General features: G+C 45.6%; 2 protein-coding genes across 9 annotated transcripts; both read right to left on the bottom strand.

The window, feature by feature from the left end:
* Positions 1-24,262: 24,262 nt before the first annotated feature.
* LOC127016438 (serine/arginine-rich splicing factor 5-like) lies at positions 24,263-41,242 on the bottom strand. Of its 3 annotated transcripts, none has more exons than XM_050896949.1 (8): positions 41,192-41,242; positions 38,680-38,818; positions 35,044-35,114; positions 34,169-34,255; positions 31,775-31,847; positions 27,826-27,899; positions 26,759-26,869; positions 24,263-25,788 (listed from the first exon to the last, which is right to left on the bottom strand). In XM_050896949.1, exons 2-8 carry the CDS (start codon positions 38,803-38,805, stop codon positions 25,497-25,499), a joined length of 834 nt encoding a protein of 277 aa, XP_050752906.1. In that variant the 5' UTR covers positions 38,806-38,818; positions 41,192-41,242; the 3' UTR covers positions 24,263-25,496. The 3 variants fall into 3 exon arrangements, 2 of the variants coding, with proteins under 2 accessions (XP_050752906.1, XP_050752907.1); XM_050896950.1 differs by having other exon boundaries at positions 24,263-25,785; XR_007766497.1 differs by lacking the exons at positions 24,263-25,788; positions 26,759-26,869 and adding an exon at positions 28,633-28,883 and having other exon boundaries at positions 27,837-27,899.
* An 8,536-nt stretch (positions 41,243-49,778) lies between these two features.
* Positions 49,779-142,918, bottom strand: ACTN1 (actinin alpha 1). Of its 6 annotated transcripts, XM_050898379.1 has the most exons (22): positions 142,726-142,917; positions 98,442-98,556; positions 93,019-93,138; positions 84,675-84,761; positions 84,001-84,088; positions 82,968-83,046; positions 76,606-76,687; positions 74,885-74,970; positions 67,995-68,087; positions 66,616-66,846; positions 65,939-66,086; positions 65,197-65,347; positions 62,619-62,727; positions 61,990-62,130; positions 59,828-60,010; positions 58,937-59,071; positions 57,949-58,128; positions 56,878-57,024; positions 54,810-54,890; positions 54,194-54,259; positions 52,534-52,692; positions 49,779-50,672 (listed from the first exon to the last, which is right to left on the bottom strand). In XM_050898379.1, the coding sequence occupies exons 1-22, from the start codon at positions 142,828-142,830 to the stop codon at positions 50,514-50,516; spliced, it is 2,745 nt and encodes a 914-aa protein (XP_050754336.1). In that variant the 5' UTR covers positions 142,831-142,917; the 3' UTR covers positions 49,779-50,513. The 6 variants fall into 6 exon arrangements, with proteins under 6 accessions (XP_050754336.1, XP_050754340.1, XP_050754342.1 ...); XM_050898383.1 differs by lacking the exon at positions 54,810-54,890 and having other exon boundaries at positions 65,197-65,365; positions 142,726-142,918; XM_050898385.1 differs by lacking the exons at positions 54,810-54,890; positions 74,885-74,970 and adding an exon at positions 73,453-73,538 and having other exon boundaries at positions 142,726-142,918.
* Between the last annotated feature and the right edge of the window lie 941 nt (positions 142,919-143,859).

Raw genomic sequence — 143,859 nt, 5'->3', positions numbered from 1 at the left:
GATCCCGGCGGCACCCCGGCCCCTCCACTTCTGAGCCTCCTAGTCCGTGCCCGGCTTCAGGATGTGTCTCTTTACACGCATTCCACTGTTATTTCAGGGGAAAGCAGCCCAAGCCAGAGGACAGGATGGCCTGGCGGTGCCCACCAGCTCCCTGGCCTGATGCTCGCGCTTGGCCACGGGGGAGTTAAACTGCGGTGTCCTCATCCTGGCAAGATGTCTGTGGGGTTGGGCAGTAATGGGGCCGTGCTGCCACCCACCATGGCGAGGGGGTGCCACCACCACTTGGGACATCAAAGGAGAAGAGCCAGGCTCAGCTGGTGGTGAGGGAGGAGCGGGGGGGCTGCTCCAGGGGCTTTTGGACAGCTTTCCCATGTGGCCTTCCGTGGGGCGTGGGGAACTGGCATTTTGGCTGCAGCGCTCTGCTTTCCCCAGGAAGACCTGAGCAGCCCCACACCGGTCTGAGGTGTTTCCCGCTGGCCTCTGCCCTGTGCAGACCCCACACACGGGGATGGATGATGGTGCCCACTGCGGCGTCCTCAACACCCAGCACAGCTGCCGGTACCCGTGACGGGGCTTTGCTCTGCGTGGCACCTGGACCCAAGGGTTTTACCCAGGAAAAACAAAACGCATTGTGGCACAGCCATGGAGTCGGCACCCCTCATCTCCATCACCGGCCCTGCTGCTGCTCCCCGCAGTGCAAAGGGCAGAGCCCCAGTGTCCTCCTTCCCGCCCCGCTCTGGGGAGCAGCTGCAATTTTACAAAAGGCCGGACTGTGCACAGCACGAGGCTTCTAGGGAAATGGGGGCCATGCCAGCCGCGCCAGCAGACCAGCACCCAGCGGAGGGAGCACTGATGGAGCACTTTTTTGCAAAGCTAAATCATGCCCCGCTAGTCAGTTGACTTCTGTGAGCTTCTGAAAAAGCTGATCAGGAACAAGTAGGGACTACAGTAAATATGTGCTTTCAAAAGTTTTTTTGATAAAGGCCTTTCCAAGAATGAAACAAACTTGGCAGCCATGGGATGAAAAGTCCTGTCATGGATTGAAAATTGAGTCAGAGCTGATAGGAGGGGGAAAAAATCCATTAAAAGTAAATGGCCAGTGTTCCAGCGGGGGAAGAAATCTTACTGGGGTGGGAGGGCGGTGGGGCCACGCCTGGAGGAGACGGAAGCAGCCCTCCAAAAGACAGAAATGGGGGAAGAGGGATAACAAGGCAACAGCATTTGCTGCCAACAGAGAACCATGTATTATAACTGCAAGCAAGGCTCAGCAGGGCTGGGAGGAACTCCAGAAGCTTCTAACTAAACTCAGAAACCAAACCACAATGATGGAGAAAGTTCAGCACACACAAATGCCAAAGCCAGCCGCTTCAGAAGAAATTGGGCAAGCCTCTTGCTCTGAATTAGAAGTTGGCTTGCAGGGGTCAGCAGTGGGCATGGGCAATGACTGTTCAAGCATTGCACGTAAAAGACCTGCACCATGGGTCAGCATGAAAAATATGGCATCGTATAACCTGGTCACACATCACAGTGCATGTCTGCTTGCCTACTTTGAAGCAGGACCTAAAGAAACATTGTAAGACAGACCATGCTGAATCAAGATCAAAAGTCCACCAAAGGCAGCATGGAAGAACCGAAGCAGGATCAAAGGCAGAGCTGGGTGGGGGACCTTTTTTCGTGAAGGGAGATTGAGGAGTATAATATTATTTCATTTGCACCAGGGAAGCAGAGAGCTACGAAACAATGGTTCCCTTTAGTAACAACTGGCTGACGCTTACGGTTTATTTGTGCCATGCAAGTTGAAAAAAAAGATGTAAAGGTGCTTTTAAAAATAGTTGCAAGGGAAGTTTGTGCTTTGCCACCGGTCTGCCTCTCCGTACTGTTCCCCACTGGATGTAATCTGCTGATAAGCTCGTACCTGGCCTGAACTTGGCTCTGCGTGCCAAGCCACCCGTAGCAGTGTACCCGCTCTGGCTGGATTGCCGAGACCTACTTTTGCAGAGGCTGAATGCAGCTGCCTTGTGGGCAACGTCCAGCCCTGGGCAGCAGCTGGTGAAGCCCAGCCTGTGCACTGAAAGCCTGCTCAGCGTCAGCGTCCGGCTGTCACAGAGTGGGGACCACACGGCGGGGACGAACGCGGTCCCTGGCAGGGTGTGGTGACACCAAGACCCATGCAATAAGAAATGGAAGGGGGGTTTGTGTGTAAATAATTTACTAGTATGACCTAAATGCTACCAGGCCTTTATTTATTTTTATGAAGTCAGTAAAGAACCACGTGGATTCTAAGGCTGGAGTTTGGGGACCAGAGGCTGAGAGGTGACACAGAGCAAAGGCATCCGACCCCTCCGTGTGGGAAGGCAGCCAGGCTGGGAGCGGAAGGCTGCCTTCTGAGTTTCCAAATTTTCCTGCATACAGAAAGCTTTGCGGAGAAACGAGAGAGGGAGAAATGCCACGTATCTACAGGTGGCTGCCCCAGAGAGGTGGGAGCTTCACCACACACTCCATGGAGGGACCAGGGAGGGGAGATCATTTGCTGGATGATGCCTGTCACGTATTTCAAGCAGGGTTTCTCGCTGCCCCCAGCCACCAGTGCTGCGCTGGGGCCCTGGGTCCATGGAGAGGTAGGATTTTGGCTGAGAAACAAAAGCGAAGCCTAGACTAGTTGGCATTAAAGAAGAGCTAATCATGCTCCTCACCAGAGTGGAGACATTGGGCCTGGTGTCTGGGCTGCCTTACAGTACAGGTCATGAGCGCTGATGGGATGCCGTGATGCCCTGCTCCATGGCACAGTTTCCTCAACCTTGCCAAGCCCAGGCAGTCTTGGAGATCAACAGCAGGGCGCTTCTTCCTTACAAATCCTTTGCTTTCTGTAAGGGGATAAGAGGTGTTGCACACACGTGAGACATTGTTTGCTGGCTACTGGAGTTGTGAGAAGAGGAAGGCTACTGCTCCTACTTGTTCCTGCTTTTTTTTCTTTAAGACTCTGCTCCATAGATCATATGGTTATAAGAGAATCTCATTTTTCAGTTAAGAAAAGCATGCTTTTCATGCTAGCTAGTGCAGAGAAAAACATGAAAACTCTGGAATGTGAGCCAAAGACTAAAGAGTCAAAAGGCAAACACACAGAATTCAACATTATTGTTTTTAATTTTTTAAATTATGTTCTTTAGGTGACTGACAATATTTTGGAACCCGACTCTCAAACGTTTGGGATTAGCTCTCCCGGAAAGGAGAGGACGTTGGCCCTCTAGTGCCACTTGGGAAATGCCAAGATCCCAGCCCACAGCTCTGCAGGGGAGGTGTTACTTGGCAAGTACCTAGAGCTTAATCAGAAGTTTGGGACCACTTTCAGGGGGGTCAGGGAGAAAAGCAGATCAGTTCTTCTCTTTCAGCTCTCCTGCCTGTGGCCAGTCCAGCTGGATAATAGGTCCAGCAGTAACTCCTAGCAGCAGGAAACTCTCCCCTTCCATGGCTACCTGACGTCCTGTGTGAAATGAGAGTTCAGCCAATGGTACAGGCACTTCTTAGTGGACAAGTATCCACACAATGTAATTTCTGCAGTGACTGGTGTCTTTGTGTCTGCCATGACCGTTCTCCCTGCCAGCCCAGCAGAGAGGACTGAAATTACCTGGAAATAAATTTCTCCATCAAAGTGTCCTTCCAACTAAGGCTCTGCACTGCCCTGCAATAATAGCACATGCACAGCCTGTACTGCTTTGCTTCTTGCTGGAGTTTATCTGTGGATGGACAATTGCTATCTCCAGGCCTACAGAGTGAGCATTGTTAGACATATTAAAAATAATAATAAAAAAAAAGTCTTCTGACTCCAAAATTCACTGCCTTTCAGTTTGTGTACATCTAGCTGAGAAATTGTACCCACTAATTGTTACTGAAGTTTGCAGTTGGTTGACCCACCAGTACGGTGCCAGGATGCTGGGTGGAGTTGTGCAGCTCCTCCCAAGTTCAGATGTGTTCAAAATGCATGACTCAAAGATGACCAGTCTGTCACCTCTAATATCGTTGATGGATCAAAACCCCACAGATTCAAGCTGTGGTGGATATGACAGTGTCTGCTGCAAATGCAGCTGTTTCAAAATGCAAACCAGAATTTCTAAGTGCCACTGAAATGGTGAAGACCCATTGAGGAGCAGGTGTGGGGGTGGTGGATGGCAAAGGCTCTTTTGGTGAAATTGTTCAAAAGAGCAAGTCTGCTGATGAAGGGAAGGTCCCATGGTCACCTCCAACAGTATAAGCAGAATGAAAAGCAGCAGCAGCAAAAGCCAGTAATGCACCAAAAGCTGAGTGTCCAGGCTAAATCAGGCCAATAAAAATAGCTGTGCTGGTGAAAGAATATGCCAATCTAAGCCACGTTTCCTGAAGCAGTTGAACCCTCAGCCACAAAGCTCATCCCAGGAAGAAGGGCTGTTGCAATGTCGATACTATGGAGGGGGATAGCTCTACCTCATAGCTCAGCTGTATACAGTTATGGCCAGTTTGGATTTCCAGTGCATGCTTTTCTATCTCTCTTCAGTACCAGAAAAAGCAAAAAATAGGTGTTTCTGTGCATGTGTGCACTGGTGAGTGCATGTACTAGACTAGGAAGAGCGTGCACATTTGTGTGTGTGTTTGTGCTGGCTTAAGGAATTGTGTATGATGTGCATGAGAACAAGTGCTAGTGAACATGTGAACAAGACGCTGAGTGGCCATCACGCGCTGCGTGTGAGCATCCTAGACTGTAGAAGAAACGGCGTGCGCTGGGACGGGGTGCAGATTATGCAAGGGCGGGTAGGGCTGAGCGAGCGCTTGCTTATGCAAGCCGTGGGGAGTGTGGGTCTGTGCCGGCGGGAGGGCAGAGGAGCAACAGTGTGCACACAAGCGCGCGGGAAGGGAGGCAAGCGCCAGTGCAGGACAGCGTGCAGGGCACCACGGTGCTGGAGGGGAGATGCAGGAAGGCTTTTTCCCGACTGTTTATACAACACGGTTTGGCTCAGCAAAGAGTTAATGTGGTAAAGAAGAGTCTAGAAGGGCTCCTGCCAGCTATAAACAGAGCAATCAGCATACACAGGATGTGGCAAACAGCTAAAGGCGTCCCGTTATTAACTTCACTTTTATTTCAAGGGGGTTCACTTCTCTGTTCTGTTTCCCATTTGGGAAGTGAAACCTAAGATCATGGTACCATTAAAAAAAAAATTGGTCACAGCTCATTTGTTTTTCTACTTTATTCTTTCTTTTCTTTTAAAAAGTTACTTTGCTTTTCCTTGAATGGAATTTATTGAAATTGCTGGTAACGCATTAAGTCTTCACTCTCTGTTTCTCTCCTGAGGAATTATCTCATTTGCTCTCATTTGAAACTGTTGACTCTGAGGGGAGTGTTTATACCTCACGGTGTGCTCACAGTATGGTGCAACCCGAAGCGGAGGGAACAATGCTCCTCAGCACAGCCAGAGCCGGCCTGTGCGCTGCTCACAACATGCTTTGTAAACATTTATTCATTCTTGCACACACGCTCCCTTCCCTCCCCCCATCAGGTGAGGAAATATTATTGTCACCGTTTCACAGATGGAAGAAGTGAATGCAGAGAGGTTTGGTGACTCACCCGCAGCCGCTGAGGCAGATCTAGAGCTGAGGTGTTAAGCTCTCAGCCACCCAATTTAAACCAGCAGGTCACGTTCCCACCCAGGGCTGACAATATAGGTAGTGCCAGCCCCATCTACCTGCCACCCACTTGTCCTGTGAAGCAGTAACACGCATCTCCACGTTTGCAGAATGAGATCAGATTGCTGCGGCTTACTCCATGCGATGGTGTCATCAGAGCGCGATATATTATTATGATATCATGATGTTATTATGCCTGAAACTAACGCAAGGCCACGCACAGAACAGAGGTAGGCAGTTGAAAATGAGCGACCGTGTGCTCCTCAACCACATCACACACACACACACCCTGTACCAGGGTGTTGGTTGATCCGACCACACTGCAAGGATCTGCAAACGACCTGCATGCTGGGCAGGGTCCCCCCACCTTCTCTGTTGGGGCCTGGGTTCATTTCTGCCCCATACAGTCCCGGTGCAAATGACTGAGGTAGGAAAGATGGCTCCGTGAGGCAGTGGAAGGAAAATATTTGCCTCTCCAGTGGAAATGGCTCTCAAAGCACATGGTCAGTAGATAAAGATCATGGCCGCAGTTCTCCGGTGAGGCTGGTTGTTTTTGAGTGCTGAGCACTTACTGGAAACCAAGCCTCCTAAAGGTGGTTCAATACACTGAGCCTTCAGTGTCTCATCACAGCTGAACATCCAGGGCCCCATGTTTCCACTACTTGCTTCTACTTAGCTATTTAAAATCCTCACCGATATTGTTATCGTCTCCCACACAGAATCAAGAACAACAACAACAATAAAAAAACCCTGCCTCTTATCATCTTCGTTTGCTTTTCACACTGTTTACACGGGGCATGATTTCACTCATGTCCAACTCATAGCAGACGACTCAGATTAGTCAGTTCCACTTTCTCAGACGGGCTCGTCTGGCTGGCTGCTGCTCAGGCCCTGCAGGATGCTGCTGTAACCAGCTTCATGCTACTGGAGGGGAGGTTAGCTTGCCCTGTACGAACCTTAACTTTCATTTTTAAATAAAACGCTTGGTATTTTCTTCTTTTGAATATAACCTTTGTAATGGGTCATTCCGGTGAAGCTGGTGTTGCTTTTTGCTTTGCCACGTGCAAAACTTCTTTCCATTGCCACAAAGAAGTTTGCAGAAAGATCCTCCTTTATTTCTGTGGGTCTTGGACCCGTCTCTCAGGGGCTGTTACGGCACCTGTTGAGAGCGACAGCAAAACGCCCACTAATTTCAAGGTGTGAGAGATTAGGGTCTCAGAAGTACTTGGGAGTGGGAAGGGAATGCATTTGAGTGCCTGGACCGTTCAAAGGCCTCCTACATCTCTTCCTACCATGGTCTGTGGTTTTGGGGTGGGCTGGGACTTTACAGTTGTAGGGAAATGGAGAGGCAGAAGAGTCTTGAGCATCTAGAAGGAAGATGGCTCGCTCTTCTTCCCCTGGCCCTCCTTTAGGGACCAAGTGCCACCCAAACTGTGCCAGAGACCCGGGTTGTAGAGAGTCACAACAACGCCCTTCCGAGCAGTTGTCTCTGGAGTTGAGGTTTCCTTTCCTTACTGTGGATTAAATGGAGTTTTCAGGACGTGGAGGAAGGCAGGGTGGCCAGCACTGTGACCGGTGGCCCGAGAGCATGGGCTGGTGTGTGGAAGAGCCTCGAGTCAGCACCTTTCATCCACAGAAACAGAAGACCCTCTGTTGTTGAACTGGCAGAGAGTTAATCTCGTAGTTAAAATATTACTGGGCTCTACCTGCTCTTATCCTTCCACAGTGCAAGGGGCAAGGGGCTTAGCAGGTCAACTGGCTAGTACCTGACAGCAACTAAAGGGACCTGGTCAAGGCCCAGAATTTGACCTGTGCCTCCTTGGTTAGATCCTTTTCCACAGTTCATGTCATTCTTTTATAGCCCTTGTTCATGCTTCAGTGTGTTTTGTGCTAAACAGAACAAAGTAAAAACCCTGCAGAGAAGAAAGCCCAGGCCAAAGCTAGGTATGTTCAGTGCAGGCTTCATCAGCTGTCCTGCAGTAACACAAGGGTGCACAGGGTGCTCGTGAGGGCAGCCTCGGCATCACTGGCTGGCAAATGAAAGTCGAGTCCTTAGAACAGTGCAAAACACAGTGCCTAAATTTCAGGTGTCGCCACTGGGGAAGACAGCTGTGCCAGCTGTGAGAGACAAAACAACTAGTTGGGAAGGAGTCACAAATTCAGGGCAAATGCCCAGGCAATACCCCACCTTCTTCTTATGAGGCATATAACCAAGACCCCGTGGCATGAGTAATCAGAGCCCTGGGTAGCACAGGGGTTGTTTGCTGCTGGCATTGCCACTGTGCCTACCCTAGCCACAGATCTGCTCCCAGACCTAAGCCACCAAGACTGCAAGTTACAGTTTTGCTGGCCGAAAGCTTTCTGAATGGGAACAGGGAGCAATCCTCGCTATCTCTACAGGTTCCAGCTCAGCGATGTGTGCTACACCCATTCATCTAAATGCAGAATTAGCTCTGAAACTAATGATAAGGCTTTAAATGCCGTCACACAGCTAATTTATTTCCCCACTGTCCCAAGTGCTTCCCAGGTGCTGAAAAGCTTAGCTGCCAAAATCTCCATAGCTTCTGCTGACAACCTCAGCGACACAGCTCTGCATTGCATCATCTTTCCTATTCGTGCAGGCCCTGAGTGTTTTCAACCATTAACGTGCTCAGCCTCAGAGCCCCCAGCAGTGTGGGGGGGTGTTCTCCCCCTGACACAGCCGAGGAGACCTGAGGCCCAGCGAGGAGAAGTGACTTCTCCCCGCTCACAGGGGAAGTGGGCGCTGAAGCACCGCCATCAGCTGATGCCTCCCGTCTTCCATGCGTGTCTTCCCTCCTCAGAGCAACGTGCTTTGCCTTGATGTCAGTGGAGTTACACAAAGTGCAAACTAGGCGTGAGCTCACACTACAACACGTCGCTTGTACTGAAGGCACGAGGTCATCCCACCCTTGGGAAGGAGAGGGAGGACACGGGTGTATACATGCACACATGAGCACACCTCGGTGGCTGTGTATAAACACACGTGTACACACGGAGCTTCCATTTGGAGATGTGCCCCGTGTGGCACGTGTCTGTTCAGGCAGAAAAACATCACTGCCCCAGTTCCTGCAGCAGAATCATTTTTGTTTTTTTCTGTCGGGTTCTGGAGCTACTTCTGGTTTGCAAAAATAGCACCGCTGGAGGCAGCCTTCCTGATAGGTGGAATAGTTTCCCCTTGAGAAGAAACTGGTGGAAATCCCCTCTCTTGAGACATTTTTAATTTTGCCAGAAAACGTACAACGGGAGTGACTGCTTTAACTAGTGAGCCGACTGGGATGAGCTAATGGGTTTTTCCATCTCTGGTGTCTAGTTCCAGGGATTTCCATGAATTGCTGTCAGGACAGAAGAAGGCAACAGATTGCAACTGTGGGATCTGCTGTTTCAGCTCCACTGACACATCATTCCCTCAGGACACCCAGTGACCTGGTTAATCTAGTTCTTTGCTTCTGACTTCTCCTCGTAAATGATTTATCAACTGGCGTGGATCCCTGTTTGCTTAAGGAGGCGTGTGACGACCTCTAGCAGACCGGCTGCACAAAGCGACAGCCTGCGTTTGGCACCCGGCTGCTGGTCCCGGCTCGTGACCCTTGGCACAGGGAGCAGAAGGCCGGGGCTCTGGCAGAGCCCAGTGGCAAGGGCTGATGCAGGGAACTGTGGGTAGTGTTTACATGGCTCTGTGGAGAGCCCTGGTGACTAAGCCATCAGCTCGTCAGCAAGGGCGCTTGCAGGCCTGCCTCGGCCTGTCCTGACCCCCCCAATATGGAGGTCCTGACTGGGCAGCCGGCCGCCATGTTCGCTGTATACAGGCTGTAGGGTACGAGTCACGGAAAGCATCAGCTGTGCCAGAGCCAGCCTTTGGGTCCGTGTGCTCCAGAGAAAAAATAACGTGAACGTCCACCACCTTGTCCATCCTCACAAAGTAGCATTGGTGGCCAGTGACACTGGTGTCTGAACCAGACGCAGCTCTGGAGGTCTTTGTCATGACCTGACGATATAGGTCAATACACGTGTTACCACACATGAAACACTGCAGCTGAAAAGAAGATGGTACAGATCTAAACTCAAGCACTCAAGCCAGGGAGGTGAGGGATGATCCTGCAAGCTTTACATCCTGCCTCTGTACGTGAGGCTAAAGGAGCGTGGAGAGAGATCAGACATCACAAATGGGGCACCCCCCTAAAAAATTGTCTATGGGCAACTCCCTGCCTTCCCTCCAGGCCAGTTATTGCTGCTTCTTGCTCTGATTGTTTCAAATCCGGTTATCTTGAGTTATGCCTGTTCTGGCAAATATGGTGCAGCAGAGGGGAGGTCCTGTTCCCATCGATGCTGTATGCATGCCACAGATCACAGAGATTAGCATGGGAGGAACAGCTCAGATGAGCTGCTTGAGGCAGGTATTGGGAAGCTTACAACAGAGCTGTGTAATGATTAGAAATATAAAACTGTTTAACAAAATCTTCATTTTGGAAGATACAGGGCCATGCTGAATTTCCAGGTGGCAGGAGGCTGTTTCATAGGGGCAGCACCCAGCAGAAAGGGAAGCTGAGGAAGCCCACTCCAGCACCGGCCTGGACAGCCCCGCTCCCAAGAAGCACAGTGTCACACCACCCAAGGGCCACACATCGTCAGGGAGGGCTGGCTCAGGCTGCGGCAAGGAACCTGCAGCCACATGTAGGCAGAAGCATGGGGTGTGTTTTGTTCTCGCATAAGGGTGGATCTGGAGCAGCTTTCAGCTTCCTGGGACCTGAGAGGTGGTTTTGTTCATAGCCCAAGAGGACGGAAGGTGCAGCTCCTGTTCCTTTTTTTGGGGGCACACCACAAGCTTCCTTTCCTTGTGCCTCAACAGGAACCTCTGTGTTCACGCACCACATGCTCCCACTCTGCACCTTGTACAGCACACCAAGATCACAGAAGGACAGACAGCTGGTGGGATGTGTGAGGGCTAATCCCACCTCATCAGGAGCAGCCATAGCTACCCTGTGTCTCAAAACCCAAAAGCACATCCCCAAGAATGTATTCAGTCTAGGCTGAGCCCACACGCCCTATGATATCCTAGTCGTAGTTGCGGAGCACAGAGGCAGGACAAGGAAAGAAAGGAAGGCTAACAAGTTATCCCAAAATCGTGTTTCCAACCTTTTAATATGGGCGGACATATTTTAGGTGTAACCTTCAATGTGAATTCCCAAGTGCTGGTAGATTTATATATGGGTAACTCAGGGTTCAGGCTTAGTTTCAAGCCCAAACTGACTGAGTGTTCATACCACCTCTTCGGTACACAGTCTTGCTCTCCAAACAGCAGAGAAGAGCCTGGTCCATGTAGAAACTATGTCCTTACCTCAAACCTCTTGGCTTTGCGAACTTAAACATGTTTACTGAGGACAGCACAGACGTAGAGTGATGCAAGCGCAAAACTCCCCAAAAGCATTCCCCTATCCCTAGGGCGCTGAAACAAAAGACGAGTTTTCTCATTGACCTCTTTTGTGGCAGGTGCACAGATTTAGCAATGGCACATTAAAAAGAGCACCCAGAGACTCTTTGGCAGAGCCAGGACTGGAACCTGCTTCCTCTCATCTCCAGTCTCCCAGGTTGGGGGAGAGGTTGATTCCGGGTGCCTGGCTTTGTTCTGGTCCTGGCAACACAAGGCCATTTTCTGGTCCATTCTCTGTGTATCCCAAAGGGGTTTTAATTTGCATTTTTGACCACAACCAAACAGATATTTTCATTGAGCTGTTCACGCAGAAACCATTTTATTGAGCTGTTCTGGTTTTGGTGTGCTAAAATCAGCCAGCTGGCAGAGCAGTTCAGCACAAGACAGAAGTCACATACCTCTCAGCTGGGTCTTACCATAGGAGATCCTACCGGGATGCTCCGGTCAAGGCTACAGCTACCTGCCATGTAGTCAAGACATCCTCCTTTACCACCACTGTTCTGGGAAGACTGGCTCAGAGTTAAGAGGCAGCTGATCCCAGTGTCTTATCCAGGTCCACTGCTGATGGGGTTCACATTAAATCTATTGGCAAGATCTAACAAGATTGCATGCAGAAGGGCACAGTTATGGATGAATAGAAATTAAGGGAATAATAACCTGCTTTTGTTGGACCTGGTCCAGTATTCACTAAAGAGATTTCCATGAGCATTAGGAGGATTCAAATCAGACCATAAATTTCTTGCAAATTTTCTTCTGCTCTATTAAAGCAGAAAAAAACCCCCAAACCTAAAAAACTACTTTAAAAGTTGTTTCCCCTTTTTCTTATACATTTATTCTCCTTTCTGCTCCTTCCTGGCACTGGGAAGAGTATATGCCACCTCTGACAAGACCGTGATCTGACAACTGCCCATAACGTAAGAAGTGCATTCCTGAGCCCCCCAGCTTTGCTGGCCGTGGGGAACAACTGACTTGGCCCTGCTCTGCTTCAAGGCTCGCCGCTCATACCGGGCACCAGCATAACAGAATTACACATTCAGAGGACATTCTTCCTATCTTATTATCACCTGCCCAAACTATCAATTAAAAAATGTCACGTTTCTGTACCCTGTGGATGTCATCTGCCTCATTTGCACACTTTTTTCGTGCAGGGTTGTGACACACGCTTCCTGCAAATCATCTAGAGAGGAGTATTACAGGTATCGAGGCACTTAAAGATGCCGGCAGAGCGCCTGACTGGATTTCAAAAGTGCATTCCTCCTACCACCTTTTTATTTCAATGCAGGTTGGACATGTAAACCCCAGTTCCCGCCTCTAGATACCAAACACCTTTAAAGTCTGGTTGACAGCCTCAGTCCCCTCTTAGGCTACGGCACTTAGCTGTCAGGGTGTTGCAAGGATGGAAGAAGTAATGAGTTCCCAGGAAATTTAGAAATGGGGTCAACTAAGTAACTTTTAAGTCAATTAGGAAGACAGTCTATTAACACTTTCTGCTAATAGCCAGCTTTGATAAGATTCCCATGATTCCCACTGCCAGCATCTCCATTCACACAAGGAAATATTTATGACCCTTCTCCCTTGAAAGGCTGGTTTATCTCATTTAAAATAGAGAGAGCATGAAGGTACATCTATCAACATTAGGGACATTAACTCTCCCTTTTTGTCCCCATGCTTAAAAAAGAAAAGAAGCATGCAAACTTTAAAGTGGAAAGTGAATCACACAGAATGGCTGTGGATGGGAGCTATTAAATGCCTGGCTGCATTTTTTTATTGAAACAATAAAGCAATTTACCGTACAAATAGTTGTGGCAAAGCAGGGTTTAGGTTCTGTTGAAGTTCATAGCCCTATATCCCTAAAGGTCAAGTACAGCAGCAAATCCTTTAACCCTTCTGAGCACTGAGGAGGCACTGGCTCTCACCCCAGGAGAGCTGCTGGTGCATCAGGCAAAGCACACACCAAATGCGTGCAAGCGTGAGGCCTAAAGGAGCTACCGCATCTCTGCTTTGGTTTCCATGCAACTTCAGAAATGTCAGGGTCAATTCCCAGGTAACAATTCCTGGTCCATTACAGGCAAGTGCAGAGTTCAGAGGGGGGCAAATCCATAGTCCTCATTTTGAACAAGAAGAGAGAAAAAAACAAATCCAGTTTGTTTTCAATGCAGTCTTGACTGCCTGTAGGTTTTGGTCTGAACTACTAAAGTGTGAGGCCTGTCCTTATGCCCCATTTTTGAAAGGAAGGCGTTTCTGTATTTTTCAGCATTTTGGTGTGTGAGCAATAGGGCTGCCATCTAGAGGCGAAAGTGACTTTCCAGCACATTCCCCTGCACAGCAATGGCACTGGCAATAACCTGCTCCCCTCACTACCTCCTTATAAAGGATTTCTCATTTCTAAATAGAATTGCTATAGTACAAAGCACTGCTCCATCCACATCTCTCATTCAATAATTGCATATCCTGCCTTAATCAATTCAGCTTATGAATGGGCTATATAGATAATGAATGTATCCGCCATAGGGATGAAGGACAGTATGAAACATGAGATATAAAGCAGAGCCTTGCAGAGATATTTCAGGGGCTGTGGGGAGCTCTAGGCTTCTGGGAGTGGTATTAAAGATGTGGTTTTGAAAGAGTTACAGCAGGGAGACTCGAGTATGGGACAGGGCTTTGTGTTGCCTTCTTAGTCACATCAAGCTCTATAGCCACAGTGAGCATGATTTTCATCTGCTCATCCCATTGCTATTCCTCACTACTGCTAGGCTTGGGAAGAGTTTGCTCTGGAAATGCCCCAGAACTGCATCTATTTTGGCTCCAGATGTGCTTTTCTCCCATCCCTACAGCAATCTCGTTCCTCTGACAATAAGCAGGGGGACCAGGTCTGCTGAGACCAGCAGCAAGCTCTGGCTACCTAGGCCTGGACACCATCCTTCCCAACCTGTCCCTGAACTGAATACTGCAAGTCAAACTGATCCAAACTCCTGGCAACTGGAACCAGTCTGGAACTTGCCTTGGTGGTTATAGCCTGTACAGAAAAGTCACATTTCAGCTCACGCTCCTTCCCCTTGGCTGCTCCTCTGCCTTGCTGCCTAATCTTCTCTCTAGTCTGGCTTAGGAATGGCCTCTCCCCGTGCATTTCCCTACAGCAGGCGTAGGAGTCATTTAATACTGACAAATGTTAAAAGGAACCAGGCAGAGGACATTCATGGCAACCTCTTGCTCTCCACAATGCCCCACGCTAATTTGAGGTGTGTTAAACCCTTCCACCTCCCACACACCTCGAGCGGCCGAGCAGGTTGAAGTGGAGCCGGAAAGTGAGGGTTGCACGGTGATACTCCAGCCTTGCAGCTGGAGAACCCTAATCAAATGCCCTTGCAAAGCACTTCAGTTTTGCTTGCACACCGCCTGCCCTGTGCCCTGCACCCGCTGTATTGCAAAATCCCCCGTTGATGTGACTAAGAGTCACGCTCTGTAGCCTCAGCTTCGGTTTCTACCTCTCACAGCCCTGAAATGGAGACAGGGAAGTGTCAGATGCTTTCTGTTCTCCTTACCTAGGACTCTCTGACCATGGGTGGTTTTGAGTCCAAGGGGCTGGAGGGACCTTTCAGTCAATACTACTGCGCGTGAGTGGCTAAATAAAAACAGATCTGAACCCAGTCAGTGCTGCTTACATCAAGGAAAGGCGAAGCGGCCGTTGACTCCAGCAAGCGCTAGCAAAGTTCTGCAAGAGGTGGCTAAAAATAGGGCTGCCCCCTACAACACTTCCGTCCTGCCTCTGACACGCTCACAGCTTTCACATCCCATCGGCCTCGCTGTTTCCTTGTCGCGGGCTTGCCTCACGCCCCAGCGTCACAGAGCAACCCTTCCTGCCTGCGGACAGCCTCAGGAGCTTTGAAGTGCGGGCAGCTCCCTCCCACCCTGGTGTAAGCAAGCGGCCCCTGCCCTCTTTACGTGTACTTCAGTTGCAAATGAGAAGTGGGGCAAGCCCCCAGTGACGGTCTTGCCCTAAGAAGACACTGAAAGTCCCAGAGATACTGAAGACCAGAAAAGCTTTCCACGGTGGAGTGTTTTCTCAGTAAATGAAATGGTGGAAAGTGTTTGTTTGAATACCCTGGGATAACATTCCCAAACACTGCCTTTCGATTTTGGTGCTTATTCTTGGAGAACTCGGAGCTGAAAATGGCCTGAACTTGCTTCTTGGAGTAAAAAGGAAAACAAGTGAACCCAGGATGTAGAAGAGGGGATGTGAAGAGGAACTCTTCTGCGTGGTCTGAGGCTAGATGCCCTTGCCCCTGGAGCCAGGGAGATGGGTGTTAGCAGGCCGATGATACTGCGTGGATGTTGGATGATGGCACATGGAAGATGAAGGTGTGTTAGCAACGTACTGTAGGAAGAGCAAGAGCGTTGCCAGTTCTGCCAGTGCTGTTCGTGAGAACAGAGGTCAGAGTGGATGGCCATCACTGTTAAGCTGAGGAGAAAGCAACGAAGTCTGTTAACCCGGATGAAATGGAGACAGTTGAAAATGGCCTGTGCTGTTTGCCCAAGGTTTTCCAAATCCTGGGAAAGTAATGCCCATGGGAAGTTGGGCATTAGCTCATTAGCATTTTTGTCTTTCCTGCTTTTCAGTCCAGCAGGTACCAGGAAGGGCAAGGCAGCACAGGCTGCACTCCTGGTAAAGACAAATAGGATCAGGGAAATCCAAGACCAGGGCTTTGCCTTCTTCTCTGGACCGCAAGATTAAGTAACTTACCACCTTCTTGCCACACTGCAGGAGCAGGGGTCCAGGCAGTCTGGGAGCTGATCCACTCCTCCAGGAGTTTGGAGTCTGGCTGTTCTGGCCTCAAGCTCTCAAGCAGAGGGATCTGGTCTTGAAAGAGAAACACTTCACAGACCCTGATTCTGCTCCTAGGTACCAGGGGTGAATCAAGAAAGCCAGCTGAGTCCCCTTGCTGTAAAAGGACTGATGATGAGGAAGAACTGGGCCCCTTCACTGAGGGTGGGGGATGCTCTCTTGGGGTAGCCTCTATGGAGCCCTGATGTTGGCAGAGGACTGGAGTGTGGAGAGGCTGCCTGGGGGAGTTGGCTTGGTAAGGGCCAGAGGTCTCTGGAGTGGACCAGGGAAAGGCACACCTGGGGAAAGAGCCCCCAGCCAGCCCGCAGGACAGCCTCCAGGGAATAACAGCCCTGTTACGAGAGGGCTGCTGCAGGGCACTGGGTGGTAAAACATAGCAGAAAAGCATTCCGCTCCGAAGTCAGGCCCAGACAGCAAGAAGTTTTCTCCAGACCAAGCCAAAAGCTATTTCCTGAAGCCTCTTTGTCACCAGACTCCTTTGGAGGAGTGGCAACATTCAGTGTATACCTAACGCTGGCTAGAAACAGGGCCATGGCAGGAGAAAGGTGCAGCCCCAGTTCTGGGCAGCTGCTGTGGGTACACGTGTGTGTGTGGGGAGGAGGATGCTGGGGGTGGGGATGGCTGGTTCCTCAGCAGACAGTTTTAAATTTCTCAGTCTAGTGCAGAAGAGAAGCATTTGTAAGCTCTCGCTACTTCTAAGCCTTGCTAACCACTCTCCTCTCAAGACTAGCCTGCGTAGGTTTCCTGGGTGGTTGGTTTGTGGTTTTTACCGTTGCAGTTTAGTATCTGGATCTTAATTTAACCTCTCCGTCTCCCTCCCTTGCCCTGCCAGAGGTCACAAAGGCGGGCAACTTGGGCCCTTGGTGCCTCTGTGTCCTTCAGAAGCTGCTGTGGGAATCTGGGGAGCTACCCCGGGGCCGCAGCTGGGCTGGAGAAAAAGGTCCACAGCCCTCAGGTCAGTCCTCACGGTGGCCCTCATGACAGAGGGACTTCCAGGGGCTTGAGGCAGTGCCAGGGAGTCAGCGGGATGGGACACAGAATATCTGCACACACAGACGTGGCTTCCAGCAGGTCCTTTGAGAGAGCTGCACACGGCTCAGCTCCTTGGTTGATTTTTGAGCCCCCCCCGCCGCTCCCCTACCTCATCCTTCCGCTCCCCTGGCAGGTGAGCGTGCCGGAAACCACGAGGGGAGGAAGACAGAGTTTCCAGTGCTCTAGTCAGGGGTGTTGTTATGCTTTTTTTGGGGGGGTGTGTGTGGTTTTTTTCCGCAAAGGCAATGGTTTGGGTCACCAGGGCTATTTTAAGATGGATTTTGCAGGTTTCTTCTAGAAAGGCGATTTCCTTGAGGCAGTGTTACAGCACCATCTGGTGGGGTCCCAGCCAACCTCCAGCAGGAAAGGGGCTGCTCTTCTGCTAATGGCGTTAACGAAGGGGCTGCTCTCAGCGCACAGCTACACTGCCCCGAGTGCGGCCGCTGCAGGAGAGGGGGCCGGGGCCCTGCCTGCCTCCTGCCAGCGGACACGTCGGTGGGAGCAGAGGTGAGATCTTTGTCCGCCTTCACGGTGCGCTGGCCCTTGGCAAGAGCCCTCGGAGAGCTGAACACTCTTTGAAAGCATAGCCTGCTGCCATGCTGCGAACCATCCCGGGCCTTGTTTGCTTCACATGATCTATCTGCTAATAAGGTGCGCTAAAACTTCCCTCTGGGACTGCATTGCAGCCGACACTCTGGTGCCCTGAGATCTAATTGCTTACGTACTGGACAAACCCCACTGTTACATAAACCGCACCGTCATGGTGAAGAAGCGTGTGGGGCAGCTTTAGACCCAAGTCCAAGGCAGCACTGGCTCCTACGTAACACAACTTCTTCACCGTAAGTACAAGCATAAACCACTCTCACCACACTCTTTTTCCGTGTACAGCTATTACTGTTGTTCAGCTAGTATACACAAATGTAGGGTAGGAAAGTGTGCAGTGCAGGTTTGCAAGGTCTTAGCTGAGCTAAGTAAATTCACCCATAGTTTGTGAAGTGTTCGCTGAGAGATTTGGGGTCTCAGAAGTTATATACCGAGTATCATCCATTCTCACTGGGAAATACAGCATAGTGCAATCATTTTGGTGTTCAAGGATAAGAGATACGAGCTACTGGACTAAAATAAGTTCAGGAGAGTATGTACGATGAGCAGGTGTGGATTTTAGACCATCCAAGTGCCAGAACTGGGAAAAGGTAAAGCAAATTGAAACAAATGGAGGGCAGGTGTGGGAAGAAAGCTTGCAGCAAGCATTTCAGCAAACCTGGAAGACCAGTCTACATGATCAGCAGTGGTCCTTGCACAGTGCTAGAAACAGGCTGTGACAATTTGAAGGAAAAGAACAAGGAAGCTTTTTAAACATGTAAGAAAACTTGTTTTTTTGAGCACATCATTTCTCAGTTAGGCATTCACAGGAACTGGCAGTGATGCAGAGAACATGGCAATGGCCATGTGTGTAAGAAACAGCAGAGCTGCTTGCTTATACTTTTTGTTAAACAGCCAGTGTGATCTGAAGCTTTACTGGGAAAAAGACATAGAAGGAACAAAGCCCAGTGCAATCAAAAACAACACTTCAGGCTGAAGCACTAGATGTTGTGTTTAACTCCAGCTCTAGTAAATTCCATCTTTGGCCAGAGGCATGGAAGGGCTAGGCTGTCTAGAGAGGCCAGATACTGATTCTCTGGTGGTCAGTACCAGCAGAAGGACAGATCGCTCATGGCCTAGGCAGGCACAGTCTGCTTCGGAGAGCTCTGCCTGGGCTGCTGCTGGCCTGGCCTCCTGATATCCCGAGGCACTTAGGAAAATCCCAACCAGAAGTCACAGTGGTGAGTGGGGCCTAGATCCACAGTCCCATTCACTGAGTTTGAGGAATAATTCTTTCAGCTTGTAGATGTGAAATGCAGAGATTTCATCCAGTTTCCTTTCTTTCCCTGTGTATCTTTTCCTTCAGTCTCTTTCCTGTCATTGCAGTGCTAGTATACACTGCAGCACTGCCACCCTACCCCTTCAATGAAAATCTGGCCCAAATTTTAACAACAGTTTGGGGTACCTCTGCTTTCAAGGCTCTACAGTGGGAGCATTTTCAGATTTTAATAACTTCAGCTATACCAGTGGGTGCTCACTTCCCTTTAAAGAGTGTCCTGCTACATCTTACCTCTATGAACCACAAAGTAATATCCACGGGCCTCTGATAGGCAAGGAGAAATCGGTTGCCTTAGAATGCCAGAGAGCTGGCTGTCGGGTAAAACAAATCCCGCGTGCATGTAGGATCCTGCTGAACCTGATCTCAGGGTCTCCAGTGATGTATCACACCTACATACACACATACAGAGCAATTCTTGGTCTGAACTGAAACATCTACTCTAAGCGTGTTGATCTGGATCTTTCCAGCTCAACCTGCCACTGCTAAATGCCCACACAGTGCAAGGATTTTCTAGAGTAGAAAAGGAGAGAACAGGGAAAGATGACATTCAACCCTGGTTACAGGAAAAAGCCATCACACAACACAAAAGTATCATTCATTACCAGTGAAACTCTGTCTTTTAAGCCCTTCGTTAATCTTGAAGAGCAGGTTTTACAGTACACTCTTCTCCTCTCCCTCATCACTCCCTTGTGGTCCTAGGCCCAGCAAATCAATAGTAGTGATTGTCCTTTGAACATCTTGAGACTATCCAGACATACAGAGTTGCCATTAGTTAGTATTTCACTACAGCATATAATTTGGCCTTGTTTCTAACGCAGGCCCCCAGCCTGTTAACCCTTGCTCTTTCCTCTTGGTGCTGACTCTATGCAAGGCCTGAATGGCTCCCTTATGTGGAGTGTGTTCCTGCTGTATCCTCTCCTTTAAGCTGACACGCATAGAGCACTCTGCTGGTGCTGCTCCCCCAGCTATAGCCCTCTGCCAGGCATAACTGTTAGCTAATCAGCGTTATTGTCCTAGTAAATCAGCCCCAGGGTGAAAGGCTAACAACTCTCTTGTAGGTTTGCAAGGAGAGGGCGTGGAGGGGTAGCTGATTGCAGGGCTGGTAAAATGGGAAACATGCCCTCAGGTACTGTTCACACAGAGCATTTAGTCTTCCAGCAAACGATGGCTAAGGAGGGGGAACGAAGGAAACAGAGTGGAAAGTACATGCTTCCAAAACCCTTGTAAGAAACTGTACAGCACTCAGCTCTAAGACCAGGGTGCAGCAGGAGGAGCAGGCAGAGCGGAGAACTGCCCACCTCAGAACTCATCGTCCTTGACCCTCTGCTAGAGCAGTGGCAGAGCACTGCGGGTGCAGATCCTGGGGCATTTCTTCCTACTCGGAAGCACGCCGCTACTTCACCTCATTTTTGAAAGAGAAACTTTTTCTCTCCTGAGAGGAACCAAACCCCTTCTCAGCCCGTTTCATGGCTCCACAAGCAGCGGCAGCAAGTGCAGCCACTAGAGGCATGAGTCAGAGCTGAACCTGTTCGGTGAGGAATCCTGGCCTTCGCTACCAGCGCATTCCTCCTCCTGACCTCCGCGTTTTGCAACCGCAGGTGAACATCCCCACCACTTGCTTTCCTTTTCTCATCTGTAAAGCAGAGATGCGATGCGGCCAAGTATAATAAAGTTTATCTCCACAAACTGCTGGGATACCCTTGGATGAAGAGCCCTGTGTTAAATTGACAAAAATGGAATTAATAATAAAGAAGTGCCATAAACATCACAGAAAATACACTCTTATTTTTGGGGTGGGATGTAGCCAGTTGCCGAACTGCAACTAATTGCAGTGCTCAACTTCCAGCTGTGCCCTGTGCTGCAAGCAGTTGCATGCTGTAGCATAAGGCTTCCCCTAGAAGGAGAATGTCCTGTGATAAGAGAAGCACAAGAAATCCTGGACAGAAGGAGAGTGATGGTGTTCTGTTTGGAGACTGACTGCTTGGAGAGCAGAACGGGAGGATAAAGTTAGGAAAATAGGATACTTGTGTTTGTGAGGGAGGCAAACAGAAGGATCACAGGGGAGTTATACCCCGGGTCATAACTCCACTTCCTCCCCCCCAGAGAGGACTGGAAAAAGCTGTATTGCAGGAGACCCAAAGTACCCACTTTTTGTGATGTAATTGAATTGGCTTCTGGAGGATGAGATGAGCATGAAAGCTGGCACAAGACAAGGGCCGGCACAGGGATGGTAGCTTGTCTTGCCAGGAGCAAGCTGCTAGATCATCCTAGCCATATTGCCCAACTGCACCCCCAAGGTACAAGTGGAACCTCTGAATCCAATATAAATTTAACATTTGTATTGTCTTATGTCACCTCCATTTGCTGAGGAGAGATTTGTGAAAACTGCTCTCCAAGGATCAGGTTAGCAGAATAAGGGTAGGAGTAATGACAGATTTACTTGTAGCTGCATCATGACTTCAGAGCTTTGTTCCTTTCAGCTTTGCAGGGCTGGGAGCAGCAGCTTTCTGCCAGTTGGAAGGGATGATTCCCATCTTTCTCATGGAAAGTGGCAGATGTTGGAACATGCTGCCTGTAAAAGATATGACTTCAATACATTAAAGAAGTCTATTTACGGTTATTTTAAAGTGGAGCTTACATTCCTGCGCTCTGTAAAGTTGGAACTAAGGGACCTGATATGGATAAATAAGTTGTTCCAACACAGTCTAAAAATGTTCTATTTTTAAAATAATCTGGTTTCTGAAATACATTAATAGTTCAGCCAAGTTTCAGACTATAATGTGTTCCCTAAAGAGTCTACCAAGCAAGTCTATGTCTACTAATCAAGATGCCTACCTGACTCATAGATACTATCTTCTCACAGGAACACAGGTACGACTTTAGTTTTCTTTAGACCTTTTGCTCTTCAGCAGAACACCAAATATTTTTAAGCAAAACAAACAAGCACACATGTTCCCCAGTTTGTTTATCTCAAGACCATGTGCTGGAGGAAACCTCTATATTTGAACTGTTGTCATGAGCATAAAGGTTGTATTCCCTTCTGTGGTCTGTCTATACCACTCTTTGACACTGAAACTGCCACCTGTCAAAACTCAAACTCCCTCTTGTCCTTTTTTCCTCTTCACGGCTTCTGTCTACCCCAGTCCCTCTTCTTCCCTCTCAAGGCTTTTCTACACTTGCTGACCACCAAGCAAGTATTTTATGCAGGCTGCTGAACTGTCCTTTTAATCCCTCTGCACCAACTCATATGCCCCAAAACTACAAATTCCAGACTGGGTTTGCACCAAGGTGAGGTCAGACATGACCAACTTAGAGTGGCACAATGAGTTATCCTTCATCAAAGCAATTAATTAAGTGTACACAGCTGGAGCTCATTTTACATGTCAGGTAAGGTCAAAACTTTAAACCCCAATGAAAAATGTAGTTTTCGTTTCCAACTCTACCGTGCGCCAAACAGGGCTGTGCTGCTCTGAAACTTGCTCAAAATTGTTAGGACTTCCTGATACGATAGTCTTGAGGTTTGGTTTGCTTCTTCCCCCCTCCCCCCAAAGGCAAAAAAAATCCGATCTGCTATTCATAGTCTGTCCTCTTTAAGAAAAAAGGAAAAAAAAAAAAAAAGTGGTGACACAGCAGGAAATGGGGGGGAGGGGAAATCAGACCACCCTTCTGCCTTCTCCCCCATGTACCTTTTAAGGGCTTAAGCTTTTTTGACACGGAAAAAGCCATGGAAAAAAAGTCACGTGCACAATAAATAAAAATTTGGGCTTCAAAATCCATTATTTGTCCAGGCACCAAAATTAATATACCAAAACCAACAACTAAGAGCTGAGTAACCAGGGACTCAACCTCTCCTTTAAGAAAACTGTTTTTAGCGGCTGAAGATTCCTATCCTTGCCCTTCAAATAAATACTGAGAAAGCTGCCAAGTTCACATCTACCATAAACAATTCTTTCCCCAGAGAAAGATCAGATTTAATATTCTTAGCATTTCAAAAGCTCACCTTTTCCTCACCTAAACACTTTTGTATATCTTAGGGGAACAAAGAGCCACTGCTTGTCACCTTGAAAAACATGTAAAAAAATTAGTGAGAGGTCTTATTTCCAGCGTGTCACATTGCATTGGTAACACCACCCTACAATCTGCAGTCCTTAGTTACCTGTTGCTACATTTAGAAACCAGTACTACAGTTAACTTGGATGCAACTGTGCTGGCAAAGATGTTTAAACCACTACTACGCCAGCACAGAAAAGAAATACTGTCATAGGTGTTTCTACACTAAACCACTATCAGTTCAATCATACAATTTAAAATAAGTTAAAAAAATGTGCTTCTAAGCAGTATTAATAGCAACACAAATCTATGGGTAGACTGTGCTTTAGGTTCAGAAATAAGCTGTATTTATGGTTGCAGTCACGACAACGATTATAAACTGGCTTATAACCTCAAGGTGTTCGGGGGGGAAGGGCAGGCTGGTTCTTTGGTCTATACTCATCTTACTGTTGCCACTGCTGACTGAATCAACACAGAATTATGGAAGGGAAATGATGACGTACAATAAAGAATCAAGAATCAATAAAATTCACACATTAGCTCTATGTTTAAACAATTTGCAAGGCAAGCATGCTGTAGTCAGAAGCGTTCAAGGTCTCTGATACCGCACTTGCCAATCTCAAAGGTACTAGGCTATGCAGTGGACATTTTTGGGAGGTTTTTTTGGTAGCATAACAAATTTACCAAAGCAAGCAACACTGACATTTAACAGAGCTGAGCATACCCCAGCTTTCCCAACAGAGTCATATCTGGTAGGATTCCTCTGCAAAGTGATTTCTATTTGTTCCTTGTGTTCTTTCTGAACTGCTAGCGCATTCAGATCACATCAAGCCAAACATGCAAAGAACATGATTAGCAGTGACTTGCTCTAGATAGGGTGTCAGCCTTGAAGCCTTAGATGCACAGAAGTAGTGTGGGCAATGTAAGACTCTCTGGAACCATATTTCAAAAGTGACAAATGATTTTACCTACAGGAAGATTCCAACACCTATGGCCATTTGGTTGTTGGTTCTTCTGCTGAACTGGTGGACAAGAAGGTATCGCACAAATCTGTCTGCAAGGACTGCAGAAAGATCCATTTTTTGGATCCATTTATTTGCCATCTATTCAAGCAGCCACTGATGGCCAGGACAGTAACATCCTATCCTGTCCTCCTGTTAGCCAGCATCTGGTTACTTACGTGTCATAACTGGTTTCTACATTTTGCTTGCTTCCATATGGGTACACCTTCAAACCAATTTCCTTGTGATCATGTTTGCAAGATTGTATGAAGTGAACAACAGCAACAGTAACATTACTAAACAAAACTGCAAAGTAAGCCAGAAAAAGGTTTTATTTTATTAGGAATGGTACATTTAAACACACGTAAGACTTTGGGATTAATTTACATATTTTTCCAAAAATGTTTCCCTTCTTTAACGATACAGAAGTTAAAAAAAAAAAAATCTAATTCCAAATTATAAGAACAAACAGTATTTGCAGTGGAAATTTCTATTAATCAAAACAACTGTGCATTCAAGAGATTTAAAGAAATTATCCTCTTTACGCTTTAACATGATTTACTTTTCCTGTCACAACTGACTACGCTTTTTCTGGGATTTTTTTTGCTGCTGTCATTACTAAAATAACCTTTCTTTCCATCGAGACTATTGCTAGTCATACACACATAATTCAGTATCATACTTTTGGGCATGAAAGCTATGTCACTTTTATAAACATCAAAAACATGGACATGCATCTTGACATTTCTGTGCAGTTTTATGGAGTCACTTGTCAAATAAGGCCTCTACATACAATACCACATACTAGTGAATTACTGGAAAATTATTGTAATGGATTCCCAATAATCCTGACATCTGGGTGGTACATCTCATTTTAACAGGAAATTCCAGCTTTCATTACTGCTTAACATTGTATTGATTCACTATCCAAATGAGCAATATTCAACTGACCAATGTGTATTCCTGAAAGTCTGTTGCAAATTAAGCATATTATCAAGGTTATTTAAAGCTGGAACTTAAACAGCCTGTCAAGCCAAGCAACGGGGAAAAAAGTGAACTCTAAACTAAATTCAGCTGGTCCATTCATTCTCACACAGAAAAGTAGCCACAGAACCTTAAAGGAATAAAATCTATACTTCCTGTTCTCGGACTTAATACCAAGGACAAAAGCTAATGTAGTATTTTGGAAGTCAAAGGCCTTGGAGGTGGAGGGGACAGTGGGGGCAAGAAAGGGAGAAAGCAGCGTATTGTCTCATCCCATTACCTCAGCATCATGTGTACATAATACATCTACGATAGAAATGTTTACTAATAGCAGGGGAAAAAAAATAAAAAAGACTTCCCACTCCAGACTTCACTGAAAGGAGAAAGCTGACAGCCCCTCCTCACAGAGATGGCCTATTTGATGACAGGCACTTTGGCAATGTAAGAGGAGGTTACCCTTTCATCATGTTAACTCTTCCCCTCCCAGTTCTCATGTATAATTTGTCTCAAGTCTTCAAGAAACTTGAATCAAATTAAATGCATTAATACATCTCTAAGAGCAGGTTAACTACGGCTATGAGCAGAGCTCGACCTAGAACGAGATTTTCTTTTAGAAGAAGAGGGAGATGGGGAAGAAGCTAGCAAGCTGGAACGGTGGCTTTTCTGGGAGTAACTCTTCTTAGGTGTACGACTGCGAGAACGAGACCGGGATCGAGATCGGGACCGAGAGCGAGAGCGAGACCTGGACCTGGACCTTGATCTTGACCTGGACCTGGACCGGCTGTCCGATCTGGAAGATCCTGTAGACCTGGATCTGCTGCGAGATCTTGAGTAACTCCTTGATCGAGACCTGCTTCTAGAGAAACACAATTAAAAGCTGTAGTCTCACCTCCTACTAAATTTAAAATACTCAATTTAAATTCTCAACTACTTTGTATGCACAGCACATCCATCTGAACATCTGAATGCGCTATGCACAGCATTCAGTTATTTCAGAGTGCTGCTAGATTTCTGTTATGCTCTATCACAATAATATCTTCTTGGGCCAAGGCCAGCAGGAACTGCCAGCCTTGACATTCTCTGCTAGCTTGGCAAAATATGAACTGCCTAATAAAAGACGCCTTCCCCCTGCCCCCGCCGGGAGGAGACAAACAAATTTCTAGCCATTCATCAAGAAAAGCACAAAAATTAAAATCCATACCTGTTGTATTTATTCTCTCTAGAAACGCCCATGTAAATTAGGGTTTCTTTCAAAATGCTAAAAAAGTCTCTAAAGGTATGGAACACCAGCACACTTTAAGGCCTGAGAGTTTAACACCTTTTCTAGTTATGTGTCCCTTTTTTCATGAAAAGAAATGGATTTATTTTTAAGAGAGACAATGAAAGAGCTGCAGCTAACGTTTAATGACTAAATTAAGGCAGAACTGCTTTGGGAATAATGCAAACAAGCTAGGTGTTTTTCTTTTATTCTCATGAAAAAGTTGGCTTTCACAACGATTTGAGAGACATTTCACAGGACTGTGAAGCAGTTTTCCATTAAATTAAAAGGCTTTTAATATCAAAATTCATATTTTTTTTAAAAGTCCTTTCATTTAAATATCAAGTTTTACCTTTAAAAAAAAAGATCTTCTTCCTCTCATCCAAAAGTGTTCTATTTACCCTGTTTTCAGCAAGTTAGTTCTTATCTAAATCTGTTTACACTGCTAGAAAGTGGTTCTGTGTGTTGATATTTAGCTTGGGGCCAAAGAATTAGATAATAAAACTTTGGCATCGATACTACCCAAATCCATGCCCTCAGCAGAATTTTATCAGGTCAGGTGACATACCTGTGCCTTCTGTGATCTTCAGTCAGTTTAATTCTGCGTCCATTCAGCTCAGTGCCATCCAATTTTTCCAGTGCGCTCTTCATATCACTATAAGATGCAAATTCCACAACCCTGTATACCATCAGGAAAAAAAGAAAAAGTTTCAGAGAAACTGAAAAAGCAAGGAGAACAAATTTGTGCCTTTTTCAATCTGTTGAGTCACAGCTTGATGTTTTATCTTTGGAGAGCTAATTTTTAACTTGGTTAACAGGAAAATATGACACTAACAGTCCTAGCCATCCATACCTTTCACATCTTCTTAAACATTACCAGAACTCTCATGTGCAATGAGATTGAGAAAATACAGAAAGCTACACAAACCTGCACCAGCTGAGGAAATATCTTTTAGTCCTCGACTAAATTGCGTTCTAAAGCTGTCCAAGAGAAAATAAACTTGCAGACTCTCCTGCCCTATTTAGATTTTTAAGAGTGAATAGAAAAATCCCTTCCTTGTTTTTTTAATTTGTTTTCTCCTCAAAAAAAGTCCAAGTTGCATTTGCTTGCAGTGGCCCTAGAGCACTGTTTTGCCAGCACAGACACTCTGTTCATACTTCCCTCTCTCCTGCTTTGTCATGCAGGACCTTTGTAGCCTGCAGAATTAAGAATGGAGAGCAGGCAGCTAGGTATTCCCTATGGAGATTGGTTATGTTCATTTCCCATGACTTTGACTGTTGAACCAGTGCAAAGCAGCCACAGGTATTTTAGCCTCAGGAGTCAGATCATAAATGATTATACATAAATAACTCTTAAGTTAAAGACAGCAGAACTCAACTGTTGAAAGGTACTCTCCCGTCCCTTTCTGCTTCGACACATTGTTTTCATGGTAGAGAGTAGAGATTGAGTGCAATACCACTTCTGAACTCCTACTTACTGACAGCTTGTTTGTGTTTTGGTTTTTTTTTAATTGGAGAAATTTCAGCATCTAAGCCACACCATCGATTTATGTTTCATTTATTTTCTATTACAAGGATAATCTTGCCTTTAACAGTTTCAGTTATCATACAGATTCAGACACAAAATGAACTTACCCTTCATTCCTGTTGTTTCTGTGTGCATCCACATAGGTGACCTCCCCTGCCTTTCTCATTACATCTTTCAAGTCCTGCAGCAAAAGTTAACATTTTAGCCTTAAACAGGACAATACGAGTCAGCTAGCAGTAAGTAATACCCCCTAAAACCTTCTCTGCTAAAATTGCTTAATGCTTTTATATTTTTATATATATATAAATATATATAATATAGAAACAAGTTTCTGAAACAGCCTATGTAATAGCAGCTGCATATAGAAAGGATCCCTCATTTTTACAACTACAGTGAATAAAATATTGCTTTTAAAATAATCCTGCATCCCAAAACCAGCTGTTATGAAAACACAATGCAATACTTAAAATACCAACATATGCACTGAAATCAGAACTATAACAGATGAAAAGCAACATAGTATTAAATGCAGATTTTCATGACTAACAACCCAGTTAAATGACAATCCAATATATGCAGACAAATTCATTCTATATGCTCACCTCCCCCAACTTCACAGCAAAATTAAAACCAAAAAGTTGTAATTACTATATAATTAATAATTTTACAAAGGGAAAATTTTTTCTTGTATTTCACTTGAATATCTGTCACACTACAGTGCCACGTCAATAGACATCCTTGTCTTTAACTTAATAGAGGCTAAACACGCAGACACTGTAAAATTACTTGCTCAGCAACAGGATAAAGTACAAACAAATAATGTAAAAGGTCACTAAAAAGCTAAACATTTGTATAACTTAAAGCAGTACTTTTACCAAACAGTATCTGGTATTTTATAATCCCAGACTACTTACCACAACATGCCACAAGTGGCAGATGATATAAGAAGGTACCTTAAGCAAAGAGTTGCTTGTCCAATACCTAGCTGGCCAAGAGGAACTCTCTTACATGAGAAAGGCAGAGTGATGGCTCATAGCAATATGCTTCACGGAGGTACCAGAGGCCCTGAAAGCACTGGACATAGTCTCCAGTCTCCAGAAGTGGCTAAAGAACCCGAGGATGATCTGTGCTAGCCAATCGAGATCAAACCCAGGCAAACCAAGATCTAGATCGCCAAAAAACAGGAGTGTCATAGGAACCAAAAGGAAAATTCAGAACAGGCCAAACCCTAGAATTTCAGCCACTAGAAAACCCCCAAATCTTTGGTTCTTTTTCCTCCACACAATAAAAATGAGGGTTAACCAAATCAAGGTTGTTAGAAGAGGTTCAAAATGCACTTGGTTAGAAATATGCTTAAGGAAGAAAAGACTACAAAACAAAAAGCCAAGAAAAACTTTAGAACATTTGCCACAGAATATAAGAAGGCTTAGTTTTATCTAATCTTTTAATTAAAATTCAATAATTTTAAAAACTGGCATATGCAAACTAGTAGATATTTTCGTTGTTTCACATGTGCTTAACACAAAGAAACCTTAACAGCAAATGAAAAATGGGCCCTACAGCACCATTAAAAGTAATACTTCAACCTCAGTACGTTTATCCCAATTTAGAGATGAAGAACAAAATTTTGGCTCTGCTCAAGTCAATGAGAGCTTAACCAGACCAGGACTGCTAAGTCAAAAGGAAGTTAGAAAATGTTAATCTACATAATTATTTCCTAATTCAATAACTTAAGGCTTTAAAATTGAGGCCCCCACACTTGCCACACTATACACTGAATCCTAAGGATCATCATCATGAAATATCATTTGCAACAGTAATGTCAACATGATTAAGATGCCAACATTATTGCTCAAAAGAGAGTAAGTGTGCATGTGTTATAAAAGCTCAACAGAGTATTTGCTATTATTAGGGGAATGTTTTAAAGTTATCTGGTTTTACTTAACCAGTGGAACAGTCAAATTTTATCCTAAGTTTACTGTTCTGGTTCACCTTAAACAGCACAAGAATACCCTGTTGTCCTTAGCAGCAAAGGAAAATAAGGTGTAGGACAACCATAAATAGGAAAAACACATATTAAAAATTACATCTTGATGTAACACAGATCTACTTTTCCCAACTGCTTGAAAATTCACAGACACTGAAGAACTAATGAGGGTGTTTGGAAAGCTCTGAACATGCAGAAATATATGTTTGCTAAAGTAAGGAGAATTCTGACAGTTTGTCTACTACTTAGATATGAGATTATCTATTAACAATATAGTCAACAATTTGAGGAAACTGATCTGAATACAAATTTTATTTGTGGTTTGTTTTGTTGTTTTTTTTTTTTTAAATATCCCAACACAGTAACTTTTAAAGGAGACAGAAGTTCTCAAAGCATGGGGATCCGCACACACCAAAGACGAAATTATGTGCCTAAGTGTTAAAGCAAGGTTCCATATCGATTGTGCTTGCTAGAAGCTCAGGGATTAGAAAGGAAGAATAATGCCACTGCTGTTAATGTATTAGCTATTTTAATCTGTTGTGTAAGTAGCATAGTTAAAAGAAGTTAAAACACTACAGTCAGTATCAAAGCAGTACAGCTTCAAAACTAAATGAGGCTTGCATATGGATGTTAGCTTCAAATGATTTCTATTTAGGCAGGTATCAAGAAGTAAAGTCTCTTATGCTAACTTATCATGTAATTAAGAGAGTCATTAAAACATTTAATTAGAATCCTAAAGATTCATCAGTATGGAATCTGAATTGGGTGGGCTTCAGTCTAAAATGGTAAGTACACATAAAGCCATTATAAAAATTCACAAGTAAAAGAAAGTTACAGAAACGTTAATTTTTTTTTCAAGTTATGAATTTAAGACTAAACAGCATTATAGGATTTATTCTCCTTAACACTCCCATCTAGCTTACTTCTCTGGTCCCTACTGTCGTTTCCAAGCGCTGTTTTATAACAATCTCTTCATATACATAACTGCACAGCATACCCAGAAGATCTTTAGATGAAATCCACTTGCTCATCACATCAACTCAGAAGTTGTTTTTTTAGTTATTCAATAATTAACACAACTGCACAATTATGAACCTTTTGAACCTGTCATGCAGAAGATAAACAAACCTAGTTCAACTGTTTATCTGCATGGACTGTACCCAAGCTCTTATGAAACACATCAGTGGAGCTCCACGCAAGCCAAACAGCCTCCTCATGCAGATTTAGCTGCAAGACCAAGGCTTTGAACATTCAACATGTTCTACTGCATCTTTCAGTACACTAATTAAAGTCTTTTCATTCAAAGAATATAAAGGTTAATGAACAAGACTAAACTCCACTATTCACTCACCTTTTGTAAACAGCATCTGTTGCTATGTCCTTAAAAAGTAAACTTTCTATATACTGTATACTACGCAGAACACAACTAAAGGAATTGATTATATGGTTATTCTGTTAAAAGCCAGCTAAAAATTAGCAAAACATTAGCAAGGGGCGAAACAAGAAATAAGAAAGGTGGTAAGAAAGCTTCAAAAGACAATTACTGAAAGTTTGAGTTTTTTTAAAAATATCTACAGTAAGCATACTTTACAGTAGCTTTCTTAAGATTCCCTTTATTAATGACGTATTACCAGACTTCTCAATCATGCATCATGTCACAAAAATATTTTGCAAAACATAAGAAAAGACCATAAATTTCACTCAAAACAAAGGCATGCACTTCCAGGTGTAACAATACAAAAGGATGACATAGTTTGAATGGATGCTATGCTTCAATAATTTAGAAACAATCTAGAGTCTTCCAAAGTTTTATCAGTTGGTAAACACAAGTAAGCAACAATCAGTTCCCAACTACAAAATCTAGTTATAAAACTATTTGCACAGCTGTGAAACAAAAGACTTTTCTAAGTGTTTGAATGCTAATTTTTAGCAATCACTGAAGCTTTTTTGCTTATTTTTTATTTAGGTTAAATATTTACGATGGCTTTATTAAGAAATTAGGCTGAGAGCAGTCTACTTACAGGGTACGAAAATAAGGTGTAAAAACAGAAGACAAGATGTTAACTCACCTGCCAGCTGATACGGGATGAAAGGTTTTCAACTATGATCCTGTGTTCAGTACGAACAGGAGGTCCATACCGGCTAGAAGAGTTCAGAGGAAAAAAAAAAAAAAAAAGGGAAAAAGTCTCCAGTGTAAGGAATTTCGAACTTAAGAAATCTGATGTTTTCTATAGTTTGCTGAGAGATTTAAGTATTTTCCTTGTTGCTGGACTGCAGATTTGATTCTCCCTAGTCAAGAATATATTTAAGAGTCCACTACAAGAAGAGAGCTGCTACAATGGGATTAAAAAGGATTTTGATGAAGAACGTTATACCAAGGCAGTCAATATAGCTGCCATTTTTTCTAGATACACTGAAATAAGTGTGTAGTAGAATGAAAATAATGTAAAGAGAATTAGTTTAATTTTGGTATTTGACAGGCTTGGCTCACACATACTGTTTTGGAGGACATTCATGTAAAGGGCAATTTTTTAAACTTTTTTTTTAGTTGGTAGGATAAATTCTGGTTCACGTCAGGGAGATAGAAGGCACAATTTAAAGGCATCTTAGTTCATGCTTCTAAATTCCAAATCACTTGTTAATATTTATAAATGCCACCATGACCTATATTAGATATTTGTGTGGGTAGAAATATCATTTTAGTAAAATGAGAGCTAGATAACTGGTTGCCCTGAAATAAGCATGGCAGTTTACAGTTCCTGAATGAAAGCTGATGTTTTTCACTTAACCAAAAATTAAAGACCCTCTCAAAAATGAAAATGTGGCTTGAAAACATTCATACAGAAAAGAAGAGTAAGACATCTGGAAAGAATACTGCCCTTGCAGGTTATTTCTGTTCCCAATCCTAGTCATTCTGAATCCAAAGGGATCTGAGAACTATGGAAAAAGGTATGCCAGCCTTCTGGTAAGTAATGCAGGATTCTAACAATGGCACTACTTTGTATTACTACAAAAAGATTCAAGAATCAAGAACACTGACCTTACAGAAAATTATTCTCATCTTCTCCTCCCATAGAAACATAATCCTAAATTGTGCGTATTGATTTGTACACTGAAGCACAGGCAATTTCATTTCAGTGCATACCTCAAAGTGTCCCAATTTTTTTCAGAACATCCAGATCTTCCAGGCATTTAAACAGAGGTCCCAGAGTCCCAAAACTGGCAGGCTGAGTCTCATTTTTCCATTATTGCAAACCGCAGTCTCTTCCTGTCTGGCATCGGCAGTCTGACGTCATGAACATGACTACAACGTCAGATGCCCACGACCTTCAATCACACTTCCTACTTTAAAAGTCCACTTTTAGCCTGGACCTCGGACCAATTATACCGCATCAAGGTTACTGCCACTAAAGAAAAAATAATCTAATTAGCATACTTGCATATGCAAATTAGATGTTCCAGACACTGGTTTGTAACTGGCAGCAATTCTGACTTTGAAACAAACGCAGAGGTTTATGTCAGTTAAGTCTTCGTCTTTCTTCCAAACTCTACTCTGCATAGGCCACAGCTATAAATGTTTCTACAGAGTAAATTATTCCATACATATTTACTTCACACAGGTAGATATAAAGTACAAAGATGTAATGTGTAGTTGTTTGGTGGAATATATGCAAATCTACAGAACTTTCACAAACTCCACTGCAAGTTGGTGCAAGGTTCACCACTGGCTCACATCATTTAAAGTGAACAACTCCACAAATACTGTATGTCCACTACAGGTACTCTAGATATGAGCTACGTCCTGTTTTTCAGATTCCATTGTCGGACAGAGGCTCTCCTTCAGCAAGGCACCTGCTCGGTCAGCAAACTCAGTCAATTGGTATTTAAACTCTTCTGCACATGCTAGTATCTTGTGCCCTAGCACTGTTTCTCAAATACAGTTCCTTTTGTATGCTGTGCTGAAGTAAGCATTTTGATAACCATACAACTGGAAATGTGAAAGCTTGGTTAGATGGTAAACACCTTGAACTGTTGCTCTACAAGAATTCTACTTAGCCTGTACGCTCAGTTTAATGACAAAAGCCTCAATAGAGAAGCTCTGGCATTTTTCTTGATTCAGTGTTAAAAAAGCCAATCCAACTGCAGCATTACTCCTTCACATCATTTACACAACAGTAGGAAGCAAGACCAATGTAATGCCTACAACATGGAGAGGGAGCATTTCATAATAGGTTTGTGAACCTCTGCGAGTCAGTTAAACTGCTTTAAAATCCACATTCTCCTCAGCCAGAGGAGGTAAATAACAGTAACGGACCTTCAAGGTTTGAGAACATAAAGCTTCTTTCGTGAAGCTATACAAGAAAACAGAGCTGGATCCTAATTCCAACCACAAGAAGAAAACAGTATTTCAGTACAGTTCCTCAGTTACTGTGTTTGTAGGAAACAGAGTCCAGACCACCTACCTAGATCCACTCTGCGACTGGTAATAACTGAACCGTTGTGGGAATCTGCCCCTTCCTCTTCGGGCTCGAGCATGCTCAATTGTAACCCTTATGATAGGAACAAAACAAAACAAGCAAACAAAAAATAAAACACAAACTTTAAGTATTTGACACTGACTTAAATCTTTCGCAACTGGAAGCACATGTGCACAAACAAGAATTATCTTGCCCTTGCAAGCAATGATTTATAGCACAGTCACTGGCATTTCTTAAAGAGCCAGAACAGTGGTATTCTCTTGTCTCATTCATCTCCCTCAGACTTCCATGAAAATTGTCATGGGTCTGTAATTCAGACTGAAACAATTAAATTTCCTCAACCAGAGCCCAAGAGTAATCACAGATGGAAAAGAGTACCCAAATAAGCAACAACAACCTAATGACCTAAACCCAGCTTCCACAATCAAAATAAAAATTACTATAACACACAATGACTATAGTCCATATTGTTGCAAACTGAAGGGCAACACTCTAAATGACGAGAGGCTATCATCAACTTATTTTCTGAGGTCGACAGATAAATAACAAATAAATAAATTCAATTCACTTTTACTAATATTTCTAGTGACAAGACCTTGAGTTAGCTTTGAAGGAGAAATAAGTGTAGGTTGAGAAAACAGTCAGCCCTGCTCCAAACCACCCCTCCTCCAGTCCCAAACTATCTTTGCCTTATATAAGGCTGTAGCCAGGATCCCAGTGAATCTCTTTAGATATAGTTATGGAAGGTGTATCCCACCACAGAGCCACAAGAAATGGGTGTCAGAGCACAAGCTAACGCACTGTATTTGGATGCAAAGCAATTTTGCTGTTCTTAAGGGAAATTATGGTATGACACTTACCTTTCATCACACAACTCTTTACCATTTAGTTCATAAATTGCATCATCAGCATCCCTGTGGTCTTCGAATTCCTAGAAAGAAAACAGGAATAAAAAAGTTTTTCCCTCATAGTATATTCAAATGCTAGAAAACATGTTTTCTTTATAAATTTTACATTTCTGCAGCAAGTATCAGCCAGAACTTTGAACAAGGAAGCAGATTCCTAGTACATTTATGACTGAAAAGCCAAGATGTTCCCATTCATGACCATTTCTTCTCCCTCCACCCTACAAACTCCTTTTGCCTCCCTCAGTTGTTTCAGTATAACTATTTGCAGGACCCATATAAAATAAATTAATTAAATGACCTGGTTTATTACAGAAAAATCTAAAATACTTTTTGGGAGAGAGGTGGGGGGATTACTTCAAGGCATACAGTTTAAAACACAGCCCTACATACAGGGAAATCCTATATAACAGCATGAACTGATCAACTGCAAACAAAAGCAGGAGAGCTGTGCACTCCCAAAACCCTCTTAAGAGTTCTGGGGCTGATTCAATTCTTACTGAATTGGCAACGAAAGTGTAAACCAGAAAAAAAGCCCTTCTGATTTTTTTCTGAGTGAATTCAGCTCACTAGTCTGGCAAAAAAGTGCCTGTGTAAGAAGAGTAAGAAATATAAGTCCCTCTTCAGCACTGGCCACCTGTGAGTCTGGATCAGCTATAATATGCAATTCCATATACTGTTGCAACGGAATCTGTCGCTTCGCTTTTGGCAGCAATGCTGCTTTAGTCAGCCTGAGTAGCCTCTGCCCACTATCCAGCCCACTGGTTCTTGGCAAAGCTGTTTGTACAGCTCTGCAGGAAACTAGGTCAAGAAACCTATCCAGATGAAAAACAGCACACTTTGTGCAGGAGGTGGGGTGAAAAAAAGACAGTGTTATTTTTCAACTGGATCAGCTTCCCAGGTAGGTTCATTATGTAGCTGAACAACTGTGGTAATACCATGTCAGCCAAGGGGAGAAAGGAAAGAAATAAAGCAGTGAGAACAAGCAGCTGGGTAGGGACTGCTTGAACCAACAGTGTGGATGGAGAAAAAAAAAACAATTGTGGAACTGCAGCTTGAGAGCAATGAACAACAGAGAAGCAGCTTCTCAAGTTGAAGAAAGCGTTTGCATAACTATAAACAGCTTTTCAGAAGCAATACTGGCTTAAGCAATCTTCCCCCTTCTGCACTGAAATCTGTTTCGCTACCCAGTGAAACATCACACATCCTCGCATGATGATGCAAAGATTATCTTGAGAAAATTCATTTAGGCCCAGCATTTAAGAGTATCAGTAGTTAGCACCTACAACTCCCATGATTTCAGCTAGTTTCTAACAAACTGAATGTCTGCAAGTCTATCTAGCTTTACATACTAGTTTTATGGTCTGAAGTTTGAAAACATTCTGCACTGAAATCTGCAAAATTTAAGTAAATATAATTAGTTTCAAAGATCAAGCAATGATTTCAATCAAGCACAATGAAACATGCTTTTAACACTACAACAACGTTCAATCAAAATCACTTGGTTTTGTAGAGGTTTTATAAATATAGATTTTAAATAACCGAAAACAAAGATGAACTGACAGCCCATGACAAGTGAGGTAGCGCAAAGGCTAATGCTATTCAATGTATTTATAAATGATCTGGATGACAGGACCGAGTGCACCCTCACCAATTTCGTGGCTGACACCAAAGTGGGAGGAGAAATAGATATACCAGAAGGAAAAAGCACCACACAGAGAGACCCTGACAGGCTGAAAGATTAGGCCAACACGAATCACAAGTTTTAACAAAAGATAAATGTGAAGTCCTGCACCTGGGATAGAATAATCCTAAGCAGCAGAAAAGGCTGGGGTCTGAGTGGCTGGAGTGTAGCTCTACTGAAAAGAACATGAAAATCCTTGTGGAGAGTCAGCTAAGCGTGAGTCAGCAGTGTGGCCTTGCTGCAATGAAAGCAAACCGCGTTCTGGGCTGCATCAGTTAAGACTACAGCCAGCAGACCAAGGGATGTGATTATTCCACCCTACTTGGCATTTGTTAGGCCACACCTGGAACACTGTGTCCAGTTTTGGTCCCTCCAGCTCAAGAAAGACATTGAAAAATTGGAGCAGGACAAGCAGAGGGCCACCAAAACTGATCAGAAGCTTGGAGAACAAAGAAAGGTTGAGAGTGCCTTGTTTGTTCAGCCTGAAGAAAAGGCAGCTCAAAGGGCGTCCAGTCAAAGTCTTCCAAAACCTAAAACACAGTTACAGAGATGATGGAAGTGCTTTCCTCATGTGGGTGCACAGTGACGGGATGACAGGTAAAGGGGGGGAAAGTTTTGTTCAGATGTAAGGAAAAAATTCTTCATCATGAGAACAACTAAATTTTTTAGACAGAGTTATGGGACAATTATTCAAGCTTATTAGTGAGCTTCGAAAAGAAAATACTTCTGCCTAGGAACTGGAGAAGAGAGGAAGGAGGGTTGGCTGACTCATGTACAGGAGTTGAACAGAAGTTGTTCCTGAATGAGTCAACAGCCCTGCCCAAGAAGAGAAGAGGAACGCTCAGGGAAAGGCGATTGAGAAATAGCAGCAGTCAGAAAGGATGCACTAAATAAACTCAGGCTCACGTCTAGATCAGCCATTTACCTCCGGACTTTAAGAGGCAGGTATTTACCTACTGGCAGTCAACAAGAAGTAGCTCATACTGCATGGCAATCAGGAACCGGCACGTGTAGGAGTCAAGAAGTAATATCCGTATGAAACTAAAGTAGGCAAAGCCTGTTTTTTTGTTCTTTTCCCATAGCTTCACCCAAAGGATTGATCTTGGCAGAACAAATGGTATATAAGTCTGCCATAGTGCGAGGGCAGTATCAACCTTTCCAGTTTGAACTCAGTGCTGCAGAACAGCTAATTCTCAGTTCTCAGGAGATAATAGTTAAGAAACAGCCTGATCCTGAGTCAACTTGGGAACCTGTAAAGCTGTAAAAATTTGGACAACAGTTTAGGAGCATAGAGCTCTAGAAAGCAGTGGTAGAAAACTAAGATCCAATGAACTGTGTATTTCATTTCATAGTCTGACAGACACGTACACCCTGTGAACATATATTGATGCTGAATATGCCTAACTTTAGCTGCACAAGAGTTAAAAGCTGTGCTGCTTAAATCCAACAGCAAGCACCTATTACACCTGTTGTCTTAGCCAACTATTTTGCTTTTATGTCAGGCCATTATTTAGAGATATGACCAAGCAGACTGCAAGGAGTGAGAGAGGAACATAAGTGGTTCCGTATGAACTTTTCTCCAGGTCAAGACTTCGTCAAGTTTTGTAATGCCATAACAGGATATTTATACTGTCTTCAGAAATAAGGGATAAAATTTAAATCCATGGAAGACTATGATCAGACAATGTATTTAATGTAGCTAGAATATTACCAAGATTTTGAGCAAAGCCTGGCCAAACCCAGGTAAAACTGTAATCCCAACATCTGAAAAGCAGTCTGAAATGTATATTAATATTATCCATTTCCCATTGGAACTATTATTCTCTTAAGCATCTTCCCTTCCTTGACATCAGCCTAGCAAGGCTAGCACCTGCAAGCAAGAGAAAGGAAAACAAAGTATTGCTTACCACAAATCCAAATCCATTTTTTAGATGGATTTCTCGTATGCGTCCATATCCTTTGAAGAATTTCTCCACATCCCGTTCCCGAGCGCGTGAACTTAAGTGTCCAACAAAGACACGGCAGCCACTCATCTTAAGGTTGATGCTAAGAAAGAAAACAGCACTGTTTATCACAGTAACAAACTTAAAATAGGGTGATTAAGATCACTTTTACATCTCAGAAATCTTGGTTAAATAGGATTTGATTTTATTGTCCTCCAGGTATATAGGTTAAAAGCCCAATTCTCTATAGCCAGAGAAGTGAGAAAATCCTGTCTTACTGACCTCTAGCAGAACCTACAGAGAACTCCCAGTTTTGTCCTTTTTAGTTATATAACTTAAAGACTTCTTGTATCTGAAATAATGTTTTTGTTTGCTGTTAGACTAATAAGGCTTTTGTATCACAGAGCATGAAAAAACCCACTATAAGCTCCAAGATAAATTTACTGGGCTAACAGCAGTTAAAAAGAAAAAAGAACAAAACTGTTATGCTAATCATTGGAACAACAACATAAAACATTCTCAAATTTTTGCTTTCACCTGAAAGAATTTCTACAATAAAAGTTATATTAGCACCCAAAAGATAAACGGTAGTCATCAAATTATTTCGATTTGCACTAACCATAAAATACCTTATTTTAACAGTCTATCAAGTTATGAAAAAGAAACATTTTGTTATTATGAGATTTCAACAATGGCAAAAACAAAGGCTATTTTGGATATTCAGATTTTCAAAACTATCTACTGATCCAGTATACGTAATTTGAAATATTTTATGGAAGCTCCTTGTTTACCTTGAGTATGTCACTTCTTCAGTTTATGTTATTTAGAAATTTTTAAGTTCTTGCAACTGGAAAATATTAATTATTTGGCTCACCCAGTGAGCTTGCTGTCATACAAAAAACAAAGAATCCAAGCCCTAAGGAGTGGAAATACAATGTGATTTTATATTACAATACTGGGCTATAAAGCAGAGAGAGTAAACAGACAACATACCATGTTAGCTGTGAAAGTAGTTCAAGACAACTTGGATGCAGTATTTTGAATTGGTGTGATTTACCTTCTGTGTTAACACCCATTAGGTTTGTATCGATTAGCTTCTTTACTCAGGCTCGCTGTGCCATCAGAGAAGCGCCAGAACTTTGGAAGACAGAGTATAGGGCTTCTTATGGGGCGAGGGGTAGAAGTGTGACAGCACTTACGTAGATTAGCCTAAACTGTCCCTGAATCACGACCTGAGGTGATATCTATTTACTCGCTTTCACGTGAAAAGTTTTGTGCTTCCCCTACAAGAGGCTATGCTGCCCTTTGTAACCCTTCCCTCCTTTGTGCTCACACTTGCATTTTTATGCCCACACGGAAACCCAGCTCAGAGGACTGATTCAGCTCCATCGCAGAGTAGCTAGTCTTCCGACAGATTGTTTCCCTGATGCACCCTTACCACACCAACACTGGCAAGGCCAGCAGTGGGTATTAACGGAAAGACAGGCCCGTGCAGAGGAAGGACAGACTTACATAACCATGTGCTTTAGAACACGGGAAGAACAGTCACTTTGACAACAGCACTCATTTTGGGAACAACATAGATTTGACAGATTAAAACGACTGCATAACTGCTGTTCAATACTTTCAGTTCTTAGTTCTAGAAAAACAGGGTGGGGAGGAGAGAAGAATCACAGAAGGAAATCAACATGGGGTGGATGGAATTGACTGCCTGAGAAACTCTCACAGATACAGCTTAAGACGCGCAAACTATCTGTTCGTGCATTATTTACTCAAATATCAGGGAGCACAATGGATGTGAGATCTATATCGACACCTGCAAGTCGCAGAGCTTCACACGTTGTTCCTAGCACAATGCAACCGCGTTTGCTCACTGGTGGCTCACAAGACACCACACACCGGCGCAAAAGGACTCGGGAAGCGTGGGCCCGCAGCGAAAGACCATCTGCTCGTTCGTGTTTTTGAGAAGTCGAGACGGGACGGGGCTGCGCTAGAGTCGCCGCCTCCCCAAGGCTGGAGGACCCTCTCCTTGGGTTCACCGTCACCGATGCGTCGGCCCACCCAGTGGCGATCGCCCCTCCGCCTCTTCGCGGCGGACGCCAAAGCTTTACACTCACCTTCAAGCCCCGACGGCTCCCAGCCATCCCTCCGAGCAAAACAGACGGGATCAGCCCTCCCCCCGCAAAGCCGCGGGGCAGCGATGAAGCGCGGCGTCCTCCGCGGCCTGCTGCCGTCGCGCCTCGATTACCCAACGGCCAGCGGCCCCCCGCCGAGCGCCCGGGCCAGCGGCGCTGCGCGGCGCCAGCGAGGCCTCCGAGAGCAGCTTCCTTCCCCTCAGCCCGGCGCCGCCACAAGAAAGGCCGGGCCCGTCCCCGCCCCGCAGCAGGGCCCGGCTGCAAGAACCCTGCTCGCAACTCAACGCCCGGCCCCCCGGCCCTCCCGCCACCGAGCGAGCCAAGGAGGGGCAGACACTCACCGTCGCCGAGCGCTGAGTCCTGCGGGCCGTGAGGAAACCGCTCTTCCCGGCCGCGGCGGCAATGGCTGCCTTGTTCCTACGAGGGACCGACACCGCCGCGCGCCCCCAACGGATGCTGCGCAACCGCCAACGCCCGACTCCAACTCCCAGCGTGCCCCGCGGCGGCCCCGGCCGCGCCCCGCTCCCGGGGCGGCGCCCTTGCACGCTGGGAGATGTAGGCGCTGGGGCCGGTCAGGCGGCGCCGCGCTCCGGGCCCTGCAGCCGCCCGGCTCGGGCAGCTCGTTGGAGCAGGCGTTGCGGGGGAGTTTTGTGGGGATGAGGGTTCCCGAGGGCAGCGCCGTTCCCGAGGGGGGCGGCTTCTGGCCGGGAGGAGAGGGGTGCCGGAGGGGTGCAGCGGGCGGGGGCAGGCTGCGGCCCTGTCAGGGCGAGCTGCGAGGCCGGGGCCGTTGGGTCAGGGAGAGGCCGAGGGGGCTCCTGCCACGACCGGGCCCAGGCTGCGGGGTAGGAACGCGCTGGCAGCCAGGGCTTGCCGTGGAGCACCCTGAAATAGATCGCACTCCTTTCCCGGTGAAGCGATGCTGTGTCTATGCATCCCTGCCGACCTGTTGCCGTCCCCCGGCCATTCTACTTCATGCTGAACTGCCTGTGACTTTTGACCAAGACATGGCAAAAAAGATGGGTATCTATACAGGTTAACAAGTGGAGGAGCAAAGGCGCACGTCCAAAAAGTTCATCCGAAGTGGTGCACGTTAGCTCAGCAACTACAGTTCTGCCAACAAAAGTTCACTGCTGCCAGCCCCTAACTACCACCACCTTCTCCTCTTCAGCGCACAGAATTATGCTGCTTTGGATAAAACAGCAATACTGTCACTGCTGCTGACACCAGGGGGAAACCTTGGGTGGGGAAAAGTGGCTAGTGAAGCTGGAGGTGCTAGGCAGAAGCAGTTTTTCCATGCGTGTACATGCAGCACACTAGTTTTCTGGTTTATCAGTGTCTGAGATGTACTCATTTTATGGAATTCTTACAGTTTAATTCATAACAGTTCACATTATGATGATCAAGATAAAAGTTGTTATCCGTTTCTTCAGTATAGCATAGCTTGTTACATCTTCACCATCCAGATGCTTAAAATATAGCCACAGTTTGTTTTGCCCATTTTTTCCCCTCGTCTGATAGCATCATGTCTGGATTTCCTGATTTAACTTGGAGTAAGTATCTAAGTTAGTTACATTTATGACATCGTATGTTAGATTCAGGCATCATTCAAATTTCTTGCCCTCTAATTATTCTTTAGGATGGAGATAACCTATACATTCAACATCCATAATGAACAGAATCATTTAGGTTGGAAGGGACCCCTTGAGATCATCTGGTCCAACCCCCCAAGGTTGCCCAGGACCATGTCCGGTCAGCTTTTTAATATCTCCACAGATGGAGGCTCCACAACCTCTCTGGACAACCCGATCCAGTGTTTGACCACCCTTACAGTAAAAATGTGTTTTCTTGTGTTCAGATGAAATTTCGTGGTTTTTAATTTTCAGTGGATGCTACTGAGAAGAGTCTGGCTCCCTTCTCTTCATTTCCTCCCATCAGGTATTTATACACATTCAGCCTTCTCCAGGCTGAACAGTCCCAGCTCTCTCAGCCTCTCCTTATATGAGAGATGCTCCAGTCCCGCAGTCATCTTCGTGGCCCTGTGCTGGACTCGGTCCAGTAAGTCCGTATTTCTTTTGTGCTGGGGAGCCCAGCAGAGGACACAACGCTCCAGGTGTGGCCTCACCAGTGCTGAGTAGAGGGGAAAGATCACCTCCCTTGACCTTCCAGCAACGCTCTGCCTAATGCAGCCCAGGATGCTGTTGGCTTTTACCGCAAGGCAACTGGTGTGAACCCTTTTTGGTAAGAAAATGGAGTAATGTGACAGCTTAACAAAGCTAACTGTGGTTAAAAAAGAAAAAGTGGGTAGCTGTAGCTGGGGCAAGTATGTCTTACAACTTTGAATACAAAGTTCAGTTGTAAGGCTGTTTTACTTCTTTATTTGATAAGACTGTCCAGGACACCCGAAATGGCAGCCCTGTGACTCTTTCTATGCAAATTCTGTGTAGGTAGCAGAGCGGGACTATTACAGGAGTAGCACCAGAGTCTCTGTGTGCCTGTGTGCTTGAATTGCTGCGTAAGAAGCTCAGAAGCAGAAAAAAGCTCCTTAGGTGGCAGTCTTGGAATGGTATGGGAGTAATAGGGATTTGAGTTACTGGCAATAATGAAGATAAGTCATGCCGGAGGCCCAGTTAAAGCTTTTTTGATTTTATCCCGCATCTCTGCAGTCTCTGGGGTTGTGTCAGTGGGGAAGAATGTGGCTGTGTGTCTGGAACGCAGCTCCAGCTGCTCTGGTGGTGCCTGAGCTGGGCTGGAGTCCCGCTTTCCCTTTCTTGGTTGTGGACACTCTGCATGGGTGGTAAAAGGCATGAAATATATCATTAGAAGAATCTGCAGCATTGCCTCTAGTGCATGGGTAGCGTTTCTGGAAGCTATCATGTGCAAAATCAACTTCCGTAATAAAGCTGTATTTTAGTTTCCTCGTTATTTTGGTTGCACAAAAAGGTTGGTCTCTCAGAAGACCATCTGAAAGCCCACTGGGAACTATTAGTGTCCTGACTGCACACCTACAAATGTAAACAAATACTCAGCTGGAATCAGGATACTTAAAAAACACAATCTGTTTATTGATGGGGTAAATGAACTGCTTGCTTTCTTCCCCGAAGAAGACATTTTATTTTCTCTGTGGCAGAAAGCAGGATGCTGTGGTTCAGTACCACAGATTAGAGATTATGCCCTATTCAAATAAGAAGTAGCAGGAGAGAAATTCTTCATTAAATTATGGTGGTGATATTTGAATGTGTTTAATAATAAAGAAGGTATAAAATGCTTTCCTAACTCTGCAGTTTAAAGTAGTCCTTGGTTTTAGGCAAATCTGTACAACGAAAGCCACAGGGCTCATACAAAAAGCCACGACAGCAATTAAGGAACTGGGGGGAATGGTTTGGGAAAAGGTTTGAAATAGTTGTAGGATGACTGCAGCACTTTTAGACTGGAATGTGACAGAGCTGGGCTCAGTTCTGTGCTCTGCCACGGACCTCCCTGAGGACCACAGGCAAATTGCTTCTGGCTGGAGACAGTAACCACTCAGTTGCTTTCACTGCAGCACCTAACAGGTGCCAGCCACGCAGAAGGAATCCAAGAGCTAGAGCTAGGTCTTGCACAGGACACAGGGGAAGGTAGACATCTGGGGACCAAAAATGCCCACGTGCTAGCCAGTGAGTGAGGAGCTGCTCGGAAGCAGTGGTGAGAGATGGAGGTCTTAACATGCTGCCCCGGCTCAGTACAAACGCACCTGCCTGCAGCTGGGAAACCAGAGCCTTGTTCCACTTGGGATCCACAGCTCGGAGTTGTCTCAAAGAAAAGTGCCAACATCTGTTTCTAGTGAGGACTAACTAGGACTTGCTCTTTTCTTTAGCTGCCAACAGACACGTTGAGACCAACAGCTATGTTTTGTAAAATGGCCTATTGTTTAAAATACCCATCACTCTGGAGGCTTGGGTCCACTGTCTTCCTCAGGCTGAAGATTCAGGCTCCCACCCGCCACAGAGTGCCCTAACCACAGTGTGAGCCTGTGGTGGTGGAGGAGGGAGGCTCCTCTCATTCAAGCTGTGCCACTATGGAGCAGACAACTGAGGCAGAGCAAGTGTAAGGGCAGACCTAGGGGTTGGGGTGCTGGGAGAGGCGTCCTAGGGCCTGTTTCCCACCCTGAGGCTTTGTCCCATGTTTTATCCTTTGACTATTTAATAGAAAATACCTAAAAAATGCCTCCGTCAGGGACTGAAATGCAGGATTCCTTCTGCAAACTGATTGCCTAAACCACGAGGATACGGGTTCGCGCTTTGTCTCCTATTGCTTAGGTGCTTATTCTTTATTTCACAGACAGAGTGAGGCTGGGGAGATGCTCCCTGGCCCAGCCTATTAGGTTTCCCGCTGGTTAAGGGTGTAGTGCTGGGAAGTGGGGATCCCCTGAGGAAGGATGAAGCGTTGAACTTGTGTTACTCTCCTTATGTGAAGATATTTTAGGCAATTAGGCTCTTAAGAGGCAAATGGGTGGCAAACCCACCTAGAGGCTTTGCAAAGCAGCCAGTCTTGCTGGTTTGTAATGCTCTTTGTACACGGGGTGGGGTTTGCAGCCCCCGGTGATAGGGGGTGTTTGCGAGGGGAATGCTCAGGCCCTGATGGGGACTGTCACAGGGGACCAGGTGTCCAGTTGTTTCAATGGCCCGTTCCAGGCCTGCCCCAAAGCAGAAATGTAGGCGTGCAGAGAAGGCTTAGGTGCAACAGGGAAAAGCCTAGTGAGCAATACCTCCAGATTTGGGCAGCAGTTGAACAGAGACTGGATTGCAATTGTAAATATAGGCTTCGCATTTCTACCTTCTAGTCACATCTAGCCCTTTTTCCCTATGTGCCTCCTTCATCTGCACAGTGGGAATAACACTAGATGTTTCCCACAGCAGTAGTGAGAGATTATGCTTTTCCAGACAGTATGAGGATTGGGGTCACTGAGGTATTGCGATAGCTAGAGGTCCTTCTTGATATTTTGCTCCAATGCTTGCTAGGTCACCAGGATGTGAACTACTGACTAATAGCAAGAAGGCGTGAACAAACTTGCTGAGAAGAGATAAGACAGTGATGGGATGTAGTGCAGTTTCTACCAACATATTTTCATGCATGTATGTCCCAGAAATCAAAGCAGAGAACAAAACTGAGAAACTATTTCTTGACCGTTGTGTGGTGTCCAAAGACAGAGGAGGAATCCATTTTAATATGTTATTGATGAGATGTATAGTCTATAGTGGCTGTAAGTCCTCAGAATATAGAAAAGATTAATTTTCTTCTTGCATTTTCAGTGAGTTTAAATTGCTGGGATTTAAATATACCTAAAATAGCCTTATAGAACATCCTTCCCTGTACAAGATGTAATCATCCAACTTTATCCTTCGGAATGGCTGACTTCTCTACTGACTGCAGCACTGAACACATTTTCTCGGTGCATGCTGGGGAATGTTCTGATTACCTGTTTGTCTCAGGATATGCCCTAGACTTTGTTAATCTAGGTTTATTATGCTAAGACTTCCCCAGCAGCTTAGAGCTAATGCAATGGATTTTAAGGGTTTACACAGGAGCAACTCTTTCAGTAGCCAGAGTCACCTCGGCAGTTTGATTAATTCAACAGGATTAAGCTTTCTTAGTACTTGGCTACCACAGGGGTGGAAAAAATCTCTCCTACCCCGGCATCTGTAGTGCAAGTAATGTTGTACAAATAATCTTCTTGCTCTGGTCTGAAAGTCATACCTGCATTCTGGTTTCTTAACGAAGTCATTTTATTTCGAGCTGTTCCTTTTCCCAGCCGTTACAAACAGTCACCCTCTCTTTATTCCTTGCCCTCTCTGTTATTTCCCTGATAAAACCAGTCAGTCTGATTCAGCTGGATGGATCCTCCATGGATGTATGAATACTTCTTTGAAACCAAGTTCATTCAAGGTTGCAGACCAGTTTCCTTTCATTGTCTTCTGAGACTCCTGGCTCTGCTCCTCTGCTCCAAAACCAGATGCTGGCAGCACTGAAGACATGCAACAGTCACAAGATAGATTTGAGAGGCTTTTGGAAATGTGGTTGACATTCTGGCAGGCAAGACAGACCCATGTTGTCTGAGCACTGCTGTGTTTTTTGCCCCTGTACTGTCAGACAGTCATGCTGGGGCAGGTACTGAGATCTCAGCAGCCAAAGATATCAACAGCCATGAAAGGAAAATGGTTGATTTCTTGGGAAAGCAGTATTTCAATTTCCGTGCCTGAAAATAGTGAGTATGGCAGACTGACGACAACAGTTTACCCCTGCATGGGAGATGTGAGCTTGAAGCCGATTGTCCGCTTCTTCTGTTCTTGGCAGGGGAAGGGACAGTCACTGAGCTGCAAACAGCTGTTTCCAGAGATGAATTTCATCAAGGCTGATGTCAGGACTTGGCTCAAGAATGGCATGTTAGCTGCAAACCCACGAGCCTAATACAAAAAGCTGTTTTCCAATTTCAGCATACCAACTGCCAGAGACTGTTAGGCCACATGATTGCAAGATACATCTTGTGCCGCATATGAGGAAGGTGAATGTGTTGCAGCATCCTAGTGCTCCTCCTTGGGTGGGGTGGGAATGGGGAGGCTTTATCTACAGCCTAGAGGGAGAGACCAGGTCACGTAAGCTCTAGCCAGTTTGTCAAAGGCCGTGCCACCTAAGCAGAAGAAATACCAGTACACGTGCCTAAAATTTTAGGCACATCTATTGCCAATATTTTGAACTCTATTCAACTACTCAGAAGCACAGGTGAGGCCTTTCCGGTGCTGTTAACACCTCAACGTCACCAAAGGATGTAGCGCTGTGGTGCCAATGGAGCAACGTTAGCAAGGCTGGAGCCCACACACTGCGACCAATTTGTGGTGTAAGCAAGGATGTGCCACCTGTTTTCTGTCTCATAAAAGCAGGAATACTTACACCCAGCTGGGGTTTTGTGTGAAACCTGGTCACAGAGTGCAACACTGCCACAGCTCAGTAAAAGTTTTTTGTAAAGATTTCTGGAGTCTCCAAGCGTGGACTTGCAGAGCGCTGTCACCGGGATCATTCAAAATAATTTGGCTCCATTCTCAGAGTGGTAGCAGACCTGGGCCCAAGGTGATGGCCCAAGGTGCACCTATGCTCTTTTTCCAGCCCTGTTTCAAAATAACATGGGTCTTTTCTCCAGACAGGGGTCATTCAATACCCCAAGGGATATTCCCCCCCCCCCCCGGTATGACTGTTTAAATTAAAAAAAAAAAAAAAAAGCATGCATAAGTGTATCATTACATCTTCTGGGAGTAGGTACAACCCACAGAGAACCTCAATTTTTTTGACAGTGCAAATCTCCTTTTCCAGGTGCAGCAAACCAAGGACAGGGCAGCTACTGTGGGAGAGGAAAGAGGGTTATCAAAGCAAGGGCAATGGGTACTCTGAGGCAAACTTCAATATAGATTAACTGCTCATGCCTGTAGTCATCCTCTCTGCTGTTTTAGTTTTCAAACAGATAACCTGTTATGTACATTAAAACATGGCAATGGAATCAGCACTCCATATCTCTGAAGAGGACAGTCCCACTTGGAGCAACATAGTAGTGAGTAGCTGAAAATGGGCCTATAGAGGGGCCTGCAAGTGGATTAAATACTGATGCGGCTGCAAGTCCTACATTATTGACAATTCATATCAACCCCTCCAGGCTTCTCAGTATCATGGGTTACAACACAGGAAACTCAGCTTCAGCTCAACTCCAGCACTCATTAACAATGCAATTATAGGTAAGTTACGTGAACTGTCCCCGCTTCAACCTCTGAAGACAAACTATGGCGAGTACAGTCTGGCCTTGTCTATGTATGAAGCTAAACGGTGCTCACTTGCCTGCCCTCTGCGAACATGTTATCCAGCCTACAGGAGAATGCAGATCTTGGTGTCTCCTGTAAGAAGTGTGGAGCAGACATTAGCATCCCCTCTCCCAAATACAGTATGCAGATACTGTCAGGTTGGGATACTACATCACATGCTGCTGTGATTTTTATTGTGTCCTACTCAAGGTCAGGAATAAACCAGAAAGCTGTGCTGAACCCCAATCCAGCATGTACAATGCCTTCCTCAGGACTTAGCTCTGCCCTGGAGAACAGTGGGCAATGCTACTCAGAGCTGCAGGAGCTCCTTGTGAATCTGTGCCTGAATTCTCTGCTCTGGCAGTTGTTACTTCAAAATAAAACCTGCCTTCGGGACCAGAGACAGCAGGATGTGGTTATATCTAAAAACCACTCACTTGAAACATGTCATAAAGCAGTCATGCAGTTTTTTGCTCCTAACTCCATGTTTCCTAAAAAAGTTGTTGAAGGGCAGGAAATGCACCTGTAATATGAGGTGGCTGGGAAGGGATCAGCTGCTTCCCTTCGCTGATTTTCAGGCACATCCGTGTGTGTGTATACTTTATGACTTATTAAAGGTCCCAAAGGAGTTGTTCTGAAGGTTGGTTTCTTTCGAATGTCCAATACGCAGATGATCTTGAGGGCTCCGGAAGAATTTATAATGTCAGAAGATGTGACATCAAGAGCAGTGAGATACTCAATGCTGAGCATGGAGCAGTGGAGGAATTTTTCATAGATGGTTCAAGATATGGTGGTGGTTTGTTTGCACAGGTCTAGTAACTAATTCTGTGCTGGTTTTTAAGGAATAACAAGAATACTGTTCCTAGACATGTGGGTGTAGCAGGGATGGTTAAAAATTATATTAGACATTAATTTAAAGTAGTAAGAAAGCTGTGAAAATTCCAACATCATTCAACAAGAATGAAAAGGTTAAGGGGGAAAGGAAGTTTACCTTTAAAGTATTGTAATTTCAATTTAAAATCATCAATTTTGGATTCTCTTTGTCCTGTTTGTGGTTTCAACTAAATAGGATTAAACAATTTTACTATACAAATGAATAAAGTCTAGATTTGTTATCACAAGAAATTTTTAATATGGTTTGTGACAAGCAATATCAAAGTTATCAACTCTCAAGCTTCATGTTCTGAAACCAGACAACTCTCAGCAACAAAAAAAGTTGTGCACTGATAAACATAGGAGGCATATTGTATTTTTTAATTAAATATGAAAACATGAGCTGTGTACATTATTTTTTCCCTAGAAAACACAGCAATTTCAAAAGTTTATCATAAAATATTTTCATGAAATGAGTGAACCAGCAAACACATGCACTTGTGTGCCTTCCCCCCTCCCAAGATAAACGTGATAAAAGAGACATACGCAAATGTAAAAGTTAACAGAACAAGTGGCGTTTTGTTGTTGTTTGGTTCTTTTTGGAAAGGATGGAATGTAACATTGTGCTCGACTTTCTATGTCACAACAAAAAATATTTGGTGCAATATTTTAACATTTTCTTTTTAAGTTTCAATCTGGTGGAGAAAAATACCTTTTTCTATAATAAAATATGTCTGTTCTTTTTAAAACTTAACTTTTTTGCACAAAATAATTTTGTAAACTGTCATTTCAAGGGCAAGGTAGGTGGTGCCATGTCAATGTCCTCCCCCCCACTTAAAAATGTGATCTGTTATCTGAAGCAAAACAGGGAAACACAAAAAAGAGCGGAGCAGAGGCTGCTTTGCAAAGAGAAAGAAGGGCGTGTCGGACGGGGGAGAGGGGAGGGAGCGTGTGGTGGGACAGAAAAAAGTTAAAGGTCACTTTCGCCGTAGAGTGCCGTGGAGAAGGACATGTAGTCCAGGGCACCGGGTACAGCATCACGGCCGTTGTAGGGTGCCATTCTAGCAATGCAATATTCAGCCTGATCAGGAGGCAGTTCCCGCCGTAATTCATCCACAGTGATGTAGTTCTGCAATGAGGACAAACGATAAGGCGATCGTTACTTTCAGAAAACTGACCTTTGTCAGAGGGACAACCACCTCCTGTCCCCCCAGGGCAGCAGACAACAGTCAGGGACAGGACCCCAACAACTAGACTAGTACTGTACATCCACACAGGGAGCTCTCTGCGCATACACCTTGAGAGGAAATGCAGTCACTCCATACCGTTTGGACAAGAAAATGGTTTTTACAACAGAGAGAAAGATTGTTTTTGCAGGAGAGATGCTGGCACACCTAAAGAAAAGACCTGGAGGTAAGTAAGGTACATTGTTAGTGTAAGACTGTGCCTTCCCGTTGACAGTGGAGGTCCTGCTGAAAGCAAATGCGAGGAAGCGGAAATTTCATTTCGATCCTGTCCCTTCACTGGCAGGAGGTAACAGCTGCTTGTGCTGCTTGGGAGTTGCTGTTCCCTCTCTTCAGAGCAAGGAAAGGAGCCATCCCCACTGGCTCTGGCTGGTGGCACCAATGCAGGCAGCAGACAAGCAAACACTCTGTATTGCTTCCACAGTTCCCCCAACAATCCTTGCCTTTCACAGCAGACATTTTTAATAAGCAAGCAAAACTTCTTATGTAAATTTGGCTTCTGGAGACTCACCGAGCTGAGGTAGCTTGGCTTCCCTCCATGCAGTAGGTAACAGTAGCTGCCTGTTTGCTAACCAGTATGTTGTCTTTAGCTAAGTGACTCACAGGCATTTGCAGTCTGTCTGAACAATGGTTCAAGTTTCACACCATCTCTCTCTCTCCTGTGACTTTTTATTCTTTTTTTTTTCCTTCTGCCTTTCAGTTTAATGATTGCAGTGAATAAAGAGGTATTTTTCTTCATAATGAAATACTGTCTGATTCATGTCATAGTCACTAGAGCATATTAAACACTGACAAGTATATTTAAAATACTGTACAGAGTAAACGAGTTAATAAGTAATACTGTATCCAAAAGTACCTGTTTATTCAGTGATTAGCTTATCTGAATAATGTGGAATTTTCAGGCCTTGAAAGACAATAGGACTGGCTTCAGTCAGGTAGATGTCTAAAGGACAGGTATCATGGGTTTCTATATTACAGATTATGAAAAGTTTACTAGTGAAACATGGAAACCAGTACTGGATTTAAGGGTAACTCATTACAATCTGAGAAATGGTATCCCACAATTCAAGTGAGATGAATAAAATCATTAGCAAATACATAGATATATTAATATTACATGTACATATTATTTCTTCAATTACATAAAAGATTAGTGGGGATTCTTATATAAGAAAAATAAGATTACACAATTTCTTAATCAGCTGGTTCCACTGATGATGCAAATATAGAAAATTAATACTTTTAGTATCATCCTGTGAGTTTTCCTACTTTTGACCAATTTCTATGATTAAAAGATGCTCCTCTTGCAGATACAGCATATCCTCAATGAAAATCTACTATTGATTGTATAAAAACTGCTAGTGACACATGTATTCTGAGAAAGGTCATCAAAAGTTTACAGCTATCAGTAATTAATAGTTTTTCAAAACTAATCAAGAACCATCTGCTGAATTTTATAACAATGCTGCTGAAATAACAAATTGCAACCAAGCTCTTAATTAAATTTTTAAAGCAAGAGTGGGCAGCAAAGTTCTGACTGACAGCTGAACAGGACTTTCAAGTGCCTTGGCAGGCTGCTCATTAACCCACACTTTAGCCTTGCACTCCTCCAGCACTGCACAATGTTCCTGTGAAAATACCCTCCACGCTACAGAGTGCTTCCCTCGACACTTTCTCTCAGAGAAAAGAGAGAAAAAGGAAAGCAGGAGCAATGCAGATGCAGGAAAGGAAGATGTGGAGCCTGACCTTATCTCCAGCCAGGATCTTGAAGGAAGCCATAACCTGGTCAGCAGTATCCGTATCTGCTGTTTCCCGGGACATGAAGTCGATGAAGGCCTGGAATGTCACTACACCCAAACGGTTAGGGTCAACGATGCTCATGATGCGGGCAAACTCTGCCTCTCCCTGGAGAACAAGAGAGTCATGTAAGCCTGGACATTTGGGCAGCAGTACTATGAAAGTGGGGAGAAACTGTTCAGCAGCACATCTCACAGCTAGAAAAACAAAGCCAAATAGAAACCACCTCTGTTTTTTTTATCAGGATATTCTTTTTTAGCTTGCTGTTGTGTACAAATGCTTCCCACTCATTTGTCCTTTGGAATAAAATATTCTCAGCTGTGCCCGAGGATAACATCCAGCTCCATCTAGCTCTAGGACAATGCTCCTATCAGGGAACAATATCACACAGACTTTAGGGGAAGACGCAAATTTCTCTGTAATGCATGCCGTGCTAGATGTCTCTAGCAATATTTGAAGATCTCCATTCCTCAAATCCTTTTACTTTCATTTACTAAAAGAGAACTTTTACAGTTCTCTTCAGCTGCCAGAACAGAAACCACCAGAAGAAACGTCTCTGGGGTCTTTAATAGGATCTGGTTCATCTCAACTAGACAGGCTTTGGAAAGAAGGACTTGCACATCTGGAGTGGCCCAGGGAAGTAGCCTTTACAGGGAAGATCCTACAGAGAAGTTTGCTACAGAAGCCAAAACCTTGTAGTGTAGTTTTCTGCATTTTTTTTTGCATATAAACAGAAGATCATCTATTCTCATCTCTGGGACTCCTTCCTCCCCAGGCAAGGAGGATGGGAGAGCAAAGCTTAGTCTTCTCCTGGGAACAGGCTCTTCTAACACATCTAGAACAGTACCTTCAAGAGTAATTAAGGTATCTAATCAAATGTTACTGCGGCTTGGCACACTACACTAAAGAGTCTGTATTTATACTGGGCTGATGAGTAAGATGAATAAACACTGCTTTGCCTGACATCAGGAGCAAAGATACTGAGAGTACAGCTGAATATATTTGCACTACGCTCTTCTCCTGCCCTTGGATGAGCATCAGTCTTCGGTGAAGCTCTTCCTATTAGTTATCGTGCCTCTCAAGGTGCCACATGTTACTGTTCTGAATATGCAGGTACTCTGGTGGGGGAAAAGGTATGGGGAGGATGACTGGAACTTGAACTTACTTACATGTACAGGAAGAGAGAAGTCAAATAAATGGTAGGAATGAGAGCAGCAGCGTTTGAGTGTATTCAGAAATCAGGTTGTGTATACTTCCAGATGAATTCAACTGATATTTAGGGCTGGGGAGGTTGTGTGTGCTGTGCAGAGTGCAGGTACCGAAACGAGGAAGTTTATTGTTTCTTCCACTTGTAGCTACACAGTTTGATAAATATAATTCTTATTTGAAATACACAGGAATTAGACAATGATTTCCATTTTTCTACCTTCAGCTACTGCTGCGAGACAAGAATTTTACATGTACAAGTAATACTAGACTTAACATCCATTGCTGATAATTCTGGAAAAAAAGGCTGTATTTACCTTGATTCACTACACATTCTCCCTTTATTTTTGAAGGTTCCTACAAGAATCACTTTGAACAGGAGTGACAGAGGGCTCTACATTACCATATTGTAACCCATGGAGATAAGGCAGGCTCGGAAATCTTCACAATCCATCATACCAGTCTTCTTCTACAGCGAATGATGCAAAGACGGAAAAAGCCAAGAGAGAACAAGGGAGACCAGTCCAGGGAGAAATGAACCCACAGGAGACATTACAAAGAATGAGTTTCAGGGGGGAGGAGATGGAAGGAAGGATTTACAGGACAACGAAAAACAACAGAGGAAAGGTAGTTTGTGAAACCATAAAGAAGCAAAGGTGGTTTTGGACATGGAATAGTTTACACACAAGGAATATATTGATGATGAAAAAAAGGAATGCAGATACCAAGCAAGACAGATTGAGGGATAGACAAGAAAAGGAGTGTTAAGTGACACAGAAGTAAATGGAATAGTTTGAAGACATAAAAGGAATTCTCCCAAGACAAACAATTAGGGAGTTAAGAAGGAATAGATACCAAAGTACATTTAGAGAGGAAGTAGTATAGAAAAGTGATGTATATATAGTCAAACACAAGAACAGCAATGACAGATGGATTAAGACAAACAAGAAAACAAGGGAAAAAACTGTTATTTTTTCACAGTTTAACATCTGTCTGTGTTCACCACTAGCATTCAGTACCTGTGCATCGTTTCCAATATCGTAACCCAAGCTGATGAGACAGGCTTTGAATTCCTCAGGGCCAAGTGTGCCGGAGTGGTCCTGGTTATGCAGTGTGCCAGGCAGCAGGACATGCAGTGCCAGTGGGGTGATGGTGTGGGGCAGAAGGAAGAGAGACACAGAGGAGATCCAAGGGAGGTGGAAGGACAACAAACAGGTGCACCATGCAGTGGGTGAGGAGAGAGGGAGAGGAAGAATGACATGCAGATAGAAAGACAGGGAAGAAAAATAAAAAGTGCACAACATTAGATATCACAATGACATTTCAGGATGTGCTAAAAATGCTCTTGGAACAGTTCCTTCTCAGAGAGCTCGTCACATCTTGAGAGCATTTGAATGACAAAAACAGTTGATGCTCAGAAGCCTCAAGATCTCAATCTCCCAAGTGAATTACTTGCATCACTGATTGTTATCCATAGTGTCAGAAGCCCTGTGTTTCACTAGTAACCCGGAGTGCAGGTAAGCAGGCAGAGGCAGTGGGAAGCATTGCCTTAATCTTCTAGTCAAAAGTCCCACTAAAGGAGTAGGTGAGGGCAGGTATGTTTGGCAACACACCCAAAGAAGCTTAGCTGTCAGGGCATCCCAGGAACAGACAAGGAAAAACAGCTGAAGCTCAAGGGAGCAGTGTTATGGCTGTATTTATGAGACCTGCACATGAGGTAGAGCTTTGACTGGCAAAGCTATTTCAAGTGCTCAGCTCTGCGAACAGCACTGCTGTACAGCAAAGCACAACACGGCTTGGCAGCTGCTCTTCCATTTGCTCATTCCTCGCTCCTCCAGTGTTTGCATGTACCCATCAAACTAGACACAAGCTACTGCAGGAAATGAGAATCCCCACCCCCCCTGCAGAATTTTAGCTCAGGACAGCCCCCAAGCGCTGACGAGCCCCTGCCTGCTGCCACCATCTCTGGCCAGATCAAGGAAGCTACAGACAGGATGGTGGGGCCAATTCCAAGCGACTTTCCTCAAAAAATCAGCTTTTAAAGTCAGCGGCAAGCCTTCATAAATCAAATACACAGTTGAAGATCGGAAACCCACGTGCTCTCTGCATTATCATTCAGACTGTTGTGGAGGAGGGGGCAAATGATATGAAGGTCAAAACATAAAATCTACAGGGCTTTATGGGTCCCTCTGCTAAGACAAGAAGCCATGGTTTTTGTTTTTCTTAGGCAGCTAGAGAAGGGCTGAAATAGCCAGTGTTCAGCAATCTGAAAGTGTTGCCAATATCTGAGGGCAGGCTGCAGCCCTGTTCTCTGGAGACCTTTCAAGCAGCCTGGCTGGTGCAGCAAGTGGTGGAGAGCAACCTATATTTGCATCACTGACTTAGTATCTCTGCAGGCTGCTCATGGATTTCCAGACAACATTGAAAGGGTTGATAATGGAGCCGGTTTCAGGCTTGGGCTGCTGTCTCTGCTTCCCTGCATGACACCTTTGTGATTCGGGTTGTAGAAGGAAGAGCTGCAGACAGGCTGGCAAATTGAGGGGAGGAGAATTTCCTTTAAGGAATTCCTTTCTTATTGCACCCGTTAGGGCCTTGGCATGTATTTCCACAGTAAGGCAAGGCAGGCTTTACATCAGAGTTTATCTACGTCATGCAATGCCATGGTGTGTATAGATCCTCCTGTTTGCTCCATACAAGAGCAATACTGGTTTCTTCAATACAGGTTTATGTGATGGTATGTCAGAGTGGAGGACAGCTGCTCCAAAGAATTCTATAAATCAAGATAATAATCTGCTCTCTGGAGAAGATGGGGTAAAAGTCTAATTTCCTAAATAAGCCTTCAAACTTTTCCATACTTTAGCTTTATCAGGAAACTTAGCAGTTGCCTGTGAAGATATACTTCTCCTCCCAGCCTAATGATCACTTAGTAGTCTTCACAGGAATGACTGCTCCAGAGGAGTGGCGTTTCTAAGAATGAAACATCTTCTGTTGATCTAGTTTTATCACAGTGACTGTTTGTTTTTTATTGCACTGCGCAATCTACATGAAAGCTTGTAGCTTACCAAGCTTCAGTCAGCACTGACTTACCCTGTCGAAATGGTTGAAAGAAGCCCGGAACTCGTTCATCTGTTCCTGGCTGATTCCTTTGGCATCACGGGTCAGAATCTGGTTTTCCACTTCGTTGATAGTTCTAGCAATTGTTGTTAGTAACTGCTCCCAGCCCACTCGGATATGCTGGAGAAAGAGGACAGGACAATTTTTAAATTAAAAAGTAGCTCTTCTGCCTCTGAGGCCAGTGGATAGAATGTGCTACTTGTTGCAAATAAATGATCCTGGTGGCCAAGGCAGGGGAAGTCCATTTGCTCAGAAAAGCTTCCTTCTCATCTGCAGTGTGAGCTAACAGATGTTTAAAATCTGAATTTTGACTGAAAAAAATATTGAAGAGGCCAATTCCTGATCTTAAGAAAGTCTTGGTCCTATTGCAAAGTTCCTTTGCCTTGTCAGAGCAACATACTGGGGGCCTTTAACACAAATGAGAATCAAACCCAGTGCTTCTAGGACTTAGTTGGGCAGAAAACTCTCTTTACCAAGAAAATAAATAAACCACAGTCCTTGGAAGACACTGGTGCTCCACTGCCTCTGCTGTTGCTTAATGGAGAGCTGGCCAGAAACCAAAAGACAAGTTTCAAAGCCCGTCTGTGTTCTGCTGGACTCATGTTGAACTCAGATTGCTTCCAAGATACCTCACGTTGTCAACAGAAAGCCAGACTCCGATTTTGAAAAGCTTTTGTTGGACTTTTTTCTTCTGACAGGCTGTGGCAGCTCAAAATCACCAGTACTCCCCTGGTCTTTCTAATCCCAGCTAACAGGCCGCCACAATCAGGTGGCAGGAGAAAAGAGATCAGCCAATTTTTCAAGCAATACTGTTGATCTCATTCAGGTTATTTCTGTTGTCTGTATTTGGAAGTACATTGGAATGGGTTGGCATGAAGTACAGCAAGGCAAAAAAGAAATTCAGCGACATGTTGTTGCATGCTTGGCCACATTGTCAAGCTCTCCATTTTCCCAAGAACCACAAGATGTTGCCAGAGCTAGATATGGCTGATGCTAACTGGCCACAGCAGATGAGGCTGTCTGATCTGCTGCCAAAACATTTACCTCCATGGTGTAGTTGGTGTGCTTGTTGTCAAAGATAAGTGCTTCCTGGATCTGTTGGTGGTCTCCTTCCAACTGGTCAATCTTTGGTTTGTAATTCACAATGCTCTTCTCATACTGCCGCAAGTGGTTGAGCTGGTCCTCCAGGGTCCCATGCATCTCTATTGAAATGCGGCCAATCTCCTGCATTAGCAAAGCCAAAGGAGTTAGACCCCATTGGAAGGACAAGCCTCAACATGCTTGACATTTATTGCAGCTAATTCACGCTCACACAGGATGATGATTCAAAAAAAATATCTCATGGAGCAGTTACTTTAAATGAGCCGAGACAGTGTCAGCAAAAATTTTAGCAGAGCCCTGAACATTTTCCAAGTGAGGTGAGTCACATGAGATGTGTCTAATACAAGGATACAAAAGAAAAGGAAACTGCAGTCCATAAGCTAGTAATGTGCCAAGCCAGATCTTTTTCTGATGTACTGTCTGCCACTTAGTCCCTTCATACAGACATATTTTGGTAATTGCTCTCTTCTTTACAGCTCCTGCCATCAGTAATAGCTTCATATTTTTCCATTTCATCAACTCCAATTACTTTAACTCAAATCTTACCTAAAGAGAGAAGATCTCCCTTAAAAATGTCTCCTCTGCTGACATTTAATATGCTAATTGTATTTATTTTGTCATGTGTATCAAGACCATTGCTGTGAAAGCAGTTACACAAAATATGCCTCTGATCTAGGGTTTTTAACTTGCTGCATATAAACACAACTCTATTAAAATATCAGTTGTTCCCCATTTTAAGTCATGTTTTTTATTTCTGTTCTAAAGAGTTAGGGGAAGAAAAGTACAAGCACTTCAGTAACTGATATCAACCTTGGGATTCTCCATATTTTCTATAAAAGGTTCTCTTGCTGTAACCTGAAGGAAGAATGACCGTGACAATAGTCAAGAAAGACCAAGGATAAGAATATCTTCAAAATGAGCAAAGCACTACCTCCATCTTGGTCTGGATCCAGGGTCCAATGACATTGGCCTGTGCACCAAACTGTTTACGAAGTCGTTCATTTTGCTGCTGGCGAGCATGTTCTTCCATCAGGGCTTGATCCCTTCTGGGAACCAGTTGCCGCACCTACAGCAAAGAGTAACAGCAAAGAGTAACAAAGTGTGCAGTTTATACATACAAAGGCACGTGTATAGTAAATGTAGAAATTGCCGCAAGGAAGGGAGGAGTGGGTGTTTGCACTGAAAACAAGCAGTCATACAGTTTAGGACATGGTGGGAAGGCTCATGGAATGTGAATCCTATCTGTTGTAGGATGCACGCTACAAACTCATCTCAGGCCATGGAAGACCAGAAGCAGCTTCCATTCAATACTTGGGTTTTCGGTGGCTCATGTTAACTGAATTGCAGGATCCTGTTCAGATCTCACTTTGGTGATCTTGTTTGGTAGTAAGAACCATTAGGACAGCTGGTATGGAGAGTAGCTGCTCTTTTAGGAGTACAGCAAGGGAAGGCTACTTGGCTGCAGAGATAAAACATCTGAAGGGCTGAATGTTGAAAAAGGATACTGACTCATATGCCATACTTACTTGCTTGTCAGGTCAACTGAGGACTGAAAACCTCAAAGCTTTTAATTTAGCACCTTTCATTATAAAAATAGCAAGTAAAAGGGATCTGACACCCCTTAGGCATTTATATGAAAGATCTCTTCCACTTTCCAAGCACATGGCAATTGAGCCGAAAACAAATGACAAAAAAAAAAAAAGCTCAGCAGTAAGCATGAGAGGGTAACTAACTGAAGAGTAAACAATCCACTTCCTGGGGTCCCAGTAACTGAGCAGCGGCATTCCCCCCACACGAACTTGCAAGGTTGGAAAGAACTCACATGTTCCCATTTGCCATTGATCTCGTGTGGGGTGATTGTAGTGTAAGGATTCGTTCCTGCCATGTTGACATGGTATGTCTGGACAATCTTTGAGACTTCATTGTGGATTCCCAGGATGGCCTGTCGCTCCTTGTCGGCATCTGGCAAAGTGGCTTTGAACTGTTCGTGGGCTGTGGTCAATCCCTGTAGAAGGAAGGCAGCAGCAAAGGGAGGGTAAGAGCATTAGTTACTGAATAGCCTCTTCAGCAAATGTATCCCTGCAGAAGTGACTGCAAAAGCTTGCATATTCCCAGGATACAAAGCAGGCTACTCTAATACACTTTTCATGTTCTCTCAGCATCACTAAACAGGCTGTTTTAAGTAGTTAAATGATATCTCGTTTTCCCTCTGTTTCTGTCCCACGTCGACCAGCGAGAGAGATCACATCCCAAAAAATGGTGGAATAATTCTGGCTCATAATTTAGGGGGAACTATTTCTCCAACACTGCTCAGTGACTGCCTGTCAGCCCCTTTGGGAAGCAGGTCTGATTACTAGCATCACTATAAAGCAGTCACGTCTCACTAGCGTAAATGCGCCATGTTTTTCTTCTCCCACTAGGTATGCACTAGTTCTACACCTAAGATAACTCCAGATGAATAATAAGAGTCAGATTCAGTCTGACCAGAGTCAGTTAGAACTAGGTGAAGGTCTTCCAGCCAACAGCAAACTCGCACAGGCAACATATGCTCCTGCTGCTGAAAAACAGCTCCTTCTCCCTAAATGCAACAGGCCCTTTCTGTTCCCCGTCTTGCTGCGGTGCCCAGACTGTGCTCCAAGGACCGATGGTGGGGGCATGCTTGCTGGTACTTCACAGACAGCTGACAAGCCAGTTGGTCCTGGCTTATCTCCCACTGCTTCTACAGGCCTTTAAGGTACTTCATCCCAGAAGCCTGGAAGATCAAGACTAGGGAACCAAACGCAGGGAAAGAGGCAGCAAAAAGAATGGGGGACAGAGAGGCACGTGCAGGGATAATCAAGGAACAGTGTGGACAGAAGAGGGAATGAAAGTAAACCGCATGGTTGACCACTCTCTAACACACACACTGTAACTACTTTTTGTAAAATTGCTTCCTTACATGGTGACTCATTACTTCGCAGCTGCTGCAGTGGCCATAGAGATGTAATGCAAGTCTGAGGGGCTGGGAAAGATACTGCAAACAGTCACAAAGAGATGATGGAAGTGTTTAAATGCCGTTCAGATTTGTTCTGCATTATGAAAGACTTAATGAACCCCTTTGTTCAGGAGGGAAAAGTGGAAGAAACAAGTAGCAGCTCAGTAACAGAGCTGATACCAGGCTAGGGCTATTTCCCTACCCCTCTGCCCCCCTGGCTGCATAGTGTCCCCTGTTGGTCTCCCATTCACTGCCTCACTGATGGCCACGTTGCTGTCAGCCATTCCTGCAAAGAGCTGACTTGGATTCTTTCCACGAGCCCATCAAGCAGGAGAAATAGAAAGTCCCCACTGCAACCCAGGGAAGAGTAATTTCTGCTCTCAAAGGTCTGAAAATTACCTGTAGATAGCTCAAGTTGGTTTTGTAACACCCTTTCAGAAGGGGGAAAACTGAGATACTGTCTCTGTTATCTTGCAGGAGGCAAGAAGACTCTCGCTTCAAATGGTAATCCACAACCAAAGTGGACAATTCTAATTTTTCTTGTGCTCAGCACCGAAACCCAGCTGGCAGCTCAACAACTGCCCTCACGGCACATCCTATCACATAGGACCAAATGACCTGGACATGACATTATATGAGACAACTGACCTGCAGAACCTGTGAGCAGCATTAAGCTTTGCTCATGTGGGTTAAAAAAAACCCACAAGACCCTAAAAGAGTCTCTCAAATTTCACGCTTTCATTAATAGGACTCTGGAGTTACACTGAAAAATCCACTTTCAGTTCTTTGTGTCCAGCTAGGATGGTGTGAGCATGTTTCATACCTATTCAGATCCAGGTTTTTGGAGGAAATCAGGGAAAAACATACTCCTTTTTGTTTCTCTTGCTAAGGCACTCTCACTAGAGCAGAAGCACCAAAACATGACCTACAAATTCGGCACCACTAGGAATCCAGAGGATCCCTGACTTCTCTCTATCCCAGCCTGACTGGTGCAAATGACTACTCTGTACCTGGATCTCCTCAATGGTGTGAACAATGAACGTGTCCTGCAGGTCTTCCATGGCCCCTTCCATCCAGTTATTGAAAGGGGCAGCTCGTTTGGCATATTCCAGGTACAACTGGTCAATTGTTTCCAGTAGCTTCTCTGTCCTCTGGGCATGCACAAAAAAAAAGAAAGAAAATCAGGAAAGATGGTTAGAGAAGAATAATCACATAGATATGTGGGTTGTCTGAGCTGCTCCTTCCTTTCAGACCTCCTTGGTGCTCCCAGGATGGCACTACAGTAAAAGTCTCTCTGCCGTTAAGAGATTACACACAGGATGGATTTTTTCCTCTGAGGGAAAAATCTGAGGTCCTTTGAAATAAAACAAAACAAGGGCAGTCTTTTCAAGCAGAACAAAATCACAAAACACAGAAAAGTAGAAATAAATCAATAGCCTGAGGAAACAAATGGCACTATAATTGGGCTGGAAGGGGAAAAGCAGGCTAAATATACTGAAATGTAGCCCTTGTTTACAGTCCGGGATGTTCTAGGAGTGCACAAAAGAGCTGAAATTGGTTGCTTGTGCCCACTGCAGCTTGCTTCCCACAAATGACCTACCCACGTAGTCCCAAAGGTCCAACTTGTAACACATCTCACCTCCAAGGCTTCTCTACGTTTCTGGGTTAGGGCACCCAGATTATCCCACTGATCACAGATCTTCTGGCACCTGGCATTGACACTGGGAGAGTCGTAATAGTCCAGCTCACTATAAAGGGTGGGGGAAAAAAGGACAAGAAGTCAAATAAAGACCTTTTGGAGAAGAAAGAGAAACCCATTAGAAATCTTTATCTGCCACGAGGACAGATTCAGACAAAGAGCTCACGGTCTCTGCAAGTAAAGCAAGGCAGGAAGACAGCAGTATCTAGTTTTGGAGACACTGTATGTTATGGTACATCAAACAGCACAGAACAGGAAGAAAAACAACCACCACCCAAGGCCTCAACAAACACTGGTGCTGGCTGCCTGATGGGAATAACTTGGCACTGGGGGAAGGGAGTATAGGCTTTTGCTCAAACTGGGAATAAACAGATTATGAGCAGAGCAATATGCCCCTGTATTCTGCTTAAGAACATCATGCAGCCTAACTACCTGCATCTTGTACATCAGAATGGGCAGCTAAGATTTTATTTTGTGTGCAAAGAAACTGCTTAAGATCGTTCTAAGAGTTGCATAGTACGGGTGGCAAGGAATAGCTAAATTAAACAATCCATTCATTTATTTAGGACAATCCCAGAATTACAGTGTAGGTTTCTCTCCTATATGCCTGACAGGAAGCGCTTTGCTGAGATGTCTATAGGCTGGCACTCATTGAAGACGGGCTGGTAAAGAGTATGGCTGGGGAAAGGAGAGCAGGGGAGTAAGCTGAAGCTTGTGGTCTTGCATTGCTTTGTGCTCCTGGTTCTGCATATGGTCAAAGAGGGAGAAACCTGTAGGCAGAGGGAGACCAGCCAAGCTGGAAAGTGTCAGCCTCGAAAGAGAAAGCAGAATAACTCACTGGGCTACTGAGTGACCCTGGGCCATCTGATGAGCATTTCTCTAAGCAGTAATGCAGGTTTAAACAGTTTCCTCTTCCCTCCCGCAGCGTTGTTTCTTCCCACCATTGTATTGCCCTCCTGAGGTGTGTGGGCACAACTGTTGGTGAAGTCTTGCAGTAAACTAGTCAGGAAACTGATCTGGGCTAAAAATAACTTTTTCTTTGCTGGGTTTTTAATCCAGATCAGTTCCTTGATCTACTTTGCTGCAGAGCCAGCACTGCAGATGAAAGAACTGCTTCTGAAAGCCCAGCTTGTAACACACCCGTGCTGGACCACTACTGCTGGGGAGTGGAACGTGCTGTGCCGCAAAACACGCCTGGCACGGGCAGCTGCAGTGGCTTCCTCCAGACCCTCTCCATCTCCGTGGCAGTGTATCTCTGGGGGAGAAAAGAGCTCAGCCATGGTTTTTCAGGGCATGGCCTCTTTGCTGAGATGGAAGATGGCTTTTGGAAGGATGGCAGAGCCTGCTGTTCTCACACTTCGGAAGAAATCACCTCTCCCCCAGCTTAGGGCCCAGCCTTCCCTTTTGCTCTTAGAGCTACAGCTGCTTTGGCTGGCATGTAGCATGTGCTTTGGAAGTGGCAGGTCAGCTAATGCTTGCTGACTAGCCAGCCTCGGTTTTAATCTTACTGACATGGAGGATTGCCTTGAACCCTCCTCCTCTTCCAAGGTCAATCCTCCAGTGGACAAGGGAGCAATTCTGTAAATCTGCGTTGTTAAAGGAGATAATGATCTTGATCCAATAATCCTGATTTTTTTGAGAAAAACAGTCCTTCAGCCCAAGAGTACTGATCTTAGCCCAGACACTAACTTGAGATAGGCCAGTGTGATATATAAATATTTTTAAAATAGGAAACAAAGTCAAAGCCAAGTTGTTCAGATTGTTTTTGCCAAGAAACATGCCGGGTTTCAAAATCTCTCTCCCTGTGCTGCAGAGGCCAGCTCTTTACCTGCCTGCTATCCCTAGCAATCGATCTCCCACCCTGAGGAGACCCCATTTCTCCTGGTAACCTGCATCATTCATCACTCCAGGAAAAGGAATGGAGGTGAAAGTTTCCAAGCTGGGGGTAACAGGGAGGGAGCTGAGCTGCTGTGGGGATACCCTGGAGCAAGTGCCGACCGGAGTCCACGTGGTGCAGTACTCCTGGGGCAAAGGGCCTGGGGTGGCAGCAGAGGCCACAATGGGCTCAAGCATCAGCAGATTTTTTTCCTGCCAGAATAAGGAGGAATTTTTTTGATAAGAGAGAGCAGACTGAGAGCCTGCTATCCTCTGCTGTTTCCTTCCGTTCCTGGACAAGTATGATGGCGTTACAACTCTGAAACCTAGCAGGCACAAGCGGCAGGTCAGACTCTTTAGGGAAGGGTTCACAGCAGCATAACGAGCTGGAAGAGGATGGAAACTTGGCTTGGGAATATAATTCTGCCGCCCCCTCATCAGCACCCACGACTAATCTGTTTTCTGGCCTGCTCTTCTGGTGCATCCGGATACTGGAGAGCAGTATCCTAGATACTGTTTGGAAACACAGGGACTTCCCAGCATTTTTGTATGGGGATTGATTTATGGCTCTCCAGAGGGCAGAGGGCAAAGCTGATTAAGCCTCTCTGGCCCCAAGGATGGGACGTGCGCCGGGGTGCCGTACTTCAGCTCTTGTGCAATAGCAGCAATCTGTTCCACGCGGTCCTGGTGTGCAGCCAGGTCACTCTCAAAGGCCTCGTGTTTCTTCAGCAGGGCCTTTATCTCCGAGAGGGTAGCAGTTTCGTAATCCTTCTGCTGCAGCATTGCTTCCTTACCTGGGGAGGGAGCCAAAGGACAGGAGAATGAAGGGCAGGACCCAATGCCACCAAAGCCAGCTCCCGGCCACAGAGGCAGCCCTGGAGGCCCTCAAAAGGGCATCTGCCCAACTCCAGACACCCTGCCCGAGGCTTGCCCTCATGCGTGCTGGTCTAGAGATGCACAGTCCTCACTTTCAAACTGCGGAGTGTGAGTTTGCCATTAACAACAGAGAAGGGCACATAGTGCAGCTCAAGCCAGTGTTGTCACAGTTTATACTGGACTCGTCTCAGTATGTGCAAACGGCTATGCTGGTCCTGTGAAGGCCAACTGTAGCATTTACTGTACGGTAACTTTTCCTCTGCTCTGTAGCTCTCTTCTATCCAAAGTTCTCACTTTGCCACAGTTAGGGAATGCCGATGTGGCTGCATGATGTAGCAGAACAGAGATCAAGCTGATTTTCATACATTATTTTCTAATAAAATAAGAAATTAACCTAGCCTTCTCGAGAGGAAAATCTCATGGAAGGACCCACGTACAATCCATCTCTTCCTCCCTACATAACGGACAGCACTATGTCAGGCAATAGGAAGCATGTAGGTTGGCATTACCATCTGTCCAGGACTCATGAATGGACGCCTTCTGCCGGAACTTCTCTGCCAGGTGATCCAGCCTCTCTAGCCTCCGGATCTCATTCAACAACCACTCCTCATAGCCCTTCTCAGCCTGCTCTAGGCCACCCCAGGCATTGTTTATATCCTAGAGACAGGAACATGAGAAGAAACGGCAGGTTAGAAGATGGGGGGAAGATGTTCGTCAGCATTAGTCTCAGTGAGCTACATGGCTGCAGTTGGTTGGAGGGAGTGAGTGTAGGCTTTTCATCTCACAGTGTTGTGCAGACAGGTCAGAAAGACAAAGTCCCAGACTTAAGCAGGACTAGCAGTGTCAGGATATACCTGTCTGCACAAGAGTCCCTCTTTAAACACTCCCCCACGTGAAACGTTAACAAAACCCAACCATTTCTGAATCAGAAAGAATGAGAGGCACCCAGACATCTCCTCATAAAGGCATGCAACTTGTGAAGAGCCTCAGAGTGTGGTTTAGATACAGGGAAGCAATGATTGCTTGATCCTCTCTTATTATGGCCTCACTGAACTATATTCTGTAGGCTTCCTACCATAGAGTAGCTCACTCTAAAGGTGGGCATGCTCTGCCCACCCATGGGCAGAAAAGGAGTCCCATTTTTTAGGCATGGTTGGGGTATATTTGAGCAGTTAACCCCACTCACCGAGACCATTTTCCCTTCTGAAGGCATGAAGGCTGGCCTGTTGCTGAGCCGCAGTTTGGTCTGCAAGGTGTTGAAATTGATCTCAAGTTGGCACTTCTCTTGGACCTTGGGGGGCTTGTGCAGGCGGCGGTAGTCCCGGAAGTCCTCCAGCTTCTGCTGCATGGCTTGCATGGTGTTCTCTGGGGCCCGGTTCTCCAGCCAGGGGATGGTGCGACGGATCCACTCCAGCAGCTGGAAAGAGCAACGACAAGAAGCCTTGAACTGAAAATTGTGTTAAAACTACAGGTGTTGTTCTGATCTCATTAGGGACTGTTTACTTTTTATGTTTGCTGTCAGAAAGATTCTGCCACCAGCAGGGCTTGTAAAGAAAAGTTTGCCAGCTTTTTTGGAAGTACTTTTTTTTTAATGAGCAGCCCATTCCCTACCACACTAAGTAGTACTGCTTGTTGCAGCACTGCCAATCCAACATGCTTAAGGCATAGCTTTCGCACAATCAAGACCAAACTATGTCCTCAGATTCCGCTAAAGCCTTAGAGTTTTGCTGGACTGTTGCATAACTAAAGGATGCTGTAAGTCACATTATCTCCGGAAGGGTCTGACAGGAGAAATCAAGTTCTTGCCTCCAGTTACACTTTTGCCACTCTAGCTTCCTTGAAGTCAGTGTTGCTCTTTGAATATCCGTCCTTAGCAAACCTATTTGGGGAGCTGGCAAAATGCTAATGCAATGGGCAGTCTATAGTGTGAGTGGAGTAGTGTCCTATGCTTTTCAGACCAGGCTGAAACCAGGCTCATGGGCTATGTTTGCCCTTCTGTTCTCCATCTTCCCCTCCCTACTTATCTTCCACAAACATACTCCAGTCCACATTTGGTCACTTCTGTAGTTTCACAGCTGTCAGTCTTTCAGCCTTCTCAGTTAACCAAAGCAGCTTCCAGCTTGTATCTTACACAGATTCTTTCCAACTATCAGCAAATGCGTATTTCTTTCCTTAATTATCTCTAACTTCCATTCTCTCTGATCCAATTCCTGACTTCTGCAGTATATAGGCATACAATTTGTATGAAAGGCTACAAAGTTGTACAGTCCTGAGGAATGCAAGTTAAATCAGCTTGATTTTCCTTTAATTTTAGCATTTCTGCGGCTGCTCTTAATAAACTGAGAAACTCAAAGCTTCTCTACGGAAGCTCTCTGTTTTAAAGTAGATTGCTCTTGCCTTTAAGGTAAGTTTGATCTTTAATTTTTCTCAAGCTAGAAGGGGAAAAAAAATAATTTTCCAGGGAAACATGGGCCAATAGGATTCCCCAAGATTAGTTATCAGCGTTAAATGCAATTCCTTTCCACATACCACCACCCAGAAACTAACAGCACAATGGACACCTACATCACTGGCCAGTTTTTCATAGTCTTCCATGAGCTGTTCATTTTCTTGGTTGACTGCCAGCACCTTGCAGATACGATTTGCTGCTGTCTCCGCCTGACGAAGAGAAGAAAAACAGAAGAAGGGAAAAGTGTGAAAAAAAAATAAACCAAAGCTTGCAGCTTAGCTTCCTGCTACATACCTGTGGGTAAAGTCTCCTACCCTTGGCTCTAGCAACCTGTCTGCACTTCGAAATGTCTGTCCTGACCTCTTTGCTTTCTTTCTGACCTTCTATAATAATTTATTTTTCCTTTCTCAGGTGAATACATTCCTTCAGAGATTCCCAGCTCTACTGATCCCACCCTATGTGTTGTGAGACAACCACATTCCTATGCCTTTTCTGAAGCTGCTCCTACGAGAGGGTCCTGTTGTTTGCTTCCTACCAGAGGGACCCTGGCTGCCTCTTTAAAAAGACGGGGGGGTTCTGCCACCATCTCCACTCCCCTCACCAGCATTCAGAGCTGCAACACCAGTAAGTGAGTGGTGTCAAGCTGATGAGACACTCTACATGCTTTTACCCCAGGAAAGAACTACCTAAACAGAGTTAATCCATAGACTGGACTTTGGAAAATCCCTGATTTTGTTTGGAAGATAAAGTGGTAGATACTCCTCTTAACCTTAAATTCTGCCCAGCAGAGCTGTCTTCGAGCTTTCCCTGTATTTCTGGCACTCATTACAGGGCCACCTCCTCCAGCATCTTGCCACATGACACCTACCATATATTCAGGGTCTCATGATCCAGCTGAGAAGAGGATTATTTTTCTTCCCTTTCTGGGTAATCTTTCTGCTTACTCTCCCAAAACGAGTCTCACCAAAAAAGAGCCTCTTGTTACCATTCAGTTTTTTGGGTTTTTTTCCATTGTGGGACCAAAACCTTGTTCTCTGCAGGGAGCTGAACATGTTAAAACATGAATTTGGAACAAAGTAAGGATCAGAAAAATCCCAGCTATGAACTCAGGAGCAGTCAGTCTGCCCTGGAGTGCCATGCATGTGTTTGGCATGGGGAACATACAGCAGGCTGATCCTTGCACAGCATGTATCTGTGGATATCAGCTCCTTTTACCATTATCATGGTGGGTGCCATGCCACAAAGCCTTGGAGGATGTGCCCCTGTGATGGGTGTCAGGGGATTGCTCAGCACCCTCTTACCACAGTACAGCTATCGCCCTGGCGCCTGGGGAAGGTGCTAGGGCTAGCCACAGGACCCCTATGGAGTAGTCCTCCTCACAGAGGCTAAGTGGAGATGAAGAGGAGAGGGTACACGCTAACACTACAACAGACCAATTGCGAATGCTGCGTCCTGCCTTAAAACTATGTGTGGGACTGATGCCAAAAGAAGTTTTGCTGAGCTTATAGCTGGCAAGTTTCAACCTTCTTCTATTTTTAAAAGGCCTTTTCTTATCTGTTTATTCAATCTCCAAGGCTATTTGAGAAAAATCCTCTAATTTTTGCAGCTGATGCGAGGCAGCAAGAATAGCAGTAAAGTCATAGGCTATACAGTGATGTATGGATTGCTAAGGTCCCAGGAGATCTGACAATCTTATTCATTTGTAAGAAGCTGTAAAAACATATATTCAGTCATCTGTCCCTTCACTAAAGCGGGCCAGCTAGCAGATACACAGATATTAACTAATTTAAAACACATCAGAGGGACCTGTACAGGAGAAAGACCAATTTCACTTAAAAAAAAAATCTGCAAAAAGTGCAAATGATGGTTACATTTAAGAAAGCTTGTACTTTGATCTGTTTTTAACTAAAGTTTGTACTTTAATGGAGTGCTTTTTGATATCCAGAGAAAACTTTATAGACATGGGACCAAATAGTATGTCAAAAAGACATTGCCAGAGCCCTACCATGATGCGCCTAGTGACTGCAGGGAACTGGTGGTGCCAAATGTTTATCTCAATTGTCCCAGAAGAGAAGCTCCCTGCACATTCTTAACTTTCTTCTTTTTCCACCCCAGGAGCTCACTGCAGCAGCAGCCAGCTGTGCAGGAGAGACCCCATTTCGCGGAGGTATATTTACATGTATCCGACGATAGATTTCCTCCAGCTGCCCATGTTTTTAAATATGTGTGTGTATATATGCATGTTGAACATCTGTTCAAACACAAAAGCCCTCTGAATGTCAGCAATTACGTTATTTGTATTATCCTAATGGCTGAAGTGTAGAGGCTTTCTCTCCCCTACCAGTACTTGCTTCCCAATGGTTCTTGCCTACTCCAGACTGCTCTATGCAACAGTGTGCTGCTGCTGCTGCAGCAGCAGGAAAGGCTCTGTGGCCACTATCACCATTAATGTCATGAGCAACACGTTACACTGACTTGCTCTGAGCAAGGTAGGACAAAAGGATCCCCATACTTTCAGGTAACCTCCACAAATACCTCCCACACTACTGCTAATGAGCTGATCTGTGGTGATGGCAACCTCAGCGAAACGCTTTCAGGTAAAAGAAGAGTGGCACACTACGATGTTTACATGAGGCCAAGGAAGCTCCCCCTACACCTTCATTAGTGGAGTGGAAAAAGCCATTTTGGCTTCCCCATGCTGCTAAAGGCAATGATGCATTTAGGATGCTCATGCTGGCTCCAAACAAGCCAGGATGCCCACAAGGCATGGAGCAGCACTGAGAAGATGCACCATCCTGGGGTCTGGAAGCTGCATTCTCAGAGAACCTGTGAGCTGATCAGCTTCAGTGCAGCATCGTGCTGACACATTATACTACTTGCACTCGGAGATCGTGGGGAGGGCAAGCCCAGGGCATTCGGCTTGATACCACACTGCTGTGTGATGTGCATGTGCTGTTTAGTGGACTCAAAATGGAAATCTGAATAGCCAAAGTAGCAGTAATTTCTCTGCCTTTTGTCTTTTCTGTACTTCTCAACCCTGACTTGGACTGCTTAGGATGGAAGTGGAGTTAGCTGTCTCTCTAGCTCATGGATCCAGGTCTCTTGGCTGAGGAGGATCATAAAGGAAGGCATTCCCACAGTGCACTACAAAGGGAAGATGCCTGCCTGTTGCTGTCCTCTGGCCTCAGAGGACCACTGCAGAATACTGTATGCCAAACACAATCTCTTAATAAAATGGTAAAACATTAGTTAGAAATTTTCACCCCAGAAATCAAGTTTACAAAATATTAAGCCAACCAGTAGTTGCATGCATTTAGTGTGAAAGTCAGAAGCGGTTAGAAAACAAGCAAACCAACCAAAGCAAGTATACCTACAAATATATATATCTATATATAAAAAAATGGCATAAAGAAAAAGCAGCCATCTACACACACATGTCAGGCTGGGGACCCTGTACCTTCAAAGGCTCAGTATAAGAGAGTGAAAGAAGCAGAAAGCGGCTCATGGGACTTCCCCTTCAGGACTGGTGGCAGTAATGAAAAATCTGAATGAAAAATGGAGCGATATCACAGTAAGTCACCTAACCATGCATGAGGCGGCAACACATTACAATCTGGGCTGGGGCTTGTACTCAGTAATCACTTTGCATTTGCCTGGGGGTTTGAATCTGTGTCACTCAGCAGCTGCCTAATGTACAGCTAGGGCAGCTCCAAAAAGGAGCTGTGCCCCTCCTGCCAGGGCACAGTTGAGTTGCTGGCCCATCAGGACTGCTAAAAAATTAATAAATGATTAAATCTTTAATCTTCCCTGTAAGCCAGTTAGACTACACAGGATTGAAGCTTTAATAACGAAGAAGCTCCATGTCTAGTTCTTGCCCCAGCTACTTGGCTCAGGTCCTGAGCCAGTAAAAGGTTGTTTTCAGTTATCCCAGGAGACCTAGCATCCACCTAAATTGCTGATGAGAGCATGGGACCTGCTGAGCAGGTTTCCAAATCATGGAATGGGCGCAGAGAGAAGAGGAAGGGATTGGCGAGGGGCATGGCTGCTCCTGCAGCAGGCCACAACCCTCCTCATATTGTGGTTTGCTGTTTCCTCAATCTGGAGTTCTTCAGGTTAAGCAGACAGCATGGAGCAGTCCCTCAGGGGCACCTGGCAAACAGCAGGCCTTATCACCAGGCTGGCATGAGTTCTGAGACTACAGTCTTCCTGGGCAAGCATCAGCTGGCCAGAGCTTGCAGTCTGGTCTTAAGGGTTTCAAACTATTCACAAAGCAGCATCCTAGCAGAAAAGTCATGACTACAAAAATTATGCCAAACGGGCAAGTCTACTGCACTGCTGTGGGACATATTCCCAGTTCCTCGGAAACAAGACAGTATCACGTGATTTATATGAAACAGGGCATAGAACAAAAAGCTTGAACTAAAGAGCTGCTTCCTGGAACCTACTGCCTGCGTTTGCCCTCTGAAAGCCAGCATCAGCATGGTATCAGCATCAACGCTGCAACCATCAGCACTGCTTTGTACAGAAGAGATGGACTCTTCCAGGAGTCAAGTTAGGCCTCAAGCTGGGCAACGCATGGACTGTGTCTCAAAGAGAAAAGGCCTAGTGAGATAAAGAAGTTGTGGCTGGGTGAAACAGGGAGATTTTATAACTGTTCCTAATATGAAGAATGCAGTCTTGAACTTTGGATTTTATCGTTCCAAAGCCTACAATCTGAAATTAGCAGTGATCTTGTGGAAAGGCTGCAGCCCAGCCAGGCTATGGCATGGGAGGAAAGGATGGATCTTTTTCTTCTATTCAAAGGATTGCAGGGAAATTGCTGTTGCCCAAAGGCGAACTGTAACTATTTGGTTCCTCTGAGGACAAATGTCCCGATGCCGGGCAAAGAGACTTTGGAGTAAAGAGGAAGCAGAGGAAGAAGGACTGAAGTTATGGAAATGGCTAAAGCAGAGGAAAGAGAAATAAAACATGTAGGTGGTTTGGGAAACAGAGGAGAATGACCAGGGAGAAGCAAGGAATGGAGAAGCGTGTGAGTTTGGGAAAGGTCAAGGCCTAGTAGGAATGGACTTTGTGGCTGGAGCACAAAAGTGCTATGTAACCAGCTCACAGATGATTCAGCCTAGGGTAAGACCACTGACCTAGCATGGGCTGAGTGTGAAAGGCAGGATGGCACCTGAAGGAGGACAGGCTGTGATTTCCCGGAGTAGGCTGATTTGATCGTGGTACTTCTGGAGGCACATCGCCTGGCCAGGATGATGCCCACTAGTCACTGAAAGGGTACTGACTCTCTCAGAGCAGACATTCATTCACGTTTCAATGCCAGCTTTACCAAATGCTTTCTCCACCGCTGGGGTGTGAAACTGGAGGGAAGGAGCAGCTCAAGTCTGTCTGAAAGGACATTTACATCACTTTTTCAGCAAGACTACAGATGGCACATCCAAGTGCATCGCTGGATGCATTGGGCTTCCCTGCAAATGCCCTGGGGCGGATGGGAGGTCTGGTGCGTTCCTCGGTGGAGAGGAACGGTGGGCAGGGCAGGGAGAGGGGAGGGGGTTGTTAGCAGTAAAGTCTCACCTTCTGCGCCCCTGAGAAGGCGTGGTAGTAACATGAGACATAGGTCATTATGGCCTTCTCATCCGGCCTTAGCGTGCCTATAATATCTGTGCAGAGAAGGAAAAGAGGTTGAAAGGATAAAGTAAGAAGCAGCACATAGAATAAAACAAAACAGTCATGGGTGGCGTGAGAGAGGGGGAGAAAACTTCCCATCATGCATTGCAGGACAGGCCAAACAGATTTCCATGCGGAGAGCTGGGAATTCGGATCAGAAGGTGGCTAGCAGCGTTGGCTTGTGGCTCAAAGCGGCATCCCTCCCTCCCACCTGCCCAATCCAGGGGGATCCCGAGCTGAGGATCCGGGCTCTGCACCTTCACAGCTGCGGTCTGGGGGCCCGGCCCAAGGATGCAAACAGGCTGTTTGGAGGTTTGAACGCCCGCGCTCAAGGCCTTTCTGTACGCCAAGGAGCTAGAGATCAGAGCCTTCCTACGCAGCGCACTTCCTACACAGTATCTGCTCTGCTGCAACATGCACTGCCTGTTCCTACGGCACTGAAGTACAGGCGGCTGCTTGATTTTGGTGAGAGATGTTTACAAGGTTTCACCCACAAAATGTTTTCCTTAAGTGATTCCATTACCAACAGGAAAATGGCTAAGCCAGACACAGCAAGGACTCAGCTGCCCAATTTCCAGCATGGTGCGTGAGAAAAAGAGGAAAAAAAGAAACAAATGAACAAAACCAGGCATCTCAGTCATGATAAGCAATGCTCAGTTTGCAAAATTACCACGGACGTACTCGTTAGACATGCTTTATAAGCCCCAGGTGAACTGGGACTGAATTTGTGGCACAACTTGAGAAAGCAGCAGGTTCAGACCTTGAAGCAAGGGTGCGGGAACCTGCAGCATACGTAAGGTAAAAGATAAAGCTTTGGGTATTCACTGAACCCTTCATAAAACCACTAAGTCAGCCCTGTTTCTCTTTGAAAAAGAAAAAAAAAAGTGAATAGGTATCAGCATTGTTTCCAGTGGGGGCAGGTTGCAGCGTCCTGCTGAGCAGAGCATCTATGTAGTGGTCTCCCCTTTGCTAGACCAAGCATCCTAGTTCAGATTTCCCAGGAACAGGGAGTGCAGGTCCTTGGCTGTCAGGGCAGCAGTTCGGAAGGCAAATGGAGAAGGCAGAGCTCCCCACTTCCTCAGATTTGTGTGCGTGCCAAGGTGCTGGCATACGTAAGTGCCACTGGAAGTACCACTGACTATAGGGAAATGGGACTCCTGGCTCCCTCGCCCCACGTATTATGTCTGGGGCACCACTTTGAACCAACAGCCAACTCTACCAAGAACATAATAATAAAGATGCCCGTAGCTAGAGAGGAGAGAGAGAAAGAAAAAAAGGTTTGGACATTAGCAACGGCACCAGGTGTGCTCTGTGGAGGGAGCTTGGGATCCTGCGATACCTTCTGGGCTCCTGAGAAGGCGTGGTAGAAGCTAGAAACATAGGTCATGATGGCTTTCTCGTCAGGACGGGCAGTTCCAACAATGTCTGTCAAAAAAAACCTCACGTTAAGAGCATAATCAACTGATGGGAGGAAAGCAAAGGAGAGGGAGAACCACAACTGTCCAGGAGGCCTGCTGGGGTATATGCTTGTCATAGCAACTCCACAGGGCTTCCCAGCATTCCCCAGAAGATGTGTCTCTCTCAGAAGCCAGGATCACCCTCCTGGTTCCCCTCCCTCATGATAAAATTGCTTCCAGGGTCTGGCCAGCTAATGCAGCCATATGTCAGCATGTCTCGTGTCACAGCAGTTCCCCGTCCTGAGAACATTACTGTGAACGGTGGGTTGAATCAATCCAAACTGGCAGCAGGTTGATATGGCTTTTATGGATGTATTATACTGCAATTCCTTCACGCAGTTCTTCAGGAAAGATGCTTTCTCCCTTCCTTTCCATGCCCCCGTCCTCCATTTCAACACAATGATGGCTTGAATTTCCAAAGGCCCTTTCATTAGTTTCAGGGGAAACTCAACACTTCCAGAGATCAGAATTAATGGTGTGGAGGAATGCACATTAGCTCCACTCCATGAGGGAGGAGAGTGATCAGGAAAGAGCAATGGGAGCTCCTGCAAGAGGCCCTCTTCATCCCTGCTAGCTTTGCTGAGATCTGAAGCTAGACCCACTTATTTTGGAGGTGGCTTTATTTCCTACAGAGTGGCAGGAAGCACTTTAATCTGCTCCAGAAACCTCATGATTTTTTGTGACCTCAGCATGATGAATGTAGGGAAAGCAAGACTCATCCCTGGGGATGGGAAATACTACCTAAGAATATGAACATCCTAGTTACCCAAATACAGGTTCACTGGGTTCAGCTGTCCTATCCCCACATTTCCCCCTTGTTCCTCTCACTCCCTTATTTAACAAAAGCTTTTAACTGCTTCTCTTGTCCAACCCAAGCCTGAAATACAGCTTCTACCATTGAAACCAGCTGGCTTCAGGCAAACAGCCAACAATCAGTGAACTATTTCAGGCTGTTGTTTGTACTCCAGAGTTACAGTCTTCAAAGTCTATTGCCAAGCTGGTCCTGACAAAGCTCTGAAAAGTAATCCTTGCTGTCCCAGTGGCCTCAGGGAAGCAATCACAGTCAGTAGCAGAAGCACCTCTGAACAACATGGATCTCTGCCTTGGTCTCCAGACCCAGTCAGTGAGGGATCTTCATGCCCTACACTTCTGAGTAGTCAAGAAGCAGCAGTTTATAATACTAATATCATGCCCCCAAAAGTAAGATTGCCAGTAATGTCAGAAAGAGCCCAGAAAAAAAAATTCTGGAGCAAAAGGAATGCAGTCCTACACCATACATTAACTCAGTATTAAGCCCGATTCTTGAAAGGGAACACTTCAGTCAGCAGTGGACATAGCCTGGTGTTACTCATCTCTGCCTAGTGTGTCAAGCCCAGGTTAAGATCTCCACACCAGACTCAGAAGACTGAGGGGCACAGGAGGAAGAGGGAATCAGAACATGTGATTCATTATTCCATTGTAACTTTTTCCCTATACATTTAGTATGTGGTGATGGAGGGAGCATTCAGAGGTCACTGAATTCTTTTACAATACAAGTCCACCTAGAAGAAGTGGGAAATTTCTTGAGAAAAAGCAAGTTAAAAGCCACTGGGTTCTACTTTACCTTCTGCATCCAGCATCTTGGGAATATCCAGATACTTCTCAGCCACATCAAAAGCTGTGTTTAGATTAGTGAGAGGATCATCCTGGGAAAGAAACAGAGCCAGAGCATCAGCATCAACTTGTAACAAGGTACACAGCATTTATCTCAAAACAGAGCTATTGTGCTTGGTTTGGTTCAGCTAACTGTGCTGTCCAGACAAAATTATGTGTGAATCCTCATGTAGCAGGATGAAATAATTAGCTTCCTTTTGAAACCAGAGCCTGGAGACTCATGATATGATAATTAACATACAATCTATGCACTTGCAACAAGAAGGAATAATACATTCTGTCTTGAACCTAGTTTAAAGTAAAATTAGCTTCACATCATACTGATAGTAAATGGCCATATCGCACATTTACATCTCATGCTTATATTAGGTTTGCAACTTCCATTTTGAAGAACTGCAGAGCAGTGTATCTGTCAGAACATCTAAGCAATACTAAAATAGTAACAACATCTGCAACGGGTGCTGTCATTAGCTAGCGTACAGTTTGTTGAACACCAGTTGAGTGGGAGGAAGAGAAATGTTTTAACAAATCTCTACAAAATAAATATATATAAAACTACCCATTTTGTCTGAGTATTGCTTTTCCTCCTAGGCGCTGCACAGGACTTGTCATTTCCTTAGCACATTTCTATTCCTCTACATATAAACCTTCTGCTGTGGCAGGATGCACTTCAGATACAGACATCAATACACAGTAATCAAATCCTAAACAAAGTTAAACGTGACTTATCATCGTGAGTCATATCACAAAGGTAACTAGATTGTAAAGAGCCACACAAGAGAATATGAAACACAGATGTCACTGGAAATGAAAGACCTCTGCAAATTGTTTCCAGCATTCAAACATAATGATCAGCAACAAGACACCTACCAACCTGTATGAGACCCTTCTACAAGCCTGATTCCTATATTCCTATATATCCATGATACTCAGTTATTCTGAAGGATCAATCCATTTCATGGATGACAAATGACATTTGCACTATCAGTTTCTACTGTTGAGACAGGTGGCTTCAGCTGGAGGAAAGGTTGTGCATAAACTGCTAGTGTTTAGTCACCGTGTTTGCTAAGTGTCTTTCGGCGCAGAGGAAGGATGGGGTGGTACTCTCCATATTGTCATTTGTGCCACTCACACTGAGACCCACCTTAAAAATTAGGAAATAAGGAGTATAATTATTTCACCTTGTTTCCAGAGTGGCATCCATGTTCTGTTTCTTTTCCATTTGAGATCACATGCCTTTGCTTATTGCACTGACTTGGAAGATTAAGCTGTGCCTGAACTCTAATCAACAGGCAGTTTCCTTTGAACCCACCCAGCACGAAAGATGAAGCTAGGCAGGCTTGGGCAGACAGGGTATGGGCATGCAGAAAAGTTCCTTTATGGCACTGGTCATTATGTAGCCTTTGGATTACAGCCTTCATGAAACTAAGAAACTGAGCTATTCCGAAAAGCAGTTTCCTGCAGCATTTCCCTAGGAATTAATGCACATATTAGGTTGGCATCCCGTATCACCATCATATTCCTTTGGGTGAATGTCTCCAGTAGACAGCAATGTTTCACCTACCAAAGTAAATCACGCACAGAGGCCATCAAAACAGACACGACCAGTGATCTGTATTTAGTCCACTGGGACAAGTCAATATTAAGTGAGGAAATGTTGCACAGGCATGCTGTGATGAAACCAGCAGCTGTCACACATGGTAACAGGCTCCCATCTCAGTGTCAAGTAGTACTTCATCCCTATATAATACACTTTCAATGGTGACTACATCAGATATATCTATATCCACACCTTCAGAGTTTAGCAGCAGTGCAGGCAGGGGATTTTTACTATCCTCCAGCCACAAGGAACCACCCTATGCCATGGAATTAGAGGCTGGTACCATTTCAACTTCAGCTTACTTGTCTCCTGTGCCTGCTGTGAGAAACCTCTATAAACCCAAAGTATAACCAAAAGCCTTATTTGAGGAGGTGAGACTAGCTGGTATATAACATACCTTGTTCACTATGTGTAGACAGTGCCTTAGCTCCATTTAGGAAGGAAAAGTAACAGCCTTTCTTTCACTCAAGTGCAGGAGCATCCAGAAATGCCAAGTGGCAGCTCCCTTGCCAGTTTTCCCCCAGCCCATGTGCCATTTTCTACTTCTGTAGAAACGCCACCACTGTGTACCAGATTTCAACCTATGCTGACCGTGACCACCATCGCATTGCTAACGCCCTGACAGAGTGTTTAGTATGAACACAGACCCTTCCTCAGCACAGACCCATCTGAATGAGCTGCCTGAAGATCTGTCAGCCTCTCCTGGAGGAAAGGGAGGAGCAAACTCAGTGCAGATAGCTTTCCTATCCATCTGCAAGTAACAACACCAGGAGCAATGTTGCCAAAGGTTAAAAAAAAATTTTTAGCTGGAAGCTGGGAGAGGTTTCCTGATGGGAAAACTTACTGGGCTTGGGCACTCACAAAGGAAGGGCTGGAAGTCTTAACATGCAGGAAACTGGAGACTCACCTAGATGAAGCCAGTAGGCTTCTACTTCATATGTAAGAAAGATGTGTGATCACATAGTCTCTTGGGGAACGAAGCTAAAGATAGTGCTGCTGAAAGCAAGCTACCTAAGTTCAAGACTAGCTCTGAGATGAGCAGGGAGCTAAACCCAAGCAAGACTCTGTTCCCTGTGGGAAAAGCTTCACCCCTCATGGACAGTGGAGCTGCTCATCACAAAGGTGATGCTTCTTTGTGCAAGAGATAGGGTTTCCCTAGGGGCTTGTCCAAGACTACAACAGGGTCTTGAGCCCTATGAAATTCCTCCAAACTCCACTGTTTTTGGTTCCATCCCATCGTATACCAGCTAATCATTATTTCAAATCACCTGTTCCAGTTGACTCCCATGGAAAGGGATAAAGTAGTAAAGACTGGCCTGGCAGCTCCAAGCCTCACAGTGCAGCACTGCGGCATCACAGCTGCAGGCACGCTTTAGGGACCCAAAGGCAGCAGAGCAAACAAAAGCCAAGTCACCTGTCCCGATTCCTTCTGCAGCTGAAACACACACCCCAGAAGAGCACTGACCCAGATGAGGTTCTGCAGAGGTGCCCCAGTTCCAACTCTGCTTACGTGAACATAGAAATGGCAGAGACATGAAGAGGAGCAGGAACGTGCCAGGCTCTAGCTGGGCCAACCGCGAGGAAAGCTATAGTTTTACCATGGAGGAATTACGTTGTTTTAACTGTGACAGACAGCAAACCTGCCCTAAACAGATGCCCACCTGGCACGTTCTACTGCTTTTGCTGACTAAAGACTACCGCAGCTCCTCCTCTTTCACCACAACCCTAACTCACATGGGGAGTCATCTTCTCTCCTCCAGCTATTTCCAAGTCCTTGCAGCACACAAGGTTGTCATGGCAATTATTGCAGTGTGACATAAAGAAAATCTATTAACTAGCAATCAGGAAAGGAGATGGAGAGGGAGGAAAACTGAGAGAGCGCAAGCACTTGCTATATCTGCCAGAGTTGAAGATACTAGGAAAGAAATCCAAAACTCATGTTTTCAAGAATATCTGTAATAAATACGTCCAACACGGCAGTACACAGATCACGTTTCTATATGGATTGCGGTATATGAGGGGGGTGTCTGAGCCATCAGTCAACCATTGTACTTGATAAAAAGATCTTAGATGTGGCTCACAGTTGAGCAACAGTCAGGGGTAAAAGGAGGAAGGGAAACCCCATCTTCTGCATATCCTTCACATGCAGACCGTGAGCTGAATCTCGAGATCTTATCTACAGTGAGCTGAACAATAGCAGACAGACCTGTACTGAATAGAAACCATCTGACCAAATAAGTAGCTGTGGTGTCAGGGAATCACTGACACCCAGCTGGCTGGATTTGCACCTTTTATTTTGGGGCCTGGACTATACAAGCAACTTCAGCTAGGCAGTGCACATAGACAGAAAAGAATTGTGCTTGCTCCACTAATATAACTAGACTAGGAAAAATAACTAGGAACATAAACTCAATACAAAACTGTGCCGACAAAAGAAGTTGCTAACTTTTGGGAAGAAGACATGCAGCTACACTGGCTACCTTTTGCTAGCATACACTGCCAATACAGGGTCTGTAGCATAGACACAGCCTCTGTGAAGGAGCAGAAAACACTAAAACTGCACAAGAATGCTGCCCAAACAGGAGGCACAATGCAGACCTCTTGGCAGCTTGGACTGATGTTCACCTCTCTATCTTATACATTTGTGTGTATGTGTACACACACAACATCGCCAAAGGCATACACAACTGAGATGCCATTAATCACTCCCTAGAGTTGGAAGAGACCTGGAGGTAGACCTCTAATCTGCTATCCACTGTGATGTCTGCTTCTCATGTCTTTCTCTGCAAGATAAGTCCCCTGCAGAGCCAGGGATGACTCAAAATGTTGGGACTGGTTGGTTTGGTTTTTTTGAGGGAAGGGGAAGAGGGGAAGTAGGCTCCAAGGAGAAGGGCAAGAATCAGTTGAATCGAGCCAAAGGGAGGAGAGAGAAGTGATAAAGGAGGAAACAAGTGACAGAAATAGTCCAGGCAAATACTGTGTTTAGGAAGGTGCCATGTTTATACATTCTACAAATGGGTTTCCAAGATCTCGCACAAAAAAGGTAACTTCCCTTCAGCACAGGTCAACTGCCAGAGCTAAAGGCTAGGCTCTGAGCTATTTGCTCAAGATTTCAGCTGTGGTCGTGTTCTCAAACATGCATTTAATCTCATGCTTTTAGAGCAATTGAGGCAGAACAACAATAAAAATGATACAGAAAGAGTCAGAAGACTGCAGGAGGGCAGAGGGAACCTGATGAAGGATGGGATCAAAGGCAAGTGGAGAACAAAAGATGCTGGTTCCTTTCAACCTTACTCCAAGGAAGACAAATCCCTTCCCATCTACACTGATTTTGGCTAGGACAATCACCCTCTCTTTCACCTTAAAAAGCCTGTAGGCAATATGACCAATAACTTTCTTTCCCTCACTCTCGTTTCTCTAAGGTTTGGCTTAGGGTTTTGTTGGTAACGGAGAGCGCTGTAGCATTTACCCAGCTGGGTTTGTCAGACACACATTGCTGAGCTGCTTTTATTCTCCCAAGATCAGGCACTGAAAATGTAGCTCTAATAATTCCTTTTTTTATTGCTGCTCTTTATGTAGACAGGTACAGTCTCTCTCCCCTGTTTATTCATCATGTGCTGACTCCAGACACTAAAACTGATCAGATAATATAATTGACTGCTCTGCAAGACAATAAAGATCTAAAAGCTTACTGAAAAGCAGATCAAGCATTGTACAATTCATTGCCTCAAGGATGCAGCTAATTTGATTAACTCATTTACCTATTGTCTATTTGCACAGTGATCCAAGAGCCCAGGTCTATTAGTGATGAGCTTCTATGTTTATTTCCCTAGCTAACACCAAGTATGTATGCACTTTATAACACCCAGCCCGTAAGATCAGATGGTCAAACTTTTTGTGTGTTAGCCCCAATAATGACACATGAATTATGCTCTTGGTGACACTTCACTCCATGTGTGCAGAGATATAGTGAAACCAGATCTCAGCAGACTGCAGGAACGCCACTAGGATGAGAACCCAGTTTGGTCTTCTGTCGCTCTGCTGGGTCAAGACACTGCTGGCAGCACAAACCACTGAACGCTTATTCTCATCATCCACTTAGCAATCTTGTCTCCAAAACACACAGAAAGCAAACTTTGGAGCACCTAGATATCACGTTACCAGTGGCAACTTTTAAAGTAAAATTAAGTGTTATGGCAAATGCTTTTCTGGCACCCAATACCTACATGCTAGGAGAAGCCCAGTGCTGCAGATGGCTCAGTGCTAAGCTGGAAGCACGTGACAAGTGTCCAGTGAGGGCACACAGACCCCTCAGTGAGCTTTTGCACTTGAACACCAGGTAGCCAGTTTCTATCCAACTCTCCACAGAAGTGTTAAGTCTGATTTGACTCGCTAGTCTGTGACATTAGCACAGAACTAGTCTCACATTTGGTGTTACTGAATTTGCCAGCTTTTGCTCATCAGCTGGGATTGGGGCACGTGTGTCTCTCATAAGGCAGTCTGAAAGCAAGGGAAGTCAAGCAGGAAGCTCATTAAGTTCATGCTTCACTAAGAAGCCTGAATGTACTGATTCATCCCTCCTTCCTTCCCCCCCAATCCTGCAACTGCCAGCTTGTGCTGAAGTTCTCCAATTATGTTTATCAAGCTAATTCTTCTCCCTCTTTACTTCCAAGGAGTCAAGCATCTGGTCTGACAAACAAATTGAGTTGTACCTTTCGTAGCTTCCCGTAGTCGATGAGCTCTGGACGGTGTCTATGAATTAAAGCGCAGAAACCAAGGCCGTCCTTCCAACTACAAGAGAGACAGAAGAGAGCACAATGAACAATGCTCAGCCAGGGAGAGACACAGTGATGGGCATGAACATGAGGGAAGGCACCAAGACAGCAGGACGACTAATTCTGGCTTAGTTTCTAGCTAACAGTGCTTCTGTAAGTGCTGGGAAGGAGGCATGTCTTGTACCTGCATGAGACTGCAATAAAAATTCCTTTCAATCCGTACAAAAATCCTACAAGTGTTTAGGACTTGCCCTTTGCATTGCCACCTCCTTTTTGCCAGTTCTCTTTGCTGAACTCTCTGTGCATGTCCTGTGGAGCATGCAAGGACAGGTGTAGAACTCAGGGTTGAAAAAAGGTGTATATACAAGCCCTAAAGGAGGAACAAGTGCATTCCTTAGGGAAAAGGCAGATGCCCACAGCTCCACTATAGTACTGGCTAGCGCGGATGGCACTTAAGCTCTCAAAAAAGTGCTTTACATTTATATGGTTCATACAGCTCTCCAAGATGTGCTGGAAAAGCACTATTATGCAGAATCTTCACTGGAACATCTCCCAATTTGGAAATATTAAGAGCAGAGCAAGAAAATCTCTCATCCCTTCCCAACTCTGCCATACTACAAAGTTTCTGGTGCAGCCCTTATTTCATGTCTCCTAAAGTGTTCTGAGTTTTCACAGAGCAAAAGCTGTCTTGCTTAGCCTGTGGCACATATGCTGCTCTCAGAGGACTTAATGCTCTGAAGAACTTTACGAAAGCAGCAATTGTAACCAGAATGAGGAATTGGGATGTAGGTACTTCGATCCTCTTATAATCTCTGCCTTTAATTTTCTAGATGTCTCTCTGGACTACACTGTTACTGTGTAATGTGCATCTGCATTGCCTTGGGAGGTCTGTCAGGAACATTGCTGAATATACCAAGAGACAGATGAAAACAACACAGACTGTAAAGCCAAGTTCTTGTCTGTAACTCACCTGATATGGAAGTTCTGGATGTTTACATTTTTGTAGGGGGCTGTCTTCCTCTGACACCATAACAGAAGTCCTTCCTTAGCAGATGTCTCTAGAGACAGAAAGAAAACACACCAATTAACTCATTTTCTTAGAAAGCAGGAGTCTCTGGAGCATATGCTAGAAAAACATGACCAACTCCTCTTTGGTACAGACTGCACTGAGCTGTGCTTTATTTAATTGCACTTGTCAGAAAATTTCTTGTTTGGAAGAGTCTACTGGGATAGTTTTGTTACTATGACTTTCTTAATGAGGTTCTGTAATAAGGAGCTTTTTAGGATTAGAGAGGAGAGTTTTGTAGGACTTGTAAGAGATAGGTCCATTTTCAGTGCTAGTCCCTGAATCAGCCTGCAAGAAATGCAATAGATTCCAATACCAAAGTTGGCTTTCAGGCTTAGCCATCCTTTTGAGCTGCTCTCAAAATCTCTTACAAGAAGAGGATGTGAAAAACTCTTCTCAGTATACCTGAACCTGGCCAGAAATGTCAGTGAGACAACAGGGCAGCTTGGGAAGGGTAGCTCCCTATGGTCTTCCAGTGACTCACCTAAGAGCACATTCTGGGCCTTTTAAGTGGCAAAGCCATTTAGTTACTTCAGTTGTTCATTGTTGAACAGTGGCTGGAAAGAACTACAATTTACCTTCAACGGAGATATCCTGAATGGCAAAACGAAGGATGATGGTCCAGATCATTCCAAGAGTCATTTTAACATTGCCATCCACAATTTCTACGGAAAAAAAAGTAGAAAGAGAAGAAATAGAAGGCATCAAGTTGCAAGTGCAAATCCCAGTAAAAGAGGGGCACTGGGGAGCATTCCCTTTTGCAGGTAGGAGAACTGGAATTCCAGCTGAAAACTGTTCTTCCCCACCTCCCCAGATGCTCTGCTGGTACAGCACAGTCTTGCCCAGTAGTACCTAGTAATCAAACTGGTTCTCTTGCAGTATAAAACTGAGTGTAAAATAGACACTGATGATCCAAAAGACCAGGAATAAGGATCAATTTAGATCAGTGTCATTCCCCACAGGGGCCTAAAACCACCTTGTTCAGATTTAATTCTGATCACTTAGAAGCCATATAAGCCAAACTGGGAAAAAGAAAAGCCTTCCTCTCTTACTCTGATATGTCTACTCCAAGTCACCTATATAACTGCCCCAGCATAATTATACCAGAAGAACCAGTGAGACTTCCCAGTGCAGATGAGCTCTGACAGCTGGTTTTGTCGTGTGAACAAGATACCACCAAGAAAAATCAACATTTTAATTTCAAACAAGCCTAAATGCTTGTTGTTTCAAACAAGCCTAAATACGCCAGACTGCCTGTATAGGACTTCTTTCAGTCATATAATTGCCAAAACACACAACAGAGCATTCCTCAAAGTACATGCATCCTGCTTGAAGAGGAAGCAAAGACTCATGCTGACCAGCCTGAGCAGACCATAACATAAACTAAGATGTTAAGCAGAGTGTGCTTTATTGCTCATTGGACTCCGCAATATAAATCAGCAAGGGTCAACAACTCGGAGGTTTTAGAAAGCGACTGCTTGCGTGTGTGAGGTATGATCTGTTTAGGACAGGGGATCAAGGCTCTGGGGGGAGGCACTGGGGTGGGATGCTGGCCCAGAAAGGGGCTTCCACCATGTATAGATTAGCACCAAACAGTCCAAACGGTGAGCAGCTGGGTCTCAAGTGCTGATCCTCAGCATCTACAAAAATTCTGCACAGATTATATATACACGTTATAAAATTTACAGCCTTCACTTTTTTGGATAGTGAAACTAGCTGAGCTGCCTTCTCCTACTCATTCTCTGGCAGGTTCCCGCATGGCAGAAGCATCTTTCACAAACAACTGACAAGTTACAAGAGTATTTTCAGTAAAAAAAGGGTTAGAATTAACCTACTGTTTGGAGGTAGAATAATTCAAGTCCTAACAAGGCTGCCAGAAACCATTTTTGTACTACTGTAGACACCTCTGTGCCACTGCTTCCGTAAAGCTGCCCAGCAGGAACACATCATGCTCTGGGGCAAGTAGAAATTTGCAATATAGGCGACTACCACCTGTCTGGATCTTGTCACAAAAGTAACAATATTTGAAATTTTCCTTTTAAGCCATTAAAAAAAGTTTTTCCTCCTACGAAAAATTTTCAAAATGTGAACCTCAGTGTATTCAAAACAAACAGACAAGTAGCACGCACCCCAAACACATTGTTTCAGAATCCGTGTTAATCTGGTCCAAACTCCTGAAAGCTTGTGATTTAGCGATACATGTGGTGCAACTTTCAGTGTAAATTAGAAGGATAATCTCTGCTGTGCTTTGACATACATCTGCATTAGGGATTTACAGATTTAAAAGATAGAAAACAAGACACCTCACCTTGTTCTACTGCAGTAAAACCCTGTGTCCACTCCTTTCTGCACTTAAGAGTACACACAGATATCTTGGTGGGGCATCAGTTTGCCCAGGATTAAATAGCCAACAACTTTTCACTGCAGTACAAAAGAACTACAGCTATTGCTGCTGGCATGAAAAAACTATATTTGCCTTTTGACAGTTTTCTCACAAATTAATTTTTTACAGGTATTTTGGGGTCAGGGGGTTGCTAGGCTGATATAAGAAAATGTCATGTGATGGCAAGTATATTCAGTTCTGCACTTTTTGCATTCTTCATCCCTCCAACAAAGCACCGCAATCAACTTAAAGGAAAATCCTTACTATTGTTACAAATACCTGAGATACTACAGCTAAAATATAAAAGAAAGCATCCATGTTTTCAGCTTGTTTGTTTTGTTCATGTGATAGATTTTTGTGGGGATCTTCAAAAAGCAAAAAACCCCAATGCTTGTAAAAGCCACAGCAGTTGGCAGGAGAACCCTAGGATATATTTAAGATTTGAAACTAAATTGAGCTCTTTATTTTAATGGACTAGATTAAAATCTGATGGCAATACTTTAATGTTGAAAATGCTTTATGAACACTAATAAATCAATCAGTGAGCTGAAACAGGTAATTAATATTAATGTTCCATGGATTTTAATTGGAAATAAAGGTCAAGATACTTACATAAAACCAGATGGCGTTACGTTGCTAATGTGGCATTAGAACTCAGCACTATGCTCTGGTCACGTTCTCAAATTCCAGTTTTACAAAGTTAGCTGGTGGAGTTAAGGTGGAAAGCATCTCTTCTCCCCCAGCCCTCTTCATTGCCTTACTCATTTAAAGAGGAAGATGTGTGGTCCCGGCTCCCATCTGTGATTCTTCCTTAGCAGTGCACCAAAGCAAAGCTGCTCTGGAAGAAGCCCAGAATATTTCCACCATTTCATCTCTACATATCATTTTACTTTTTCTTGACACAGAGAAAACCCACCACCTACCAAGCAGATACTGATGTTAGTGAGATTAGTGAGTGATCCATCCCAGGATGCAGATTTAACCAACCACACTATCCCCAGTTTTTTTCTTCTTTTTTTTCTTTTAAATAGAATTGACAAAACTGTTGTTATTTGTTAGAAGCAGGCAAGCATTTTTCATTTCTAGAGCTAAAAAACTTCTCCTGGTAACCTAGTTACGAAGTCAGCCAGCCTGATCAGAAAGGCCATACACTCTTTGGCCCTCACTCACTGCGCTGCACTCCCCAATGCCAACCTCCTTTTCCTTTAGGATCCCTTCAGCTGCTGCCAGTCTCCTTCTAAGATAGTGGAATATGGCCAAGAAACAAAAGTGAAAAACATGGTTGCAAAACAGGTTTGCATGAAGCTGCCTCCTTCCTGGTGATGAAGAGAAAGAAACTCCATACGAATTGTTAAAAAGTTGAACGTAACACTACAAAGCTAGAACAATCTAATGCTTAAAGATACTGTGTTTGTTCCCTGCTGATATAAGTAAGGCTCAGTAATGTGAGAGCAGTTCACATATTAAAAGGCTAATAATCAGACAGTATCTTCTGCCTGACTGTGCTTTCCAAGTGCTCTTCCTAGGCAGGACCTCGGCAAGTGTTGTCTGCGCTTCCTCCACCACCAGCAGCTGTTGTCTGAAGAGCAGCAGCAAGTGCATGTTATTAATGTGATTTACATTCAACCTGGGGGTGGATCAGTTGCTGGCTAAAGCTGGTGAGGCATCTGCGTCCACTGGAAGGAAATTTTTTGCACCAGTGAATATGCTTCCACCCAGCTCCCATTATTGTACCAAATAGCATGAACAAAATATGCAGAAACTACAGTACTCTCATCCATTTGTTTGACAGCCAATTAAGGGCCTGACAAACATTCAGCCCTTAGGAGCAAGACTGGCTGGCTACATAGATGTGGCTTTTAAAATGCCACCACCTTTTTTAAATGCATGAACTCATTTTGAAAAATGCAAGAATGATTAAGCTTACTTTTCTACCCTGGCCTGGGTAGTTGGAAGCAGAATCAATTCTACAGAAACTGTTACCCCCCTAGCTACTTCTGAGTCACCCATGAGAGCACAGCCTCTGGTTACCCCATGGAGAGAAGGAGTTGCAGGGGATGAACAACTGGCAGGATAGCGTTATGATCTGGGAACTGGAGACACAGAGCAACAATGGTGACATAAAATAAAGGCTGCTCTGCATTTTGTTTATCCTAACAAAAGCCAAATAAAGCAGGACAAGGATTCGTGCCCCTGTCTTCAGAAAGCATGTTGCTAATGATGGTCCAGCCATATTTAGGACAGATGGCTGGCATTGTTGATGGGGGTGTACATCCCAGCTCCCTAACTGTGAGTGGGCAGGAGATAAGGACAAATATAATGCTATGTTTCACTCACTGACATGGAGAGACCTTATTTTCCCGCTCTTTCCAGTGTCAAATGTATGCTTGCTGTGCCTGGTGCTTCAGTAGGTGTTTTGCTCAGATGGGACTTCTGCAATTGTTGAAATCTTTAAGCTTTATTTCTCCTTTCACTTGTGCAGGTGAGAATAGGGATCAGTTCATTCAAAGTTATCTTTGTGCTGAACTGAGCCACATCTATCTAAGAAAGTAGCAACTTTCTATGCAGATTAGAGGTGCAAATAAAACAGTCTTAAGGTCACATACTTGACCTATTCAATCTGTTAAATTCCAGGAGCATTTGACACCAGTATGGAATCTATTACAGCAAAAGAAGGCTCCTGAGGTGTCATATGACAGTGAGATTTAAAAGCAGATGAAAAACCATTTGGAAGGTGCACCAGGCTAGAGCCTTCCTTGATCCAGATTTACAGAGGTCTGCTGTATGCCACAACTGCTTTGATCCTATGGACTCTGGCTAACAAAGATGTTTAGAATCATCTTGAATTGTTAACAGTCAAAGATGGTTGTAAAAAGCAGCTCTTAACCCTCATTGTCTATTCTGTTTGCTTAGTTCACCTTCCATTTAATGTGGACATGGAATATGCCCTGCACTCACGCTGTGTGTAGGAAGTCCTCTTCAACTCTGGTTCTCGTTCACTGAGACATGGCTGCAGAGCTTGGCTTGTAAACAGCAGAGAGGGATCTTTATTTGATGAAATGTGAGATAAATGCCTTGAAAACATTTTTGCTGGCTTTAACTCTGATTAAACACAAGGTTTCACAAGGCTTAAGCTGACCTGAGAGTCTCCTTGGGATTCTTTCTGGAGCTTATTTTTTAACCACAAAAAATAATAATAAATAAAGCCAGGACATTGATGGCCAATGTCATTTGTCTAATGTATACAGAGAACTACAGCTGGGCGGCAGACCCTTCACAGAGGACTCTGCTGCCCAGCAGATATCCAGAGATGGAGCAAGCCACCTCGAGGTGAGGAGTGCGCTGCCCTGGCCAGTACCACCACACTGCTGCTGGATGGTGGTTTTCTCCTCTGGGAGAAAAGCCACCTGGAAAACTTCCTAGATCAGTCCAACTTGACTGAGGCGTTTACAGCTCATTTTCTTGGTGCAGTGTTATGACTGCCTCATTGGCTTTTATCTTCTACTTTGCTGCTGCATGATGTCTTCTTAAAGTCTGAAAGTAAGCCCTTAAAATTCATGCTCCAGGAAGGTTTATAATCCCTTCCATGGACAGAGTTACTGCTGTGCTGGTCAAAGTAAAAGTCCATTTTTATAGCTGATGTGTGATTTACTGTACACCAAAAGCCTGGATGGACCAGGCAGAAGGCCCTGCAGCAGGTTATGTTTCCTGGTGACAACCAGAGTGGCCTGGGCTCAGCCTGGGTGCACGGGCAGGCGCTGGGGTGGGGGAGCCCATGCTGTGATCACACTTACATGGTCTGAGCTGGCATCACAGCATGGGCCCAAGCGCTCTGTATAAAAACCAAAGCTAACCTTGGTCCAAACTTCAGTGCCGTGCTACCTTTGGTAGTATAAAGAAACCCATGTGGGTTCACCATGTAGCTGCCTGGGCCCCGGGGCAAAGGAGAGCCAGGAACATTTGGCAAGGAAGGTCAGGATCACCGTTCAGACTGATGTAAATCACGGCTTCTGTCACAAAATGGCACCTCACAGCCTATTTCTGAACAGAGTAACTGCTATGAATCCATGCTGAATAACTGGGCCCTGGAGATCTTCGGTCACAGATCATTTTGCCTGCAAATGATTTCTAAGTGCTGTGAGGGTACAGTCACAGCTGAATCAGGAGCAGAGATCAAAAAAGAAAAATGCAGTGGAAGGAGAGGAAAAGGCAAACTAGTGCCAGGGAGAGCACAACCAGACAAAAAAAAAAAGGAATAGAGCAGGGAAGACAGGTTTTACGCATGCTCTAGACTCCCAGAAGGATCCAAATGTCTGTCCAAGATCCAAATGACAGCAGGAGCTGTCTTAAGGCAAAAGACCTCTGGCTCCAGGTCCAACTTCCAGTTTGAAAAGGGTCCCATACAGATACGGACTACTGTATCAGACACTAGATGCATCAGTCTTTTTTTGTAAGGGCACAAAATGACATTAGATATGCATTTGTGCTACATAAACAGTACTCAGGGCCAGCAACACCCTCAGGCTGCTCCTGTGGGAAATGCTGAGAAAACTGAAGAAAAGCTTTGCATGCAAAATATCAATGTCATTGAGCTATTCACCTCTTGGATTTTGCTCTTAAATACCAAACCCAGTAAAGAAGTGTCTGCAAAGTCCCTGGACACTAGTTTCAAATTGTTCCAAAGTCTCCATAAAGTTACAGCAGGATGTTTAGGTAACGGTCTCGGTAAGGCAAACATAAGCACCTGCAGTGGCTGAGGTATTCTGCCTGATCTGACGCAGAACAAGTGGACCATAGGATGGGCACATGTCTTGGAGATGTCCCCAAGAGCATGCCTGAAAGGCCAAAACTGGGGACAGCATGCCATCACTGCTCTGACCTCCTGGGCTAAGAACAGGCAAGGCTCTGCCCTGCAGCCCCACGACTCTCCTGGAGGAGGAATGCTCATCCAGAAATGTATCAGGGACTCATTTCCTGGTTCTGTCATGAGTTTCCCTGGAGAAACCACGTATTTCCATCTGTAAGATCGAGATAACAAACCTCCCTCATTTTCCGTGGTCACTGTTGTCATGGTTTAACCCCAGCCAGCAACTAAGCACCACGCAGCTGCTCACCCCTCCCCCCTGCAACTGAGATGGGGAGGAGGATCGGGAAAAAAAAAAAGTAAAACTCGTGGGTTGAGATAAGAACAGTTTAATAACTAAAGTAAAATAAAATATACTACTAACTAATAATAGTAATAATAATAATATAATAATTGCAATGAAAAGGAATATAACAAAAAAAAGAGAGAAATAAAACCCAAGAAAAGACAAGTGATGCACAATGCAATTGCTCACCACCCGCTGACTGATGCCTGAGCAACGATCCGCCCCTCCCAGCCAACTCCCCCCTGTTTATATACTGGGCATGACGTTCCATGGTATGGAATATCCCTTTGGCTAGTTCGGGTCAATAGTCCTGGCTATGCTCCCTCCCAGCTTCTTGTACACCTGCTTGCTGGCAGAGCATGGGAAACTGAAAAATCCTTGACTTAGGATAAGTGCTACTTAGCAACAACTAAAACATCAGTGTGTTACCAACATTATTCTCACACTAAATCCAAAACACAGCACTGTACCAGCTACTAAGAAGAAAATTAACTCTATCCCAGCCGAAACCAGGACAACTGTAAAGACAAACCTAGAAATACCACACAAGCAGAGTGTCTCCACAGCAACAGTGACAACATGAGTCCATAGGCAGGACTCACACACAGGTCCAGAGCAGAGGAAAACAAGTGTCATGAAAACACAATCCGCATAAGATGACAAGTTGTTAAGGTTTATAAAAGAGGAAACTATCTTACTAACTTGCAAGCCCTTCTGGGTCTCCAGTGACAAATCTGCAAAACACCCACCATCTTTGCTAAAAAGACAAAAATCCTACACAACTCCCTGCTGTCTGCATCATCTGCAAGTTCGTCTTGAGGGCATCCCTGGTGCTGCCCACAATGGTCTCTACACAATGATACACAGGCTTCCAGCCAGAGCACCCAGCTTTCTGGGGTGCACAACAAGAAGTCTGGAAGCCCTGAAAATTGGAGCCTCTGGGGTCCTTGACCTGTTCTGAGGACTGCACTTGGCTTTGACCCATGGGATGTCCTACAGCAACAGGGGATCTTTCCCAGCAGCTCTGCAACAAGCTAAATACAAGCAGCTGCTATGCTTCAATTGAGACTTTTCCTCATTCGAGAAAGAAACATCTCAATTATTTTGTTTCTGCCACTGCTCAATGTTTTCCTTAACTCATAAGAACCAGGAGAAAAGCAGGAGGACCTGACCAATAAGCCCAAGTGGGAATCGGGTTTGGCAGCTTGGTGTGAAGGTGGGATTTAAATCCAGAGTAAAGGCTTAATATATCCCCTTTTTTTCTCCATGGCTTATTCCATAAGGACATGGTAGGGCTAGGGAGGTGCAAAGGGAAATGGCATGCAGCCGTGAGAGAAAGGCAATGGCTAAGCACAGCTTGGGCCCAGACAAATCAGCTGGTTTCTTTACCTTCTGCTCCAATAGATACTAGTTTGACTCCTTTGCTGGCAATGAAATCCAAGGCCTTGTTCACATTGGATATTTTATGCACTCGCATTTTGCCTCTTTCAGGCTTAGCCAAACGTTCACCTAATAAGAAAAGAGGAAAAAAAAGTATTAGAAAACAATTCTGAACCCTTTATTCCCTGGTGGGCGCTTCCCCATGGTGGTGGCTCCCGCTGCTCAGCCAGGCAGAGGGTAGACCTGCCTGCATCCTTTCTCGACAGTGAATGCAGGACAGCCACGCTCACCTTTAAGTACCCACAGAAAGAATCAGACAGAGAAGTATCTTTTTGTTGCATTCCAGATAATTTAATAACAGAGGAACTGTTGGCACTGAGTCCTTTCCACAGCAGGTTTGCATCAGAGGTGAAAAGGTCCTTCAAAACCACACTGAGCTAGGCAGTGGAACTAACCACCATACCATTAAGTGCAGATAACGATGTCTGGAAACGGCACAAATTTCCCTCCCCAACAAAGACAGGTCAGGAGCTCCCCTCTAGCATTTACAACACCCAATTTACAAAGCAAATCTCTCCTTCTTGGAACTCCCTGCATTCAAATATGAGGGTAATCTTGTGTCCTGCCTTTTCTTTTCCCCAGCCAGAATACAGACCTCCTACCTCTCTAGTCTCTTCACTGAATGGCCACAACTGCCTGTATCAGGAAATAAAATCACTTCTTTGGCAAGTGGCTTTATAACTGTAAGGACTGTCATCTCAACTCCTTTCCATTACATGTTTGATGTATTTCTAACTCTATGAAATGGTCTCTTACACAGTGGTATGCATTTAAAATGTTTATAATGAGGCAGAGAGAAGGAAGCAGCCTAGCTCTGAGGTAAGAGCAGGTAAATCTCTGATAGAAATGAATCTTAGGGCAAATGCCAGCTCCTGACTGGAACAAAGCTAGAAGATTTGGAAAAGCACTTTCTTGACCTTATGTATTTGGAAGAATTGCATTAAGTGCAGTCATGCCCTTCTTGATAGGCTGCCTGTAACTATAGCCACAGCCTACTTTTACTAACTCTAACCCAACACTCAGAGTAAGCAAATTAAAGCTTGGACAGACAAGTGGACTTTTCAAAGGAACCTCTGCTAGAAGTGTAATTAGTCAGGACATCAAGAACCACCTGTATGTGACACACAACACCAAAAAATGAACAGAACAGCTACTTTCAGATCACAAGCTCCAGAATATGAAAAAGATCTAAACAAAATGCAAGCGGGTTTTGCACTTTGAAAAAAAAGTTATGAGACAATTAAAAAGAGATCAAATGGGCAAGTCTAGGCAAGTAATTACTCACCTGACCTACTCAGTTCCAAAAGACTCCTGCTATATCTTGAACCTGAATATTTAAGTTAATGCGAGCTGACTCGAAACCTTTATTTGAGGCTTAAGGGTGAGAAAGAAAAGTACTTTTTAAAGAACTCTTTTTCATACTAAAACTGGATGGCTTGTTTCCTAACAAAGGAGTGAGGAAAAGCTAAAAGGGAGAAAAATAGATTATCTCCATAGCCATGCCCTACAAAGAAAAAAAGTATGGAAATGAAAATCCTTTAGAAGTGTTTCAGTGATTACTGTAGGCTGGTGTCATTAGCTCTCAAGCTTAAGGATAAAACCAGATTCACTTTCAAAATGAAACACTGATGTCTGACAATTTAAGTAAAAAGATGTATTTACGGTACTACCTCCATCCTAGGACTAAAAAAATCTCTTTTGCTTTAATGGAGCCTCAAGTACATGTCATGGTACGTTGCCTTCTTTTTCCATTGGATAATGCTAGTCATTCTGAATAAAAGTGGAAGCATTTTTTGTGACAGCTTCACAATGACATTTTTACATGTAGTTTCACAATAGACTTAAGCAGACTTATGCTGCCAAATGTCAACAAATGGGGTGAGCTAGCTAAAAAATAACCATTTTCTTCAGCTCATGTGACTGTAAACTAGCCTTGCAAAAGAAAAATAAAGACAAGAGATTAGGTTTCAGCTGGAACGGCAAGCTGATCCAATTCACCTTGTGGCCACATGTGCATTGCCAACACAAAGGAGAGCATCTGCGCTGCTCTCCATGGGGCTAGGGAGAGCAGGATTGTTCCCTCTGACAGCAATGCGATTGTCTAGCAATTGATGGTGATTGCAAAACTGCAGTTTCCCTCTCTCAAATACCACAATAGGGTATTTGGTTTAGAATAATTTTCTGGGGAACTTAAAAAGTCTCAAAACCCAATGGCTACCTCCTTCAGCCTTGGACTTTATTACAAACTTAGATTTCCAGAGAAAAGCTTCATCTGGTTCCATGCCATACATTATTAATGATGTAGAATGTTAAAAGGGAAGCCTGCTAGAAATATGTTCTACTTTCAGCTATTTGCATCATTGCTTTATTTCTCAGTACTTCTCCCAGCTGAGACAATGAAAATAGTCTACTCACTTCCATTCTCTGATTCTCATGTACTAGCCCAAGGCTGTACTTTAAAAGTCAAACAATGCAAGGAAGTGTTGGCATAGAAGTTGTTTACAGCAAATTTGTTTAGGAAAAATTTCAATTAGTCATTCCTTCTGTTTGGAGGGAAAAAAAAGCCTTATAACTTCATTTTAAAAGTACTGAACGTGAGCTTAGCCTTTTTCAGTCTTGTAGTATTATTTTTAAAATGGCTTTGTCAGGGTAAGGAAATGCATGTGGTGAAAAATGAAAGTGTATCTTTTGGGGAAATTTCTAGGCAGGGCCCAACTGTTACTTGCCACCATGGAGGCCAACGAGAGAGGACTTGCAATGAGGAAGTCCCAGGACTGTCTGTGGAGCTCCCCCCCACCGCACAGTGGCTGCGGGACCGAGGGGCTCTGGCTGGGCTGGAAGGGGACCCGTTAGCAGCACAGCTCACCACCAGAAGGTACCAAGCTGAGTAAAACTGAGGCACTCTCCTCTTGCAGAACATCACTGCTTCCCATACTTTGGGAAGCTGTGTCAGATGGGAAAACTTCTTCCTACCTGCCCTAGGTGCCCAGCAGCGATGTGTCCTCAAGGACACATGGGAGGGTTTGCCCTGAAACAGGTCCCCAACAGCCCCAGCGGCACAGTCCCTCTCCCACCCTAGGGTCTCCAGTCGCTTCCCTGATGCAGGCTCCATCCTTCCTCCCATGGCAGCGCAGCGGCAGCCACTGCTGCAGCGGGGGCAGAGGGAGATAGCGCTCCCTCACTCCCGCACACCCCGGCTGGGCGGCCAGGCGGAGGAGGCACTCAGCTCCGCACGGCTCTCGGCCAGCCCGGCCCAGTGCTCTCACAGCTGAAGGCTCTTATGGCCACCACCCTCTGGGTTAGAGGAAAAGATCAGCCTGCCACAGAGCAGCCCTGCCCACACCAAATTCCCATCAGCAGCTCTGCAGTCCCCCAAAATACGGGAAGAGGAAGGTGTGGAGTGAGCCAAGAGCTGAAAGGAAAGGCCAGAAGCAGGAACTGGAGGGCTAAGAGCCATCTGGACTCACCCTTTTGGCAGGTGATCAGTGCGAACCGTGGCAGGAACATACAGGCAAGCCCTTGCCAACCAGCAGGAGAATCCTTACCCCCACACTGCTCCCGGGCTGGGCCGCTGCTTCCCCAGCTACGGGCCAAAGGGGCTACTAGTGAGGCCAGCAGCTGGAAGGAAGCTCCATAAGAGCAGCGGGGCTCACAACTGGAAATGGAACTGCCAGTGACGGAAATGAAATAGGGCAAAAACAACTTTGCAAAGTTTCTCCTCTTTTCCCACTGTACCTAGGAGAACTGTGGTTCTAGCTTCTGCTGGCTCTACGGAAAGGATGCTCAGTCTTTAGTGTGTGAAGGACCATGGCCTCTGGTGGGATGCAGCCCATATCTGCTCCCCATGCCTTTGCCTGCTGGTCATCTAGTGGCAGGCTGCGGGCACAGAGCCACTCTGCAGTGGATGGGGAAATGCCGTGCCCACGCCATCAGTGCACTTGGAAGCCGTTAGCTTCTTCCCAAATTGAGGGGGGTCCAACAGGCCCTGCCAGTGGGCTCCCAAAGCGACAAGAGGAGAGGAAGAGTGGGAGATGAGGCAAGGAAATTAAGCAGTGTGAGAAATGAGACCCCCTGCTTTAGCACCGAGCCTCATCCACCCTCCCCTGTTCATGCTTCTCTCCCTTATCTTCCGGTTCACCGATTAGAAACTAAGCCATCAAGGCCCATCTGCCCCAGGTTCCAGGCTGCAGCCCCTCCTCTGCCAGGGAACATAAATACAGAAAATAAACTAATAGGACTCTGCTACCTTGTTTCTTGCAGACACTGCAGAAGCAATGTGCATGCTGCAACGCTCTGATAATATTTTGAACTCTGATCCCTCCAAAACACCAGCACGGGCAAAAACCCTGAGGTTTTATCCTATATTCATAAATTCTGAAAAACACATATACTGACAGCATCTTTGCAGGAGCTGGCAAAGGGGGAGGGAAGGAAAGGAAAGGAGGGGCAGAGGGAAGGCAGTCTGAGTGCTTCTATCATGGCAATTTTAATGGAAAACATACCAAGAAGGTCAGGAGTGCAAGTCACTGGGTTGCTATTCCTGGCTCAAAAGCTATCAAAAGAAAGTCTGTCAGCATACAACCCCAGTTTCATACATACAGTCTTATCCCCCCTCGATGCCTCCCACAATACTTCACTAAGGTATTTATTTCATCATCACATCAATAGCAATTACTGCTTATATGAAATAATCCCTGGGAGATATCTGTCAAGCAGTGGGACATTTGTGATAGGGAGTGAAAACAAATCTGACCTAACTTGTTCATGCCACTGTTTTTATTTCACACTGAGTTTTCTGGGATTTTGCTTTTCTTTCGGATTTTTTTTTTCCCCTGGAGGCTTGAGCACTGAGCTCAGATTGAAACTAGAATGGAAAAGCTTCAGTCACAGCTGAAACTGCACAACACAGAAGATTTACTGGTTTGACTTCCCTCTTCCAATAACTTCTATCCTATTCCCACTGTCATGTTGGTTTGGTATGATTTGCCAGTGCAGCATTCCCACACTCTTCCCAGAGCTGCTTCGTCAGCCCTGCCAAGCAGTAAGAGCTGTTGCCTGAGCCTTCACAGGAGGCTGTGCATTCCTGACGGGCAGAGGAAAGCCGAGAGGCAGGAGCAGGAATGCAATGGGCAGCCTGCACAGGCCATGAGGCTTGGAGTACATTCCAAATGCACATTAATGGTCACTGCTGGAGACAAGATATTTGGTTAGGGAGAAATTTGTTCTGAATCAGAAAGCAGCTGTTCTTATATTCCAGCAAAATGTGCAGCATTACAGCCCTTGCTGTCCCTATTCTGTGAGAAAGGGGGAGGACAGATTTCAGAATGGAGATGCTCAGGACATTTGAGAGCACCACACAGAACCTCTCTCACCTGAAATGACTTCCAGAAGTAACATGAGTTTAAGACCATCCCTGAAATCTTCCTCTATGTTCTCAATCTGTGTCCCAGCCTTGCGGAGGTGAGAATTACACCATGCTGTAAATGTCTAAAACACAGAAAAGAAAGAAAGAAAGAAAAAAAAAAAAGCAGTCAGTAATCTTCCCAGAAGCCAAACAACAGTTCAGAACCAAAGCAGTGCTGCTAGGTACCATGACACAGATTTAAATGCTGGTTAGGTTATCATCTTTTCACCTGCTGTCCTTGTGGACCACAAGCGTTAGTACCTAAATATCCAAAGAAGTTGCAAGGTGTTCCCATGAGAGAGAGAGTCTGAGAGAGACAGTCACTTCACGGCTCCAGCATGTCTGATTTTCTGGAGAGGTCCCTACATTTTGTGTTTGGTTTAGAATACCTTGAAACTGATTTTAAGGCTTGCTAAGTGCCCAGATCGCTAGGGACTCCAGTGGTGTTAGATGATACATCTTAACATAATATGAAGGAGAATGGAAAACAGCATACCAGATCTTCTCATCTTTAGACAGGTGCTTGAGAAAAAAAGGACAATTCTTCTACGGCCAACTGCCTCTGGTCTACTCCATCCCCAGAAAACACTGCAGCCCTTAGACAGACACTGAGGGACAGTGTGCTGAGCTCCTAATCCACATGTACCACATCCCAGTAGTGTCTGTCCTGCTGCCTCTGTTCTCACTGACTTGCTGCTAAGCAGACGTCCCTCCCCTGCGTGACTGTCCTACCTTCCCTCCCCCCTCATGTGGAGGAGTAAATGCTTTCTGAATAATGATGCTATCACCCGTCTCAGCAGAAATGCAGGTCCTAGAAAGGCTACAAGTAAGCATTACTTAGCGACACTACTGTCTAGCACAGTCCCAAACTCCTACTATTTGAAAGCCTCTGGCAGAAGGATCATTGCAGCCACCTCAATGATAGAAATCACAGCCACTCTGTAATTAGTGATATTATGCACCACCACTGGAGTAATAATATGAGTTTGAAGTGTGGGAGGGACTGAGGTCCAAACTACAACACAGCCAGCAGCATTCAGGCTAAACAAAACTCTTTTTGGAAACGCCTTCTGACCTCAAGTGGTCAGGATAAGAGGATCTCTCATATGAGAGAAATGAATTTCACCACAACTGATGACAAGACACATTTTCTGTGGTTGCAATCTGTCAGCCCATGTTCTGAACAACAGGCATGTGGGCCACTGATGGGGAAGAGACCATCTCATCCAAGAGATGTGATAGTAGGGATTATCTCAGAAGAGTACCATGTGAACGGGTCTGAAAGAGAAAAGTAAGTGCTACCATTCGACAGTCAAAACACAAGAAGCAAATATAAAACACCTCAGACACCTCAGTGTGGAATGGTCTTAAATACGTGAATCAAAGAGCCCAACCTGGAGATGCAGAAGCTGTTTGACACAAAAGTACTGTTTGAAGAGTAAATGGTAGCAACTAGTTCTTTTAAGGCAGTCAAGTTTGTCCAAGTGCTAATGAATGCGTTTCACAGTGTTTGAATAGGACACCAAGCAAACCCTTTCCTTTGTACAAACTGATAACCCCTCAATCACTCTTTAAATAGAAGGGTGAGGTTACTCAAAAAATGAGCTGCTTCAAAAGCTCAGTGCTACCACAAGGAAAGGAGGTCTTTCTTCCCTCCCTCTCCCAGATGTGCTCCCAGAGCCAATTCAACTCACTGACCCAGCAAAGAACTGTTTACTTTCTTTGGTAAGGCTAGTCTTCTGCTCAGTAGCGCATGGAGGCAAAGTCTAACAAGAGTCTGCAAGAGAAAATTGGGCATACACGGGCCAAGCAGGAGGGTGGAGTGGACCACAGCAGTCATGCCATCTTAAGGCTGTTGGGGAACCGCAGCAGAAAGGACTCAGCTGATACCAAAGCACGGCATGCAAAAAATTTAGAAATGCTTCGCCACTGCTTACACCATGCATAGGATTTCAAAAGAAAGATTACCACAAACGGCAAAGAGCATCAGGGCTTGTTCTTATTTGTCTGGAAGCTGGGCTTCCTCTACTAACCTGCTCACATTTGTGCTTACACAACTACAAATAGCGCAGCAGAATCTTTCCTTGGAAAAAGCATTGCTCAACAGCTGCCGAGCTTCCCACTGCTGTGCTCTGGCCTTGCTCTCCACCGGGGCTGTGGGATGGAGCAGGATAACAGTGCAGCTGTAAATACTTTCATGGCAATGGCCCTTTGGACGGATGCATGTGTTGTGAAAGTCTGGGATCTCTTTTTTCAAGATGGCCTGGTTTCGTTCCAGATTTGGAAGCTTTAAAAAAAGAGTAAGTCATTAAGCACCTTTTATTGCTTTTTATTGTTATTCCCCTGAGAAATAAAAGTGGTTTTTTTTTCAAATAAGAGCGGTTTTATTTGAAAATGGGCCCCGTATCCTGAAGTACATCCTTTTGGCACTACTTTATTCATTCCACTGCCTGTGCTGTATTATGTGAGAAGAGGTTCATTTATTTGGCTCCTTTCCGCAGCCAGGCTCCTTCACTCCTCCAGAGGGGCAAATGAGAGCAGAGATGCTTTCAGATGCTACATCATCATCACATATCAAAGTATGAGAGCAAGTTATGTCAGGAAGGTTGTGGATGCCCATGAACCTCCTTCTCATATTTGGAAAGCAGACAAAGCAAGATACCTAGAGCTAGTGACTGGCCCTGGGTCACATTACAAAATCCGTGTTGAATTGAGGAGGAAGCCTGAGATCTAACTCACAGGACACCAGGCTGCACTTTTATTTCTTGTATGACTTCTCTGAAGCCATTTCAGTTTTGTTTTCCATCAGCCCAAAGCAGATTAGAAAGTTCTGCTTTAAATCATGGATAATCCTGGTATAGCTCAACTGGGCATCTCTTTGCACGTTTTGAGGATGGAAGAGGGCGACCGGGTCTACATTTCTAAGAAACACAGATTAAATTAAAAGCAAACCACAAATCTTCTAAACTTTGCCTTATTATAAAGCCTGCCAGGATAACCAGATCGGTGAGAGTATTTTTATTGCTGCAAGAGTCACCTAGGACTTGGTGGAAAAGTAAGCCCCAGAGCCAGCACTCCAACTTCTCTGCTGGAGCCATCTCCACCACATCACGACCTCAGACATGCTGAAGTGAGATGACTCTGCAAAACATTGCCATTAGCCATCAGTGGCAGAGCTGACACCTCAGCTCCTCAAGGACACAGACCATGAAAGGTTAATAGACAGAGCACATGCAGTTCCCACTAGACAACTCCCAGATTTGCAGACATTTTCTCAAGGCACCCTTCAGGTCCTACATGAACTCCGATAAGCATAATACCATAAGCAGCACGACGGCATACGGGAACGGCAACAACCAGCAGCCCAGTGTGGACGCATTAGGCCATTTTACAAGAAAGCAGGATTATGAATGCTTTTAATAACTGCAATGGGATTCACAAACTATATTCTTCACAGACGAACCCAGAGCAACATCCATCAAAACATAATAATCAGAAAACAGCTTTATGTTGCATTTGCTGCATATACTGCACAGGAGTAAAATATCTTACTTCAAAGTAGTAAATTGGAAGGAGATTTGACAGACAGATAGGAGAAGGCTGGAGAAACGTGGCAGAACAGTCGGGGTGAGCAAGAGAAGAAAGGAGAGCTGAAATTTTTGCTGTCCACTGGGTCTTGCAATCCTGGCAGCCTTGTTTGGAGCCATTTTTACTGACTTGGCTTCATGCATCTGCACAGGATCCTTTTTGTTATTCTAGGAAACCTACTGAAACCACCCACTCGCCCCATCCACATTCTGGGCAACACAGCTGCTCCTCCCCACGCCCTGACTCACAGCTAGCGGTGGCAATCGGCTTGGGGTGGCCGCTAAGCCCTGCTGTGCTGCCTGTGACCAGCAAACAAGCTTTCGAAAGTGGAAAGGGCTGCTGAGAGCAGCCAGTCGTCTTTCTGGCGCAGGCCTGGCCCTGGGAGCAGCCAGACAAAAAAAACCCGCACACCTGTGTTTGCTGGGGTGAGGTGAGGTGCACCGCAGTTTGGAGCGCAGAAATGCACTGCCAGGTGGGAAGCACCATCTGCTCAGTCGTGAGCTCAAACTACTGCTCTGCGGCAGCAGATGTGCTTCCTTGCTGCCTGCAGATGCAGAAACCTGGAGCTTATTCTCCTGCTTACCTCTAACTCCCTGTCCCAAAGATGAGGAAACAAATACTCTGTTAATCTTGAGGCTTATGGAAATTTCACAGAGCTGGAAAACTACTTACTGTCAAATAATAGCACAAAAACATACCATCAACTGGATTTTCTTCATACGAATCTCACACCATAAATTTTCTATGGTAGCTACACAAGAGGTGCAAACAGAGCTGTGTTTCTTGGCCCTTGGATCTTTCCATATATTGTACTCTTAATTTCATTTTCGGACACAACAGATCGCCAGGACCTCCCTGCAGGTCTGCCTCTTGTTCAGTGTTCACAATGGAGGGTGCCCGATGAAGGAGCATATGTGCGTTTGCGTGTACGTGCATGCATTTCTCATCATTGTTCTATGCACCCCCCGCTCCCATTTAGCTATGATTTGTAGCTTCCTTTTTTTACACCCCAGCTTCATCAGCAAGATGCCTGACACTGAGATCAACTGTTGCTATTTGTGTGCTGGGTGCTGTACGAACAATAGGACCTTCATATTCTACCACAATATAACCTGTCAGATAATAAAAAGAATAACAAATATTACTAAAAGCAAGCAAATATGACTAACTATTCTGTTGCCTCAGCATATAAGGCAGGTTTACTGCCGGGGTAACCTCTACAAGCCTACCTGCATACCTATTTTAACAGGCACACACACCCTTTTTCTGACACAACATGAACCCTGCTTCTTCAGAGTTCACGGTATTAACCCTTGCCCAGGCATGAGTTAACCAAAAACAACAGCCAGGTGATTGCTGGAGGTCCTGCAGCCAAAGCTCTAATGAGATATCATCTTCAGCTAGCTCTTTCCAGTTATCTCCCAGTCCTGCCAACTGCAAACCTACCTTTGGTTCTCCCTGTGTTACACCTGCATGCACACACACACTTTCTGGTACTGTCTGCACTTCCCAAACTTTTGCTTTTGTTCCTGAATAACCTTTCCTCTTCACACTGTCCTTCCAAATTCAGTACCTTTCTGGTACCAAAGTGGCTCAGGCAACGCTCTTGAAACCTGGGGAAGCAGGACAGGAAGTTAACATTTTTAAGTTTAAAGAATGCTTCTGCCTGGAAAGCAGCAGTGCTGTGACACCGCTGAGAGCAGATCTAGAGAGCTCTTTGCTGCAAGAAAACAGTCATAAGGCACTTCAGCCACCGAGCAATTTTAGCAACGTAAATGTCGAAGCTACCACAACCACATAAATGACAGATATTAAAAAAAATAAATGGGCATTTTTATCTCTTTGTGGCTGCAACAGTGACATTCCAGCTTTATCTGACCTTTCCAGATGCTCTTGACTTCTCTCCTTGCTAAATCACTCTTCCATGCAGCCCTGCTTTCCATGGGTGAGTGTAAACTTTCTGACACAGCCGAGAGACTGCTGTATTTGTGTAACAGCCCCGGAGAAGCTGTAACGGAGCCAGAGCAGTGCTGCCTGCCTCCTTTCTGACAGGAGAAAGGTCTGGCTTAAGCAACCAAAGACAGAATTCACTGGAGCACTGCCTCTCCAGAACACCACCATCGTGCTCAAAGGGAGGCAGTGTTCACGGCCACCAAGGCACCCTCCTTCCTTGTGTTTATGCTGGGGGATGAATTTTAAGCAAGTATTTCAACACAGCACTACTGTTAAGATGTGTCCACAAAGGTTTGACTCTTGTTAAGAAGGGGATGGAGCTGCTAGCACACAAATCTCAGCCTAGTAGCACAGTTTTATGCTGTCTGCACATGTGCTCTGCAAAGTGAGGTCATGAACAGGCTGAAAGCTACGGGTGCTAGCCCAGGCTTTCTTCTAGTGTTGTAGGGGAAATGACAGGAAGACTCCCTTTCCAGTCACCAGAAAAGAAAGCAGGACATTCAAACAATACATCATGCACAGCTGGAAAACTAAATCAATTTACCCAGCTGCAAGTGCTGCTCTTCTGCTAGTCGTGTGTTCAGAGGAGTGCACCTGGGCTTCTGACTGCACAGCCAGGCTGCATTCCCTGCCTGGCCTGAAAGCAAACTCTCTGCGGCGCCTGCTTACTACAATGCCATACATTACAGGACTGCTGAGATTGATCTGCTAATTCTTGCAACAAATTCTACAGCCAATTTCACGTTGCAAGGAGTTTTATTTAAATGAAATTATCTGGAACAACGACTGAGGCACTCACCTAATAACGACTAATAGTTTATTAAGAGCAGGCAGAAAACTGCTGCACACATGGCTTTTTTAAGCAACAGAATTACTAATAAAGCAGTTCCAGCTGCCCCAAAATGGGATCCTTTCCACCTTGGTAGTCTGGGAGCTGAATATACTGTATCAAGTAAGGAGGATGCTAACCCACAGTCACCACAAATCTCCCTCACTTGCTCCCTGAACAGACAGACTAGGCCATCATTAGCTTATTAAGCAGAAGTTTTTGGACTGAAAGGCTGGGCAGGCCATGAAACAAATCTCAACCATCCAGTCCAAGTTTCCCTGCACTCAGCACTAATTCAGTGCCAGCATTAACCCCCAGGGTCTCATGTGATTTTCCCCTTCCTGGTGCTATTGCTTTCTGACAGTTTCTGTGGCACCCCCTTCTCTGAATCCTCCTTTCACACTTTAAAGCACTTGGAAGAATTGCTGGGGTCTCGTGGGTGGCTGCTTGTCACCCTCCCCACCCTCAATACAGGCTAAAAAGACAGGCTTGGTTGCAGCTTCTTTTCCTGCCCAAGGCTCCGGTATAAGCCAACAAGGAGGTGCTCAGTTAATTAGGGAATAATTACAAAGTAATCCTGGATCCTGTCAACACCTCGGCACAAGAAAGGCCATGGCTGGACAAGACAGATCACATCAACAACCCTACTGAAGAAAGCTGGGCATTGAAGAAAGCTGGCCCTTCATGAAGTACAACTGTGGTCAGATAAGCCAAAACACAGTCTCCTGGCCCACTGAATAGTTTCTGTGCCCACAGGCTGCAAGTGACAGAAGCTTTATACACATATATATTAGTGGTTTTCAGCTGTGACGGAGGAAGTGCAGCCCTACAGCCCTCACCTCTGTATACTACACCTCTTGGTTGACTCCTTGGTGTACTTGGATGTCTGCTAGGATGCCCAAAAATCCTCACAAATGGCTGTCCTCTCCCCACAGAGGAGCTCTAGGGACTGGAGATCCTCTACACAAACCTCATCACAAGTCCAGGGAGACACTCAAAGTGCCTTTTGTTTGAACTTGAATTAAGAGATCAGCCACCATTTGCCATACCCTCCAATTTCATCTTCTAACCTGAAATACCTCCACTGCACATTGCTTTGCATTTGAAGCCACCTAACAATTTTGAAAAGAAGAAAGGCATTTGATAAACCCTTTCAGCATTTACTCTCCGAGCCCATTCTCCAGGACACAGGGGTGGTTCAAAGAGCTTGGTTGTATTGAAGAGTTACACTATCAGCAGCTGACCTCTGAAGAATTACAGGTATGATGGTCAATGAGACCAACGCTGCACAATGAAGAGCTTTGCTTTCCAATGGAGTTGGCCAATTCTCTTAGAAAGGCCGAAGGAATTAAATGGATATTCAGAAGAAATCATTACAGACACTCACAGCACTATTTTGCCACCTCCACAAAAGGACTTTAGTACCACTGGCATCAGAGGTAATGTCCTGTTCTGGTTAAACTGCAGCTGCTGAGTTCCAAGCATGGCTGAAAGACAAAATATAGCCTATGCTGCTTCTGAAGTACTATGTCCTGAAAACAGGAGGTATCATTACATTGTACTGTGTGTTACCAGCATCCACCTAAAGAATCATTTGGTAGCTGCATAAGGAATTACTAAGGGTGAAAAGGAAAATTGTAAGTTTACTTGCATTTCCCAACTCCAGGGCACAGCCCCTGCAACTTGGAAACACAGAGCTCAGTCACTGCTTCTTAGCTACTTCCCAAAACCCATCTCTGCAGCTCAGGATGAGAACAACACTACAGCAGTAAGAGCCCCAGCCCTAACTGTAACTGCATAAGCCAGGCTGGATCCCACTGAGAACATGAGGTTCACCACCAAAGCCCCTCCTTGTCCAGAGGAGCCAGGAACCACTGCATAGGGACAATAAACCCTCCTGACAATCAATTCATCCTTTTGGATGATGGCAATGAATCAGCACATCACTTGCAAGAAGTGCAAGTAAATTCAGTGTACGAGTTTTCATTTTTGCCCAGTGGAATACAGTTCTCAGTGTCCTGCACAATTTTTAATTCTCCTCTCCTGGAAGACAGGACAAAAAAAAAAAAAGCCAGAGTCCCTTCCACACTGGTTTTCCACTGGCATGGTATTAACTGCTTTGGAATCAGAACAATCCCTTTTATTAGCTAACAATGGGCTAAAGTGGCGAGGGCAGAAATCTCAATCCAACGCACTTCCCGTCCAACACAGGGTAAATATTTGTTCTTCTCTACATTTTTGCCTCTAGAGTCTTTAACTCCATTTCTGCTACAGAGCTGCACCATTTCAGGAAGAATCTGCTTCTGGCATTTGAAAGCTACTGACCATTAAATCAATGAGTCGGCTGGCATTTCAGATCAGTAAAGTACAAGCTCTCTTTATTCCAGTTACCAGGGAGCACTAATAGCTAGGAACTTACAAGAAGTCTTCAGACAAGCAAAAACCATGTAAAAAAACTGTACAAGGAGATGAACTGGCTAGAAGTATGGTCTTTTAGAGTTTATTGTGAAGCTCAGACTAGCAAGACTCTTCCTTATGCTCTTCTCTCTCCTAAGAAATCAGCTCATAAATGTCAACTTGCTTCAAGCTCGCTCATAACAAAAATTAAACAGAGCTTGTCTCTGCACTTTATACGCTGAGCTTCCCAAATGCTTTATAGCATTTGAAGATATACTGGAAGAAATCATTTTACTGAGCACTAGGATGCAACTACTCATGGACTGAAAAGTGGCAACAAACCACTGAAAGCAAGACTGTTCAATTCATGGAGGCTGAACTCCAACTGTCCAGCGCAGGACTGGGCCAGGACACCAGGATGAAAACCTTCACGAGCAGCCTTATGTCCCTGATGGCAAGCCTGCACTTTACATCTCACCACCCAGTCAAACTCTCTCGGAGGGTTTATCCAGACCCAGTACTGATTTCCTGGTGAGGTGTCACCCACTCAGTCCCAGGAAAAGGCTGGGGGGGAAGACAGCAAATGCCTGGCACTGTAACACGAATCAGGACATGCGGATCCGCTCCAGCCATGGCTTGTCTGAGAGCACAGGAGAAGGGTATGGGACTTCTTTCAACTGGAAGCAGGACAGGGAAGCGCTCTCCATCCAGTGGATGCACTTTGCTCCATAGGCAGATGTAAATGCAACTGCTGTGCTACAGATTTGTCTTGTGCTTCTGCTCTCATGGGGCGGGGCGGGGCTACCAGTTTATACTAAGTCCACAAAGCCAGCAGTGCAGGAGCTGATCTGGCTGAAAGCCCTTCTGCAGTGTAGGTTCAAGAGACATTTCGGACTACCCAGAGCCCTCGTGTCCATCTCGCATGCTGCTGTCCTAAGAGGCTGCTTCCTCCAGCTTCCTGGGAGGATTCACAGGTCTTGCTTTTCCTGTGGCTCTTCTTCAGCTGTTTACTTTGCTGATGAAGGGGAAGGGAGGAAGAGGAAGTTATAGCTTCATTTATCTAGGCTTTCTAAATACAGAGCTAAGTAAACAGGTTGAATAATTGAAACAACTTAATGTATTTGCCCACTGCTGTGTATGGATGCTGCAAAATTAGCACAAAGCATTGCTGCGGGCTTTTCAGGCTGCAGAACTCCAGTGACTCTGCAGCTCTGGAAGGCAGAAAAAACTTGAAATAATCTGTTTTTCTAAGGGATGATGGCAAGTGTCCTGGCTAAAAGAACCTATAGCTGCATTTCTAGTGAGAAAGGGACTTCAAAGCAGTGCTTGGCATTAAGCCTGAGAGCTCCCTGACAAAGAGCAAGGAATCAGAAAGGATACCTGTATCCAACAGAGTTTCTGAAGGCTACATGGCATGGATATACTATGTATTTGGGCTTCACTCCCATCACTGGTGACACAAACTCTTAGCTAAAATGTACGGGAAGAAAATAGACTTTTGGATACACTTGTCCCCTTGGCCATCATCACTGTCCCTGACTTAATGTGCTGTCAACGCTCAGAGTTCTCATGCTCATTTGCAGCTGCGAAACGCATCGCTCCCAGCTCCAGAGGATTCTCCTTTTGAACAAGGTCTGCGATTGTTAAGATCATTCACTTGATATGGGATTTTCCAAAATTAAGAAAATAGCTCCCGGGACAAGATGACTGTGATGCACACGCACTATCAAAGAAGTAAGGGCCATGAAGATCGGTAGGGACCTTAACTGTGCTAGGGACTACACAGACACAGGGTGAAAAGCTGCTCTGTGCTCCAAAGCACTTTCAATATGAGACTCGGAGATGAGGGTGGAGACAGTGCATCTCAGAACAACGAGGCGGCGTTAGTCAGGGTGCTTGGCAGTGGTCTCAGCGCACCCACAATCTACCTCTTGTCACGTTCTTTACCAAGATCATAGTAAACTAAAGAGAGATTTAATCCAAAAAAAGACTGACCGTATCTGAAAAAAGCTACAAACAGTCCACAAGCCCCACAAGCTACATAACCGTGTCTGAACAGCAGCCTCCTATGCAAGACTGCAGGACTGATTCCCTCACTCTCTCCAATGTTTGGTGCCATCATGCTATGCGTTGGAGCCATCACCTTGTTCTCAAAAGCTACATCCTGCTGCCATGGTGCAATTTGCTTTAGCTTGGTCCATGCAGTTGGTGCTGGCAGCCTAGCTGGAGGGGAAACAACAAAACTGTGGCTGTCTATAGCAGATTATGCCTAAGTGAGAGAGGCAGCACAAACAAGAGCCAGAAAGCACTTGTTCGAAAATGTAATGAGCAGACAGTCGCCATCAGGGGCTGATGGAGGTGAGATCTGATATCTCACAGCAGAGAGATAAGAGGAATAGGAGGGGTGACATTGGGCCTTGAAAACAAAGACAGGTACCTCATATCTAACAAGGTGAAGAAAGGGGTGCTACTGGAGAGACATGAACTGAAAGGCACGTTTATAAGTGATGGGTGACAAAAATTATCGCTGCAGCTATTTGGGTGAGTGTGATTGGATTGTTTCATGGAGGTCAGAAAAAAACAATGTTGCAGTTACTCAGACATAAGATAATTGAGAACCCATGCGGGAGCTGTATGGGAGATCCATCAGCCATTCTGGAGGGAAATGAAATGTGAGGTCAGAGTAGGGAATGTCACATCTATTGTTGGATGAGAGGATTTAACTGATCTGGGTGTAGGCAAGATATTGAATGTTTACATAAAGGCACTGCAAAAAAAGTCCCACTGCTAACCCACATGAGCAGTAAATCTCTTCTAAAAGGCAAAATACAGAACTGAGCCTCGGGAACTCTGAACAGGGACCACCCCGGCGCCCCATCTCCCTCCCACCTCCACCCCATGACACAAACCAACAGAGACACCGTGAAAAGGTGGAGCTGCTCCTCTCTCTACCCCTAAGTAGATGTGCTCCTTTCATTCATACACACAGAGCAGCAGGAGTTGTCACTTTTTACTGCTGTTACCTCTGTGAAGCCAGCACAGATAATTGGGATAGTGCTGAGATCTGCACCTTCTCATGTATGAAGAGAAGTAGGGCCTTCTGTGGTACAAGCTTGCCAGTGTGTCCACTACATGTCTCACCGAACCTGCAGGCCTTCAACAGTGCACAGACAAGCAGTGTCAGGATGATCAGATCCTCAGTGAATTACTGGGAGTTGACCACAGGCATCTCTTCTCCCAGGCTGTAACTCTTAGATGGGTGCACGCATTTGCACAGCTGTAGGTTCAACAGTATTTTCACTTATAGTTTAAATACCCAGCACATGAAACAGCTAAGAACAATACAAATTCATATATATCAGTGTCTGTGTGTCCTGTGGTTGTGGGGAAGGTTATTTATTAAGGTAACGGTCATATTTAAAATTGAATTACATCGTGACTTATTTTTAATTGGATACCGAAAGTGCTAAAGCTACCGTGGGTGGTGAGATTATGAAGATGGTCTTTTCTGGGATCTTAAGACTTATTCCTTGCTGAGGCATAAATGTGTCATCTAAGAGCTAGGATAAAACAGGATTTAAACTGTCTACACTAGCACTGAATACCAAGCTATTTCTCAGTATGTATCACAGCCCAAGGAGTGGTCTAATTAGCGAGCACCCTCATGGGCCCTAAGGCATTTGCACGCCACTGCAAGTTTCTAACACCACCTTACCACCACATGCACTGCAAGTGATGGGATCTCGTATCTTCACCCAGCACATATAGCCCTGACTGGTACTGAGATGTGCTTTAAGGGATCTGTGCCAAGTCTGTGGGTACACCTGGACAGCACAGTGAAAACCGGTGTAGAGGTGTTTGATTATCTGAGCCAGGTACCAGAAACAGTGGTGGCAGGAAAACACAGCTTGGCAAGGGCTATCTGATGTAGGAGCCGTACCAGGGGTCCAGGGCACAGCCCTACGTAGCAAGCATAGGAACTGAGGCTCAGTACTGCAGTGGAGCAAAGAAGCAGGGGAGGTCAGGTCAGGTCTTCCCAGCATGTGTGTTCAGACCAGGATGGAGATCTTAAAGCAAAGTAAGAAAAAAAGGCAGCTGAAGATTAAAAATTATGATAGGGGATAATTACAGCAGGGGCTTTGTTTCAGACACCCCAAGAGAGCAGCAACTGCATTAAGAGAGATGGAGGCAATGCTGGCTCACCCAACACAACACCTGGCTGAGGAGAGCACAGCACTTCTCTGCTTCCCCCGATTTGCTGTCTTTGCTCCAAACTCATGCTCCTTTGCCCTGCCCATGGCCACCAAGACTCCAGACTGCGAATCTAAGCAGAATATGACCTAACTTTAAGGGGATGTAGTCTTTAAAGACTTTCTTGATCTCCTGACCAAAACCTCATATTTTTATCTATTATGACCTTAATTATTTTGTTTGTCTTGAAACGGTTTAAGCAGTTTATCAAAGCGAGAAACTCTCTCTAAAAGAAGTTAGATGTGGGACTGATCTCAAGGATTAAAAGGGAAAGAGAAACATTCAAGTTTGTTTTGGTTTTTTTTCTTTGATCTTTTATTCAACCTGAACCATTAGCAAAGGCAGTTTCAGTTCTAGGTAGCACAGTAGCTCTGAGCTAGTATCTATTGTTATCTTTTATTCTTTAAAAAGCTTGTGCTATGGTTTTACAGTCTAATTTTCCAAAACTTTTATGAAAAGGAAAAAAGGAAGCGAGGCTTAAACATACATACACCATGCACCTGCAATACTTTGGGAGCGCATTGAGCCTGTTAGAATAGTTGCCCTACGTAAAGCCTGGGAAATGCAGTCAGCAAACTTTCCGGACTTGACACAAAGGCTACCAAGAAGAATGTTTCCACTGACTGCAGGAGGTTGAGATCAGGCCCTGCGCTGCAGGGGACAGTGGCAGAATGACAGAAAAAATCTGGTGACTCCAACCAAGTCCAAAGGAGCCATAAGGAGCTGCTGTGTTATTTAAAAGTAGACACACAGAACACTTTGCCAGATACTAACGGGAAAAATTTGATCTCTTTTTAAACCTAGCAGCAAGATTTTCACCGTCCTGATGACAGGAAAACCTATGGGAACAAGGGGGGAAACACACTGCAGAAAGAACTGGGAGGAAAACACTGCTACCAGCCAGTTCAGCCCATCAGGAAGTGTTTGCTGCTTCTACTTTTCCGCTTCAAAGAGCTGGAGGCTTCAAATAACATTCTCTGAGACAGAGCATGAGGGGACAGCAGGGAGGCAAGTCTCAGCATCGATGCCCTGGGCAAACAGACATCTCCATTGACAGGTGAGGACTTGGGGACCAGCCCAGGACCACCTTCTGTAAAAGTCATGCTCTGCTCCTCAGTCACCCTCTGGAAAGATGCGACAAGCCCAAATGTAACCTAGATTAGTAACACCACACTACTGTATCTGGCTGGGGAAATTAACTTGGCACGCGGGGCAGTCAGGAAAGCATATGAATAATCTGAAGGCAGGAGCTGGAGCTGTAGCAACTCCAATGGCTGAGGACAGAGTGTGATTTAAGCCCTAGCCACAGACACGTTCACATTCTTGCATTTGCTCATTTCTAGGAGATGAGGTCAAAGAGCTCACCACAAGAGAGGATGGATGATGTAAACTGGATGCTAAGTGCCAGCACTAGGGTTTTTTTCACTGTGCTCTGCACATACCCAGAGCCTTTCCATTTATAGGAAAGGCCATTGGTATAAAAGGTGCATTCTTCAGTGAGCCAGAAGAGGAGGCATCATACTGGGTATAAAAATGTTAGCACTGTTTCCAAAGCTCAGCAATCCCAGTTAAGGGATGAGAGGAAACAAAAAACCCCAATGTTTTCCCTCTCTAAGGAGGAGGTTTCAGGTGGGCAGAAGACTGGAAGAGAGATTCGAGGAGAAAAATCAGGTATTTTCTTCAAGGAAAATGAATACACCTCCGAGTTAATGGTGTCTTAGCTATTTTCAATAAAGAGCGCTAGATATCCTTTTTTTTTTGACCAGCTTTAGGCTAGAAGAAAGAGGATTGGGACAGTTCATATTTGCCATGCCAAATGTCCCAAGATGCTGTGCATTAATGCAAATATTATCTTGGGAGAGAGAAGATGGAAGAAGAGTAAAATCCCACTGGAAACAAAGTTAAAATTAAATTTTATTAGACATTTCTACATTACTTAACAATTTAAGTTGTTAGGATTTTCCCTTCCTTTCTGTAGCTCCATTTCAACCCTAACCATACTCCCAGTTACATTCTTACTAAATAGTGAGTGTTCCCAATCGATAGCTGCAATTTCACCCTTTTTAGAAAAGTGAGCGAGTTTCAGGATAGCTCTGACAATTTGAGATATTGGCTAGAGTGAATCAGACATATCTTTTTCCTGCTCTACAGAAAAGGGCCTGTTTTCAGCAAGGGTGCATGTAAGACATACTTTGTCACAAGTTGCAGGATCTTGCTTCGGCAGCAGAGTTGTGATGTCTTTCAGGAGCTGTAGTTCAGATGCCTCATGCTTCCATTTTCTTCTACTGTGCAGGAACTCGCTTAAAGGCATCTTCTACAATAAGCTACCAAGTAGGATGGTACTTTACAGGAGTCTGATGGGTGCCAATCATGGGACATGCAATTCCCTTTGGAAACCACCCCACAGATACAACTGAACTATTAGCTGCATACCCAAGTGTATTTTGCAGAAGGGAAAGGAAACTGGCCAAAATATTGGGATTTGGGGATTTCTAGTATCTGGCTTTTTTTGTTGGGGGAAAAAACCAAACCAAAACCAAAACAAAATCACCCCAATATTGCTCTTCCCCCCATGGAAAACACACATTTTTCACTAGAAAAAAGAGCTGTAACACTACAGTTAAGAGTATATGCATTTTTGGTCAAAGAACATTTCTAACAGTTTGAGAAGAACCGGCCCTTTGCAGTAATTGCTGAATATCCCCCTAGGTACCAGTGTTTCCCAAAGCATCATCAAAGGAACAGGGCACACACACAATGGTGCCAGTTTTGCCATCAACCATGCAGTTCCTAAGTGTAGAAAAGGTATTTTCTCCCCACTGCTAGCAGGCTGCCCCTAAGAGGACAGTCACTGGGAAATGAACACGGCAGTTCGAAAGATGGTAGTTGGTTGGAAGAGGATGGCAGAGAGGCATGGGTAGTGTTTAACTTTTGATTCATCTGTAGGGAGATGCATTCAGTGATAAAGGATGACTGGTAGTTGAGAGGAATTGATTTGAATGGGGTCAGGCAAAGATTAATTATTATTTGCCTTTGCTGCTGTTTAAAGAGAAGGGATGGTGAAAATTGCAACATGAGAACTGCTTCTGACTCATCCTGGGACAGGAGGAGGAAAAAGGGGAGGTGGGGACTAGTTTTGTGTTTTCTTGGACGAGGGAAATTGCAAAAATAGCTGGGCGAAGAGTTTATTTGTCTTATGAGCTTTAATCTCAGTCTGGTGGTGGTGGCAACAGGCTTTGGTCCAGCAGCAGCTGGAGAGAATGACCATATGAAAAATCTGTATTATACATGAACATAAATCCAGAATTTTCCATTCCTCTTCCTTCTGCCTGGAAGCATATGGCATCTATTCCCAAAAGTTTCAAATAGCAGACACTGAAATGATCACTAGCCCTGTGGGCTAGGAATTATTTTTTCACAGATCTAGGTCTAAAAAAATCTGTATTTTATCCTTGAACATGATGAAATCTTGCAATACAATTATGTTATTACTGAACTCAGGAGAATTTTTAACCTCCCTGCCTGCCAAACAGAGCACAGGAGCTCGCTGCCGAGTTCAACAACTATACCTTTACAGCAGACGTGACAGGAGGTGCAGCGAGTCCTCAAGGAGATACACTACAGGATGCATAAGCTACTGGTGGAAGGGAGCATTTGCACAGGTTACCACAGACCTGTGCAAAGCTCTACTGTACTTTCTGATGAGTAGCTCACTCCACTAATGCTACTATGTTCAGGTTTCCTTTTGGCGCTTGGCTCTGCTGAAACTGCTCAGAGACCACAAACCACGCTTTAATAAAGAAAACACACACACACACAGAAGAGAAATTCCACCACAACTAAAATCCAGCCATCCTTCTGCTCTTTCCACCTCCCACGCTGAGCTTCAACCTTGCATTTAGAACAAGTCAGAAGTGACCGGCTCTGTCCAAAGCATTAAAACAGCCAGGACACAGATCCATCAGCAGTTTTATAGCCTTTGTAGGTAGCCACCGGTCACATGTCCACATAAACTCATTATCAGAGGACTATTTGCCTCCATTTCTAGGCTGAGCAAAATGGGACGCAGCCAGGACAGCAAGCGTTATTGGAAAGCCCTGGAAGACGCACTGCTGTGCTCAGACACCTTGGACCCAACAGGGCACCCCTCTGCTCTGCTCAACAGTCGAGATGGGATTAGTTAAGAAGGCCAAAGGGAGGACATGGGGGTAGCCACAAGGCATACGCTGAGCTCAGAGTCCCCCAGAAACGAACAGCTTGAGCACCCCCCTCGCTACGCACTGGAGAGCTTCACTGTAAACACACCCTCTACTGAAGCAGAGAGCAGTAATATAAACCAGATGCTGCAGGGAATTTTTTCCCTCTTCGTCTGCACTAAATTTAAATACTGAGCTCTTCTTTTGCCAATTCATTCTTAAAGGGCCTGTGTGCCGCTCTTCATCTCTATCCCACTTGTCTGAATTTAACGGAGAACTCAGCAGCCCTCCACGTACTGTGACCACCCCGGGTAGCACGTGTTCTTCATGAAGTCTTGAAGGCTGAGACCTGGCTTTCTCACTACTACGCCAGGAGCCCTCACAGCTTCTCTGCCCATTCATCTGGGCACAAAGAGAATCTCGCAGGTGAAATTATGGCATGAAAGCACTGCTTGTTGCTCTGGCCACATAAATGCTAATGGATTAATGCAGTGCCGTCCATTCACTCGGGTTCTTCCAAGCTGATGGAGGAAGGAAGGGAGAAGTGCCATGCAAGATGCACTTCAGAAGTCGGGTGTCACGCTGTAGCACACAGTGCCTATTTAATCAACAGGACACATCATCACATTTCAGCATCATCACATTTCAGCATTGTGCCGTGGCTACATCTAAATTTAGGCAAGGATTCCTGGGCTCAAGACTTGCAAAGCTATAAGAGCAAAAGAGTTAAAGGCAGCCTGACATGCCATGGACTGTTGAACATTGCAGTACGGAGGGCTAATTGCACACCATCCAGTGCAGCAGAAGCACACAAGCAGCAGTGTATATTGCACACTGGGTAACAATGTTTCCCAGAAGCTGTTTTCCCAGCTTTAACAAGAGGGTAGGCTCAAAAAAACCTCAGCCATAGTTTTTAAGACCACTCTACCCTGCCCCACTGCTGAATATTGCTACTCCACTAAGAGGTGCAGCAAGGAGGAGTGTGTGCCTGAACCACAGCTGCTCCACCTCTAGGTCCAAAGTCTTCTTTCAAACCAGGTGTGAGCCCTAGAAAAGTTTCCCCATCCTTGAGGTATATCCTACTCCAGATCTTTGTCTTCTGAAGAGAGATATGGTAAAGTCAACACAGGAGCTTAATTCCCACCTCATGTATGACAAAGAATTGCACTCAGCTTTCAAAAATTGTTCCAGACCCGTTCAACACAAAGAAAGTCCCACCAAGAAGCTGGTTTAATTGTGGTGCCAAGAGTAATCCACTAGCCGCCTAAGCCAGGTCACTAAAATGAGTATCCCATCACAGGCCTCGCCTCCCAAGCAGAGTAATGGAAATCCATTACTTAAGGACATAGAGGTCTCATCGCAAAGGGCAGCAGGGGACAACACCCTAGGAGTACTGCCCCTCCAGACAACAGGCTCCACCTGCATTACCACCATCACACTCAAATGGCTACCATAGTACAGCTGAACTGACTGCACCTGCCACGGGCATTAAGTCAACACCATCTTCCTAGTGAAGGCTTTAAGTGATCACGGCTAACCATTAAAATGGCATCAAATTTAAACATCATTGAGGCTGTGTCCCCATTCCCCCTCCCTTTGTTGGGCAATCAAAGCCCACAGCTGCTGTGGTTATCACTAGGGCTTTTTTTCCAGGAAGGTGCCTTAGCCTCCTAGCACCGCTAAGCATCGGCTGTCCTTGGCAACTCAAACAAATCACTAGTAATATAACAGGCAACGTGCCATTCTTGAAAGATGCAAAATAACGCTAGTGCAACCCTTCCTACGTACTGTTGTATTAAATTTCTACTTGGTTTCAGCTCTTCTTGAAAATTAATGCCTCACCCCCAAAGTCAAATATTAACCTATTTATTCTTCGATAACAAGCCATTCAGTAAGCAGCGGAACTAACGAAGTTTGGCTTCCTACGCTGCTTTGGTGCACGTTCGCTGCTGTCTAATAAGGAACAAACTTATTTGCCTTGTCCCATCCTGCCACACCTCCAGAAACAAGCATGCAGTTTGGACCTTTCTTCTTTGTTGCCCGACTTCTGACTTATTTTCCCCAACTTTGCTGTTATCGTAACATCATTGACCCTTCGAAGGCAAATAGTCATAGGGCAAGTTCTCTCCTGGAATATAAACTAGCTAGAAGATAGAAAATGAAAGCATAAAGTGGCCAGTCTCCATCATGGAGAGAACTAAGCGGGGGAGTTACACAAAATTTCATACAAGTGCAAATATAATTTGATGTAATTGTTAGTGACAGAGAAAAATAAGACGATCAGTAAGGTGAAAACATATTTTGGTTTATAAAGCCTAGCTGTGAAGAACTAGATTTAATCAAAGGCAGGTGAGTAACACAATGACAAATAAAAGTCACTGGTGATAAATCCTCAAGGATTCAGTTGTATTGGAACTACTCAAACACCTTACTGGATCCTAAACCAATTCAAAATAAACCAGGACAAAACAGGGAAGAGCCCTGAACAGCTCACCAACTCATCTGCTTAATGCACAGCAATACCCTAGAAGTGAGACCACAAGTACAGGTGAGGAAGGAATGGGATGAACAACAATTATGGACATTACAATAACAGCACACTGCTCCGTGCTGCGCCTGCACGCAGAGCACAGTGGGGTCCTGAACCTGCACAAGAGAGCAGGAACAAAACATTTTTGTAAGCAAACTCATTAAATCATCTGAGATGTTCAATTTACTTCTGCTTTACAGTTCAGTAGGAAAGAGCAGAATATAATTACGCAGCAATTGTTCCATACATCTACAGCAGATTTTATGTAGAGTTTGACTTAGGTGAAGGTCAGATCAATACTATGTGGCTTGTAGTTGGTTTGTTTAGCTTTTTTAAGGCAATACAAAGTAAATCTCCTGTTTCCTGCCCCTCCCTTGCCACTCTTGAAAAAGACATTGTCAAAGTACAGAAAAAATTGTTGAAATCTAGACTTTCTGTGGACATTGTGGTTGCATATTAACTACCAGTGAGAAATGCCACCAACCATAGCAGCTCTGAGTGTAGCATGGGGAGGTGCCCGTGTCTCATATGCAGAAGGGAAACCATTCAAAGGATGGGGTGCTTTTGACCTTGTGTACTGCAAGTTTTGAAATAGTCTTACAAAGACAGTAATTTTGGGTGGATAACAGAACTGGGCTGCTTCAAAAAGCAGTGCTTCAGCACCTCCTATAAAACAGGGCATCAAAAACACTGTGAACCATCACAACACATTATTTGCCTAAACTGAGTATGCCTGCAGTCCTGTCTCTAACCCATATCCTTCCTTAGCTTTTTTTTTTTCTCTTTCTAGTAAGCTCTGACCTCATCTGAAATGTATGTTATTTTAGCTACAAGGTCCCCAACTTGCATACATTGCTCTCGAAACTCTCAGATGTGGCTCCTGACCACAGGAAACAATCTGTGGTCTAGCCTGTCAGGAGAACAAAGTACAAGGATGCCCGCTGCTTTATACTTGCACACGGGTAGCCGGAACCACTCATTTTACCTAGAAACTCTCCAGGACACAGGCTCATCTTGTTTTCTGTGATGCATGAAACACTCTGCTGCACGAATTAACAGCCAGTAAACCTGTGCACTTAATGGTTTTCAAAATAGGGGGCACCCATTAAAAAATGCAGAGGTGCTCTAAAGCAGTGGTCCCAAGCTACCACAGAAGTTCATCACCCTGTGGCCCTGGCACAGCAGAATGGGTTTTTTCCGCAGGGAAAAGAGAAACCTCTAATCCCATATAATTCCTGAATGGCATTTCTAAAAAAAAAAAAACCAAAACCAAAAACAAACGAAAACACATTTCTCAGTTTCTTTGGTAAGTGGCATGGGATTTATTCAACCCAGGAGCATGATAAAATTCCAGACAGTTTTGCGCTTTCTATGGCAATTTTGGAAAAGCCTATGGACCTAAGCAATGTGCTGGCAGTAGACTGAAGCTGAACTCATTGAGATGATCCCCGTGACCAGCAACAGGAAAGGAGTTCCCACAGGACCATAGCACCATCCTGGGTTTCTATCATCCCACAACCTTTTAAGCCCTTTACCAGTACCTCAATTTTGGCTACATGGGATTTTCTCCAATCCTGGAAAAAACACTTTGAGGACCCTCAGAGTGTAATTTGCTGGTGTGGGATGATGCGCAAGCACCACCAAGTTGTGGTTTCCATACCCATACTCTCAGCCATTGTCTCTGTTTCTGAGCAGGCTCTTTTGGCTGTGCGCGCTCAGTAGACCCCTGAAGCACATATAGATAGATGCCTGCTCAGGAGCATTAGTTACCAGAGCTGATCTCTCAACTCTTACCCCTGCTTCCTGTCACAAGTCAGCTGATTTCTTGTATTAGCAGATACACTTGCCAAGTTCCCTGCTTGGTGAAGAGGGACAAAGCTACACTGAGGAAGCCCCTAAGTTCACAGGGCGCAGGCATGGCTGGCTTGCTTGCAGGGCAGAGCACGCTCTTGCTGATGGGGAAGGCAGGGAGGTGGCAATCCCCTTGTCTTCCGGACAGACCAGCACACAGTGCTGGCCCACCAGAGTGGCAGGACGGAGACGGACATGCAGCACACGCCAACCTGCGGAGGCTGGCAGAGATGAGTCACCGCTGCAGACGGAGGTAGGAGGCAACAGAGCCACCAGCACAGGGCGTCCCTCATTTAGGGATGGGGCACCAAGTCGTGTGGGGGGAGAGGGGCACCCTGTGCTGGGCTGACGGACTGCTCTGCCGAGCACACAGGCCAGAGCTGGAAGAAAGAGAGGAGACTGCTGCTGAAGAGGCACAAGCCACAGGGAGAAGCCAGTGCAGCACCGCTGGTATCCAGGGGCTGGAGGCAGCCCGGGTCTCACAGGCACCGCAAAGGCCCTGGCAGCCACGCAGCACTGGAGACAGGCCTGGCAGCAGGCCTGCGCACATCCTCCCATCCACTTCTTGTGAGACACCATTTGCTTTCCACCAACTGCACAGCCTTTGGAAAAGCAGGTGCATCCAAGGAGCACTTTTTTTTATAAAACAGGGTTTTTTAATTAATTGCAAGGAAGAGCGAGTCAGTAATGACAGCACAGGCTTCCCCAGTATCTGCCAGCAGCACCTGCCTCCTCCAGCAGCCGTGGAGGATCCCCGGGGCCTGTTTCATCGCCGTGCTGATGAGCACAGTGTGAAGGAGATGCAGGAGGGACCGAGTACAACAGCTACAGCACTATGTCTGTAACAGAGAAACACGCACCCCTTGCTACCGTGTCTGAAACCTCACAGGTTCAGCAGGGCAATGAGGTTGGAGAGGCTCCCACTCCTGATGTGAAGGATAAAATGAGGTCTCTGCCCAGGGAAAGGCAAATGATTTACACAAGACATTTCACTCGAGGGTAGGATGAGGTAGCAGGGACTCTACCTTTATTTGGGAGCTACCGTGGCTTGCAACAAAGAAGTTTCCTGCTAAAGAAGGACACAAACCCCATAGGGGGCAGCCAGAATGACAGAACTGCAAGTCCAAAGCACAGCAAGCGGCACCAATGCTCGTACCAGAGCTGCCACGACCCATCACAGTGAGGGATGTCCTCTCTGGTGTCCTTCCACTGCAAGGGACAGGACTTGCAGAAATATCTTGGACTCAGGTGGGAAGAAAACTTCAGAAAAAGGTAATGCCTTGCTGAAAATGTTTTCCTGCCAGGCCCTTCTGGTTCAAACATGGAAGCTCTCATCCTGGAGAATTTCCACCTGAGCTATGTTGTCACCCTATCAAAACACCGATTCCCTCCTGCCACATGCTATACATTTGGGACAGGCAAGGAAGAAAGGGCAGGTACTTGGGAGACAGTGCCCTGGTTCCAGCTGAGACCTGCCCTGGAAGGGCAATGAAAGCACTATAAAACCTCACCGCAATGCTGGGATACTGGGAAAAACAAAACCGTCACTCCAAGACTGGGCAAGTAGCCTGGGCAGACCGCTACTAAGCTGTACCCTGACTCTTCCTTACATAACTTTTTAATCTACTTTTGCATAGAATTTAATAATCAACTACAAAGGAGTCCATAAGACATGTGTCAAGCACCCTCTCACAGATAACCCAGTAGAAAGGCTCCCGCACACTCTGAAGCACATCTCATGTGCCAGTTCAAGGTAGGTTTCTTTTGCCTTTAATTGTTTCTCCCATTAATAAGTAATGCCTAATGAAAGTGCTCTTACCCTGACAGTATTTGTATTCTGATACCCAACTGCTACTCATATGCCTCTCCTAAGACACTCCTTTGTTAAGATTACAGTAGCAAGGGCAGGAGACGTGTGGAAGCAGACATTGCCTAACGTAAGTGCTTAAAGCAGTCGTTCAGCTTAGTACCAATTTCTTATTTCAGACCTTAGGCCTAAAGACTGCTGGATTAGCACCCTTCACAGAGTCTTTTAAACACAGTGTTCTCTATAACATGTGCATACCTATACATGACAAAATTAAAGCCTTCTTCACTGTAGACTCATCCTCCATTCAGGCGGCTCCACAGCTGATACTGCTTGAGCAAGCACTTCTGCAGACAGCATGTGGTGTGTCACTCATCATTTTGCCCTGTCCTGCTATGTACTTAAGAGTGGACACAGCAGTACCTCATTCACACTCACGCTTACACCACCATCAACCTTGGTGCAGTTCCTCTGGAGGAAAATCTCAAACGTGGTATCGGTCACAGTCCTCTCAGGTACATCATTTATTTTAGGGGAAAGTGAATGGTTTCATGACGGAGAATGACTAAGCCAACCACCATTCTTCAGTTACCATGGTTGGATGTCCACTCAAGTTCATCACTGTTGCCCAAGGATCGGCTGTAGAAGTTACTACCACGTCAAGTGCTGCCTTGTGTTGGGAATCTGCCTATCTACTACACAGAAAGCCAGCAAGAGCATTTATGAAGCTAGGGGCTTAGACTGAACTTGCTTTGATGCATATTCATAAATGCTCATATTCTTACATGTTTGTGTAAGAAAGTGCCAAATCATTTAGTCACAGATAATATGTCAAGAGTACAGCTCATCTCTTAAAAAGAGTGCCTTCCATACTCACCATTCCTAATTTTGCTGTTGCCTGACAAGTTTCCTTTGCAACAGTTGCTAAGCAAAACATTTGCAATTCAACTTACTATCACAACTGATACATGGCAATTGTTCCTAATGGTTACACAGTAAAATGTATGGCTGTTGAGTCTTGTTCATTTTTTGACCTACCCTGTTTTTTTCAGATCAGACACTCAGGATGTTTTATTCTTTACCTAGGGAATGCCTAAATCATTTCTACTGCAATATATGCATGCACAGATACAGTAGGAATAATAAAACTAGCAGATCCTGGATCCTGCACCACATTACGTTAGGAAAAAAAAACAAAAACAAAACCACTGATGAGAAATGGATGACCCAAACAGCAGGACGTGCAGTTTGTGTGCAATCTACAAGTCATCATTGCCATGATGTTTGTCATCTGTTTTCTCAACTAAGGAATCATCTGAGTGAGGCAGGGTGCATGCAGATGACAGATAGCAGTGTTAGTTATCACGTGGAAGTCAAATTACCCCTGCTACAAACAGCCAAGGAACATTTATTGCCACTTGTTTCAGAAGACCTAAACACCTCATTCCAGCAATATCCACACAAGGTCTGTCAATATCTACTGAAAACAGGTATCTTGCTAGCACCCTAAGACATCTACCACGAGTCTTCTAATCAGAGGAATTTGGGATTATTTCTGGAAGTTCAAGTAGCTTTCTGTTTCACCTACAATAATCCAGTTCAGTGTAAGACCAATATAGAAAAGTTAATTCAAGGCAGACTCAAACTGCTATATTTTTAATATTTGTGGCTAAGAAACTGTACCATAGGTTAGCAGTCACAGCTAGCACTCAACAGAAGAGGAAGCAGGAACTCATCTCCTTTCCTGCTGAAGTACAAAAGAGTAAACAAAAGTCAACTTTGTTGAGAAAAAAAGGAGGGTCCTTCTGACATTACTAACAGACACATGGACAGGTTTATTTCAAGCTTGCGCTTAGACCGGGAAACCTCTCCTATCCCCCTTCAGCCCAAGAGCCTCCTAAGCAGGTAGACCCCAATAACAAACAGGATGGTCAAGAGAAGTTCTTTTGCCATTAGCTTTGGCTTCATCACAGAGGGGAAGGGAAAAAAAAAAAAAAGTACACCTCTCCATCCTTCCTCTTCCATGTCTAATTCATACAAACTTCATCCATGGATGATGATCAGACTCTTCAGATAAGACAGAAAGAGGGTGATGGAAAAAGACCTTTGGAAGCATGGGGGAAAACAGATTTCTGCAATTCCTGAGAGACGATACGATTCTTCAGAAACGGCTTCGGAAATCAGCAGCAATGCAGGTTGCTGCCGTGTATTGAAGGTCTAAGGAGGACAAGGCAGGTGTTCACAAGTGAACTGGTACTAGACTGAAGAAGGGAAAAGCCCCATGCTGTGTATATGTATGGGCAGAGATGATTTTGTTAGGAGAAAGACAGGGATCTGCCTCGTGCAGGAGTAGTAGGAAGGTAAATCACACCCTGCCTCGGGCCCCATGGCAGGGTTATTTGCCCCATTGCTACATTTATGCCCACACTGATAGCAAGGGTAAGCTATAGATCGTGCTGCAAAATTACACCTTCCCTCTTGTCCAAAACCACACCTCAGAAACTAATTTGAATTTTATACTTGGTTCTCCACCACCACAACTGCTTGTATTCAGTACTGGCCAAATTGCTGAGTGACACCCATCCAAACCCTTACACCAAGGAGCACAGTCCCATTTCCCAGACTAGTCAGTCGAGCCTGGATAGCTTCATGCACTAATCTCAGACCTGGGTCAAGCCAGAACCTCCTTTGGTAGAGACCAAGTTATTATGGAATAAGTTAATTCCTGGCAAAACTCCCCTGGCTTCAAGCTTACACCAGTGATAAATGCCGTTCAGTCCAATCCAGTCTTTGTTCCTAAAACTGTCCATTTTCTGCTCTCCCCATAGCTCCCTCTGAGGGCTGCAGTGACGAGCAGGTCTCTGCAAGAGAGCTGATGGCAAACTGCATAGCTTCACAGGAATACCAACATGTAACACATTGTTTCAGGGTCTCTGGTTAAGTGCTAATCTTCTGGATTTGGATGCCAGCCCCGATTATGCGAAGTATGCAGTAAACAGAACTGTGCCATGTGATATGCGCGCTTAACAGTCTTCTTGCTGGCAGCTGCACATCAGCACAAAGTTGCAGTGGGAACAGCAAAACAATGTCTCCACAGACTGATTGGCCTTTTGTCCTCAGCTTGGTGCTTGCTGCTGTCTCCTCTGGAAAACCACATCCACACAATGGAAGGTTGCAGAAGGATGAATGCGATTTCCACCATAACCAGTTCCCTGGAAGTCTGCTTTATTTGGTGAGCTACCCCACTCTGACCCATGTATATGGCTGGGGACCAGCCACAGCCATGTCCAACAACAACGCCGGTCTACGTGCAGCTTCACAGGGAAAAGGGTACGGGTAATTAAGATCCCACAGTGGGAGGCTCAAACTGATCTTGTCTGTGGGCCAGGAAGAAATAATCCCACTCCAACATGTTGAATAACCAGTGGGTGGGCTTGAAGAGCAAGGACACAGTTGTCCCAACCTTTTCCTCAGCAAGCAATCATTTGATTGTTACACACTACAGTAGGTACTGGCCATCGCCCAGGGGCACCGCAGCCGCTGCACAAGCATCCGGTGCAGTGCATCGCACACTGTGCTCCCACTCCAACTGCTGCCACACGTGTTGTGCAGTTATGACCACGCAACCCTACACCAGCACCCACCACAGCTTGGTAAGAGAAAGTGACCTAAACCAGCAGGCTGGAAGCCAGGTAAGTAATGAATTTCAGCCCCTCTCTCCCATGGGATCCTCTTCCCTCCCATGGGATCACATATCCTATCATCAAGGCACGTAGGATCTAACCTTTGCAGGACTCTTCCTTCCTCTTATGCAGTCAGATGGCCACAGAGCATTGTGCTTGTAAGGGAAACATTTTCTTCCTGCACAAATTAGGCAATCCAACTCAGAAAGTGGAGTTTTCACAGCATTAAGTTCAACTTTGTACTTAGCAAGCCTAACAACACTTATTAGTGGCCCAGGACCTCCTCACATCCTACCTCCTACATCCTATGCTCTGCGCTTGCAACTGCCAGAGGAAGTTAGTCATTTCCACATTAGACTGTCTCCCATGCCATGAGCCAGCCAGCCCATTTCTGCACGCAGGTAAGGTATTGTTAAGTGAATTAGAATTTATTTCTTCCCTTCTCAGCTGCCAAAACAGCTAAGCCTCTTGCATTGCTTAGCAGGCTACTCTCTAGCACTTTTTTTCCTGACTTCCTGATGCTTAAGAACCCAACCCTGTTAATTTAGAGCCTCTCTCCAGCTGTCTGTGTGGTTTCTCTGTAATTAGGACTGCTGTAGGCAGTCCTCTACCCAGGAAGACTCAACACAGAGCCCTGATATGTTCACGCTGCAGACTTTGGACTACACTTGAAGCAACAGTTGGCAGAGCAATACAGGTCCATATGAACAGCAACCAGGCAGCAACAGCAGATCAGATCAGAGCCCTATGCATCTGCTAGGGAATAAAGAGCTAGGCACCCATCAGTGGAGCCGCTGCAGCAGAGCATCTCCCTGCTGACAGAAGATTCCCGCTCAGCTCGCTGTAGCAGCAGCCAGCCCTACTGCATTATCCCAACAGGGAAGCACCAGCTCCCAGGCATGAGGAGTCAACCCACAGCACAGCCCTTTGCTCCCCAAACTCCCTACAGCAGCCTTGCTGCTCTTTAAAGATGGGGATCAGACTACCGGTACCTGTTCATGGAAGAAGCCTGGTATTCTGCAAAGCAGCATGGCAAAGTCTTCAGGTTTTGAGCTTTCAGACTTGGAGGGCTAAAGACTGCACTTGCTGAGCAGCTTTGTTTCCTTAAAGCTTCAGCAACTGGGTTCGTGTGAACGGCTCTAAGCTCTGGCAATCTCTGCAGGGCCTAAGAGGAGGCGGCTAATGTTCCTGCATAGGCAACAGAAGCAGTTTCTTTCCCAGCTCAGCAGCTGCTGCGCAGTAGTTCTTTGACCAGCTATTAAGCACTCTCTTCCAGAAGGCAGGAGACTGTGTTGGACTTGAAAATGAGACAGACGCCAAATCCCAGTCCAGGGCCAGTGCTTGGGGGACAAGGCAATGTGATGTTCAGAACACAGATCCACCGATATTTATTTCCACAGCAAAACCAGTTAAGAGGTTTTTTTTTTCTTAGGCTCTCTCCAGCTCTTTCCCATTCTCTTGCTGCTCCCTCACTGTGGGGAGCTATCTAGGTTTAACTCTTCTCCCTCTTATTGTTTTGGTAAATTAATTTTAATACCGATTAAGTTCTTTCATCTGGCTCACAGTTCATTTCCACAAGCAGTTAGTTATGTTGGAGCAACTTACAGGCTGTGCCTTGCAAGGGAGGGAAGGAGCAGCTGGGGACATGTATTTCTCGGGCAGCTATCGCTAGTGCACCCCTCTTACTCTATCAAGCCATAAGCATAGTCTCACTGCTTCCAACATTACTTACTTGTGTCAGGCAGATTTCCATTCCCGCACTCCAAAACCCTTCCCCCATAATCTCAGATATCTTGCATGGCTAGAGGTGGTTTTAAGCTGCATTCCTACCTATGGAGAGTTGGCGGACAGTTTATTCTTTTCACATGCAGACTAGAACTATCACCTGGTCCAAGCTGCAAGAATTCAAGGAATTTGGGCAGGGCTTAAAGAAAGTGAGAAAGCATTGCTTTGCTTTCCAACCTAGTAAAAGGTATTCAGAAGCCTGGAACAGAGCACAAACCTCAAGCTCCTTTGGCTGCCAGAGCCAGGTCCCTTCTGCATTTGCTGCAGCTCCAAATACCACATTGCTGAGGGACTGGTTTCATGGCTGGCGTTGACCACTTTATTGACAAACTGCCATTAAAGTGGGCAGTCCCACTGTGCACTCACCCTTCACTTCCCCCACCCTGCCCTGCCACCTCCTTATTCTCTTAATCTTAGGCTCAGCAGGATCAACTCTGTTACCTGGCTGAAAACTCACTTTTCCATAGCATGCGCACGTACTGATCATGGGTGCATCCAACTGAGAATGAGTGACAGATAAGCACAGTCAGACTGGACTGAAGACTGTGAAACTGCATCTGGAGTGAGTCTTGTCCCAAATAAATGGATGAAGACAGAACACTCAGCACTCGCATTTGCGAAAGTTAAATAAATTAGGTGCAAAACATAAGATTTTTGGCAGGTCTTTGGAATCATCAGGGACTGCCAATTTGAATATACCTTATGTCACCCTCTGGCAAACTGTCTAGAATACACTTTACAGACTGCAGTTATGCAATACACTTATTCACACCCTTTAGTAAGGCTGCAGAAGTTTCAAAGTTCACTGGCCAAAAAGCAGATAAGTACTACAAAAAACTACATTAAGAGCTCTGGAGTATGTTATCCCCAATATACATACGTAAAGTATTTTGCCCGCTCATATCTTCTTGGGAAGGGAAAGCAAGTAGCAAGTGGACGGTAAATTAAGCCCCAGTTAGTTTGATAGAAACAGGCATGGCTAGCTAATATTTCTATTCTCTTCTACTAAGATTAGAAGGGTGGTTGTTCTGGTGCACTGCAACTTCATGACAAATAAGCACTTCATGACAAAACCTTGTCAAGGGTTCACATGAGAAGAAGTCACAGGAGAATGTGACTGACCAATCCACCACATAGGAAGGTCAGAGGGGAACAGAAACCCAAGTGAGTTTTGCCAATGCCTCACTGTTTGCTGTAGCATCAGGACAGTACTCATACCCAGAGGCATGCTTATCCAAAGGACACCTCTTACTGCATACTGCACCCTGGCACTGATGAAGAGCTTTGCTCTTTGCCTAGAGAGCTGGTCCTTTGGATGGGCCCGCAGACTGAATCCACATCTTCAATTCCCACAGCCCGACTGTGCCCAGCGCAAACACTCCCCTACCTCAAGCCTGCCTGCTGCTGCCCTGCTCAGAAGCAGAGCAAGGCTTGCTCAGGGGCTGCCAGAGCCCGCTGCCAGTGCGGGACTTCCAAGTAAGCTCTGAAGGAAAGCGACACCACCAAAATAGTCTCTATGTGAAAGATATGAAGATAATTATTAAAAACTTACTAACAAAAAGTTTCAAAAGCTCTTTCCAGCACCACATCATTTTGTTAATGTATCAGACCATGAAAGCCAGCAACCTACCTAAGCAGAACAGCAGTCTTCAATCCAAAGCATATGAGATCACTGAACACAATGGCAGAGTAAGATGGGAACACAGATTTCCCTTCCCAGCTCCTGTTAATGAAGGTGGGGCAAGGAAAGGAAGGGAGAACAGGAGGAAGGAGAATTTGGGATACGGAAATATAGGAAGAAAAAGAGATAAAGGAGTACCATCGGAGGCTTTAAACTGAAAGCAAAATTTAACAAGAAATAGTATGCTGGTGATTTTATTCTCTTTGGTTACACCCACATCAGAAACTCACGACCGAATACTGCTGTACTACACTAGCAGAGCTGGAAGGGTGTGCAGAAAGGGACATCTATACTTGCAATTTTGTAGTGACATGCTGAAAGCAGACATCTGAAGCTAAAGATAACAGAAATATAGAAGCACCACTCTGAAGTGGTCTATTACTAGACCTCATTCTGAAGAGAGACTGGGAAATACTCAAGCAGGGTGTGCTGATAGTGGCTACGCCAGCACCTAAAACCAACAGCAAGTCAAACACACAGTGCTAGTGCAGAAGAACACGGAATTGAAAATACTTTCGAGTCAAGTGGATTGTAAGCAAGTACCACAAACAGGGAAGCAACTTTTATGTGCTGTAATCAGCACAAGTGGTCTTAAGATAACACTTAAAAGTAAAAAAAAAAAAAAAAAAAGGTCCATTTAAAATCAGTTACCATCTCTTCAGCGCTCATGGCCTTGCAGCATCTGGGAACCACGCTTGCAGATCGGAGCTCTGTGGTGCAGGGCGGTGTACAAACACAGGGCAGAAACACTGTCCCTTTCCCCGATTACCCTGCAGGCTACGAGCATGGCAAGAGACTGCAGGAAGATGCAGATAGTTGCAAAGGCAGAGCGCAAGGCAACAGGCAGACTCCGCTCAGGCCAGCAGGCAGAGATCTTGGCACATCACGGGGCTCACCACATAGATCTCTGGCCACTGGCACTCTAGGACTTCCTCCTCACCTTACTGACCACTTTGACCTACATGGCAACAAGTACTTTTTCAATCTTTCACGCAACTCAGTGACAACAGCAGATTTCCGGGGCAAGAAGGTAAGTATATAGACAGCAGTGGCAGAGGCTGACAGCTCGCACGAGATCCAGAGGGGTGAGGACATCTCTCCCCTCTTAAGCTAAATCCAGAGCACATGGAACAAATTCATTCTCATCAGAGGTTGTTTGTCTATTCATTTCACCTGCGGGGGGCCATGATGCAGATTGCCCATCTTACAGTGCCTCTATTGCCCAGCATCACACAGGAATGAAGCCTGGAAAAGCTGCACAATAATTGCTCAAGAGCAAAATGAAAACCCTGTGATGGGAGTGGGGTTTGGGTGGGGTTTTTTTGGGGTTGGGGTGTTTGGTTGGTTGTTTGTTTTGTTGTTTTCGTTTGGTTTTGGGTTTGTTTTTTGGTTTGGGTTGTTTTTTTTGTTTTTTGTTTTTTTTTTTTTTTTTAAAACCTCATCCTTTGGCCAAAAAGACTTTTCATTTTTCTGACCCCATCACAGGCCAAATACTGCAAATGAATACCCTACTCAGCTGCTGAGTACAGTGTGCCTGCCAACTGATGGCTGGCAGCTGGGCAGCTAGGTATTTTACCACTGCAGGGCCTTTACTTGCTGCAGTTGCTTGTACTCACCCACCTTCACCCCTTCTCATGCAGCAGGGCTCTCCACTTTAAAAGCTGCCCACACTTGTTCCTCACCACAGTCCTCCTCCTCCCCAAGAAGGAAGAGCCTGAGTTACAACAAGCTTCATCTCAGGAGGTAAAAATGAGGAAGCAAAACAAAGGCTGGAGACAAGCGTGCTGGTGCTGCCCTCCTGTCAGGGTATGAAGGGGAGGGCAGGAGAAGCCTTTAGGAAAGCCAGCTCATTGCTCCCAAAAGGAGAAGTGGCTGAAGAATGCAGAGTGATGTGTCTGCTTGGAAACCCCAAGTCCTGCAGAATGAATCTGCAGGGCCAGGAGCTGAAGTCTCTTGGCCTTGCCTATTAAGTTAGTAATTTGGTGGGTGGGGGGAGAGCACAGACACTGTGCATAGGGACAAGAGGGTACTCTGACAGCAAGAGGAGACATTGAGCCTGCTGCAACGTAGGGATTTGCTACCATGTAATAAACTAAATGTTAAGTACTACTACATCACACCTTCAATGCCACCAGCTGCCCTGCAAGTTCCACCCAACACCAGTGTCCTTTGACACAGCTTACAAAGAGAAAGCTCCTTTCTGACAAAGTGGCAGCAGGAGATCACCATGAGCTGGGCACACCGGCTCACCTCCGTGGGGCTCCTGAGCTTCTCCCTGCTGTGGGAAGCGCACGGGGCGCCAGTGGGGGCTTGGCACGAGAGGCAGTGTGGCCTGTGCCAGGCTTGCCCTGTGTCCCCTGCACCCACCCCTGGGCTATCAGCAGTAACTACCTCTCACAGGACTGCAGGCAAAAGTTGTTCCAAGCCCTGCAAACACAGAGGATATTACGCTTCAAGTGTTTTAGTTACTGTAAGCAGTTCACTAATTACAGTAGTAATGATTGGATTATGGCCAGTTAACAGCTTTAAAGAAACAAGCCATTATAGGAGGGGGAGGGAAATACTCCTTTGGGTCTAGGATGGAATCAGTTTTCAGCAGTCCACCCTGTAGGAGGCTGTCAGTAGCTGGCTGGGTCAGACTGTTTGCAACAGGCTGCAACAGCAAGGAGCAGTGTAATGTGTCACTAAATGATACGCTGGCACATGAAAATTATCAGTGTTGGAGGAGGTATGCTTGCAGGAACAGAAGGTCTCCTGTTCATACACTGGCCCCGTCAACTCCAACACCTCTGCATGACCGGACCCAGAAGACATGATGCAGACAGGTGTGTGCACGCTAAGTTACCAACACAGTATCGTGCTTGTGACGCTTTGTTTCAGCATGCAAGGAGCCGTGACTACAGGCATTTTAGAAACTCTTAACAGAGACCTGCTAGCTCCAACCAAACAGCCAAATGCAAACACCCACAGCATCAGGAGCCAAAGGCACTCACCAGAAAGAGCAGCTAGAAATTTCCTTTCACTAGCAATTGTTGCCAGCACTGGAAGCACCACAGTATCAGGCATTAATCCCTTAATACCTCCAGTTGCTAAAAATCCATACAAGGAACATGCAGGGAGGCTCCCCGCACACCTGACACACACATCTCCTTGTTCTTCCACAGCATCTGACTGCAGAGCACTCTTTGCGGAAAAGCAGCTGCACCAATGGATCCCTGCAAGAAGTCCTATCCCAATGCACAGAGACTGCAACAAGAAGGACTGCCAGCTCTGGAAGATGAAGTTTTTTGTGGCCATGCCTTTTCTGTGGAGGGCGAGAGGTCCCAGATGCACAGCCTCCCCCTTTAAGGGCACCTTCTGCCCTGCAGCACCTTCCACAAAAGAGGAAAGGAATATCCTATCTTACAGGAGAAATCCCCAGTGTGTTGAAACCACGATGAAGGGAACAATAGTCATTCCCAGATGACTACCCTGATGGTACTGTCAGCAACACGTCCCTGCAGGCTGGGTAGCCCTGCGTAACCAAGGAAAGCCAACCCCTTGCACCCCCACCACCCACTTTTCCCTCTCCACTCACCCTAGGAGAAGCAGGTCCCTACACCCCTTGCCAGCCCTCATCCACAACAGCCACCCCTCAGCGGCGACACACCACCATCGTGCCCCCTGCGCAAGCTCTTCAGTGCCTCCCCTCACCCCCTCCTCAGCAGTATCTTGGTCTGCCTGGTCTCCTTTTTCTCCTCTCCCTTCAGATGTCTTCAGCTGAGGACTGGCAGAAACTGAGTTTGGTATCGCTGGCTGGAGGGTGAGGATTTCTGGCAGGAGAAAAACAGTGGAGCTGGGCATCTTGCCCAGAGTGAGTTCACATTTGGCTCACCACAGCTGGAAATAGTCTCATCCCTGGCCAGAGTTCCCCAACGACCCAAAAAAGCCCTCGGGAAACGGCAAGTTTCCACGCGTTAGCCATTTTGAAACAGACTGGTTCGTGTTCATGAATGTACTCCCCAGCTGCCCCCACCCAGCCTTCTCCGCACAGCGCAGCCGCCTACAAGTGCCGCTGCCAAAAGGTGCTCGATGAGCAAGCACTGACGAAGTGCAAGATCTTGCTTTGTGCGCGGAGCCAGGTGTGGCCAAGACAGACGCTTCCTCTGGAGATGCTCCTCCTGTACAGCAACACCGCGAGCAGAGCTAGAGGGAAGGCAGAGACTTGAACAAACGTACCCCCACACTCCTCTTCCCACCACGCCCTTGTATCTGAGCTACTGCTCTCCCCTCCCTCATCGGTGGGAGATCTCCACATCTCCCAAACCAGATAAGACATGTAGGAAGCTCACCTGGACGCATAAATACACTTAAAAAGCTGGAACTGCTTTTGGCTACAATCAAAGTTTTCCTTAGGAAATGAAGTATTTTCCATTGTGATAAACCCTGGCATAGACGTGGTCTAAACAGCTTTAAACAAAGTGCCCTTTCTTTGGCCTTGTTTAGTAGTTAAGAAATTAATTAATTTGCCTTTTTTTCACCTGTGGAGCCAAATTTTAAAGTTTTCTTGGGGATAATACATTTAAGTAGCAGAACTAACTCATCATCTACTGAAGGGTAGATTTAAATAAACTGAGGGGGATCACAGGTAAGTACACTGGGTAGCAAGAGAAACTCAGCTACTACACAGCCAAGGAATCTGGCCAGGAAACAGGGCTCTGGGATGTACACATCACTTTCCATGATGAAGAAAAGAGCACTCAGCAAGGATGCAGAGACCATACATGGTTCTCTCACTCTCCCTCACCTCTGAGGCCTTTACAGGCTAGCTCCCGGAGCAAAGATGTAACAGCACAACTTCCATTTACAGCAGCAGTGAAGTTCGAGTGCTTAGCATCATATGCTGCAGCTAGGAGTAGCAAGTGCCATGGCTGCCTGATCCAAAGGCTATGGAAAGCAGAAGTCCTTTCTCCGCTGCCAACTGGCCTTGGTTCAGCACCTCTGTAGGATGGGAGAGTTGTCCTCAGCGTTGTAAAAGGAAGCATGAGTATACATGAAACTTCTCCGGCCATCCAGCACTCTGCTCATGGAAGGAGCAGAACAAACAGGCTGCCCATTCACACTGTGCTGTGTGACACAGACATACAAGATTTCACAAGGGTCCCTCTGAAAATGAGGGCCATGCATAGGACACAAGCAGAGCCCACCTGTGCTATCCTGAAGGGCAGGCCCTACACCACAGTAATGCACAGTCACTGCAAAGTCAAGCAGACTGCCAAAGAAGCAACCAGCTGATACATCAAGTCATCCCTGCCTTCCCATTGACCACGTAAGCCATCTAAGAGGATATGGAACAAGTTGCTGCTTAAGACGTCTGCCCTGCAGCCTCGCCTGCCTATCAACTATCCACACTGGTGTGTTTCTGTAAGATTGCCCAGAAGCCCTGGATTGCTGGCATTCAGAGGCCTACTTGAAACCACTCCAATCTGAGAAACAGACAGGTGATATATGGAGACTCACATCAGTGGTGTCCAGTAGAGTGTTAATAGCCAAGACAGGGCCTTTTCACCTCCCAGCACTTCCCATCTTAGCTCTAATACAATGGAAAGGCCAGCTTTGCTGTCATTTCCCACACCACAGGGATGAACACATTTCCAGGAGGCTGTCAGTCTACACAGATAGAATGACAAATCAAAGGTTCATCTGGATGAGACACCAAAATCCTCTCTGTTTATTCATGCATACCCCAGCCCTGTCAATGGGAGCTGTTTCAGCGCACTGAGGGTGGAGAAGGTCTCTGCAGAGCCTTGCTCATGTTGTAGTGCTTCAAAGCAGCAATGGATTTGGAAGAAGGAGAATAGAGGACAACTGCACGTAAAAGCCTGAGGTCAGCCAGCTGCAGTACTGGTACAAGGGTTGGCTTGCAAAGGCCTGACCCAGCCCTTACCAATAGGATACACGCATTGCCAGCTGAGCAGGAAAGACACAACGACAGGAAACCAACATGGGGGGAAAAAATGGTTCTGCTCTACTGCCTAATAGGGAGCCAAGAGGTTAAACTGGCGCCAGGCCACACCACAAACATCCTATGACCAAGTTCTGCTCTCATGCAGTGGGGAACGAGAGCAGGGAAGAGAGCAGGGAAGGCAATGGCGGGAGGGGAACAGGAAGCAAGCTTTTTTTGCTAATCATATTAATGCTAGTGGTTTTGCTCACTTAAGCATCTTTTGGGTTGGCCCAAGAAGTCCTCAGTTCTGTCTCAGGGATCTGGGTGACTCTGTTGAGAACCTGTACGTCAGTCTCACATGCTGGTGTCAAATAAAGTGGCGGGTGGCTCCACAGACTTCAATAAAACAGACTTTTCTGGCACGACTAGCACCAGACAGAAGGTCCTGCTGCTGACAAGCCTATCTCACTGCTCTACACCAACTCATCCCAACAGATCCAAGCTCTGTGTAACATGTTTCAGCCCCAAAATCCCAGAGTAAGAGCAAATCTTATGCCTCTATGAAGAAAAGATCACTCTGCCTTTCTTGCTAAGGTCATGTTTTTCCCACCTAGCAGTTGCCAAGCATACTATACACATTTTCCCCCCCTACACACACAGTTCACCTATGGCTTTGAGGGGATGAGAGGGTTTTATGTTGCTGTACAAGATTTGTAGAAGTCATGCTAAGCATGTTCCTTACAGTAACCATCATGTTTCCAATAGTCACACATGGCAAGAAATCAGTTTTACGTTCTTATGTAAAAGAAGAGTAAACTCTGTTGCACTTTGTCCCCCATCCTCCTCAAACACCATTGCTTAGACTGTACAAAATACCTCTAAAAATCACAGCAGTACATCCAGCAAGCCCCTGGGGCAGACACAACACACTAAAGTGAGACCAGTCCACTGTATGTGTTGTATTTTAGCAGCTTCCCAACATTTCCCCAGACAGCTCTCCAGCCTCTTTTCTACAGTGACTGCTTTCCGCACCTCATCGTCAGAAAGAGCACAGCCATCCTCTGCTAGCGTAAGTGCACCCTGGAGAACAGCCTAAGTGTCAGGCACAACAGTGATAATCCACAGGCAGCTGGAAAACGCTCTCAGTCCTTCCCCAGCACAGCCACGCAAGTTTTCACCATCTCTGTCAGTGCTGCTTGTGCCAACCTTAAGAATTCCAGGCCAAAGTCTTAAGTAGATCCCAGTGAGGTGGCACAGAAAAGCACACAGGCTCCCAACCTGGCCGTGGAGGGCAACTGAACCCTGCTCCTCCTCCAGTTAAAAATGCATGAGACATGCTAGGCTGTAGAACCGCACCTCTCGCACAGCACACATGAGAAGAGCAAGGTGCCTACAGCAGGAGCAGCTGGGAAGCGTATTACTACCATTCATGGTGGTCACCTCAGTGCTGGGAAGAGCAGGTACCATTCAGTGGGTCTCCACTGTAACACATATGGCTTCTAAAAACATGATCCCAGTGTTCACGAACACTTTTATTGAACAGGTTTACTGTCCCACATTCTCACAGCTACCATCCAGTTACACTTGAATTTCATAGCCAGACAACACCATCTCATACAAAAGCACCCGCTTCCTTCTAAGGGGACAAGTTCTCACCAGACAGCCAAGAAAACTGAAGTTTCCAAACAGCTTCTGCTTAAAGATGTCCTACATGGCACGCCAGACGCCCCAAGCTATACCACCAAAGCGGTCAGGGAGGAAAACAATGTTATCCTCTCTAGCCTTTGCACTTACGCATGGCAAAAACGTCATTATCAAATCACACGCACAAGAATTTAAACTGGTTGCCTGAAGCAGTCAGCGAGAAATTCCACAGACAGACATACTTTACATCACTGGGCTGGTAGCTGGATGCCTTTGAGGTGTTTCATCCTTCCCTAGAGGATTAGGAGAAGGAACAGTTCAATACAGTTTGGTGAGTATTGTGTTCTCATGAGTTGATCCTTGGGATCTGTTATAGAGCCTCCCAAAGAACGTGCAGTCTCCTTTTTAACCCATGCCCACTTGCTTCTTAGTTTCCTCCCTTAAATAGGATGCTGAATAGGCAGGTAAGCCACTGCAAAGTGCACATGCCTCATTCATCACGCACCAAGAGGTTACAATGAATAATAATGTTCTTGTTAAAAAACCCACAAGCGCACATCCTGACGAAACCTGATCACAGAAAGTATGAGGCAGCTCTCACACTCAAGGACAAATAACTGATCTACAAAGCCAGATATTTCCAGAGCTCCCTACAGCAACTTTTGAGTTTAATGTTTTGAAGAGCAAGTATCTGGCAATAAGCTACCTATGTTAAACAACAAAAGCTTGATCTGAAAGATAAGAGATATCTGGTGACCTATATTGCCTGCCTGTTTGACTGTAAAAGAACAGCTAAGCAGCCTTACAAATTTCACCATTCTGCTTCTGTATGGATACTGATTGGTGCAAAATAAGGCACAGAGGATCCTCAGGTGCATCAGGGCCACCTTTCCTACAGCACACCCACACTGTGAAGACCACGCAAGGACCATCCCTCGCCATGGCCCATTGAGTACTACGCAGTGTCACTCACAGCGGGAGCAAAGGGACACAGTGCTGTACATTCACCAACAATGCACATTTATTCACCTCATGGCTGAATCTATGATGGTACTGAAAGAAACTTTAGCAAACTACAGATTAGGTGTGGTATCACACCTGTGTGTGTGTCCACAGCAGCTACCACAACTGTAGCTTTCTGGAAATCTAGATACCCTTCTCAAAACAGACCCTGTCTGAACAAGAGGACACTCAATCCAAGGGAAAAGGAAGCTGTGATTGTGACTTTTACATTTTGTTGGAGATATTAGTCACACTCATACCACCTGATCTGAGCATGCTACCAGCAGGCTTGGAGGTGGGGTGTTTCCATGAGGGACCTGGGCTCTGTTTAACAGGTACTTTCTATCTTTAACAACCCCACCTCAACCAGACAGGTGATTAGCACAGCAAAATTCAAATCATAACAAGAGCAGTAAGACCCGTTGGATGCAGACACAGTAGGGCCGTGAGACCCATGGCTTTTTAGGTTATGGGATCATTGTTGTATTTATGTGTATCTTTACATGCAGTACATGGCACAGAGTGGTGAGAGGGGTTCTGGGAGACTGCCATTTATAACAGGGAATTTCTGTAAGTTCATTAATAACTGTACTTAGTAATTCTTTAGGGCAGAAAAGGTGCTCCCAAAATCTATGCTATCACTGCGTCAGCAGCACCGTAAATCTGAACAGTGCAGTTCTCTCAGCCAGAGATATCATTTACTGCCACATTGCCACAGAAATGCCAACCTGGTGAGGCAGAGCAGCACTGGATAAAGACAAGGCACATTTATTTCATCGATTTGATTTTTTTTTTAAAAAAGAAAAGTATTACTATCGTTCCTTACAGCGTTTAAGTTGTATATGGCTGTCTTCTACATGCTGCAAATGAACACTGCTTCCTACTCATATTGTCAAGACAGCAGCTGTCAGGCCAGAAAGCAATTCAGCATTTAAAGTTTTGACCCCAGCTCTACAGTTTGGACAAGTTGCTTCAGGCCAGATTTTAAAATAAACCCTGAACGAGGTGCACCTTGAGCAACTAGTTAATGAAACGAGAGTGGCCAACAGGAGAGCCTGCTGCATGCAGGGCCTGACGGCTGACCCCTACTAGCACCCCAAAGCAGCGCCAGCTTCACCCCAGTGTCATTCCTGACCTCCCTGGGACACTCAGGAGGCGGTGGCAGGAGGTCATCCTTCTCACCACTACCCTTCGGCTCACCTGCGAAGACGAGCCAGGCATGCTGAGCACCAAGTGGCTCACTCAGTCCCTCAAGGCCAAATCCAGCTCCTTCACCAAAAGCCCCCAGGTGACTCAGAAAAAGTTTGAACACTGCAGCTGGCCATTTGTCATCAAGAGGGAGAAATGTCCTTGAGGGCACAAGTGACAATCTCTTGGCCAGTAAACACTCACGTACGTACTTTTTACATGGCAAGCTTGTCTATCGTGACAGCTAGGCGAGACCATTGCAATGGCTTTCAGCAAGTTTTGCTTTGTAACACTGGGAAACAGCAGGATCAATCTTGTTATGCCCTGGCTAGTGCTACTTTGAGGCCTGTCTCCAGACAGGAAAGAAGAGAGAAGGGAGAGGAAAGAAAAGGCTATTAGAAGAAACTACTGAGATGAGTTCAACAGTGCAAAGGGGAAAGTATTTTAATCCCCAGAAGAGACCCCCTGCTCCTGCTCAAAAGGCTGCACAGAGGCTTATATCAAGTGAGAAGTAGCTGAATTTGTTCTGCACATTGTATTTTTTGCCACTTATGAATAGCAATGCTGCGACAAGCTCTTTAAAACCTCTTAGAGTCTCTCCTGATAGACATGAAAAATAGGCTTCGCGTGGAAAGCTGCTTTCCTCCCAGGAACTGTCACTTTATCCCTACATTGTAAAACAGTAACTTCCCAGGAAGGGGCAGTTGGGAAGAGGGGTGAGACCAGTGTCTCTTCTCTGTATCATGTTCAAGAGGCCAAGCTTCACCCTCCAAATATGAAATTCACTCTGCAGCTCACCTATTTACCCATCTCAAAGCAGCTCATGAGATCGTATCTTAAGCACCATCCCAGACAGTGAAGGCTGTCATATCTGTCTCTCAGCGCAGGTAGGAAACCCGCGAGCCAGCTTCCAAAAACTCAGCAAACCTGTTGTCCTTACAGCGTGCCTGTTGAGGCCGTTACTAAAAATCAGCAGATATTCCTGCTTCTGACACCTGCCATGAGCTCTGCTGAGCCCGTGCAGCCCGGAGAAAGGGAGCTGGATTCAATTCATCTTTGAGCAACATCTCTAGGCTGTTTGCTTCCCAAGTCTCTATTAGTCCCAGCTGCGCAAAGCCACACAGGACAGCACTGTGGCGCAGCTATCCCGAGCCCGCAGGGCCTTACTGAGGTGGGACACGAGGGGCTGGGTTAGAAACGGCCAGGAATACACGGCCACTTCTTGCACAGACATTTGCTCCCTGGATTACTGACCGTGCCACCACTTTAGACATGCTGTCTCCCCTCCCAGAGAGGGCCCAAGCACGAAAGTTTCAAGTCTGCCTGGCTGACTGGCCTCAGTGCTATAAATAATAATGACAATAATTCGGTAGTACTTAAATCAGATTTAGTACTGTCTGATTTAAGTACTAAATCAGACAGATTTCCTACGTCAGAAATTCTCTAGCTATTCCTTAGGTGAAGGAAAACCTAAAACATGTGAGTCAACCAGGACAGACTGAGCCTGAAGAGAGCCTACAGGAATATTTGGGAGGCATGAATCTCTCCTGTTCACCTCAGTAAGCTATTAACTAACGTGTACAGTAATGAACATTTAACTTTAATTACTGCAATGATTTCATTTCACAGGTAAGAAGGGGTGACAGTTTTACCACACTACACATCCCAGGCTTACACTTGGCAGATACTGTTATCTCCCCACCTCTGAAGGAAGCAAGCCCCAAGACCCCAACAGGGCTTTCAGTCACATTCACACCCTGGGGAGGGGAACAAGACTGTCCCTCAATATCTGCACAGCCTGCCCAGGCTGGGGTCCAGTCATTGATCCCTCTGAGGGGTCATTAGCCTGACGGGCTGCAACTGGGAAGAGCCATCACTCCCAGACCTGATCTTCCTACCTACAGACACCAGAGGGGTGGGTCATGATAGAACTATGAGCTTGCACCCATTGCAGAAGGGAACAGCTTCAGCTGTCCATCGGCAGGAAGAGAAACAGCCAAGTGACCCCACCACATCGGCACGAAGAGAAACAACCAAGTGACCCCACCACCAGAGAAGAACACCTAACTTTATAGAACCCTCCTGTTAAGCAAGCTGGAGAGTGACACCCAGCACATCCAAATTCAACTGGTAGCGGCTGACCATCAAAAGAAATTGGCTTGGATTATCTTGAAGCAGATGTGTTAATTCCTTAAAACTCCCTCTTGGCTTCTTCCCTCCTCTGCACAAGTAACCCAAGTTAACAGAGTAGCTCTCTGTCTCCCTCTTGTGATAGGACCAAGAGGACTTAAAATCTCCTGGAAGGAGGTAATATTAAAAGAGCACGGCCTTTACAGCACGTACCACAACTTGGGGTTTGGGACTTCTTTTTAATCCAAAGGTTCAGCTTGTTCTGACAACCAAGGCAGTGTCCCACTACATACAAAATATTTTGCCTCACCCTGTACCATGAAAGGCAAAAAACCCCACAGCATGACAATCATTTCCCCTCACAGCCTGTGAGCCATACTGCCCATCTTGCTCCGGGCCCCACTGGCTGTTTCTAGATGTATTGGCCAGATATAGGCGTATGACTGGAGATACAGATTGCAGCCAGGCAGATCTTCTGAAAAGGAAGAAACTGCCCTCCTCAAAGGAGTAGAGCCCAGACTTCCGATAAGCCATCCAGCACTCACACCCCCAACCAAGATTACATTCCTCTCTTTCTCCTTTGTTGAAATGTAAGCTCACACACCATCAACTCTTTCTCCATTAAATGCTCTTGTTTGTGTGCTTTAATTCTCATGCTGTCTACTCTCACCACCCAAGTCCCTCCAAGTGAGGAAACCGCTGACAGCAGCTCTATAGCTATCACCTTCAATTAACTCATCAGACTCCAGGGGAAAGACTTCTCAGTGGCACCATTTCAGACAGCTATGAACAGGAGAACCTGAAAATCCTTCATCTGGAAGCACAGGGGCTAAAGAGGAAGAAGAGTCTTCTCACTGGTGTGCCCTCCTTCCCAGTTGCGGCCAGCTCCTTACAGAAAGCCCCACACCTCGGGCTACATTACATATATTAATATATCATCTATGCATAAATAAGCAATATCCTCCCCTCTAGCAGGGAAGGTTTGGGGATTCTCCTGCCTGCTCGCAGCTCAGGCAGAGTAAGGCACGATCCAAAACGTAAGCCCAGAGCGAACAAGTGACCGGCTGGGAAGAGTGGCGGGAGCCTGCTGCACCCCGAGGTCCCCCTGCCATGTTAGCACGAGTGTTGTTTCAAATTCTGCTTTATTGTTGCCTTATGAAGTGACTAAAACGGAAATGTTTCAGGGATTAGGATTCCTGAGTGATCTAACACAGGATGCTTTTGGTTTAAAGGAGGAGGGAAAAAAAAAAAAAAAAACTAGAGAGCGGCGAGGCTGGAGCTCCTCCTGAGCTCCCCTCCCCACCGCCACCCTTTCGGTTTAAAAAAAGGGCTGAATGTTACCATTTTTGGACATGAGCTCCGCGCAAGCCCTGCCCTAAACCACACCATTCAAACCAGGAGCCAGTTACCGTCCCGCTGCCGGGCCGGCGGGGCCGGGACGCGGGCAGCGGGGCGGCCGCGGGGGCTGCGGGGGGGGGGGGGGGGGGGCGCCACCGCCCCCCGGGGTCCGCGCGCCGCCCGGGCGCACCTGCGGGCCGGGCCCGCCGTAGCAGGCCGGGTACCGCTGACAGGGCGGACATCTGTTGCTATGGGGGGACCCGCCGCGGCACCTCCCTCCCCGCCCCGCCATCACCTGCCCGCTCCACCCGCCCCCGCGGCCCCCGCCGGCTCGCCTCGCCACGCCGCGCAGCGCCAGCCCCCGGCCAGGCGCGCACCGGCCCCGCCGCGGCCGGTGGGGGTGGCGGGGCCGGGTCCCAGCGGCCCCGCAGTGCGTGTGTGTGTGCGAGGGGAGGGGAGGGGGGTGCGCCCACCTTCCTCTGCTGCTTCTCCCAGGCTGGGTCGAGAAGCAGGTCCCGGTCCCAGTCCTCCTCCGGCTGCATGTAGTCGTTGGTCTGCTGCGGGTCGTAGTGATCCATGGCTGCTGCTGCTGCTGCTGCTGCTGCTGCTGCTGTTGTTGCTGCTGCTGCTGCTGCTGCTGCTGCGGCGGCGGCCCGTCCCCGTCCCCGTCCCCGTCCCGTCTGTCCCGGTGGACTACCCGCTGTGCCCGGCCCCGCGGCCGCTCAGCCCGAGCAGGCGGCGGCGGCGCCCGCTCCCACCTCTCCGCCTCGGCCGCGCGCAGCACCGCGGGGGCGGGACGCACAGGCCCGCCCACGACCCGCCCCCACGTCTCTCATTGGCCTGGACACGCGGCCGAGCCTGCATTTCCCAGCGACAGCTCCTCGCTCATTGCGCACCCGGCGCGTCCGTCACGGTGCCCTGCCGCCGCGATAGGCGAGCTGCGGCCGCCCCGCCCCGCCCCCAGCACCGCCCGACGCTTCCCCCGCGGTGGCGGCTGAGGCTGAGGGCGGGCGAGCCGGGTCCGTAGCCCGGGCGGGCCGGGCCGGCGCGATGCGATGCGGGGAAGCTCAGTGCCGCTTTCAGGGCATTCTTCTCTCAACGGCTCCGCGGCGGGACGGGGCGCGGGAGCCCGTACCGGGAGCGGGCCCCTCACAGATCCCCCCTCACGGGCGGGACGGCTGTGCGGTGCGGGAGGTGGCTGAGCAGCGCGGGTCAGGGCAGCATTTTGTCACTGGGAGGATGTTTTCGTGTGACACCGCCGGTGGCCCGCCCTGCCGGCCCCGAAGTGAGGGTGCTCGGTCACAGCCCTGCAGTCCTGCCGCCACCCCACTCGAAATACAGCTTCCTCGTGGGGTCATGCAGGTGTGCCCGCACCTAGGATGCCAAAAAATAACTATTTTCTCTTGTTCCTGACTGGTAAGTGCTGGTCAAGGTGCACTGGCAGTTCGCGCCCAGAGTCAACAGCTGCAGTCGTGCGGTGCCACAGCCACCCAGCGTGACCCTCCTTGCTCCGTGCTGCGCCGGGCCTCCCAGACACCCCTGCTGCTTTCTGCCCACAAATATCCTGTTTAACAAGAAAACGCTAAACTAAAGAGCATTTGGCTTAT

The sequence above is a fragment of the Gymnogyps californianus genome, chromosome 5 (assembly GCF_018139145.2).
Source record: "Gymnogyps californianus isolate 813 chromosome 5, ASM1813914v2, whole genome shotgun sequence".
Classification (NCBI taxonomy): domain Eukaryota; kingdom Metazoa; phylum Chordata; class Aves; order Accipitriformes; family Cathartidae; genus Gymnogyps; species Gymnogyps californianus.
The sequence above is the reverse complement of the archived record's forward strand: the minus strand, read 5'-3'. Positions and strand labels throughout refer to the sequence as shown.

What these genes read in the sequence shown, in the direction of transcription:
- LOC127016438 (XM_050896949.1), bottom strand. Translation starts at nt 38,805, where the DNA reads ATGAGTGGCTGCCGTGTCTTTGTTGGACACTTAAGTTCACGCGCTCGG. An exon ending in CATCCCGTATCAGCTGGCAG is followed by an intron (nt 27,900 to 31,774) that starts GTGAGTTAACAT and finishes CTTTTGCTGCAG; the next exon opens with GACTTGAAAGATGTAATGAG. An exon ending in AGAAACAACAGGAATGAAGG is followed by an intron (nt 26,870 to 27,825) that starts GTAAGTTCATTT and finishes GATGGTATACAG; the next exon opens with GGTTGTGGAATTTGCATCTT.
- ACTN1 (XM_050898379.1), bottom strand. Translation starts at nt 142,830, where the DNA reads ATGGATCACTACGACCCGCAGCAGACCAACGACTACATGCAGCCGGAG. An exon ending in CAGAAGGGAAAATGGTCTCG is followed by an intron (nt 66,087 to 66,615) that starts GTGAGTGGGGTT and finishes TCCTGTCTCTAG; the next exon opens with GATATAAACAATGCCTGGGG. An exon ending in GCTATTGCACAAGAGCTGAA is followed by an intron (nt 62,728 to 65,196) that starts GTACGGCACCCC and finishes CACCCTTTATAG; the next exon opens with TGAGCTGGACTATTACGACT.